General features: G+C 46.7%; 1 protein-coding gene across 1 annotated transcript; it reads left to right on the top strand.

The window, feature by feature from the left end:
- Positions 1 to 27,350: 27,350 nt before the first annotated feature.
- Positions 27,351 to 121,399, top strand: Myzap (myocardial zonula adherens protein). The gene is made up of 13 exons (XM_059268208.1): positions 27,351 to 27,488; positions 40,243 to 40,329; positions 57,234 to 57,389; positions 61,527 to 61,619; positions 62,681 to 62,794; positions 66,338 to 66,490; positions 69,597 to 69,722; positions 71,678 to 71,806; positions 74,810 to 74,889; positions 76,740 to 76,845; positions 98,658 to 98,741; positions 109,717 to 109,817; positions 120,524 to 121,399. Exons 1-13 carry the CDS (start codon positions 27,414 to 27,416, stop codon positions 120,618 to 120,620), a joined length of 1,401 nt encoding a protein of 466 aa, XP_059124191.1. The 5' UTR covers positions 27,351 to 27,413; the 3' UTR covers positions 120,621 to 121,399.
- The last annotated feature ends 18,323 nt before the right edge of the window (positions 121,400 to 139,722 follow it).

Raw genomic sequence — 139,722 nt, 5'->3', positions numbered from 1 at the left:
GCTCTGCACATGCATGGTGCACATACATACATGCAGGCAAAACACCCTTATACATTTAAAAAAAAAACAAACCACCTAATTCTTTAAAAAAAAAAAAAGAGTGAGCTGGGCAGTGGTGGCACATGTCTTCAATCCCAGCATTTGGGAGGCAGAAGGCAGGCAGATCTCTGAGTTCGAGGCCAGCCTGATCTACAGAGTGAGTTCTGGGACAGCCAGGGCTACACAGAGAAAACTTGTTTTGAAAACAACCAAAAAAAAACCAAAAAACGAAAACAAAAAAACCCAAAACACCACACCCTATAAAAACAAAAACAAAAGACAAAGCAAGAAAAGCAAAGCCAATTTGAAGTCAGCTGGTGACATACTCCTGTAATCTGAGCATCTGGGAGGTAGAGGCAGGAGGATCAGGTGTTTAAGGTCATTTTGGGTACATAGCGAGTTCCAGGCCAGCCTGACCTACATGAGACCCTCACCATCACCAGCAACAAGAAGATATTAAGAGGATTTTCACAAGATAAGAGAAAAAGTGTGGGTCCTGGGACTGGGAACCCTCTGGGTGAACCCTCCCGCTGGAGCCTCTCAGGAAGCTTATTAGCTGTCCTATCAGCCATGGGACCGCTCACCAAGAGGACTGTAACTAGGCCTCGGGACTCATGCACCAGGGAGGTGGCCCCGAAGAAAAGGGCTGCTCACAAGGTTTTTGTTGTTGTTTTTTCCAGTGACTGTAGCACCAGCAACACAAACGGGACCCCTCTAAGAGGGGTGAGGCTCGCAGAGGCCCACGCCTGCAGAGGCCCAAGTCCCCGTATGTGAAGCCAAGCCATTGGGTGAACTGGCCTTTCCACTTACCTTCTCCTCCCCATCTTTTGACAGCGGTCTTCTGCTTCTCTCTGGGAGCTCCGGACCTCTTACTCACCCTCTGCCATGTACCGTCTGACTTAGCTTACCAGGACCCAAAGCAGCTCGGAGAGGAGAGGAAGTCAGGGCAGGAACTCAAACAGGGCAGGAACCAGGAGGTAGGAGCTGATGCAGAGGCCGTGAAGGAATGCTTTCTCCTCATAGCTTGCTCGGCCTGCTTTCTTGTAGAACCCAGAACCACCTGCCCACGGGTGGGCCCTCCCCCCATTAATCACTAATTAAGAAAATGCCCTACAGGCTTGCCTACAGCCCGATCTTATGGAGACAATTTTTCAATTAAGGTTTTCTCCTCTCAGATGACTCTGGTTTGTGTCAAGTCGACGTGAAACCAGCCAGCACACAGTCTCTCACGTTGTTTCAAGTTCCTCTCCTGCCCCAACTCTTAAATGAGACCCGAGGTATCTCTACCCCAACATCCACAATGGGTTGAGGCCATAGAGACCCTAGCCAGGAAATGCAAGGAGGGTGGAGATTAATGAGGTGGAGTTGGGGAAATTACTGTACAGTGTTGGCCTCATCTTCCTGAGGTGACCACAGGTTTGGACCAAAGCCTTGTAGTCTGTGGGAGACAGAATCCATAACCATTAAGGATCAGTGGCAGCTGTGGCACTCAAGTTTTCTGCAGGCTGCAGGGTTCCCCGTGGGCTCTTTAAGAACTTAGCGATGGAGGTGGAAGGCTTTTCCAGGTTACCTGTAGAGTGCTGGTGTAACACATACAGTAGCCAGCAGAGGGAGCTCATGGCTCCTTCTGGTGGAGCTAGAGCAGTTCCCGGGTGTTGTGAAAGCGGCCCCACCCATCAGAGGCAGAGTCCCAAGGAGGGTTGCAGACCACAGCGAAGTTTCTTTTGGCGGGGTCGCTTCACGCTCCTCTATTCGTTTCTGTTCTAATGATCCTGATTCCAGCGTTTGTCATGAGTCCCTGTTTCGACAAAGTTTCTTGAAAGAGAATTTGCTGCGTACTTGCCTTGCGCCAGCCAATGCTGAAAAGAGGAGGGCTCGGATCTTAGGCTCTGAAGGGTTGGAATTTAAGAGCAGGCAAAGGGGCTTGCTGACAAGCCGTATGACTCGAGTTCAATCCCCAGGACCCACAGAGTGGAAGGAGAGAACTCATTTCCACAAGTGGTCCTCTGACCTCTTATATAATTCTCATTACATAAGAATTAAGCTTTGAAGCATGGAAAAATGAGCTGTGAGGTTCAAAGCAGGAATGGCCATTGTCTGCTAGGGCAATCAGAGGCTGCTTCCCAGAGGACACCGTGTCTGAGAAGGCCTGAAAAGAGGTGAGGGCTTGGAGCTTTTTATTTGGAAATAATCATCTTCCCAATGAGTGCATCTTTAGAAAAAGTGAACACAGGGATGTTCAAGGACCCCAAGCATTTCGTGTTGCATTAGAACCCAGGATAGATAAAGAATGATTGAAGATAGTTAGAAAGCAGATTTCAAACCATGCCCTGTGTGTGTATGTGTGTGGGCAGACATGCATCCCTGCGGAGGACATAGGTACACATATGTGCTGCAGTGCTGAGCTTTTTATGTCTGCTCTGGGGATCAGAACTCAGGTCTGGATGCTTCCCCCCAAAGGACTCATGGTCAGAGCCATCTCCCCAGCCCCCGCTGCCATAATTTTTTTAGAAGCTTAAATACCATTCCCAGGTTTTGTCTTCCCTGAAAAGGATGTGAATACTTTTACACAACTGGAGAGCTTTGTTTCTTTTTATATTCTTAATTTTTAAAAATCACACTTATGTATTGCATATGTGAGGATGCATGTGCTGGAGTTCTTATGTGGATGGAGGTCAGAGGACCACTCGTGGAAATGAGTTCTCTCCTTCCACTCTGTGGATCCTGGGGATTGAACTCAGGTCATAAGGCTTGTCAGCAAGCCCCTTTGCCTGCTCCTAAAACTTGAATGTGCGCTGGGCCGAGGTGGCACACACCTTTAATCCCAGCACTCAAGAGGCAGAGCCAGGCTGATCTCTGTGAGTTTGAGGCTAGCCTGGGCTACAGAGTAAGTTCCAGGATAGGTGCAAAGCTATACAGAGAAACCATGTCTTGAAAAAACAAAAAACAAAAACTTGAAATGTGCATCAGAATAACCCTGAGGACTAAAGACAGTCTACTGGTCCCATGGATGACTACTAAGAGCCCCTGGATTGAATTTCCCATCTGGCCTTCATCAATATAGCCACTGGGTGGCAGCAGAGAGCACAGCATGGGGTGGACGACAGAGAATAAGGCTGTTTTCTACTTTAGGTCTTGCATCTCAATCAAGACCAATCGACCACAACATCAGGCTTCCCAGAATCCAAAGGGCAGTGTGGACAGAAGCTCTTGGTGGTTTTCTCTGGATATCTTCACTCTCACTCCCAATCCAAACACCCTCTACCAGTCCCCCAAACTTTCCTCAAGCTCCTCCTACAGGAAGAGGGCAGATCTGACCACTTTCAAGGCCATGTAAGATAAGACTTCTGTCTGAGAAGGGTCAGGGCTGTAAAGCTGGCAGGGAACTATACAACTGACAGATTGATTAGGACAAATTTGGAAGCGATGGGCAAGCTTTCCTAGCAACAATCAGGAAGCTGAATCGGGGTGAATCATCCATGTAGGAAGCAGCTCGGGACAGGTGGGAACAGCCCAGACCTACTTCCTTAAGGAAAGGGAATTGACACACACTTGGGGTCTGGGATTTAGCTGGTTTGGAAGGCGGCGGCGGCAGTCTCGGATTGGGGGAGGGACTGGTTAGTTGGTTAAGTGCTGACAGCTATTTCATACTAACATAATTTGCTACTGGATATTTTGGGATTAAAAAAAAGTCTTATGTGGGCAATGGGGTGGGGGTTCAAAACCCGGAGTACTGATGCAGTGAGGGGAGTTAGGGATTGGAAAGGGAACCATGGGGTCCCAAAGGGGACAGGCTAGTCTGGGGTCATGAGGACTTCCTTGGGGGGCGGGGGAACCATGTCTCAGCAGAGACCAGCTCTCACAAAGTCACAGGACTACAGTTAGCCAGGTGTCTGGTGGGCAGAGCCACAGCCCATGCTTCTCTAGGCCAGTCCTCTCCCGTCAGCTCCCCGGGTTAATCTGCTTCCTTGGGCCGGGTTGACTTGTGGTTTCACCCGGAGCTCCCTTTGAAAAGTTCCCAGTATATTCTGACCTGCACAGGCTATTACATGTGACTGCATCCCGCCTCCTGGGTGGGTGGCATTGATCAAGGCTTCTCCCTCCCTCATGGAGGCTCTTTATTGAAAAGTCTTCTATGAGCTGGAGGAGGTGGCACAGGCCTACAACCTTAGTACTCAGAAGGCTGAGGCAGATGTTTATGAGTTCAAGGCCAGCCTGGGCTATGTAATAAGAGCTTGTCTCAAAAGGGAGGAGATGGGAGGAAGAAAGAGGGAAGAAAGAAGGGGAGAAGCAGAGAAGAGGAGGAGTCAAGGAAAGGAGGAGGGGGAGCAGGAGAGGAGAGAGGGGGAGGAAAGAGAAGGGAGAAAGAGGGAGAACTTTTAAAAACACCTTTTAGATTTGTTTTATGTTAGTGTTTTACCTGCATATGTTTATGTGCATCATGTGTGTGCAATACCAGCAAAGGCCAGAAGAGGGCTTGAATCCCTGGAACTGGAATTACTAAAGATTGTGAGCTGCCATGTGGATGCTGGGAACTGAATCCCAGATCCTCTGCAAGAGCAACAAATGCTCTTAACCACTGAGCCAACTTTGATTCTTTTTAATTAATTCATGAGATGATTATTTGTGGAGCTGGAGAGTGAAGGTAGGTCTGGTGTTAATTGAGTGCTCCACTACTGAGGTGTATCCTCCTCTCTTTATTTTTATAATTTTAAATTTTGAGACAAGTCTTGGTAACTTGCCTGGTTTAGGCTTCAACTTGCTACATAGCCAGGCAGTCCTCAAACTTGTGACCCTCCTGTCTCAGGCTTTTAACTAGATGGAATTATAGGCATGTGCTACTACACTGGCCCACTTACTTAAATTTAACACCTAGAATTGCATAGTTGGTATTTGAACTTAATTCTGGTCTGAAGTCAAACCTTTCTTTTATCTAAATTTTTGCCTCTTAAGTAAATATTCAATAGTTGTTGATTTAGTTTTAGGAAGAATAGTTGGTTAGTGCACTATAAGGATGCAATGGACTGGGTAGTAATTAGAACACAGTGTGCCTCGATGTTTATTTCCCTTAGACCTGGATTAACTAACAGTCTATAAACACCATGAGTGTCTGACTCTAGATATAATTTCCCAGAGTTCAGAGCCACAAGAAACATTTGTTTGGCCTTAGACTCATTTTTCTAAGTCTCCACATGGGTTGGTTTTAATTCCTGAACACCCTTGTCCCCTTAAGGATGCTTCTGTGCATAGGCAGAGGGACTTGAATCTCTGATTCCCCTGAGGAGTTTGAGAGCAGGATGCTGGGCTGCTCGGGTTCTGAGATAATTCATCTTCACCATCAACTGTGTTTTCTAGCCACCATGGACACATACCTCTGTGCATGTCTGTGAAAACGTTCCCAGGTAGGATTGATTGAGTTGAAAGACACATCTTGAAGGTAGGAGACACCATTCTCTGGGTGCAGAACCATACTGAACAAAAAAGAGACAGAGCTGGGCACCAGCATTTATCTTTCTACCTCATGACACTGGACACATGTGACTAGCCACCTCAGACTCCTGACACCACAATGAGCTGTACCCCCTCAAACTGTGAGCCAAAGCAAACCCTATCTTCCTTGAGTAGCTGATGTAAGGTAATTTTCAGCAACAGTAAAAAAGCAACTCACACAAGCCCTCTTGACTTTCTCCTCAAAAGATGCCATTCCTGCCCTTCCCTGGCAGCATCGTGCTAAGGCTCTGCTGCTGGTGGGCTGCCCTTGGGGAGGTCATGTCTGGCCTAGAGTTTAATTTGACTGTATGTCATGTTTCTTGTTAGTTTTAATGGTGTGTGTGTGTGTGTGTGTGTGTGTGTGTGTGTGTGTGTGTGTGTGTTTATACACTCACCTGAGGTGCAGGTCCCTAGGGAGGCCAGAAGATGGTGTCAGATCCCTTGGAGCTGGTGTTACAAATGGCTGGGAGCTTCTATGTGGGTGCTGGAAATGGAACTCAAGTAGTTATTGATCCTAACTCATGAGTCATCTCTTCAGCAGAAACTACATATTATCCTTTGCCCTTAATGTCTGGCACAAGGATCCTCCCCCACTTCCTTCTTTCTTCCCCCTTTCTTCTTCCCTCCTGCCCTGCTATATAGGTGTAGGTTGGAGTCTGGAGGGCACTTACTGAGAGTCCCAGGTTCTCGTGTCCTGGGAATGAAGGATTGGATAGGGACACATGCAATAGAATTAGAGACAGCTTATTAAGAAAGAGTACGTTCCAGAGCATGGAGATGGGCAGAGATCTGGGAAAGGTTAGATGCAACAATGGCAGTCAGCTAGGAGAAGAGAGAACGGTATGGGTCACTAACATAGCACCTGCCTCCTCTGCATTTGGAGATCCATGCATGCTCTGTCCCCTACAGGTAACCCTGATGGGGAGGGGTCTCCAGCCTTCCCACCAACTTACCTGCTTTTATAAGATGCCCTTTCCCTACGCCCCATTCTCCCGACACACCTCCTCCCTTTAGGGACCAAGCATTCAGCTCTTACTTTCTAGGCACAGGGAGAGAAGTGGATGAGAAGAAATCGGGGAAGAGAAATGACAGGGAACACGGTCTCTGCCACCAAGAGGCTGGCTGTCAAGCAAGGAAGCCAGGTGTCACCTTCCCCATGACACCAACAGAGAGAAGCAAGAACTGAACAGCTACACATAAGCCTGGCAAATTGGTGTGAGATGGACAGAAAGGAACCACGTAGTGCCACCTGGGCATTGGGGGAAATTTGATAGGCATCTTGGAGCTTCCAGCAAGAGAAACAGGCCTCTGGATATGAGATGGACAGGACATAGGGTCACAGGGGCCACCAGTCCTCTCTGCCAGTACAGAGGGCACAGGAGGACCCCAAAACCCAGTGCTGTCCATGGACTGCCCAGAGCATGTGACTGCATCTACCCTTGTCCCTTGTCCCTAGACCATTCGTCTTAAAATGCGGATGGGCCATTGGGACAAATTAGTGGCATGGCCATCTAGAAGCAGTCACAGAGATAAGGCCCAGGAAGGTGGCCCAGGCCTCAAGGTGAGGTGGGGCTGTCAGGCTCAGTTGCTGCAAACATCTGGAAAACACATAGGTTGCTGTGAGTGACGAGGGGAGCTTGCTCTGCAGTTTGAAGAGTGTCTTACAGAGCCCGAGGGCAGAGGACTTGAACACGAGACTGGGGCGCTGTAGGGAGCTTGCTCCGGGAGGCCTTTCTTTCAAGGCTTCTGTTTCTCCTCCTGTTAGCCTGGTTCTAAATCCCAGTCAGCATGCTACAGAATATAGCCCCTGAGCTGGCACTTGAATAGAGGCACTTGGTAAAGACAAGGCAGGGGATAAGAGAAAGGTCAAGGGAAGGTCTCCATAGTCAGGAACTCATCTAACTGAATGGAGTTTAGGTTCTTGAGACCCTGTAGACTCTGTAGGGTCCAGTCCCAGTCAGCTGTGCCCTGGATAGGTCACTGGGCTGGGAAACCTTTTAAGGGTTTCTTCCAAGTGAAATCATTGACTTGGGTTGAAACAAAACAAGGTCTGTACTAGAGCAGAACCATCACTGCCCTGGAGTCTGGAGAAGGTCCCAAGCCCTCCACTGAAGATCCTCCTTTGACTAGCTGTGTAGCCATTGGTCAACATGGCTCTTGAGCACCTGGGGGAGAACTAGTCAAAACAGACGGTGGGCACACAAGTCCAAAGTGGACCTCCAAAAACCCAGTCTCATTACTACTGCAACATTAACTGTGACATGACTATTAATGATGAAATTGTACTATTTGGATGTATGGATTACATAAAATATACCAGTATGATTAATTTTGCTTGTTTTTTTTTCCTTCCAAAATGGGTTAAAGGGGCTTTTGGGGGAATGGCTCAGTGGTAGAGGGCACACTTAGCATCTATAAGGCCTTGGGTTCGATCCCTAGCACCTGACTGGAGAGATGGCTCAGTGGTTAAGAAAGCATACTGCTCTTGTAGAGTTGAGTTGAGTTCCCAGCATCCATGTTGAGCAGCTCAAAACTACAGCTCCAGAGGGGTCACCTGCACTCACATGCCCATACCCCTCCACATACACAAATAATTAAAAATAAAATTGTATTAAATGTTTAGTTACTGCATGTCTATGTGTGTTTGCCTGAGTATATGTATAGGCATGTGCACTGTGTGCATGTAGGAGCCGTGGAGATGAGAACAGGTGTTGGATTTCCTGGAACAGGCACTGTAGAATGTTGTCTACATGTAGCCTCCATGTGGTTGCTAATGTCTGAACCCAGGTCCTCTGCCAGAATAGTAAGTGCTCTTAACCACTAAACCATCTCTCCAGGCCCCCCCCCCAATAATAAATCTTAAAATTAAATTAAATGTGTTGTTGCTGTTTAAGACAGGATCTCTCTATGTAGTCCTGGAACTCAGTCTATAGACCAGGCTGGCCTGAACGCAGAAATTCACCTGCCTCTGCCTCCCAAGTGCGGGGGTTAAAGGCATGTGCCACCACTGCCTGGTTCAATCTCTCTCTGTCTCTCTCTGTCTCTCTCTCTCTGTCTGTCTGTCTGTCTGTCTCTAAAATGTGGCTAAAAGGGGAGTGGACAGACCTCAGTGATGGAGCACTTGCCTAGCCTCAATAGATTAAAAGAAAAGGAGAAAAAGTGGCCATTAGAAAAATTAAAAACAAACTGGTTCGTATTATACTCTTATTGTGACCAGCAGCATAGGCTCTACACCTGATGGATTGTCTTTATTGAAAAGAACAAAACCCCGGGGAGAGCAGTGTGTGTGCGTGCGTGTGTGTGTGTGTGTGTGTGTGTGTGTATGTGTATGTGTGTGTGCATGTGTGCGTATGTGTGTATATGTGTGTGCATGTGTGTATATGTGTGTATGTGTGTATATGTGTGTGTATGTATGTGTGTATTGTGTGTATGTGTGTGCGTGTATATGTGTGTGTGTGTGAGTGTATGTGTATGTGTGTGTGCATGTGTGTGTGCATGTGTATGTATGTGTGTGTGTATGTGTATTTGTGTGTGTGTATGTGTGTGTATGTGTATGTATGTGTGCATGTGTGTGTATGTGTGTGCGTATGTGTATGTATGTGCGTGTGTATGTGTGCATGCGTGTGCATGCGTGTGTATGTGTGTGTGTGTGTGTGTGTGTGTGTGTGTGTGTGTGTATGCAATCTCAGTGCTGTTCCTCTTCTGTTATCACTGTCTTGTCCTCCAGCGCCCAAGTGCTGGCCTCAGCCACGGCTGCTTGTGCTCTGCACTGCTTCCTATCATGCCACCCCTGACCACAAAAGACAGAATGAGGGTAGTGACTCCTGGCACAGCACCCAGGCAGTCCTCTGGCCTGGAGATGTGCTCACAGGGACCTGCAGACACTCTATTACTCTAAAAATCTCACGGGAAGCGACCACACGGCTCCCAGAGGGAGCTGCCTTGGTTGGTGAGGTTGCGGTTTCTTGGCTTAGGGCTCACAGCACTCCAGCCAGGGAGGCTGGTGCTCCACTCCCCAGAGGCTCTGATTGCCTGTTGTAAATCTCCTTGATTAGTGGAAATGTTGAAAATAGGTTAATTACTGTTTAACACGAAACTGTATATTAAACACTATTCTTAGTGTTGCTGAGAGGCACTATCCATAATAGAAAGTTTGGAAACCACTGACACAAACTAATTTGTTCCTTGGGAGCCTGCTTCTTGCCACGTGTGGCTGGTAGGTGGCAGGAGTCCCCCAGAGACGTGTGTTTGGCATGCTCATCTCTCTGAAATCATAGGATTTCAAGCCATGGGATATGTCCACACTCCACCGCCCAGGATGATATGCAACCTGCCCTGGCTGTCTGAAGCCCACAGGCAACAGCCATGCTCTTTCTGCAGCCTCGTTTCCTCCACACCTTGGAATGCACCAGGCTGTAAATGAGCCAAGCTGTGAGTGAGCCTATCTCCAAAAGCCTTGAGTCATAACCACAGAGTCCTCCATCCATGTGCGCTTCTGCATGCCATCGCCACACTCACAGAACCAGTTCCCCCTCGCTGAGACCCACAGCAGCTAGGACTCCTCCCAAGGCCCTAACAACTCATGACCTCCCCCGGCACCTGTCTCCAGTCCTGCCCCTCAGGGGAGGCAGCATGGATCACCTCAGCACGGTTAATTAAGGGTGTGCTCAGCAGCCTGGCTTACGTCCCTACTCTGTCCTTATTGGCTGTCAGACCACGGGCTAATTATGTAATCTTTCTAGAATTCAGTTTTCCCACCTGTAAATTGAAGTTTACGAGAGCACCGCCTTCACTGGGAGGATGCAGCACAATGTATGTATTGTTTTATGTTAATATGCACATAAACATATCTAGCACATAATGAGATAGTATGGGAAACTTCCTATAGGGGATGCCTTGAGCAACTTAGCTACTGCCATTTATTGTAGGTTCTTTCCCTTTCTTCTACCTTCTTGCCTTGGCTTTTGGGGTGCTCAGAAGACATCAGTCAGATTGATTGCCTGAGTTGTAGGCCACATTTCACTAATTTATTAGCTGATGGACATCTGGATGGGGAAATGAGGGAGCGCATGCATGTGGAGGCCAGAGGCCAGCCTTGGCTGTCCTTTCTCAGGTGAGTTGGGGGGGGGGGGTGCATGGGGCCAGGTCTCTCACTGGTCTGGTCCTCACCAAGTAGGCTAGGCGGACGGGTCAGGGAACCCTGGAGACTTGCTTGTCTCAACCTCCTCAGGGCCAGGATTGTAAACACACACCATAATGCCTGGCCTTTTCCCATGGGCTCTGGGGATTGAACTCAGGTCCTCACGCCTGCAAAGGAAGCACATTTATGGGCCGAGGTATCTGCTCTGCCCTATCTTTATTTTTTAATTATTATGAATAATGTTGTGAGCATTGGTGGGTGGAGTTTGAGTGGACCTATGCTTTTATTTCTCTTGTATGTATACTTGGCAGCGATACGCTGGACCAGAGCTCTGTCTAAATTTAACTGCCTGAGGAACTAATACTCCCTAAAGCGGCAGCTCCGCTTTGTACTCCACTCCTTGCTGGCAGCGTAGGAGAGTGCAGGTTTTTCCTTATCTGATCGTATATGTGAATCTGTATCTTGCTGTGGCTTGAATTTGCACAACCTCAAAGGCTAAGGATGTTGTCAATCACTTCTCCATCATCTGCTTACTTTTTGCTTGGATTCCCATGTGGCTTTTCCAAACTTTTTCTAGACTTCAAAAGGTCCCCGTTCTTCCCACTCTCTTATCTCTGCTATTCAGAAACATCTTCATGCATTTAGTCATGAAGAATAACTTGTTGAACTTTTTTTTCAGGTAGTCTATGCGTTCGTCAGAAGCAGAGAACTGATCAAGAAAAGCCAGATGCTTTGCCTTCAACCTTTATTTGTGAAACAGTCTAGAGGAGCTATCCATTGTCTGGTCTTGTAGAACCATTCTCCTTAAAAGGCATCGGAAACTTCCCAGGGTCTTCAGGATAAAACTGAATGGTTAAATCCAGGGCAACTGTTAACACCATGTGTCTGTAAACTGAAGTTTACGAGAGCACCGCCTTCACTGGGAGGATGCAGCACAATGTCTTAGGCTAGCTCCACCCTTGCCCCTACTACAACGTGAGGTCTCCAAATCAGTAACCCTTTCTTTTGGGCAGCCCCATCTCTCTTCCCTACTACCCTCTCATGCTGTCCAAGGCATTTCCTTGCATTTCCTACAGCCCTAGAACAACAATTGGCCCGTTAAAAGTCACAATAATAGGATGTACGCTGAGTTAGTTAGGTGAGAAGATGGTTAGCGAAACGCAAGAATGCAAGGCTACTTCGTTCTACGAAGTCATGTAACTTAGGTCAGCTGGTCAAAGTGAGGCTCTCTTCTGAGGCCCATTTCAAACAGTCCAATCACCACAGTATCCTGAGCCAGCTGAGATGAGCTTTGAGCTTAGTCAAGTACTCAAAACAAATGCTACTAGCCTTTTAAGTTTTAACTCCTGGCACATTTGCATCTGTTTGAATCCTTTGGGTTTTAAGCAAAATAGCCTAACGCAAAATCCACTGTCTGAATATGGACTCTGTGACTCAGAGTCCTGTTAGGGAGGCTGAAACTGCAAGAACAGCGGGAGTGGAAGAACCCTGCGGTCTGACACACCCTCCCTTTCCACCCCTGACACAGATGCAGACGGGACAAAGGTCCCTCTCTAGCCAGGACAGGAAAGCATTGCTGAGGGAGGGGATGGAGGCAACCGGAAGTGGGCTTGCAGTGGGGTATCCGGCCTGGCCCAGCCTGTGGGAGACAGGATGCAAGAGAGCCGGGATCCACAGTTCCCAGCTAATACAGACTGTTTCCTATTTTCTGTACCATGTGTGGTGGCCCATATGATGAGCCAGCGATAAATACATTGTCCTGAAATCTAACCGAGAGGGAGGAAACGCCTGGTATTTATGATATGCCCTTCTGCTTATCCATGGAGAATGTTGTCAGGGGAGATAAAGACAGCGAAGACCGTGTGCGCAGAGATACTTGTAACAAGACACTGAGTTACAGAGGGCAGATTGAAGTGCCGAGCCGCTCCGAAATAGGATGCAGGCTCCGAGTCAGGGCTCAAGCTCCATCTTGGGTCTTGCCCTCAAGTTTCCTCCCTCCCATTTCAGGCCCCTCCTAGCTGCAGGTCACAGGACCACAGCCACAGCTTTCCGGCCTCACTTAGCTGCAACCCCCCCCCCCCCCCCCCGGTCACTTCTAAGGGACACGGTTTCCCCAGGATGCCGGCTCAGGGGTCCATTGCTCCTTCCTCTGGCTCTCTCTCCCTACATTCTCTCTGGTTACTGAATAATCAGATCTTTGTCGATGGTGGTTGAGTAAAGGGCACAGGAAACAGCCTCTCACCTTACCCAGTACCGACTGGGTGTCTTTTGGCCACTGCTTATTCTACCTTAATAACCCTAAAAGGATCCCAGCACTCGGGAGGCAGAGGCAGGTGGATCTCTGTGAGTTTGAGGCCAGCCTGGGCTACAGAGTTAGTTCCAGGAAAGGCTCCAAAGCTACACACAGAGAAACTGTGTCTCAAAAAAAAAAACCAAACAAACAAAAACAAACAAAATCCTAAAAGGCAATAATGACCATCTCCTGTCTTACAGATTGAGAAACTAAGGCGCAAGGAAGAAAAGTGATTGATTACTCTTATAACGAGAAGCCACAGTATTTGAACTCATAGTCTGATGCAGGGACCTCTTATTTAGCACACTGTGTTTATTTCTTGTTATTTGTGTGGTGTAACCGAAGCATGAGGTGTTCCTGTCCTAAAGGAGATATACAAACAAAAACAATGGCATGCGGGGAGGTGCACTTTGGCAGCAGTGATGGGAGAGGAGAGGCCCTTCAGCCCAGACCGTCACAGTCATGGAGGAGGAGCATGTGTGAGGACTCCGCTGCAGATGCCACAGAGCACTGCCTATATCCCCTTCCCTCTTAGCCACAAGGAGTGGTGGATGTCAGCGGCTCACAGGAATTGCCCTGGACTGGAGGGGACTGCCTCACCCCATGTAAGGTCCTTTCCTCAGGGCAATCTTGAATTCAGGAACTTGTCACCAAGGAGGTACAGAAGCTCAGCTCTTTGTAAGGGCCATCTGGATGGAGCTCCTTATCAGGATGGCCGAGGCACTCTGGCAGCTAGCTCCTCCTCCTGTGCCTGGGTGACCTCTGTCTTCAGGACTCCCTGTGGCTGGACTCAGCCACCTGTCAGCTTGCAGCTGTTTAATCTCAGGCTCCCCATTTCGGCTTGATGGACTAAGCTGTCACGGGATGTTGCTCCCTTGCCAGCTCCCTCCCATTTTCAGCTGGACTCCATCTTCTCTAAACCCAGGCAGCTGAGGTATATTGTATGGTGGTTCCCACCCCCCTGAGAGGCACTGATCCATCCCAAATCTCCCCCCAGTGGACCTCAGTGCCTATTGCCCGGGTTATCTTCCTGCTCTCTCAGTTGCATGGGGGAGCTGAGCAGTCACGGAGAGAGAGCCTGGTGACATGACCCCAGCTGAATGGGTGCTGATACGACCAGGCACCTGTGTTTATTGTTTTAGCAACAGCACACAGCCATCCCTCCCACCCCTGCCCCAAGGTTGCAGATAAGCAGGGCTTGTGGGATTGACACCCATGACTGATGACTGAGTCTCAGGACCACACAGATGTCTGCACTGATGTGGGATTAGTCCCTGACATCAAAGGAGTATACTCACAGTGAAGAGAGAGGTGGAGGTATGAGGGAGAATAGGTGCGTGAGCGTGTTAGGACAGATAATCCCAGCACTGGTGGGGTGGCTTTTTCTGGTTTTCTCTATCCCTTCTCTTTTTCCAGGCCTTTCTGTTCCTGTACTGCAGGGCCTTTCATAGAGTTATAATTCAACTGTTCTTCTTTTTGAAGACAGGGTCTCACTCTGTGGCCCTCCTGGCCTAGAACTCATTGTGAAGACTAGGCTGGCCTTGAACTCCGAGGACTGCTGCATCCACCTCGGCCTCTGGGATTATTACCACATCTAGCTTTCCTTTCGTTTTATAAAGTCCTAAAGCAGGCAACATTTGTCTGTGAAGAGGAAGGGATGAGGAGGCCTGCTGCAGAATGTGGGAGGCTGAATAGCCAGGTTGGAGGGAGAGAAGGGGCGGAGGTAGACTTCTTCCAAGTCAGCCCGTACCAGTGCTGCCCAGAGCAGTCAGCATCTTGAAGGACTGAGTTGGGTATGCTTGTAGCCCCGGGAATATGACGAAAGACAATCCACTTACTCAGGAATGACTTCTGGGTGTGATTCTGTACCAGGTATTATTGAGGGCTCCACTTCCTCTGACAGGGTCTTTCTAAGATGTTGGCCAAATATGTAAGACTTGGGCCTCCATCAGAAGACCTGGAAAGCCGTTGTAGAGTTAAGCAGAGTAGTGTAGGTAAAAAGAGTTTCTGAGACCTGGGCTGTGAGCACACCATTGCTAGGCAAGGGCAGAAGTGACCTTTCAAGATCCTGCTTGGAGGATCAAGAGGAGAGGTGATGGTAGCTTAACCTGGTGATGAAAAGCGCTTAGATTCTAGGCGCATACTGAAGGCAGAGGAAGACATCAAATGTTGGGTCTGAGACAGAGTGGAGGGAGCAGGAATGACCTCTGGGATCACGGTTGGTCCCAGAGAACAGGAGTCCTTGTCAGTCAAGCTGGGAAGGCTTTAGCAACCACAGTATTTTTGAGAGGATCAAGCTTAAAAATAAAATAAAATAAAATCAAAACAGAGCCCCCAACATTCAGGTTAGCACACCCACCAGCCCATACGGCGTTGTGTGGGTAGAAATGGCGTCCCTTCCTCTGGGGGGCACGGCCTCACATTAGGGTACAGCACGTCAGGGTGTATTCCTGTGCCAGCTCACAGCTCCTGTGCTGTGACCAGCCCTCACGACACACACAGAGGCTCTACCAGAAGTGACAACTGGCAGCTCAGGAAGCCCTGCAGGTAGAAGAGGGACCTGCCTGGCGGGTATTTGAGGCAGAGGAAATCGAACTTAGAGGAAATGTCTGTTCATACGCCATGCTCTGTAGTGAATTTGATACCTCCTTACAGCTTTCATAGAAGCCTGCCTATGTATGTTCTTAAAGCATTAAAATGTAAGAAAATAGCACTAAGGAATATTGTTGGTCTTCTTAGCATAGAAAAATGAATGCCTCTTTGTTTTGAAGTTATTTGGTTCTCTTCTCAGAGACTGAGAGCAGATAAATTCTGCACCGAGAACTCTTTGCTACAGTAAACTGGACAGGAAAAGTAAGTGTCTATAATCTTCCCCGAGTGCTGTCCGTTGACACTGCCATGGAACACTCAATATTTTTGCTTCAGAAAAGTCACTCCAAATCTAAAGAGGCATTCTGTTCTCCTTCACACTCAGGGTCACCCACGAGATGAGCTGGCTATCATAGTTTCCTCGAAAGGACTTCCCAGTGGCCAAGGGCTGTGGCACAGTCTGCTCATGGAGCTCAGATTTGATGGTATCATCCCAGCTGCATGCACATCAGCCCAGGAGGGACGGCTGTCATTTCACAGGGGAGAAGATTAAGACTCAGAGAGTGGTGGTGACTTGATCCAGACTCCAGTTAATGAGTGGTGGCGGAGAGGAGAAACCGGCCCCAGCCAAGCATGGTCGTACACACACCTGTAATCCCAACACTTGGCAGGGAGAGGTAGGAGGACCAGCAATTCAGAGCCAGCCTCGGCTGTGTAAGACCCTGTCCCCCAAACAAAGCGAACAACCAAACAAAAAACAACCAAAACCGTGATGAGTTTGGTTCAAGTGTAACCTTCCTGTTTGATGGCGCGCTGGGGCTAGGGAGACGCTCAGTCAGCGAAGTGCTTCCTGCAGAAGCAGACCAGCCAGAACTCATGTGAAAAATTACAACCAGCAAACAGGTGTGGTGCCACGCACACGTGATCCCAGTGTTGGGAAGGCCTCTGAGGCAGGAGCCCTGGCCAGCCAGGCCAGTTGAATTGGTGAATTTCAGGTTCAGTGAGAGAGAGACCTTGTCTCGAACAACAAGGTGGAAAATGACCTAAGGTTGATCACTGGCCTCAACACGTGTGCACAAATGTACACACACCTCCCTCCCCATGGTGAATAAAGGAGTCATCAGGGGCCAGGCACATGGCTCAGCTGCTGAAGGCACTTGGCCATCAAGACTGATGATCTGAGTTTGATCATTGGGCCCCACATGGAGGAAGGAGAAAACTGAATGGTTGTCCTCTCATCTGCACACTGAATAAAGGTTAAAAAAAGAAAAAAAGAAACCCAGATGAATAAATAGATAAATAAGCTTACGTTGCTCTGACCTGAGACCCAGAGTCCCACAGCTTTGGGATGATGGGTGTCTAGAATTTGAAAGGGGTGACCGACTGGATCTGCTCTCAGTCTAGACCCTGGCCATACTCTACAAACGGTGGATAATGCCCAAGAAAAAAATGCAGGGAGATTTTTGGGCGTCGATTTCTGTATGCTGACACACCGAGCTGGGATGTCTGTAGGTCAAGGTACAGAAATGTTCTATGAGCAAGACTTCACGTGGCTTCTGGCAGTGGGCTTGGGGACAACTGGTAAAGCCCCAGTCCCATCCTGGACCTCCACCCAAGCTAATCATGCCGCCCACCCCCACCTTCCCAGCCTCTTTCCTCTTCTCTGCTTGACTGTGGAGGGCGTTTAGCTTTCTTTCTTCTCCAGACAAAATCGCCAGTTCCTTCACTCACTTGTCCCAACACTGTCATGTGGCCCGTGTTCTTCTGAAATCACCTTGAGGTTCCCTGTACCTTTGAACCACAGTATCCCAACCTGAAGGCCGGGTTCCAGGCATGGCTGGGCCAGCACCACACATAGGGGACTCTTGTTTTTCCAGTTTATCAGGTTTTCTGGACCACAAAGGGATGGACTTCTCTGAAACTATGGGGCAAACTGAGCTTCATGATACCTTTGCTTGTCTGGCTTTGTTTTGAGACAAACTCTACCTTGCTGTACAGTAGATGACCCTAAACCCCTGATCCACCTGCCTCCATCTCCCAAGTGCTGAGATTACAGGTGTGTGCCATCATGCCGGACCTCACAGGTGTCTTAGCCCACAATGCTGGGCAGCTGGCTTTCTTAGGTCCCACCTTATTGTTGTTGACTGAGGACTCAAGCTTAGGACCACAGATTTCACATCATCGGATTCTGTACCTTGCTGTATGCAGCCTCTTAACTTTTCAATGTTGCTTCTTCTGGATTAAATGTTCTCTCCCCCGACTCTTTCCAGCTATCCACCAGGTTTATAGACAGAGCTAATGGAGACACAGAGGGCACGATCCCACTCAAATCTCATCATTCCTTTTTAACTGGTTCTGGGGGTTTCTTTCCCAGCTTCTGTGTTCTTTGATGGTAACTCTCTGCACTTGTGACCTTCAGAGGCTTTTCCTGTGAATTCATGCATCTCCCCCATATTCTCCCCATCTCTAGGAGTCCAAGTCATTGGTAGACTAGTATGGGAAGACCCAGTATCGAGGAAGGACTAGCTCTGAGGTGCCATTTACTCCAGAGCTAGCCATGGTGTCAGGCTAAATCGAGAGTGTCACCCAAGACTGCACTTGCTTCTCCCCCATCCTCCCCTCCCCTCCTGCATCTTCTTCTCCCCTCCTCCATCCTCTCCTCCCCTCCTCCCCTCCTTCATCCTCCACTCCCCTCCTTCATCCTTCACTCCCCTCCTCCATCCTCCCATCTCCATCCTCCCCTCCCCTCCCCCATCCTCCCCTCCCCTCCCCCATCCTCCACTCCTCTCCTTGGTACTCCTGGCCACAGCTTCTTAATTAGCACTTGTGTTGGAAGAAGCAGGCCTGAGATCATGGCTGCAGCACACACAGACACAGCAGATGCTCTTCATGAAAGTATTTGCAGAAACACTAAAATGAGAAAAAAATAAGAATTACTGGGCTGGGGAGATGACTCAGTCTATAAAGTTTATGGCATAGCCAGGAAAGTCCTAGGTCAATGCCCCAGAACCTACATACAAAAGCCTGGAGCAGTGGTGCATGACTGTAATTCCAGTGTGGTGGAGGTGGAGACAGGAGGATCTCTGGAATGGTCAGCTCAGCCAAACCAGCAAGCTCCAGGTTCACAGGAAAAACCCTGTTTCAAAAGCAAGGTGGAGAGCGGCTGTGGAAGAAGACACTTGCCTCTTCATAGGTTAGCCATTTCAGTTTGGGTATAGGTTGAATTACATGACTCACCTTTTAATCCATCCAGATAGGACCAGTCACCAGCTGAGCAGCTTTCAAGGCAAATCTCCCCCATAGCTTACGGACACATGTGGGCTTTTGTGCCACGCGGTTCAGTGAAGCCCTGATCCCGGCATTTCTCACCTGTCTGCCTCCTGCTTCTGTTGTTATTATCTGTGACGCTGCCTGGGTGGAGCCTGTCTCCTCCTGCAGACAGTCTCCAGGCTGCCTTTCTGAAACAGACAGGAGCGGTCTACCTCTTCATTCAAAGGGTTTCTACTACAACCCCAGAGCAGGAGCTACTGAAAAAGGTCCGATTGACCCCCTTCTTCTCAAATCTGAGGTTTTCTTTGTTATTTTATTGAGACAGGGTCTCATGTAGCTCAGGTTGACTTCTAACTCAGTTTGTAGTGGAGGATGGCCTTGAACTACTGATGCTCCTGCCTCTACCTTCCAAGTGTTGAGATTACAGGTGTGTGTCACAGCCCCTGGCTTTTTCGGTGCTGGGGACCAAATCTAAAGTGCTAGACAAGCACTTCCTTTATCACCTGAGCTCCACCCCCAGCCCTCATTTATTTCATTCCAACTGGCTTCTGTCCCCCATGGTGTATAGAAGTAACGATTACTATTCACTAGGGTGGTCTCCAATTCACAAAATCCCAACTTTTGGCTGCTAAACTCTGTGAACGTTCTGAGTTTTGACTGCTGCTGGCCTCCCAGTTCAAAGCTTCTTTGCATCATTTCATTATGCTCCCTGCAGCCTCTGCATCATTCACTCTGCTCCCTGCAGCCTCTGCACCATTCACTCTGCTCCCTGCAGCCCCTGCACCATTCACTCTGCTCCCTACAGCCCCTGCACCATTCACGCTTCTACAGCAGTCTTTGCATCATTCACTCTGCTCCCTGCAGCCCCTGCATCATTCACTCTGCTCCCTGCAGCCCCTGCATCATTTCACTCTGCTCCCTGCAGCCCCTGCATCATTCACTCTGCTCCCTGCAGCCTCTGTATCATTCACTCTGCTCCCTGCAGCCCCTGCACCATTCACTCTGCTCCCTGCAGCCCCTGCACCATTCACTCTGCTCCCTGCAGCCCCTGCACCATTCGTTCTGCTCCCTGCAGCCTCTGCATCATTTCACTATGCTCCCTGCAGCCCCTGCACCATCCACTCTGCTCCCTGCAGCCTCTGCATCAATCACCATGCTCCCTGCAGCCCCTGCATCATTTCACTCTGCTACAGCAGTCTCTGCTTCCACCCATCAGCATCTTTATTGCTAACATCTTTCTCAATACGAATGCAACCCTATCACTGCCCTGCTCAGAAGTTCAAGACTCCCTCTCTTGAGACAAATGTCAACCGGATCTGGGGACATTTATATTCTAATTCCTCTCTGGACAGTTCCTCTGTCCCAAAGTTACAGTTAAATTGACTACCACATGCCACGTCCATGCACAGTCTCAGGGACTTGACCTGAGTAGGAGCAATAAGGGAAGGAAGAGATGACAGACAGAAGGACACAGAAAGCCAGGATTGGATGACGTGGGCTCTCTGTTGGAGAAACCACAGTACCCTGGAAAGGCCCCACATTGATTAGATCGAGTTGAAGAGAGAGGCAGGGTTATTGCACACAGATAAACAAGGAGGCAGAGTATATGGTGTACAGCTAGATCAAAAAGCCAGGTTGAGCTAATCTTGGTAGAAATGGGCTCTGTGGGGGAGCCGTCTTCAGCATGTCAATATCCAGGAAGGAGAAAGCTATCATTTTCTGCACCCACTGTTAACACTCACAGTGTCCCCTGAGGAAGCCCTCCCTTGCCATTCTTCCAAGTCTGAGGCTCTGGGGTCCTTGACATGGTTGTGCTTATGTTAAAAACACACATTCAGGCCGGGTGGTGGTGATGCACACCTTTAATCCCAGCACTCGGGAGGCAGAGGCAGGCAGATCTTTATGAGTTTGAGGCCAGCCTGGTCTACAGAGCGAGATGCAAGGAAAAGGCACAAAGCTACACAGAGAAACCCTGTCTCGAAAACCAAAAAACAAAACAAAACAAAACAAAAAAACATTCACTCAGGACTTTACTCTCTTGGGCTTTCTCTGTTCCCCAGAACCACTCACCTCCCAGCCCCCACTCACCCTGCCTCTGCCCCTCTCCTCTGAAGCTCTTGCTTCTGTTCTTCATTCTTCAGGGCCAGCTCATGGGCCACCTCCCAGGGCATCTTTCCCCTACTTCTATGGACCTAAGCATGCCTCAAATTTGGCCTCTATCCCGGAGCAGAAGGCAAGTTGCCAACATCACAGAGTCTGGAGTCATCTAGCCTCAGGTTGAAGCTTGATTCTACCTCTTCCTAGTATTGGTATCATGGGCAAGTCACCCCACCTACCTGTCACTCCATTTCTTCATCTGCAGAAAAGGGACAGAAGAGCACCTTCCTTATTGTTATATGTTCAAAAGTTTCCAAGGCATCGACACATTCTCTCCATGTGAGTCCTAGCCATCATTTACTTCCTAAGTGTTCTCACCCCAATTTTGTAATGAAATCCTAGAAAGCGGGGGCTGCTCTTCCTGTGTCCATATCCCCAGGGTGTAGCAAATACTATTTGATCAGTGACTTTTCTCATTCCTGTGACTGAAGCAACTTACTGGAGAAGGAACTTATTTTGGTTCATGGTTTCTGGGGATTTCTGTCCATCAAGGCACAGAAACATGGTGTCAGGAGCGGCTTAGTCTATGTTGGGAGGAACATGTGGCAGAGCAGCTGTTCACATCTTGGCCAAACAGGAAGTAAAAGAATGGGACCAGAAGTCTGCTCAGGCTAGAATGCTCAAAGGCCTGCCTGTAGTGACTCACTTCCTCCAGTCAGACCCCACTTCCTAAAGGTTCCACAGTTTCATAAAAACAAAGCCACTGCCTCAGGACCAAGATGCAGACATTTCAGCCTGTGGGGAACATTGCTCACTCAAACCCAAGCAGTACAGATGAGCTTGATGAACGTGCCATTTGTTTACTGGGCTAGGTGTGAGGCCACAGAATTGCCTCAGTGAGTTTCTTTCCCCTAGAGTGGGTCAGCAGCAGGTTCAGCCCATGTCTAGACAGGCTTATAAATGCTGAGGATCTGAGGGAGCCAGTTGTTTGGGGATTGGGTTCCTCTCAGTCTGCCTTCCTTATCACTGGGCCTTGCTCCCTGCCTCTCAGAGGCCTGTCAATATGGCTGTTACTTATTCTACTTATGCAAAGGAGCTCTGTAATTCAACACTCTTGCCCAGGGCTGGAAATGTGTCCTTTCCCATTGTGAACATTTGGTCTCTGTGGCATTCAGAAGAGGTGAATGTGCCAGGACTCTGGGATGTGGTCACAGCCCAATAAAAGGAAGAAAGGGATTCCTCAGGGACTGGAAAGTGAAGAGGGCACAAATACCAGAAGGCCTGGCATGCCCTGGACTCACCTATTTCGTGCTTGGTGTCTGGTGAGTGATTCAACTCCTGGTCATTTCTTCCCAGAAATAAAAACAATCTTTTCTTCTTAGGACTTCACTAGAGAAATGGATCCCACCCTAAGGCCCTCAGCTAAGGCTTCATCAGGAAGCAGCAAAGACAATTGAGGAAGCAGAGGCCTGGAGGATTTGAGAGAAGGAGGTTCAATTAAGAAACGGATTCCAAGAAGAGGAAAGCCATTTGTAAAGGCATCTAGAATTTTCTGCACACCTGTGCTTCAGCAGAGGTGGTTAGGACAGGACTTAGGCATGTATAGCTGGCTATTGTCATGGATGGAAAACAGTGGCAGCTAAGACGGTGTTGTCAGAACTCCTGGTCCCTCCAGCACAGATGATGGCATCCACCCACCACTGATGTGTAGGGAAGGCCTAGGGAGGCCCCAGCATGTTGGAAGATTGCTTGATGGCCTTCTGCACCAGAGTTCTGTCCCTTTTGTCCTGTTTCTTACTAGCTCTTCTGCAGATCTTAGAGTTCTCAGCCTTTGGTTCCTCTTTTCATTTTAAAAGATTCGTTTTATTTTTAAGTGTGTGTGTGTGTGTGTGTGTGTGTGTGTGTGTGTGTGTATGACAGTAGGTACCTGTGGAGTCCAGAATAGGGCATCAGATCCCCTGGAGCTGGAGTTGCAAGGGTTGTGTGTGGGAGACTGTGGGAGTCCAGCTCTGACCTGCTCCCACCTTTCAAAGGGTTCTTGGGTAGAGGAGAAAGGAATAAGGAAATATTAGAAAGATAGACCTAGATGTTGAAGAGAAAGACAGAGACATAGGACAGCTTCGGGAGGGCCCTGGGTCAATATCCAGCTGCCCTAGGCAGTTATTCAAAAGGCTTTTTATACAAATGCCAAGGGGTAGGGCAAAAGACCTCCCCCTTGCAAGATCAAAGCACACTGTACTGCCAAGTGTAGACCCTTCCAAACACCTGGTAACCACACCTGTGGTCAAATCATCCCATTATGCATCCCTGCTGGGTAAAGCAAGCCCAGATTCTGTGACCCTGAGTAAGTTCTAACTAGGAAGCCTCTGTGGATGTCCACACTTGTGAGCTATCCTACTTGGGTGCTCAGACCTAAACCTGCATCCTCTGCAAGAGCAGCATGCGCTCTTAACTGTTGAGCTGTCTCCCTAGCCCCAGTTCCTCATGTGAAAGGAGTCAGTCTTATTGGTACGTCTTCTTCCAGAACTATTTACAGAAACCTGGCGTTGTTTTTATCTTTCCCCTCCACCCTGTACCCACCCTTCTGTTGACTCCCAAGTCCTACTCACCTCCCCGCTTCCTCCTTACTCTTTCCCACTTTCTGGGGACTCGCCCATCTCCTTGCTCCCATAATTCCTGTGGTCTCATCTTTCTCGTGTTGGTCAGCCTGCACCTGCCTGATTACCACCCACACCACTTTATGATGTTGGCAATCGCCCTGACAGAGACAGTCCTGGGACTTTAGCTACCTTATAATGACAAATTGCTGGGAGACCCTGGGCCACCTTTTAAGTTGGGCTGGCAAGGATCTTACTTGTTTGGATTGATCTTGAATAAATTGCAATGTTGTTCTGTGATGTTTTCACACCCATTGAAAATTACTGAGCACTTAGCACACCCCAGTGATGTATTTTGGCTGTGGGGCAGGGATGTGAACAGGATCTAGTTCTTAACCAGAGTCACAAGTTGGTGACCAGTTTGCTGCTTTGTTAATAACCAAACCATTATATTATGGTGAAAAAGACTTGGACGGATGACTTAGTTAGGGTTTCTGTCACTGTGATAAAATACCATAACCAAAAGCAGCTTGGGAATGAAATGGTTTGTTTAAGCTTACAACTTACAGTCAGTCCTTCATTGAGAGAAAGCAGATCTGGAACCTGGAGGCAGGAACTGAAGCATACACCATGGAAGAATGCTGCTTATAGGTTTGTTCCGTATGGCTTGCTCAGCCTGCTTTCTTTTTTTTTTTTTTTAAATGATTTATTTATTTATTATGTCTACAGTGTTCTGTCTGCACATATCCCTGCAAGCCAGAAGAGGGCACCAGATCTCATTACAGATGGTTGTGAGCCACCATGTGGTTGCTGGGAATTGAACTCAGGACCTTTGGAAGAACAAGCAGTGCTCTTAACCTCTGAGCCATCTCTCCAGCCCCCAAGCCTGCTTTCTTATACACCTGCCCAGGGGTGGCTCCACCCACAGTGAGCTCGGCCCTTCCATATCAAAATAACAAAATGCCCTACATACTTGCATGCAGGCCAATATGATGGAAGCATGTTCTCATTTGAGGTTCCTTCTTCTTCTTCTTCTTCTTCTTCTTCTTCTTCTTCTTCTTCTTCTTCTTCTTCTTCTTCTCCTCCTCCTCCTCCTCCTCCTCCTCCTCCTCCTCCTCCTCCTTCTTTTTGAGACAGGGTTTCTCTGTATAGCTTTGTGTGTGCCTTTCCTGGAACTCACTCTGTAGGCCAGGCTGGCCTCAAACTCACAGAGATCTGCCTCTCAAGTGCTGGGATTAAAGGCGTGCACCACCACTGCCCATCTGAGGTTCCTTCTTACCAGATAACTCTAGCTATGTCAAGTTGACAAAACAAAGAAACAAAAAAACAAACAAACAAACAAAAAAAACCCAACCTAACCAGCACAATGTACAAAATGGAGACATGCAAATTCCCTTTCTCTCCATGCTGAGCCTATTTTGGATGACCACTTGGGTGCTTGCCATGATATAAGTAAACATTACTGATGCCAGGTTGTTTTGACTGTGTCTGCAAAAACAGCCCATTTCCTATCTCCTTGGGGCAAACTAGCAAAATGGCATTAACCATTAGCTTCTTCCCACTGAGGTAACCATGCAGATTCAGACTAACTCCTAGGGGCTTTCAATAACTTCCTTTTAAAGATTTGTTTATTTACTTTTCTTTGTGAATGAATGTTTGTCTGTGCACCACGGTGCCCCTGGTGCCCCTGGAGGCCAAAAGAGGGTGTCAGATCGCCTGGAACTGGAGTGACAGACTATTGTGAGCCACCACGTGGGTGCTGGGAATCAAGTCCTGGTCCTCTGCAGGTACTCTTAACTGCTGAGCCGACTCTCCAGCCCCAACAACCACCCTTGGACCACTACTTATTGAAGGGTAGACTTACGAGTTCAGTCTTAGAAATGCCACTACTAGGAATGGAGGGCTGTGTGGAGGAGGATGGAAGGAAACCTCATGATTTGTGTTTTGAAAGAGGTAGGTACATGGGAGGCTGAAGGCAGGAGCGTAAGAAGCCATAGGTACAGCTATTGACCAGTTCACTCCTATGGCCTTAGTTTTCTCCTTCGCAAGACAAGGGTGTTAACAGGGTCCACCTGGTGGGGTTGAGGTGCGGTCCGAGGAGACAGTGAACCCTGTGCCCAGAGAGCACAGACACAGGCTGGAGGATGACTCAGCACCACAGAGCTTACTGCCCAGCAGAGGACAGAGCACCCCTGTTGGGTGGCTCACAACCCAGGTAACTTCAGCTTCAAGGGATCCGATGCCTCTGGCCTCTGAGGATACCTGCACTCACCTAGATAAACACACGATTAAAATTCAAAAGTAAATCTTAAAGAAAAGAACACACACACAGGGGGTGGTGAGGTTGGTAGAGAGCACCGGGAAGGGCTGGCATAGAATAGGTCCCGTGACTTTGGAAAGTCACTTTCATTCGGACTTACAGAAAACGTGGCTGTTGTTTCCTCGTCTATAAAGGAGCAGGTTTCACAGGATCGTGAGGAATTCTGGTCAGCAACATTCTTTGACCCTCTTCCCTGCTGGTGCTGTTCTGGGAGTGTGCAAGGACACGGACACACACACACACACACACACACAGAGAGAGAGAGAGAGAGAGAGAGAGAGAGAGAGAGAGAGAGAGAGAGAGAGTTAGGAGGCTGGTGAGGAGGCTGGACTTTGCCTGGGCTTTGAAAGGTGAATGGAGATACAGTGTCTTCCCTTTCCCAAAACCACTTTGGCCTGTTGATAAAAGTCAAAGCAGCCGGGTGGTGGTGGCACACGCCTTTAATCCCAGCACTCGGGAGGCAGAGGCAGGCAGATCTCTGTGAGTTCGAGGCCAGCCTGGTATATAGGGTGAGTTCTAGGAAAGGTGCAAAGCTACACAGAGAAACCCTGTCTCGAAAAACAAAACAACAACAAAAAAGTCAAAGCACGCACACCAGGTTCTTAATGACTAGGTCTCAGCTCTCTTTAGATCCTCTCCACTTTTAGCTCCTTGCACCCGGACAAGGTGCCTAAAAAAGGTGACAGGCCTGCCCTTACCTTGCTCTCATCTTGGCTAGGGGGCAGCAGAGTGCTCCACTAAGGCCCTAGGGGCTGACCAGAGTAGGTCACCTCTTAGCTTGGCCACCCAGCAGTCCGTGGGGTTTCTGCTGCCTTACTCAACCCTTGATGAGTCAATGTCCTCATCTGCAAAATGGGGTGCAGGATAATAATGACACCTACCCCAAAGCGTGGTCGTGGAGATTGGTTGACGTAATGGGTGCTCAGCCCTCCCAGGTGGACACACAGTAATCACTGAATGAATGTGATGGGCAGCCTGTGTCTGGCTTCCTCCGACTTGCATTTCTGGTCTTCAGTTTAGTCACTTCCTCTGGGAGCCTCCTCCTGGCTCCTGAGGACCTGAGGACGGTTGCACACTCCCAGCACACATACCTGTCTTCTACCATAGCAACGACAGCTGTCGCCTCTCAGGGTCCCCACTAGGGTGCAAATTCTGTGAAGACAGGGGTCGGTCATTTACTAGGAGGCACAAATAATAGGCACTCAGTAGTTACTGAATAAATGACACACAGCAAGGGTCCCAGTGGTCCTCCGGGTTTGGCAAAAAGCACTGGGGTCGTGAGGCCGAATGGACAGGCGTCAGAGAGCTGGACATACAGTGTGTGCAAGAAGACTGGACAGGGATTTTCGGAGAAATGACGCTCAACTTTGGGGAGAGAATGAAGCCTGACGGGTCTAGCCAGCACTCCTGGGCCCCGCCCCCTCCCAGGCTCCTCCCAGACCCCGCCCCCTGGGCTCCAGCCCTGCGGAAGCTACAACCTCAAGTGCCTGAGCCACCCCCGCGCAGGGCGCGCCCCGCACGCTTATCCTGCCCCGGAGCAGCGCAGGGACCCAGCCCTCGCTCCACAGCCGCTGCGAGATGCTGCGCTCCACGTCCACTGTCACCCTGCTCTCAGGTGGCAGCGCTAAGTCGCCTGGGACGCCCAGTAGGAGGGTGAGTAGCGAGCTGGAGAAGGAGCTGCCGGGGTCTCCTGCACACATCCCTGTCGACCCGTCTGTAGAGATGTGGTGGGGAGGATACTTAGGGGTCAGCTGCAGGCCGCCGACACCTCATCTTGCCTTAAGTTTCCCGGCCTGCCCCGAACTGCACAGAGACCCTCTCTCTGGACCACCCTGGTGCCTGGAAGAAGAGAGCTTAGGGGACTTTCTGCAATACCCAGAAGTTTCCTCTGCTTGTCTCCACTGTCAAGGCACGCTTAAGCGTGACGACACCAGTTAAAAAGGGGGAGGAAGAGGTTTCTGAGTGTCTCTACCCTGAGATGAACATATTAAAATGCCAGCTTTCCTCCATCTCTTGATTAGGAGCATGGTCTGTGTGCCATCCACCAGTGATAGAGTGCCTCTGGTTCAGAGCTTTGTCAAGGTGGCTGCCTGTTTGCTGACCACCCCTAGCTGTGCAGGACCCTAGTTTATGCAGGCAGGCACTTTCTTCTCTGTGGCACTGGGGCCAGTCCTAAAGCCCTGGGCATCATCTCCGGGGAGGTTTCCCTGTGGAAATCTGTTTAGCCACGGTCTCTGCCTCATCTGTTCTCACCTCAGATGCTTCGTGAAAGAATGGCCAGATTAGTCTGGTTCATGTGCCGTGCTGTGCCCCTTCTAAGATCGGGGCCTCAGAGAACACTGTTAGAGCTTGGCCTGTGGCTTTTTAGTTTTGGTGTCGTGATATCGAATACTCTCCTCTCCGCTAATCATGTTTCCCCAGGTTCATTCCAACAGGTTACGTCCAGACCCAAAGCCCCTTCTGTAGTCAGTTTGTAGGTCAGTTTGCTTGACTTGTGGACGAGCTTGTTGGTGGTCACCTTATACACGAAAGGCATGTGTTGCTTTTGGGTGTGGGCCAAGTGATGGTGTGTGTGTGTGTGTGTGTGTGTGTGTGTGTGTGTGTGTGTGTATGGTGGACACCAAAGGTTGACAGAACTCTGGTTGCTTGATCATTAACTTCATATAGTAAGTGTCACATTTGGCTAGTGGGTTTCCAAGCATAGTCCTACCCTTCTACAAAAAGGGTATTTGACTTTTTCCCATGGAAAGCTTTGTTAATTAGAACAAAATTTTGGTTGACAAAGAATGAAATCGTTGAAAAGACAGCCCTGAGCTGTGTCCAGCACCCCTCCCCCATAGGGAGATTCTGGCTGAGGTAGGTAGTGGGATCCTGTGGGTGAACACAGATGTGCTCAGTGCATTCAGTAGCATCTTTGAGGATTTTCCCCTTGAATGGTGCTTTGGTGTCTGGACACACTATTGGGTAAGACTCCATCAAAACTATGGGCTGAAGAGCTTATGCCTCTGACTGGAACATCCTATCACTTTTTGTGGACAGAATATTTCTAAAGGCTGCAGGTGCTCTGTGTGTGTGTGTGTGTGTGTGTGTGTGTGTGTGTGTGTGTGTATTGGCAGGGCCATGTGTTGGGAAGCTGTGGTGTGTTGATTGACTAACTGACTCATTATATATATTTATAGATCTATTTCTGTGTGTTACAGGGCTGGGCACTCAGCTCCACTCTGCTCCTTGAGGCAAACTTGTCACAAATGATATACAGTGATGACTTTTGTAGTGAGCAGAGTATTTCCAGGGTTCAGTGACGCTAAAAGGAAGGCTCTTCCTGAGGTGTGTGAGGCAGGCCTTTCCCTGCAGGTGAGCTGCTAGTTAGTCAGCCAGCAGAAACAGGAGTTTGGAGGCCAGTTGACATGACTGATTGGGAAAACAGAACTGTTGTTCCTCTCAATGGATGCTTGACCTAGACTCTATGACAATGTGTGTTGGACCTGCTTTGAAACAAAACACCTATTTAAAAAAAAAAAACTTACAGAAACACAAGAAAATCAAATTATACACTAAATAAGTAACCACGAGAAATGTTTCTGAAATTGAAAAGTTTTCAAGAAATCCTGTACCCTCTCATCTCTTCCCTGCTCTTGGACAAGAGGTACTCTCAAACCGGAATACTTTGTGGCGTGTTCAACCTGTCCCTCGTGGGCTGCCTGTGGCCACGGGTAGCTATGAATGTAGTTCAACACAGAGTCATGAATGTTCTTAAAACACCAGGAGATGCTATTGTTTGCTTTGTATCTCAGCTGCCTGGTTCTTGAGTGTGAACTTTGTAAAGGAGAACGCGGAGTCTCAAAGTCAAAAGGTCTGCTAGCTATTAAAATAGACCAGCTTTATCCACGGGGCTTATCAAGGTAGTGGGGAAAACCAGGCCGTGCTGTCGCAGACTTCCAGCCAACCAGAAGTGGTGGCAGCGGCGGCGGCGGGTGATGCTGTGCAGGAGTTGCCCCGAGTCAGGCTGTCCCAGGTCACCCTTTGTTCAGTGACTGCCACCTGCAAATGTACTTACTTCCCTCTTATCTGAAATCATCTCCAGGGGGAGGAGGGAGCCTGGTGTGTGTGGGGGTGATTTCTGTTAGCGAATAAACAAAACTTGGAGAGGCGTTCATACACACTAGCCAGTGGGAATAAAAAAAAAAAGAATCTGCCTTCAAACCAGTTGTGCACTAAAAATAGTTTTATCTATGGCAACGGTGGGAAGATAAAGTGTTCAGAGAGTAGGTGCAGCTAGAATGATGACCTTGGGGGGTGTGGGGGTGGGATTTCAGAAAATAGCTACATGAAGGACTGCATGATTTTGAAAGGAATTTTGTAATTGAAGGTTAGCCTCACAGCCTAGGCCTTTGAAATGAAGTCAGTTGTGTGGCCGGGTTGTGTGCCTGGAGTGGAAGGCACGCGCTGTCTCCTGCAGCCGGGTACTTGGAGCTCATCCGCTGGGCGGGAGCACAATGAGCTGTGAGGCCTGCCACAGGTCTCTCCCGCACTGTGTTCTGTTGAGAAAAGGAGACTTGGCTGCTTGTAGCTGGTACTGTGACCCCTTGGTGGAGTAAAAAAACCCAACTCAAACAAATCCAAACAAGGCCATGGGGTACGATTGTTTCCTAGCCAGCCCTTCCCTTGGCAAAGACCTTCTCTCTTAAAACCCAGCACAGGCCTGCCCATCATCACTCCCCTGGCTGGCGCTGTGCTCACCAGTCTCATTCCTGCCTTGTTGGTTCAAAAATAAGGAATTCCCCTCGACTGGCATGTGAAAGGGGCTGGCAGGTGTTCCCCCAGCCTCCTCTCTTTAATGGAGGAAATAGTCAGTATAGCTCTTGTATCCTGTGCCCCATGGAATCCAAGGAGGGTGTGCACATAACTCTACCATCCTGTGGGATCTGAGGAAGGGACATGGGATTTTGGGGGAATTCAGCCCCTGATGGAAGGAAGCTGATTGCAGTATCCACTTGTGGCAGGGATAAGGGGGGATTTTCATTGCATTCAGAAATCTGCCTGGCTCCTGGATCCCACTGCTTGGGATCCTCCTGAGCCAATTCCTGACAGGCCAGGCTGTAGAGTCTTAGACCTGTGGCATCACCAAGACTTAAACCAAAGACCTCTGCCATAACACCTGACAGAGGCTCAGAAAAACACCAACTCCCACTGCTTTCTTTTGTTTTTCTATCTTGCTTTGTTTCATGTAGGGTGGCCCAGACTGGGGGCTCTGAAGGACACTTGGTTTATGGAGAGTTCCACGTTTATTCTGTAATATATGGGAAGAAGGTCTAGCCTTGTTCCTGGGCTGCTGTAGAGGCCTACATGTGGTCCCTGTTGATGTTTTCCTGTGCTGTGCATCCACATCCCGGCAGGGAACCTGGAGCTTTGTGTCCCCACCAAGCTTCTTGGTGGCTGGCACACCCTTCCAAGTCAGTGAGCCTCGGGTGCCTGATGGAGTTCAAGAGCTGACTTGATAGGGTTGAACCTGAGGTTTAACCTGAAGCCCTCAGCCGTTACCTGCTTTAGGGTTTAAAACGGCCCCAGTACTTTTCCAGCGTGTAGGAGAATAATGCAGTGGTGTTTGCCTCTTTCCTCCGACGAGCCGTGTCTCCTAAATGTCAATCATATGGCTGACTCATAGCCATTCTTTATGGAAGCGAATGATCTTTTCTAACATGCAAAATCCAGCCACCTGGTTCTTCTGCATCAGGAGCCTCTGCAAGGCCAAACTCCTAGTGTGACGTCCAGGCCCCTGAGCTGACTCTGGTCTTCCTTGTCCTTTATACTCTCCCCAGGTACTCAAGCTGCCACCTACCATTCCAGAGCTTCCAATGCTGTTTTTCTCTCTTCGCTTCATGCTTCTCCCCTAGGGAGAATCCGAGTCTCCCTGAACCCTCATTCCTTCAGCCTGTGCAGCCCACGGTTGTGTGGAGCTGAGTGACCACTTGCGAAGCTCTAGAGAAGCCCTGTGTTAATATAGTGCTCCCCACACAAACACAGGTCCTGAGTTCAAGCCCCAGAACCCTTGTAAATAAAATGAAATAAAATAAAAAGCCAGGCATGGTGGCTGTGTGGGCTCATCATCTCAGCAGTGGGGAGGCCGACACAAGCAGATCCCTGGGGATTGCCGGCCTACTTGATGAGTTCCAGGCTACTGAGAGACGTGTTTCAGTAGAAACCAAGGTGGGTATAATGACAGCCAGGGTCCCGAAGAAACCACACTTGACACACATTGGGGAAAGGAGAACTTAGGAAGCGAAGTCCTGGCATCCAGCCAGCCGAATGCTTCCGTCCTACCTGGGAAGGAAGCAAGTGAGGAGTGGATAGAAATACTGACCTAGGTGAGAAGTTAGATAGTCTGGCAAGATCTCCAAGTACCCTCCTTGCCTCTTCCTCTGCCACAGTTGGGATTTCACTTATTGGGTTAATTCGGTGACTCTCAACCTTGGTTCTACGTAGAGTCATTAGGCGGCTTCAAACACTTACGTCTGGGTCCCCCTGAAAGCCAAGTCAGGCTTTGAACTGTAAAGAGCACAGGCTGAAAGGACAAGCCCCAGCGTTGACTGGGGAGCAGCTCCTGTGATTGTGAGTACAGCTGAGAATAAGATTGTTTCTTAAGTATTGCTTCCCCTTCCAGAATTCTTGGAAAGGCAGATATTCTGGGGCAGCCAGTAAGATCCCTTGGGCCTTGTGGATGGCCATCAGGGTAGGACCAAGGGGTCAAAACACTGCTAGAGGTACTGGAATTTTTGTGTGCATTTGTGGGCTTATGCTTTCTTCTCAGATCTTAGCACTTAGGACACATTCTGTGGCTAGTGCAGAAGTGATCCAGAGGGAGTTGAGAGAGCAAGTGCAGCTGCCTGCCTGCCTCTTGGTGACTTTTGGGTGGCAGCAGGCCTGACATGGGAAAGGGCCCTTTCTCATGGTGAGAGGGGAGGCTGGATGCTACTCCTTGGGCAGGTCTGGCTTGCTCTGTTTTGTATGTCTGTGAGCTATAAGAGTGGATTTCACTGTGGCCTACAAAGTCTGAATGGTTCTTATCTAGCCCTTTATATAGAAAGTTGACCCCACCTTGTTTTGATAATGAAGCTACAAGTTCAGGGTCACAGCAGACCTTATCTAGATGGTGCGTGTTCCGTTCCCACATAGCCTGGCATGCAGGTTCCAGAGGTTGGATACTTGTGTTGAGCAGGGAGTGGAGGTCGGTCCTCTAGCCACACCCACAAAGGAATGGACCAGACCTGAGGGAAACATAAATGCATTTGGTTCATTTCCTTACTGAAATCTGATTTGCAGACTCATTAGCAAATTCTTATCACCTCCCTGGGTGATCTTCTCCCCTTGAGATAGGACCCCTGTGCCTCTGTGAGCCCCAGTATCAGAAGCTAAGAGCAAAAAGGTGGGTGAAACCCCAGTGTGTCTCTAGATGAGAACCTCTACCTCCACAAAAGGGGTCACCCAGGGCCCCAGAGGATGCCCTGAGCTCCCCAGGTACCCTGAGCTACAAACAAAGACTGGATTGTACCTTTTTTTGGAAGGAGACCTGAATGCTAGCTGCTCCTCTCTGCCTTCCCTCTCAGGAGGATGGCTCTGAAGACTGGGAGAGTCTCTAGGGAGTTTCAGGTGTGGCCTCCCTTGTCTCGGTTCACCCCTCAAACTATCCAACCAAACCACTCTGATACCCTGCTAAGCCCTGGAAAGGCTCTAAAAGCCATTCTGGTAAAACACTTGCCTGATCTCAACCTGTGTCTTTCCTTCCATTTATTCTGCAGTACTGGGAGACACTTCATTATTCAGTTGAATTGTTGAAATGAACTCATATGTCAATGTGAGTCTCTTTGCTCTATTCAAGTTCATCTCACCTGCTAACCAAATAGCTCAGGTTAACTTGTCACTGTCTGGACATGCCAACATTGAGCAGTGCCTGGGCTGGGAGATGTCTGTTGTTTGGTGATGATAGATTTCCCAGACCTCACTGACCTGAAAAATCCTCTCTGTCCTTCTATACCCAGTTCATGTGGCATTTCTAGGTGCCACCTTTCCCATAAAGTCCCACTTACAGCTAAGATTAAGGTTCTTCTTTATTTATCCCTAGAATAAGAACACTTCCAGAATTCTAACATGTGCCAGAGACTGCTCAACACTCTTACCATGTGTCAGCTAATTTAACCTTCACCCTTGACAGAGAATGCTGTGTGCTTAGCTTTATTTTATGAGTGAGGTAACTGGAGCTCTGAGGATGAAGCTACTTTCTAAAAGTTTCTTAGCTAGTGTCAAAACCAGTATTATAACCCAAGAAATGTAGATTCCCATGCTTTAACTACCCTGCATCTCACTACCATGCATTGGCTATGCTAATGGGAATATTAATAGCTTACAAGCTCCTGGGGGTAGGTACAGCAGCGTCTTTGACATCATGGTCCCTTTCAAGCCCTTAAAAAGTTGTTTACAAGTCATGGGAGCTCAGTGAATGGAGCATGCTGTGTGCAGCTCCCGACTTTGATCCGCTGCATTAGGACGTTGCTTCCAGGGGTGGGTGGAGAGACAGCAATGGTGTGTATAAACTGTAGTTTTCCACAGTGTTCAGAACTCAAGGGCAGAGCCAGCTGCTGAGGAAACCCTGAGTATCAATTGTCCTAACTACCTCTTGAGCACTGTTGAGCCTGGGAAAGTCCTGGGAGTTGTAAGAGTTTCAGGAAGCCATAGTGATTAGCATCATAAAATGCTGAGATAAGCCACATGGGTTGATGTTCCTCAGGGGAGATTCCCCACAGGGAAGATGGGTAGAGGGAGGTGGACTGTGCCCAGTCTCTCTAGTGGGCAGGGGTCAGGGGTCAGGTTCCTTATCAGAGCTTTTATCAGGAGTTCAGAATACCTCCTAGGTCTCTAGCATATTTCATTTGCTGCCCCTGAAGCTATCCAGTTTAGGAAGAATTAGCACCCCCTCCATATATATTCTCTTTTAATTTGTATCATTGTTATTACTATAATTGTGTGTGTGTGTGTGTGTGTGTGTGTGTGTGTGTGATGTGCACTCTTGTACATAAATGAGGAGGTCAGAAGAGAGTGCACATCTGGTGTCCTCTGTAACCCTCCACCTATTCCTTTGAGGCAGAATCTCTCCCCAAACCTGGGGCTCATACTTTTTCAGATATGCTGCAAGCAATCCTCCTGTCTCCATCCCCCCCAGAATGGGATTACTAGTGTGGATGGGATGCTTAGCTTGTTACATGGCCGCTCGGAGCTGAACTTTTGTCTTCATGATTGGGAAAAAAATGTTCTTAATCATTGGACCACCACTCCAGCCCCCGTTATTATTTTAGTTTAAAAACTACTTGAAACCGTTGCAAGCAACACAGAACCCATCCCCCTTGGGGTGGGAGGAGATGAGCAGCATTAACAGTTGTGGTTCCTTAAGGGTGTATTACCCACCTTTGAATCTACATTCATTGTAAGGGTGTATTTAAAAGCAAAAATGGGATTAGTCTTAACATTTTGTTCTGCAACTTCCTTTTTTCACTGAGATCATCTGTCTGTTCGGGAGCTGTGTGATCCTGCTCTAAGCTGGGGTTAAGTTGCTTATGCCCTGTTGACAGTGGGTCATGAGTGGGTCAGCATCTCTTAAGAGTCTCTGCGGTCTTTAATGTTCCCATCAAGCCTCTGTTGATGGGAGCAATGTTTCAGATAGGACCTGAGGGTGTAGCCCAGGCACCTGCTGCAACTGCCTAAGCGCTTTGAAGCCAAATCTTTTATCTTGCAGCCTCAGTTCATTTTTTACGTATTGTGTTTACGGTTGGCTTTGTGTACTTCAGGGTGAGCATGGCTCACAGCCCAGTCTGAAGGACACGGTGTAGCTGCCCACTGTGGAAAGTGTGTGGAGGAATGTCAGAGTTCTAGGAGGGCCAGCGGACTGCGGGTACAGCAGTGGTGAAGGCCCATCTCACTTTTGGAAGAATGAATGCGTAAGGTCTTTTTCCTGAAAAGTATGGCCATTAGGGAATGCCCCTCTAGGACCTATCAGCCCGTGAAAAGACATTGTTTACCATCTCATGTCCCCAATCCCATTGCTCAAATAGTTTCCATGGAAACGAGGGTCAGGAAGCCCAGCGGACCTGTTTTGTTTTGGAGCGTGTAGGTTGAGGGCACAGTGATAGTATCTAGATAATAATAAAAATACTTTAACAGGGCCGGGGAGGTGACTCAGCCAGTACAGCCCTTGCTGAGCAAGTGTGAGGACCTGAGTCTGAATCCTTAGAACCCACTTAAAAATTGTAACCTCAGCACTCCTACACAGAGATGGGAGGTGGAGGCAGGAGAATCCCTGGAAGCTCACGGGCCTGCTAGTCTAGTATGTGCAGCAGTAAACAGCCGGATGCTCTGCCTCAAACATGGCAGCAAGGGCTGACACCGAGGCTGTTCTCTGACAGCCTCATGCTGGGGCATGTGTGTGACCACACTTTTAAACACACATGTGTGTGTATATGTGGATACACACACACACACAATCTTATTATTTATAGAAATATGCCTTCCATTTAATTTCATCTTATTCTTGAAATTCAGAGAACAGATTTCCCATAGCCGCTTAGCTAGTGGATGTTGGAGCATGTGTGCATGTATACATTTGTGCATGTGTGTGCATAGACATGTGCGTGCATCCTCATGTGTGTATGGGATGTGGCGCAATGGACACATACCTCCTTTCTTCTGCCAACAGATATGCCCTGGGTCAGATGCAGCCTGACAGAAATGACCGCTGGGCATCACAGATTTGCATGGTCTGCCTGGTGTGGCTTACACTTTAATGTTTGTGAATGCCATTCTGGTCTTAGCCAGGTGGAGTGGCCTGCAGGCAGAAGGCTGTTTTTCTCCACAGGCAACGCCCAGTTTTCCATTGGTGCTGTTGCCCATCTGGAAAGAGCTACCCGGTAGAATGGCTTGCTCTCCTCTTGGCCAACATTTCTGGCTGTGAGCATTGAAAGCTGGTTGTAAAGTTGGCCGGGACAAAGATAGCCCTGGGTGTCAGGCCAGCTCCATCCTGAGGTCACTGGGAGATGAAGCTTTCACAGAAGAAAGTAAGGATGGAAAGGTACCTTGAAACCTTATCATATGTTTTATGTGAGAAGATAGTAGTAAACAAAACCCAGGGCTTTGTGCATGCTAGGCAATGACTTTCTGGTTTTGTTTTTTTATGACAGAGGTGTAATCCTGGCTGGCCTGCAATTTGCTATGTAGACCAGGCTGGTCTTGAACTCACAAATATCCCCCTGTCGCTACCCTCTGGGTGCTGGGATTGAAGGCACATGCCACCATGCCCAGTCTTGCAGTTTTTTGAGACAGGGGCTCACAAAGTTGTTCCAGCTGGCTTTGAACTCATTTTGTCTCTGAGCAATCCTTCAGCTCACTGTACGCTTGCCTCTACCTCCCAGGTAGCTGAGGTTGTGGACCAGCACTGCCAGACCTGAATTAGATGAGCGTTTTAATGGTTCTGAGGTGTTCTCCTTGTACCTCTGTCTCTGAAATTCCCACTTTTATAAGTTTACCAATAATGTTGGATAAGGATTACCCCTGTGATCTCATTTTTACTTGATTGACTCTGTAAAGACACTGTGTAGCTCAGTTGACAGAGCTTGCCTATAGCACACACAAGGTTCCATTCCCAGCACATAAACCAGGCCTGGTGGTGCATGCCCCATAAGACCTGCACTTGGTAGGTGGAGGTAGGAAGATCTGAAAGTTCAAGGTTATCCTTAGCTACATAGCAAGTTCCAGACTAATCTAGGATACATGAGACCCTGTCTCAGACAAAACAAAGCAAAATACCCTATCCCAGTGGTTCTCAACTTGTGGTTAATGACCCTTCTGGCAAACCTCTATCTTCAAAAATATTTACATGAGATTCATAACAGCAGCCTAATTACAGTTAGGAAGTAGTAATGAAAGTAATTTTGCATGAGGAACTGTATCAGAGGGTCACAGCATTAGGAAGGCTGAGGACCACTGCTGTATACTTTCATAAGGCCATATTCTGAGGTACTGTGGGTTAGGACATACATTGAATTATGATGGGGCACAACTTCATGTACAGCAGGGGAGGAGCAGTCCTCCCATGAGTCAGGCCCATATGGTGTTTCAGGGGTGTGGTGGCAGAGAATGTGAAGGCGAAGATCACAGGCTCTGCAGACTGACCAGGCTCACATCTTAGCTCTGCTGTGTCCTGGTGTGGGAGCTCCACACCCCCTTACTGGAGACGACTTCCTAACCACTCAGTAGGCCTGGTAAGAGGACCTTTTCCGCAGGATTATGTTCGGTATTAAGTGACGTTAGGGTCACTTAGCTGGTACCCGGCACCCAGCAAGTCCTGTGAGTGTGTAGCTTCTGATGTCACGGCCTTGTCACTGGTTCACTGGTCTATTTTTAGTTCCAGGGGTCAGGAAAATGACTGCTCAGGATCCCTGGCCGTCACCAGACTCTTGGCAAATCACACAAGCTGTAGCTCTCCTCAGTGGCTGCTTTAATGCTTCTTTTGTGTTTAATTTGAAGAGGAATAGTATAATTTAGACTTTCTCTCGCATTGGCTTGGCTTGACTCTGTAGTACTGAGCTTGAACCCAGAGCCTCCTGTGTGTTATACCAGAGTTCTACCATGGAGCCATTCCCCCAGGGCTGGCCTCTTGAAAACCACTTAGGAACCTTTATTCATATATGTATGTATGTGTGTGTGTGTATATATATGTGTGTATATATGTATAGATTATATTTTGTTTGTTTTTGAGGCATGAACTGACTATGCAGCTCCCGCTGTCCTGGAACTCACTCTGTAGCCCAGGCTGGTCTCGAACTCACAGAGATCCACCTGCCTCTGCCTCTCAAGTGCTGGGATTAAAGGTGTGCGCCACCACTGGCCTTTATTACAGTATTTCAGTGAACTTTATTGACAGCCTTTATAAGCTGACAGGAGTGCCTCAGAGATCAGTGACAGGTGCTCACGGTGCAGCTGATGAAATGTCAGATGTTGTCACCTTAGCAATTATGCTCTGGGTCCCTGGCCTTTTCTGTTAAATCTCTTTGAACTTTTAGCAGCCATGAGCAGCTTTGCCTTTTTTTCTTCTTCTTCTTTCAGTTCTAAAATACTTAAACCATTGCATTTGTCGCTGTAACTGTTTTGATGTGTGCAGGTTGATGGCTTTGAGTGCATTTACAGTACTGTGACCCCACCACCGCTGTCAGTTCCCCCATCTTCTCCAACTGAAGTTCCATACCCAGGAGATGCTAACTCCCCATTCTCTGTCTCCTCGGCTCCTGGCAGCACCTTCCACTCCCTGTCTGGATGAGCGTGACTCGTCTAGGTACACTCTATAGAAGGTTGCTTTGCTCTTGTGTGCTTGGCTTATTTCAGGTAGTGTGTCTCACGGTTCATCCATGTTGCACCACAGCAGAACTCCCTTCCTTTTTAAAGCCGAGTAGTAGCCTATGGTGTGTGTCTCTTTGGCTCCTCCATCTGACAGTGGACACTGAAGTCACTTCTACCTACTGTGAATAATCAATATGAATGTGAGTAAAGAAGCTTTCTGGAGGTTGTGATTGGGCCGGTGAGATGGCTCGGCAGGTGGAGGCACTTGGCCGTGCAAGCCTGACCTGAGTGTGATCTCCAGGACCCACATAAAGGTGAACGGAGAGCGCTGATTCCACAAAGTTGGCCTTTGCCCTGCCGCCTGCATGCACACCCATGCACACCCATGCACACCCGTGCACACACAACTTATAAAATAAAAACCTTGTGGTTAACATTTCCATGTCTGTTGTAGAAAAGTTAAACGCATAGGCTAGAAAAACAGAAAATAATCTCCTACCCCATCACCGGCAATCTTAGACTTTAGACAAGAAGTAACTGCACTGTGTAATTTGAAGTCTATCTCTCTAGTGGAATTTTGGCCTTTGTCTGTGAAATGGGATCATTTTAGGCATATTGTTATGAAACCCGAGCCATTTAAAAATGTTTGAAATTAGCTGGGCGGTGGTGGCTCATGCCTTTAATCCCAGCATTTGGGAGGCAGAGGCAGGTGGAGCTCTGTGAGTTGGAGGCCAGCCTGGTCTACAGAGTGAGTCCTAGGACAGGCTCTAAAGCTACACAGAGACACCCTGTCTCCAAAAAAAAAAAAAAGTTTGAAATCTCTGCAGGTATTTAATAGCTCCTTGTTTGAGCAGCAGGCTGCTGGTGGATGCTGTTGGTGGGCACCTGTGCCAGGCCATGCTGGTCTCACTCTCAGCCTCCTTCCGGTGCCATCAGTATGGTGTGGGTGAGCCCATTGCCGTGGAATAGTCAGAGAGAAGGCCCAGGGTCCTTGATCTATCCTGATTGGACTGTCCTCCACTTCTTTTAGGCAAATGTCTGCAGACTACGGCTGACCGTCCCTCCCGAGAGTCCAGCGCCCCAGCAAACAGAAAAGAAGATTGAGAGGAAAGACCAGGTGAGAGCCTTCTCGGAGGGCCCGTGGCTGCTCTTCTATGTTAAACGTGTTCCCCATCCCTCACCAAGGCTGTTCTCCAACTTATGCATTGATCACTGCTGAAGAAAAGGCCCCCAGCCTTCCACAGGGCTCTCCCAGCTGCCTCTGCAGCCTTGGGCCCAGCCCTTGTTTCCCGGGGGAACACTGTGGCTCTGTGTAGCCTCGCAGCTGTGGGGACACTGGACTTAGTGACAGGTGCTGTGGCAGGGAAGTTCCTGGAATGGCCCCTGCGGTGGAGTCAAAGGGCCTTTTGTGAGTTGCTGGGACTGGAGCGACAGGTTGTATGTAGGCCTGGCTCTAGCTAACAGGAAGAGGCCAGTGGGTAGCTGAGCATGCTCTTGGCTGGACACAAGAGGAAATTTGTGAACTTTTCTGTGTCATTTCTGAAGTGAGTGCTGGCACCACACAGATGACCGTGTGCTTCCCTTTGCGTTAGAGGGGCTTGCAGCTTTTCAGGTGGGACAGGTATATAAAGAAACCGTGGTGATGCCATGTCCCATGTGTTCCTATCTGGGAACATAGAGATGGCACTAAGTGACTCCGGCAGGGGCTGGCAGAGGTGCAGGCTTAACAAATAAATGGGAGGGCCTGCTTACGTCTCCACCTGTGTTCCAGGTGACGCCATTTCTCATTCCTAAGCCATGACTGGCACGTGGTAAATTCCATCCACTAGGACTCGAGTGGTGAACATAGCTGTAAACAAGGCAATGGCTGTCACTCACGGAGCTCATATCCTCGTGGGCTGAGAATGAAAGCAAACAAAATAATGATGTGCTTTCTAGAGAGACAGCGTAAGAGAAAGGGATAGGCAGCCCAGACACTGGGCAGTCCTTCTTATGGCGGGTATTTTATATGAACATAAAATGAAATAACAGGTTATAAACTTCATAGGCAGAATCATGAGATCGTGACTTCTTGAAATGCAGGCTTCACTTTTGAGTTAACCAGTAATGCAAGGAACCATAAACAAGGAAGCTTCCTGTAGACGGGTAAGAGGCTGATAGTGTCCCAGAGTTTATTGTGTGTATGTCTCTCCTGTCCTGTGGCACTCTTCTCCCAACTTTGTGTGTACGTGTATGTGTGTTCATGTATGTCTACATGTGCCTGTGGTGGCCAGAGACCGACATTGGGTGCCTTCCTCACTTGCTTTCCACCTTATTTCTTCTCTCTCTCTCTCTCAAAATTTTCAAATTTTATTTTACGTGTATGGGTGTTTTGTCTGCATGTATGTGTGGGCAACACATGCATGCCTGATGCCCTCAGAAGTCAGAAGAGGATGTTGGATCCCTTGGAACTGAAGTTATGGATGGTTGGGAGCTACCGTGTGGGTGTTGGGAACTGCATCCGGGTCCTCTGCAAGAACAAGAAGTAGTCTTACACCACTGAGTCATTTCTCTAGCCTACTTTTTCCTTTTTCAGACAGGGTCTCTCTCTGTAGTCCTGGCTGACCTGGAACTCCTGTAGAACAGCCTGCCCTCAAACTCGTAGAGATCTGCCTGCCTCTGGCTCCTGAGTATTGGGGTTACAGGCGTGCATTACTGTGCCTGGCCTCATTTCTTGACATGGGGTCTCCCTCTGAACCCAAAGCTTACCGGTTTGCCGTGGAGCTCCAGGGATTTGCCTCTGCCCACCCACTCGCCCCTGCTTTGTTTTGTAATGTGGGTGCTGACCCGAATGGAGGTCCCCATGGTTGCACGGCGAGCCCTTTGCCAGTGGAGCCATCGTCCCAGCTCCCTCTTCTTCACTAGTTACCGGTGACGGTGACGGTGACGAGCGAGGCAAATGACACATGACGGGCGGAGGAAGGAGGGAGGAAGGCAGGTGGAGTTATGGCCAGGGAGCCATGAGAGATGTAAACTCTGACCTGCTGGAGGAGAGGAAGGTGTCTCACCCACAGCAGCGGGAGGCGGGGAGGACAGGGTCGACCTGGAAATTCAGGCAGCACCGGTGAGGTCCTAGCCAAGGCCCATCTAGGGGATGGTTTTATTTTGTTTTTTTAAATAAAGAGTTATTTTTATTTTATGTGTATGTGTGTTTTGCCTGTATAAATGTCTGTAGACCACATGCATTTAGTGTCTAGGGAAGCCAGAAGAGGGCATCAGATCCCTGGAACTGGAGTTACAGATGGTTGTGAGCTGCCACGTGGGTGTTGGGAATCTAACCTGGTCATCTGGAAGAGCAGAAGTTGCTCTTAACCACTCAGCTATCTCTCCATTCCTGACATCTCTTTCTGGTTAAATTGGACATAGCTTACACACCAAAAAGATTAAGATCAGTACAAGTTAAATAGCCCCATTTTTTTTCCTGTTTTTTTTTTTTTTTTTTTTTTTTTGAGACAGGGTTTCTCTGTGTAACAGCTCTGACTGTCCTGGAACTTACTATGTAGACCAGGCTGGCTTCAAACTCACAGAGATCTGCCTGCCTCTGTCTCTTGAGTGTTTGGATTAAAGGTGTGTGCCAGCTAAATAGCCCCACTCTTATGAGCCTCATAATGAGTTGGATTTTGGAATATTTTGGATTTTGGATTTTGGTGGATAGATGTGCCTGACTGGTATAGTCTGTACAAAAATCCCCAACCAAGTATAAACGACTCCAACATCTGAAGCTCTGGTCCTAAGCATTTTGAGATACAGGACACTCAACCTACAATGGATTATGATATATTGAATAATAATAAAAATCTACAACACTAGTGATATCTGGGAGGCATAGAGGGAAGAGGAAGGACAGCTTGCTATAGAACACTAACTAGTCTAGACAGTCTGCTTTGGAATTTCCAGACAGGCTCGTCAATGGTTAAGAAACTAGTTAGTTAAACATTGTCCCTGAGTACGGATATTCATATGGTCTTAAAGTATAGCCTGTAAAGGAACCGTCAACCTTAGAGTAAAATTTCATCCCGGTGACCCAACCCAGCATTACCAGCAGATGACAACCCTCTGTTAGGGGACTTCCAAAGTGATGTGATTAAGAAGTACACACAGGACCTGGGTAATCTTCAAGCTGAATTGTATAACTGAATTAATGATAAGGGAACAGAAAGGTCCAAAATGCAGGACATTCTACAGAACGGTTGGCCTGAATTCCTCACCACGAATTTGATGGTCTTAAAAACAGGGTTAACTTCTGTTGTTGGTAAGTTAAACAAGAAACTAAATGTGAAATGTTAGGAACGGACTTGGTTAGATCTTGGGCCAAAAACATTGTAGCAGACATGTTGATATACTCATTAAATTTGGACTCTGAGCCCTGTATTAGCTTTTGGATGGATTTCATTTTTATGCATGTGAAATGTGATTGAAGAGTTCTTTCCGCTTCCCCATAGCTATGAACATTCAGCAGAGGAAATGCTTGGTAGTGTATTCATTATGTTCCTTTCATTACTGTGGCAAACTGGGATAAAAACAACTTGAGGAAGGAAGCATTTACTTCGGGCTAATGGTTTAAGGGTACAGCCCATCAAGGTGCAGAAGCCGTGGTGGCAGGGGCCCGAGGCATCTGGGCCCAGTGCATCTGCCGTCAGGAGGCAGAGAGAGAGGAAACAGTGCTCAGCTTGCCTTCTCCCTTTTAATTTACCCCATGGGACAGTGCCATGCACAGTCAGGAGGGGAATTCCTACCTCAGTTTACCCAATCTAGAAACTCCCTCACAGATGTACCTAGTACTTGATGTCCTAGGTGATTCTAAACCCTGTCAGGTTCACAGTTGGTGTTAGCCATCACAGTGCTAAAGCTCGTTAACAAGGAGAATGGGGCAGCGAGGCCCTTATGATTACCAGGATTGAGTGGGGTCCTCTTGTTGGGGGGCATCCCCTTCCCCCCTTTTTGTCCTCACTCTCTCTGTCCCCTTTAGAGCCGATGGCATCTGGGAAAGGTTGAGGAGGAAGTCCAGTCTAGAGTAGGTGATGGGACCAGGGCCGTGGTGGCTGTGTCCATGTGCATGGTAAAGTGATAGGGAACAAGATGTTTCTGTGAGCTGCAGTAGAAGGTGCCTGGAGCAGTTGTCCTCATAGAAGAACCCACATTCCTGAGGAAAGAGTCTGAGTGCTTAGCTGTGGAGTTCAAGTTGTGTGCCCGCCCATCTTTTGTCTTGAAGAGTACATTCCAAATTAGTTAAGGCAGTGACTTTTTGTTTTCTTTTCTTTTACTATAACTAAACATCAGGCATTACTTCTATTTATAGAGAGAAAAAGTGTCAAAAGTTAAAATGAAAATTACAAATAGCTTTATGCAAATTGCTGAAGACATTGACAGGGTCATTTTTATCCGAGATCATGTGCATATTGCTCTAACTTGCACTAGAAGTCAAAGGAATATTTTTATGACAGATACTCATGCAGTGGGAAACCATCTATTTGGGGAGAGAAAGTCCATGACAGAATACATCCATTCTGTACTTCACCATGATAATTCCAACTCCATCGTGATTACAATTAGATGAAAATGACATTTATACTCAGAACAGTCAGCAGAAAGCTCTCTTTTACAAGAGGCATGTGGGGGTAGGGAGTGGAGGGGGTTGGTGAGATGCCTCAGCTGGAAGAGACATCTACCACGAAGCCTGACAACCAGAGTTTGATCCCTAGGACATACATGATAGAAAGAGATCTGATTCCCCCAAGTTGTCCTTTTTCTTCCACATGTACAGCATGGAATGTACACCCCACACACACATATACAATAAATAAATAAAATTTTAAAAATTAAAAAAAAAAGAAAAATGACAAGAAGAAGCCAGATCCTGCACCATTGAGAAACCACAAAATAGCCCCAGACTTTAAGAGGAAGGGCCCTTGCCGGAAGATTTTATCAATAAAGGTGGAAGACATAGACAGGAATGATCCTACTTCCGAATTAAGTCACATAAAAATGATATAAGTTGTTGGGCTAGGAAAGAGCATATCACTCCTTCAATGGTGTAATTTCCAACTGCCTTAGTCATCAGAATAACATAAGTCTAGTCCCCAAACTAAGTTCTGTCATCCACCCTGAGTCTCAGTATAGGCTTTTGGATTTATTTGCCTTTTTTTCTGGGAGATACTTCCTCAAATTCCCCACAGCCCAGTGGCTACTCTTCTGTGACATCATTGAAAAGGTTAGAAGAGTCCCGGCCTTCAGAGATCCTACTGTTAGGAGCAATTCCTGGCTCACTTGACAAATGGGACATACAGGAGAAAGTTAAGAAGAAATGGTTTAAAAACCTCAACGCTAACCTTTCCGAGAATATCATTTCTGACCTTCTTAATGTCTTCTTCAGATCAACACACACACACACACACACACACACTCACTCACTCACTCTGAACCTCCCTATATTTATAGCGAAGCAGGACCTGTCCTTACACCCTCAAATACCCCACTGCAGGTGCTTAGGAACAGCCAGGCTCCGAGGAGTTCAGAGCTCGGGAGTCATGCACCTTAATGCCTCTGGCACTGGGGCACCAGGTGTGAGCTCAGAAGTGTCCACCTGTAACAGTCTGGTGACTCACTGCAGGAGAACTGGGGTAGAGGGGAGGGTGAGGCTGGCTGTTTCCTCAGGACTGAAGCTCTTGGGTGGTGGCAACACTCAGATGTCCTAGTGATCACTGGGGAGACAGTGACGTTGATACCGTGTCCTGGCTGGATTCCTGGGCTTGACTCACTGGGAGCAGGGTTCACATACCAACCAAGGGTTCCCTGGAGGAGCCACTTCTTCTGATGTGGTTGCAATGTGTCTGCCCCTCCCTGAGAGCCGCAAAATTGCAAGGTACCCAACATTCTTCATGATCTTCCCAGGCTAAATGACTTTGGTTCCTTTGAAGGGCAATCTATGGTTTCCTAAGCCAGGGATTGAGGCTGAATAGGAAATGGAAGTCTGAAGATGTCAAGTGGCCTGACTGACTTCTAATGAAGTGAAACTTCCCAGAGGATTTTCAGGGTGTTAGAGCTGCAGCTGGCTGAGGGCAGCCAGGCCTTAGTCACTGACATTGTCATAGCAGATACCTCCAGTGGACATCTGGCTATGCATAGACCTACTGCCTGCTGTCTGTTCTTCTGTCTGTTCTCTGTTCATCGCAGAGAGGAATTCCTCACAGCTCAGAAGTATTGAAGAGGTCACATTTTGTCCCGTTGCACAGAGATGTGTTGGGAGAATGCTCAAGGCAAGGTCAACAGTCAGCACTTTTCCTGGAGTCGTGGCATCGTGGGATGTATTGTGGAGGTGTCCTAACTCTAAAGCAGATGCTCGCCTGCCTGCTAGTCTTTCTCTTGAGAGTTTTTTTTTTGTTTGTTTTGCTTTGTTTTGTTTTGTTTTGTTTTGTTTTGTTTTGTTTTGTTTTTCTGTCTGAGACTATGTCCTGCTGGCCACCAGTTCTGGAAAACACACGCTAGTTTCTTTTGTCAGCAGGCATGGTGATGTCCAGCTGTGAAGAGCAGAGGAGCTAAGCAGGGCTGGGGAGATGGCTCGGTTTGTAAAGCTCTTGCATCACATGCATGAGGACCTGAGCTTAAAGCTTAACACTCAATTAAAAGTGCTGTGCATGGCGACGTGCACTTGTCATCACAGCACAAGGGAGACAGAGACAGGTGGGTCCCTGGAGCTTGCTGGCCAGCCAGTCTAGCCTAATTGGTGAGCCCCAGGTCAATGAGAAAACTTCTCAAAGGAAGTAGACAACGTTCTTGAGGGTGACACATGAGGCCATTCCCTGGCTTCTGCACACATATGCATGTGTCCCCCACCCCATATATGCACATGAACATTTAAAAAAATTAAACTAGCATGGGAAAGGTTCCCACCATCATGTCCGGCCTATAAGGTGGAGTGACTAAATACCACCTTTACCTTTTGAGGTCAAACCCAATGGCCTCGGCATCTCTCCCTCTAGCTGTCTGCAGCCATTCCCACCCACGAAGCACTGTCTTGTCTCTCTTTTTCCTCTTGGGCTATTACTTCTGCATCCTTGCTGATGTCATTCCACTCTCCTCCTTAAATCGGAGCATCACTCTATCATCACCTGGTCCGCATTCCCCTCTTCGAAGACCTGCTGACCCCACCTTTCCTCCCTACAAAGATTGACCTGCCCCTACCTCCCCTCTCTGCAAAGACCCAACCCTAGAGAACTCCCCCTTACCTGGCTTGGAGATGGCCTCACCGGTGAGCTGTGCTTCCTACATCCTATCCTGATGAAGGCTGTGCTGACTTGTGATTCTTTTTCTACCCACCAGAACAATGATAGTTTATTGGTGTGCACTACTACTATTTCCATATTTTAAAAAGTTTTAGGGCAGTATTTGGAACTTTGAATGGGACATGGGCACACACATTTAGAAGACAGTCTGGCTGTGGCCTCCTGCACCTGACAGTCCCCTGCCCTGATCCCTGGTGAGAATTGATTGGGGTTCCTTTCTGAGGCTCATTCACCGAGTGTATTTCCCCCAGAGCCAGTCTGGCTCATGCGCTTCCAGGAAACCTGGTAGAGTCAGTCTTAGGCATGGATCTGGGGATATTACAGGGAGTAGACATTGATAGGATGGTTAGTGGAGGAGGGGAGGAGATGGGGGACGTCCCTGTCCTTCCCTGGGATCTAATTATCCCTACCTTAAGCAAATTCCCTTTGTCCCTCTTCCTTCATTTCCTCCAGAGCAGAGTCCCTTCTCTTTCAGACTCTCAGATCAGTTTTTCTAGAACCTTCTTCCTCAAATAGCTAACGAAGATATTCAGTCCCAGCCTTACTGTAAATAGTAAATGATCCAGGGCTGGAGAGATGGCTCAGTGGTTAAGAGCACAAACTTTTCTTGCAGAGGATTCTAGTTCATTTCCCAACACCCAAGACAGACAGCTTACAACTGCCTCTAATTCCAGCCCAGGGGTGTCCAACACCTCTGGCCTTCCTTGCACATTCATGTCCATACCTACACACAGACATGTGCCTAATTAAAAATAATAAAACATTCTAAAAAGAGTGAAAGAGTTAATGTAGTGTCCTCCTCAGCCTCTGGCCTGTGAGGTAGACTAGAGAGGCCTGGCATGGCCTATGAGGATAGGGAGTGGAAGATGGTAATTCTGTCTCTCCTGAGCCCATGTGTTGGGGTTGTGATTCTGCTCCTCCACAGCAGCATCACTGGTTGGGCCCTGCCAGCTAGCTCTCATGGGCTCCACTCACCTAAACCCAGCCCAATAATAACCCCTCCTCATCTCTCATGTACCTGCATATATTCCTTCCTTAGACCCCTGCTAAGGTCCTCTCTCATGTTTCAGTGTCTTCTCAACTGTCTCCATTTACCCAGACATCCTGTCTCTCCAGGCTCAACAAATGGCTTGCTTTTCCATTGAGACCCTCCCTGTCTGTACTTTGCATCCATGATCACCTCTCCTTCAAGCTCCAGGTTCCAGACTGCCCTTATTGCTTTACCTGTAGCATTCTCAGCAAAGAAATGCCCATAGGAATGGACACAATTTCTGTGAACATGTGGATGTGAAAATCACACTGAGTTAGCACAGAAACACACAGAGCACAAAGGCATTGGCTCTTCTGTCTTTCTAGAGCCTTGCTCTCAGCACACAGTAGGTGTTCAGTGACTGTGATGATCAGTTTCATGTTAGTTTCAGAAGTTGCCATAACGCTGTAGCCTGCACGAGCTGAACAATAATTTTACTGTTGCATAGTTCTGAGGACTAGAAGCCTGGGATGGAGACAGGGCCACATTCCCCGGAGGCACCGAGGCAGAATCCTTCTTTAACTCATCAAGAGTCTGGTGGCTCTTGTTGGTCCTTGTCTTGTGGCTGTATAATTGCAGTCTCCATAGTGTGTGCATGTTTGTCCAAATTCCCCCCTTTTTGTAAGGACGCTGGTGGTCGTGGAGTAGAGCCCACTCTCAACAACCCTATTTTAAGGTGATCCTAAGTAAGGTCGAATTTTAAGTGACTAGCAGTTCAGACTCCAGCATACTTTTTATCGGAGAGTGACACAATTCGGCCCCTAGCAAGTTCTTTAAATTGTTTGAGCAACTCAGATGAATTAGCTCTTTGTTTTCTTTTTACTTTTTGTTTGTTTGCTTGTCTCTTGTAGCTGAGGCTGGCCTTGAACTCCTGATCTTCTTGCCTCTGCCTCCCAGGGACTGGGATTACAGGTGTGTGCCACTGCCCCTGGCTTCTTATTTATATATTAAACATAATAATGTGGAAGAAGGAATGATGATTTCTTATCATCACAGATTTCATGTAGAAGAATTGGTAAATGTGGAATGTGAAATGTAAAGATGGTTAAACTTTAGGAATAAAACTGATAGTAGATCATTTTGAAATTAGATACTGTCATCTGACATTTTCAAAGAACTCTGTAACTCTCTGAAGGTCTGTATCCATATTCTTGCCCAAATTTGTATGTTCTGTAATCTTGTGAGTATACACATGCACACATACACACACACACACACACACACACACACACACACATACACACACACGGAGAGAAAAAGAGAGGGAAAGAAAGAAGAGGGGGGAGCGAAGGAGAGAGAGAGAGAGAGAGAGAGAGAGAGAGAGAGAGAGAGAGAGAGAGAGAGAGAGAGACTCGGTGATAGATGCGTCCCTTTGAACCAGAATGTGACTGCATAGTCTTGGATCTGGTTGGAGCTGGTTCTGTAGTCTTCATCATGAGTGAAATCTTCATTATGTGCATATTAATAGACTAACTAGAAGAGATGCTACCATCAGAAGCTATTAACACAATAGGAAGGACATTATGTGTCCTTCAGTGACCTTTGATTACTCTTTAATTTGAGAAGCTAAGTGAGGGAGATTGGCTGTGTGCATGCGTATGGGTGCAGAGTCCAGGATTCCTGGAGCCAGTAGTGTGTCAGAGGAGGAAACCCCCACCGGCAGGTTTTATAGCCCCTTTCCTTTAAAAGCGTAGCTGAACAACCTGCTGGTTCTTGTCCTTGCAGAGCCTGTTTATACAACATCCTGCTGTTGCCGGGTGAGCCGGTGTGCTGCCATGATTCATGGCTGCAGCCGGGGCTGGGCTGCCACTGTGACAGTGTGCAGGAGCTGTCTCTGCCTCTCAATGAAGAGGCCTGAGGTTCTGATCCTGGGACCTTCATCAGCCTCGGCAATGCTCCTGTCTCAAGCTCTCCCAAGGCGATCCAGGTTCCTCTTCTAGAACACAAGAGGGTTCGCCCCTCTCCAACATTTCTTCAGCTGCGGAACTCTGTATTAACACTGTTACATTCATACAAAACAATGTCAGAGCGGTGTCTCAAAGGAGGTGAACAATATTCCTGAGGTTGACACCTGAGGTCCATCCCTGGCCTCTACATGTGTACCTACATGCTCATCTACCAACACATGAACACACATATGTACACACATGCAATCCTCCCCATGTTTATTGACTGTCTAGTTATGCTGGGGATTGAGAATAATAGATACACTCCCTGCCTTAGTGGGGGTTGCTGTGTTGGCAGATCACATATTTAAGAGGTGAGAAACCCTAGGCCCTCATCACTAGCCTCACCAATCCAATGGCCAGTGAATCCCTTGGAGCATCTTACAGAGTTTTAGGCTGGGTTACTTTCTGTGGCTTCTCATCCTTTTCCGGTCCAGGGAAAACAGCTGTAGCTAGAGCCTGAGGTAAATTCTGAGCTGTGAGTGCTCATGGGAAATCACTGATCGCAGCCTCTCTGTGTGTGTTACCGTGTGTACCTGCTCTTCCTCCTGCTCATTTTATGTGGGGTTTATGGAATGCCAATTTTGTGAGCTGTCTCTGCTCCCTTCTGTGGTAGGAACTTTCTTTTCATCTCGACACGTTCAGGGCTTTAGTTTTCAAGGAGCTTTGCCTGGCATTGTTTAAGCCCCAACGTATTCATAATAGGTCTGACATACACATATTATTTTTTAAAAGATTTGATTTATTATTTTTAAGGGGTGTGTGTGTGTGTGTGTGTGTGTGTGTGTGTGTGTATGTGTGTGTTCATGTGGATGTAGGTGCTCTTGGGATCAGAAGAGGGCATCAAATTCCCTACAGCTGGAGTTACAGGAGGTTGTGAACTTCCCAACATGGATAGGTACTGGTAACCAGAGTCCTCTGAAAGAGTAGTACTCTTAACCACTGAGCCATCTCTCCAGCCTCAAACATATTTTAGATACGTTTTTGTTTTCTACATCTATTTTACTCTCTCTCTCTCTCTCTCTCTCTCTCTCTCTCTCTCTCTCTCTCTCTCTGTGTGTGTGTGTGTGTGTGTGTATGTGTGATGACACATGAAGAGGTCAGAGGACAAGTTGCAGGAGCCAATTATTTCCTTCTGCTGTGTGGATTCCCTGGACAGAACTTGGGGTTTCCGGTTAGGTAGCATGCACCTTCCCCAGCCAAGCTGTCTTGCCGGCCTCCATATATAATTTAAAACCTGGTTTTTAAAAGATACAAAGCTGCATTCTAGAGCTTTGCAAAAGCTCTTTTAACTGTGGAGAATTTGAAACTTAAACCAAAGGGAACTGAAATGTTGAATAAGCTACTTACTAGCCTTTGACTCGGCCTCAGCAGCCCTCCTCCCGTGGCCAGTCCTGCCTCGTCTACATCCTGTCCACTTCCTTCACCTGCATAAATAAATAAATACGCCATAAATATTTCAGTATGCTTCTCTCAAAGGTAAACACCGTGTTTTAGTATTACCACAGTAATGTTCATCATGCCTAAAAGGGATCTTTTAAGAGAAAAGAAATGAACTTTAAACATTCGCAAACATACTATGTTGTTCTGTGTCCTCTAGCACTTGACCTCCAGCATGCTGGTACTTTCAAAACATGATGTCTTGGGACTTCTCAGGGTTTCATGTTGTGGCCGAGGCTCTGGGCTGCTTTGTGTCCCTTGCTGTAAGAGGGACAGCTGGACTGTATTTGCATGTTTGAGGCGATTTCCCCAGAGCTTCTTCTGGCTTCTAAAGCTCCTGTTCATTCAGTAAATATTTGCTGAGAGTCCCAGTGTGTCCATCACTGCTGGCTGTGGCAGTTAGAGTGGGAAAGAAGACAGATGAGGCCTAGATGTCTTGGGACTGGTGGCTGCCAAGGGAGCGGGCCTCTGGTCCTGAGGACACCCATAGTCACAGGCATGGCTGTGGTCATGGGGAGAATGGGCATGAGGAGCCTAACTTCTGAAGGGTTAAAGAAGTCACTCTTGAGGAAGAGACATCTCAGCTTAGCAGTGTGGCAGAGGGAAGAGGAGTTGGTAGAAGAATGAGGCGGGGGAGGGGGGCATCATGGTGGCTGGAGGTGAGGTGGGGAGCCCTATCTCTGGCCGCCTTCTTCCAAACAGTTCTGGCACTTGAGGGCTGGGCTCCCTGCCCCTATAAACTCTGGGATGCCACATAGCCATGCGAGGTCCAATTCCCCGCTGATTCTTCCCTGGCTGGAGGCAGTGTGGGTGGAGGAACTCACATTTGGAAAGACAGAGACAGGAACCTGAGTGCTCACCCCAGATGAACCAGTAATGTTTACACAGTAGGGTTGTGAGGACTAATAAAAATCATTGTGCAGCGAACGTCTTCCTTCTCTTTCACGGCTTGTGCCCCTTCCCTGCCTGGTCCGGCCCCTTCCCTAAGGAGCACCATGCCGCCCGCTAGCCCTGCTTCTCAGCAGAGCCCTGTGACCAGGCCCTTTTCTGGAGGTCTTTATTTAGATGCCATTTTAATAAGTTTTAGTTTCCTTTTTGAAAGTCGAAATAAAGGGGGCCTGGGGAGATGGCTTAATGGTTAAGAACATTTTCTGCTCTTGCCTGAGTTCAGTTCCCAGCATCCATATTGGGTGGTTCACAACTTGCCTGCCATTCTAACTCCAGGAGAACTGACACCCTCTTTTAGGTTCTGTGGACACCCGTGCTCACATGGACATGTACCCCTACACAGATACACACATATACAGATAACTAAAAAGTAGTCTTGAAAACTAATACTTTGCCGGGCGGTGGTGGCGCACGCCTTTAATCCCAGCACTCGGGAGGCAGAGCCAGGCGGATCTCTGTGAGTTCGAGGCCAGCCTGGGCTACCAAGTGAGTTCCAGGACAGGCGCAAAGCTACACAGAGAAACCCTGTCTCGAAAAACAGAAAAAAAAAAATAAAATAAAATAAAAAAAATAAAAAAATAAAAAAAGAAAACTAATACTTTATTAACTTGTTTGAGAATTTCATACAATGTATTTGTATCGTATTCATCCCTCCCCCACCTCCTCCCTTGCCCACCCCCACTTCACCGCCTACCCAACTTCATGGCCTCCTTTATTAAAGACAACAACCCAGGCCAGTTTGTGCTGTCCAAATATTCTTGGGTGTGGGACTGTCCTCTGGAGCGGGGTCCACCTCCCAGGGGTCACACCCTTAAAGAAAACAGACTCTCAGTGGTTGTTAGCAAATGCCAATAGCTCCTAGGGGTGGGACTTTGTGTCCACCCCCAAAATAAATCCTTTTTAAAAAGTTTACATAACAATGATTCAGCAACAACAGCAGGCCATTGCACAAAAGGACACAGGGAAAGATGGCCTCCTGTTCCCACGGAGGAGATAGTCACCAAAGGTTTGGATCCGATCTTTTTAGAAATTTTCTTTCTTTTCCTTTTTTTTGTTTTTTGTGGGTTTTTTTGTTTTGTTTTGTTTTTTTTGTTTTGTTTTGTTTTTTTGAGACAGGGTTTCTCTGTGTAGCCCTGGCTGTCCTAGAACTCACTCTGTAGACCAGGCTGGCCTGGAACTCACAGAGATTCACCTGCCTCTGCCTGCTGAGTGCTGGGATTAAAGGTGTGAGCCACCACCACCCAGCATAGAAAATTTCCACACACATTCTTAAAATAAAAGCAGGAATGTAAGAACGATTCTTTTGCACTTGGTGTGTTTTAGGTATCTTCCAATGCACATGCATCCTTTTCTCTGTTGAGACAGAGGCTCACTCTGTAGCCCAAACAGGCCTGAACTCACTATGCCACCCCAATTCATCTCAAACTCAGGGCAGTCTCCCTGCCTCAGACTGCTCAGTGCTGGGATTGTTCGCATCTCCCAGGTGGTGGCATCCTCTGGGTCTGGCCACCAGTCACCTGGGCACCCTGCTGTGTTCTGTGTCTCCTCAGAGACCTGTGTTGTCCACAGCCAGTTTTTCAGGAACTGGGTGGGGCCCAGGGCCGGAAGAACAGCTTCTGTTTCCTGGTCTGTGGGGAGTTTCATGGGAGCTTTTCCTTTTCCTAATTACCAGTCAAGCAAATTGGGGGTATCTGAACACCAGTGTGTCCCTCCAGCATTGGGAGATCTGAACGCCAGTGTGTCCCTCCAGCATTGGGAGATCTGAATACCATTGTGTCCCTCCACCATTGGGGAGATCTGAATACCAGTGTGTCCCTCCACCATTGGGGAGATCTGAACACCAGTGTGTCCTTCCAGCATTGGGAGATCTGAACACCAGTGTGTCCCTCCAGCATTGGGGAGATCTGAACACCAGTGTGTCCCTCCAGCATTGGGAGATCTGAACACCAGTGTGTTCCTCCAGCATTGGGGAGATCTGAACACCAGTGTGTCCCTCCACCATTGGGAGATCTGAACACCAGTGTGTCCCTCCACCACGAACCACTTAGCAGCCCAGTCATTGAAACTGACAAACAGATTTCAAGGGTAGCAGCAGCACCCATGGGATCCGGGTGCCTGGGGCCCATATTCAAGCTGTTACCAGAAGCCAAGCACAAGTGTCCCAGATCCTCCCATCTCACCTCTTCCCAACTTTGTACAGAATAGTAAAAAGCATTGGGTGTGTTCCCTCCCTTCTTTAAAAGTCCTTGTGGTAAAAGTACTCACAAATAATGCAGGGAACGAAGAAAAATAAGTAAGTGAATAAAAAAGAAAGCTGCCCTTTTGTTCTCCAGCATCTCTAATGTGTTTCACTGTTCCCTCCTCAGAAGTGCTTAGCAGTTTGTCATGAATCTTTCTGGGTTTTATTTTTTTTGACTTTACAAACTTTGAATGTTTTTGGTCGTCTTTATTTTGTGACAGTAAATAATTTAAAACGCAAATTACAGTTTTGCATTTTAAACAATTTTCTGGGAAAAGTCTACAAAAAGGTAATTGAAAAAGTTGGTATAGAGTCCAGTGTGGTGGAGCACGCCTTTAGTCCCAGCACTTGGGAAGCAGAAGCAGGTGGATCTCTGTGAGTTCAGCCTGGTCTGCAGAGTAAGTTCCAGGACAGCCAAGACTATGGAGTAAGACCCTGTCAGAAACAAGAAAGAAAGAAAGAAAAGTCGGCGATGGAGGGGACTTGCCTGTACAGTTCTGTGGTGTAGACTAAATACTGGGTCAACTCCAGGGAGAGCTGTGAGGAAGCCACTTATCTGTGAAGTCTCAGCCTGGGTCTCTGTCTCTCTCTCTCTCTCTCTCTCTCTCTCTCTCTCTCTCTCTCTCTCTCTTTCTCTCTCAAGTTACTTCTTTTTTTTTTTTTTCGAGACAGGGTTTCTCTGTGTAGCTTTGCGCCTTTCCTGGAACTCCCTTGGTAGCCCAGGCTGGCCTCGAACTCACAGAGATCCGCCTGGCTCTGCCTCCCGAGTGCTGGGATTAAAGGCGTGCGCCACCACTGCCCGCCTTCAAGTTACTTCTTTAAAAAATATTGTTACTTTTTTTTTATTCTTTGAGTCCCTCTACCTCTGTGTGTGTTTGTGCGTGTGTGTGTGTGTGTGTGTGTGCGCGCGCGCGCGCGCCCACGGCTAGTGATCCACAGTGCCCACGTGGAGGTCAGAAAAACAACTTGTAGGAGTTAGTTCTCAGCTTTCACCATGTAGATCCGGAGGATCAAACTCAGGTCATTGAGCTTGGTGGCAAGGACTTCTACTGGTTGCACCATTTCATCAGCCCTTGTCCCTTTTCTCTGTCTCTGTCTCTCTCCCTCATTTTTCTTTCTTTGTCTTTGTCCCTTCATGTTTGAGGAGGTCCCTACTCCATCTCCCCACATCTAACAAACCCTCAGCATGAGGAACATCCGTGCCTAAGACCAGACAGGATTAAATGTGAATGTGCGGTCACACGCAAGCCATTTAGCCCCTTTGAACTCCAGTGCCCTCAGCTATGAAGCAGAAGGAAAAGGCTGTGTTGGTGACTGGTTGTGAACATTAAACATTGGAAGGAATTTTCTTGGTGGTCAAAAAACACTTTTTTTTTTTTTTTAACCTTTTCCTGCTTCCTGAAGCCTTCATCCTACAAAGCTATGTGAGATTTGGACATGGTCCTTTTGGATTGCAGCTTACTGATGATTCAAGCTTTAAGTGCTGGATTAAAGACCAGCTAAGCAGAGTGAGAGATTCTTCAGGGCTAGAGTCACACCACCTCTGCTTGGCTTTCCAGAAGTATTTCATAAATGGACACAACAGGTTGTGTGCCAACCCCACCTCTTTCCCTCAGAGCTTGGCTGCAGGGTCAGCCCTGCCCTCATAGGACAGTCTCGCTCCCCGATGACAGTCAACCTCAACTTCCCACATTTTAGGCCATGTGGTTGGTGAGGGAGTTAAAGTCATCAGAGGAACTGGTATAAGGCAGAAAACAGTGTCACCTCAGTGCAAGGTTTTCATGACATAACTCCTCTGGCATCTTTGTGAGGATTAGAAATGGATGTCCCCTTGGGAACAAAGAGGTATGCAGGTTCTTACCAACGAGGATGGTGGACCAGGACTTGATAGAAGTGAGCAATTGATGCTTTCTCCAGGATGCAGGCAGCCCCAGCCCGTGCCAGGTAGTCAGCAGATGCCAAGCTGGCATTCTGCCCCCTTACTTCTGCTGTCCAGGCACCCAGGGCTGGTTACAGTCTGCGTAAACATACACGGGTGTCCATTATCGCTGTGTTTGTGAGACTTATATTCTTTTTCTAACTTCCTGCCTTTCCTAGCCTCCAGAACTAAGCAATGGAGAGTCCACCAGGAAGCTTCCTCAGGGTGTTGTCTATGGTGTGGTGCGAAGATCCGATCCCAACCAGCAGAAGGAAATGGTTGTGTATGGCTGGTCCACCAATCAGCTGAAAGAAGAGATGAACTACATCAAAGACGTGAGCTACTCGGGGATATTTTGTGTTTCTGTCCTTTGAAGCAGATAGGAGGGTGGCGTCGGAAGCGTGGATGGGAATGTTAAGTAGGCATTTTGAAAGTCTTGTTTGGGAGGGAAATGTTCCTCCGTTTCTTTGTGATGATGCTAAAGGCATAAGTATAATTCTTCAACAAGCTTCTCTTGGGTGGCTGTTCCTTACAGGCAGAGGGGTCATGAGACCCAGGGCCCCTGCTGGGTGTGGCATGGAGGCTCTTGGGTGGTTTTGCATTAAGATACCAGACACATATAATGTATGTGTTTGGGCAACTGTATAAATGTGGGTGTTACTGGCTACTCATAAGAGAACCGCCAACTCAGAAAGAAGTGTGTCTTCCCTGGAGATGAGTCTGGAGGTGGGGGTGTGGGGGTTCTGGGCAGGGTACAACTGGGCTCTGGGTCTGGTTTTCTATATCTCTGGACTTTTTCTTTCTTCAGTGTGAAGATTGGGTCTCTTCTGTACACATGACAGTGTTTGGAGGTAGAAAATAGGACACTCACTTCTGGAAAGTTTTTGAAGTTGCCCTGCCCCCATTAGGCTGCCCCTTCCAAGGCATCTTGGCCAGGGATGGTCACATAGCCCATCCCATACCAATCACTGACAGGGAACGTAGGCAGACCTGGCAGGTTCACAGGTTCACACCAATGATTTGGGTTGAGATGAATGTTGACAAGTCAGCTACAATAGACGAGGTACAGTCTCCGTGAATCAATGCAATTTCTTTGTATTTAATGTATCGCCTTGTATCCTTTAAGTTGAGAAAGTCTGGGAGAAGTATATGAAGAAGAAAACAATTGGCCATCATCTACCATTCAACCTGTTTTGTGGTTAACCTTGTGGGTCATTTTCTTCAAATACTTTGATGGCTGTCTGTCAGTTTCTTTTTGTGCTACCCAGTGTCCCTTCCATCCACATGAGTCTGATTGATGCTGCTAAGCTCAAACCAGACTAGTTAGATGAGAGAAGAAATGAACTGCTCTGATGCCCATGGGCTCCAAACACGTCCCCACAGCTCAGTGCTGGAGGAGGCAAAGGTCCGCCTTGGGCTGGAGAAGTCCCCCAGGCCTGGGAGCTCATTGCTTCTGCTTCCATATCAGACCCAGGTTCCTCTTAGTGTGGCCTTTTGTCCTCTCCAGGGCTCAGTTTACTCATCTACAGGTGGGCTCTCATTCCTGAGGTCCAAACCTCCAGCTTTGTGAGCCTCATTTGATTTGGGACAGATGATGTGCAAAGCCATGTTGTCTAAGTTGCTGTCTGAGTTTGTTTGTTTTTTTAAAAATAACAAATCCATGGGCTGGGAGATGGTGCAGTCCATAAAGTGCCTACTGCACAAGCCTGGGGACCTGAGAGTTCAGATCCCCAGTACCCATGTAAAAAATGTGTGGTTGCCGGCATCTGTAACTCCAGCACTGGTGGGGTAGACACAGGATGATCCCTGTAGCTCCCTGGCCAGACACTGTAGCTGAATAGATGAGCTCCAAGTTCAGTGAGAGACCCTACTTCAAAAAATAAGGTGGAAAGTGTAGCTGAAGTTTTCTCTGGTCCTGCCCAGCCCCATGGACCCTGCAGCTGCATATAAAATAATCACTCAGAAGCTTATATTAATTAAAACTGCTTGCCATTAGCTCAGGCTTACTACTGACTAGCTCTTACACTTAAACTCAGCCCATTTCTGTTGATCTATATGTCACCACATTTTTCGTGGCTTTACCTGTGTGCCATTACATGCTGCTCCCTGGACGGCGGGCTGCTGTCTCCTGACTCAGCCTTCTTGTTCCCAGAATTCTCCTTGTCTGTTTACCCCACCTATACTTCCTGCCTGGCTACTGGCCAATCAGCTTTTAATTTATCAACCAATCAGAGCAACACATTCACAGCATAAAGAACATCCCACAGCAGAAGAGTGATCAAGGAAGATACCTAATGTTAACTTCTGGCCTCCAGACATGTGCACACATATGTATACACACCCATATATATACATATACCACACACATACTCACATGTGAATGTGCACATGAACACACACACACACACACACACACACACACACAGTGTATTACAACCACTAGTCGGTTATCTGACCTCTCAAAGATAGTTTTTTAATCATGCAGAATGTTGGATCCCAGATATGTGTATGTATACACACAATTGATTTTTTTAATGTTCATTGGTGTTTTGCCTGCATTTATGTCTATGTGAAAGTGTCAGAAGTCCTGGAACTGGTGTTACAGACAAATGTGAGCTGCCATGTGGGTGCTGGGAATTGAACCTGGGGCCTCTGGAAGAGCAGTCAGTGCTCTTAACTGCTGAGCCATCTCTCCAGCACCCCAGATTGTTTTTTAACAATGCAGACTTTCTCAAGGAACTATTTAGACCTTCTTCATTTATATGCTCTGTACAGCTTGGGATTGCTTTAGAGGTAAGCCTTCTAAGTAGAGCTGAGACTCCTAAGTTTCCCAAGACAAATACAGCAGGTCCAGGCTAATCCTTGCTATAAATGACATGTGCTGAAATCACAGAACTGGTTCTGACCCAAAATTCCCACCCTCTACCGTGATCTGCAATCCAAAGTTAATTTCTTGGTCCCACCTTCAATGGCTGGCTTTAGATCCATGCCGGCCTTCACATTCCTCAGTGTGTTTATGAGTTTGTTGCCCTTGCTCCCTGATGGGAGACGCCCTGGCCTTATTGGCCTCCTACACCCTTCAGTGAGAGCAACACCCAGCTCAAGATTCACCTCTGGTGACAGCACAGGAGCCAGCTGGGGTGATAAAGAGTTTTTTGCCACTAGAATGAAGGCTCATGCTCTGAGCCTCTTCTTCCCAGTGGTCAATGGCAAGAAAGTAGGCTATTAGAACTCATCGGGGGAGGCACTGAGGACCCAATTTTGATTCTCAGCACTCACCCATGTCAGGCAGCTCACAAGCGTCTGTAACTCCACTTCTAAGAGAGATACACCTTCTTCTGGCTTCTCCTGACACACGCACACACACACACACACACACACACACACACACACACACACTTAAAAAATGAAATAAATTTTAAAAACAAAAACAAAAAAACCCTCATCTGGGGTATACTTGAGGTCTGGACTTCTCTCTTCTAACTCCCTACCAATATCCATTCTAAAACAAAACGTACCTCACTGTTAGAGTTCTTGCCTAGCATGCGTGAGGCCCTGAGTTCAAATCCCTAGTACAAGAAAGAGAAAACAAACCCTCCAAAGCACAACAAGGAGTTTCTTCTGCAAACAGACCCTCAGTATCAAGTCTTCATCCAGCACTGCTCCTAAACATTTGCATTTAAACCAAACTGCTTCCCTTCAGCCCTTTGTAAGCTCGACAGCCTGGAGTTTGCCTGGAGGAAGCTGCCTCCAGACTTCTCCATCAGTTGGGGGACTCCGGAGAAGTTTACCAAACATCTAAGGACACCAGAAGATGGGGAAACAGGGTTGTGTATCAGCTTCCCACTTAACGCCCCAGTCCAGACTTGCACAGTGTTTGCTTGAGTGAGGAGCTGGGGACCACTTTCCTCTTTGTTACACCCAGTGTGCATTCTGTTGGTAATTACTGAGAAACTGACATCTGAATTTATGGCCCCTTCAGGCCTCACATTTTTCCACCTTGCATTCTAGACATTTAATTGCTTTTTGGCATTTGGAGCAGAGAGAGAGAGAGAGAAAATTAGAGGTTGCTGCCTGCTTTGGAGTGTTTTTAGCCTCATAACCATGTGTTTACAGTTGACTAGTTAAAAACTTCCTGCTTGTAAAAACATGTGATTGGAAGGGGGAAAATGTTCAAATGGTGTTTGATGGTGATGGTGAGTTTTAACAAAACGGTTGTGCTTCCGTTTGTTGCTTAGGTAACTTAACGTTTACTAATCCTTATCCTCATTGACAATACACATCGTTTGGATCATTTCCATTGTTTCTAACTAGATGTTAAAAGTGATCTTGTCACTTAATTTGCTACATGTCTTATTCTTAAGTTTTTGGGGTTTTTTTGTGTGTGGATCTTTCTCTTATTAATAAAGTTTCCAGTGTCTTCCATGAAACTATTGTCACTTGATGTCTAACTAGCGTTCTTGTGGCTGCAGGTGAGGGCCACTTTGGAAAAGGTGAGGAAGCGGATGTATGGAGACTATGATGAGATGAGGCAGAAGATTCGCCAGCTCACCCAGGACCTGTCGGTAAGTCCACCTGTCCGTAAGTCCATGCCTTGGCACTGTGGCCGTGAGAAGATGGCAGGGCTTGGGACTTGTGCTTAGTGGCCTGGAGATGTTTAAAAAGCTCAGGCTTCTTATGAACGGAGTCAGACTTCAAATGGACTGACAGGACATTTTCTTGAGTCATAGATTGAACTTTATTATTCAAAGGAGAATGTCTAATAATCTCCCTTAGAGTTGCATTACAAGGGCAGTACATACTCTTAACTGCTGGGAGATGGCTCAGCCATCTAGCCCCTACCCAGATTGGTTCTAGTTAATGACCTACTTTACAAAAAGAAATATTTTGCTGTTTTGAAAGATGAAGTCTTGTGTAGTCCAGGGTGGCCTCAGCTTTGCATGAACTCCTCATTGTTTACACTTATGCAGCAAAGGGATTACAGGTGTGCACTGGTTTACAGGGTGATGAGGATCAAACCCCAGGCCTTGTGCAGTCTACCAACTTGGGATTACCAAGCCACAGTCTCAGTCCTCAAATTCCATTTGTAAGAATTTATTCTACAGCTGGGCAGTGGCGGTGCATGCCTTTAATCCCAGCACTGGGGAGGCAGAGGTAGGCGGATCTCTGTGAGTTCAAGGTCAGCCTGGTTTACAGAGCAAGTTCCAGGACAGGCTCCAAAGCTACACAGAAAAACCCTGTCTCAAAAAGAAGAAGAAGAAGAAGAAGAAGAAGAAGAAGAAGAAGAAGAAGAAGAAGAAGAAGAAGAAAAGAACTTATTCTACAGATAAGCTCCCCCACATGCAAAATGACATGTGGATGAACTAATTTTTTTAGCATCATTTGTAATAGTAAAAAAAAAAAAAAAAAAAAAAAAAGGAATTTGCAATCCACACCAAGAATAAGAACGTGTGTTCTCTCTTTCCTGGCCAGCTAAACTAGTTCTCTGGCCCCAGATGTTGGTTTGTGATCTATAGTTTTACTGTAAATATTACTGAAGTAGATGTGGCTACTCTCAGAAAATCTCCCCCTCCCTGGAGTCTGTGGGGTGTGCGTTGGTCTCGAGTGACTGTCTTCCTCTCTGCAGGTTTCCCATGCTCAGCAGGACTACCTAGACAGTCACATCCAAGCACAGTCGTCAGCCCTGGATAGCTTCAACGCCATGAACTCAGCATTGGCAGCGGACTCTGTCGGCCTGCAGGTACCCCTCTGCTTCCCCTTAGCCGGGAATCTTCTCTCCATAGGGCAGTGAGCTTAAACAGGAGTGGAGCCTCTCTGCAGAAAAGTCACAGAATGTCCTGTGGTCAGTCATGGTCCTTTAAGCACAGGCACGGTAGATGGTAAATGCAGTTACTGGAAGGTGGGGAGGAAGTCGGAGGAAATGCTTCCAGTAGAAATGTGAGCCTCTGTCGGGTTCCCGTGTCAAGGAGGGGTTTGAGGCTCAACTCTGGGATGGCCTTGTCTCTTGCTCTCCTAAGTGGTCCTCTGCGTTTACACAGCACATCAACTACCTTCTCCTCATAGCTCTGGTGCGTCTGGTCCCACTTGGTTACAGAAAAGACATGTTTATCCTAAGACAACATGCAGCCTCTCATGGGAAGCAGCTCTCACAGGAGACACTTTTTCTTGATTTAGGAACGATTTTACATCGTAAAGAACCATGTGTGTTCCAGTGAATGAAGACATTCTTAATAGATAGACATTCTTAATTAAGACCTACCAGAGATGGGCTCTGAGCTAACCATTGAAGGGTTTTCACTCTTTCCTCTTCCAACCAAGAGTTCCTGCCTAGCATGCAGGATTGCCTTGCCTAGCGAGTTCATTTGAAGATGTTCAGAGCAAGCCCTTGGTCTTACTTTCCAAATATACAATCATTTCTGTCATCCTCCGAGTTTATTTGGCTTATCTTTTTATGCCTCTTAAATGTTCAACCTACTCACTTCTAATCCTTTCTTGTCCTGTGTAAATAGTTTTGTGGATAAGCAAGCAGGCCATCATACTGGGCTCCTCCATTTCCCATAGAATTTAGTATTTGCCAGCCATAGTTGATGGAGCCCCAGAGGCAACAAAGGTCGGCCAGCTTCCAGCAGTGGGTGGGGTGGGGCTGTGTTTGGGTTTGTCTGGGATGCCCATTTCTGGTTGGGCTGCAGTCCCATGCTTTTCCTGGCTCCCTTTTGTGTATGCCAGCTTCCCCCTGGCCTCAGGCCAAGCCTCTGGTTTATCCAGGAGCCCTTTGTTCCCTCTTCCTATCTTGAAGGGAGATTGCCAAGGCCCTTTTTCCTTCCCTCTTGGAAACCATTTCACTCCCGAGCCTACCAGAGAGGGCTTTGCCCCACCTGAGTTTAGACCTGCTCATATCTGCACTATGGCTCTGTTTTTTTCTCCCCAGAAGAACAATATATTTTTAGGCAAATTCTTCTCAGGTGCTTTTTGGTTGACAATCTAGGCATTTACCTCATAGGTCACTTATTAGAACAGGGTAATCCCTAACCCAAGGGCCCCTAGTCTCAATCCTGGGTTGCCAACAGAGCCATGCAACTAGAAGATTACACCATCGGTCATGTCTGAAGGTCATTGGCTTCTTACTTGTGCAAGATTCCAGCCTCTTCCACTTGTCCTTTCTACTCACGTTTGTCACTACTGACAGAGACCAAACTCTTGACTTCATTTTGTAGAAAGGCAGAGCTGGACAAACTGTGGAGTTGGTCTCCAAATCCTGACTTCTGTGGATAAACTGAGGTCAGCAGAGATCAATGACATTAAGTATCTAGCTAGTGGCAGAGACAGGATTAGATAAATCTGATCTTCTGGTCAAGGCTAAGTGTTTCTGCATCCATTTTTTTCCCCAGAAGGGCTTGGACATTAGGCTAGATGTCTTCTGCAGCTCCTGGAATCTTCCCATGGCATCAGTGTTTCCTTTGGTAACTTTTTACCTCCACTGACAGTTTTTAAAGTGATTCAAATGAGCTTAGGTATATTGTCCAATGAGGAGGGGTGAGGAATCTTCAGAGACCAGTCATCCATCAGAGGACAGAGGAGATAGACATGCCATCTTGTAGTCCATCTGTCCTGCCAGCCAGCCCTCAAATAACCACACAGAGACTTATTATTAATTATAAATGATTGGCCAATAGCTTAGGCTTTTTTCTAACTAGCTCTTACAACTTATTTCTTATCTACACTCTACCACCTGGCATGTTTTTTTGTTGTTGTTGTTTTGTTTTTTGTTTTTAATCACAGCATGTTCATCTCCTAGGCATCTCCTCTGTGTCTGGCTAATGACTCTCCTCCTCCTTCTTCCTTGAGCCACCCCCATCACAAGTCCAACCTAACCTCTACCTACCTAGCTATTGGCCAGTCAGCTCTTTTATTAAACCAATCAAAAGGCGCCTTGGCAAAGATACATCTTCACAGTGTACAAAAAGATTATTCCATCACACCATCTGGCACCAGGTTCTGAGTGTTGCAATCTGAAGTTGCAGATAATGCCCACACCCCAGTGTCCAGTGGTGGAGATTCTGGGGATTATGGAAATCATTTCTCTCTAATTAAATAGAAATAGAAGCAACAAACAGCAGCATTATTAATCTAATTAGTTCTGCCCACCTGAGTGTCCTGGAGCAGCTGACAGTCAACAGCAATTTTTTCTCCTGAGACATGGTCTCATGTAGCTCAGGCTGGCTTTAAACTCACTGTGTAGCCCAGGATGACCTTGAATTTGACCTTCCTGACTCTACTTGTTAAGTGTTATGATTACAGGCCTGAGCCACCATGTGTCATGTATGCAGTGCTGGAGTGGAACTCTGGACAGTGTGCATGCTAGGTTTCCTCGTTTGTTTTGTATTGCTGTGATAAAACATCTTGACCAAAAGCAACCTGGGGAGGAAAGGGTTCATTCGGCTTACACTTCTACATCACAGTCCATCTTCGAAAGAGGTCAGGGCAGGAACTTAAGCAAGGCAGGGACTTGGAATCAAGAGCTGATGCAGAGACCATGGAGGAGTGCTGTTTACTGCCTCACTCAGCCTGCTTCTTTATATAACTCAGAACCACCTGCCCAAGGGCAGCATGGCCCACACTGAGCTGTGCATCCTTACATCTGCTATCAATCAAGAAAAATTCACCAGTTTTGCCCCCAGGCCAGTGTGATGGGGGCATTTTCTCAATTGAGATGCCCCTTTCCTAGATGCCCCTGGCTTGTGTCAAGCTGACTAAGCAGCAGCACACTAACCAAGCCCTCTACCATCTGAACCACACTGCCAGCCCCCTTAACAGGCTCTCCACACTTGTCAGGCAAGGCTGTTCACTTCATCTCTAGTCTGTAACATGCTTGTTTTTTATTTCATTGTGGAAATATGGAAAAGACAAGGAAACAACAAAATAGAAATAAATCTCAATTCTCTCATGGGGTGAAAGGGGTTTGGATGTATGAATGGGATTGGCCTGTATTTACTGCTTTACACCTGCTCCACCCCCACCTTGTGGAATGATAGCATTATGAGCATTTTCCTTGAAAAAAGATTCCATTTAATCTATCTTCCCATCCTAAGCAGTGGCAAGTCTAACAGTCTCCAGCTGTTGGGGATTGTAGGGAAGGCTGTGGTCCACTAGACCACAGTGGGACAGGCCTCAGCTGCTGTGGGAATCCCTGGTCCCCGCCTGGGAGCCGCTACAGCAGAATGGGGTGACACTGCTGTGTGTTCTCACACCCCTAGATCTGGGTTTTTCATTTTCACCCAAATAGAAAACCCTTGTGGATGTGACTTTGGAAAATAGCACCATCAAGGATCAAATCAGACATTTGCAGCAGACCTATGAAGCATCCATGGACAAGCTTCGGGAGAAGCAGAGGCAGTTAGAGGCTGCTCAAATGGAGAACCAGCTGCTGAAAATGAAGGTAAGCAATCGGCCTGGTTCCCACTGACCCCCCCCCCCTCTCTAATTCTTCGTCTCCCTTCCCCATTCTCTTTCTCATCAGGCTTCCTTACCCACAGGCACTGTCTGGAGGTGCCAAGGAGGTGTCTGTGCCCAGTTCCCTGCCTAGAGTTGGGGTGCTGCACAAATACCCCTTGGGGGATGCCTTTCTTAGCCTGCAGTAGTTCCTCAAGGGCTTCATGAAGCCATCATGACAATTGTGGTTATGTTATTGGGAAGGCCAGTGGTATGCTTCCTGGGTCTAGAATATACTCATGAGCTTTGGGGGGCTCTTCTTTCACCATGTATATCCTCTTTGAAGTCCCAAGGACTGCCCCTGCCCTACACACACACACACACACACACACGCACACGCACACGCACACGCACACGCACACACACACGCACACGCACGCGCGTGCACACACACACACGCACACACCAAAGATCTGTCCCTCTTAGCCCCTGAATTGTGTATAGGCCTAAGATGAACTTTGAATACATTAGTGGGCCTTCCCAAAGTTTTCACTCAAGCCTGTGGGGGTTTTATTTTTAAAGTTGTTTTTTTTTTTTTTTTTTTTTTTTTTTTTTTTTTAGCTGAGGATCGAACCCAGGGCCTTGAGCTTGCTAGGCAAGCGCTCTACCACTGAGCAACCCCTTATTTTTAAATTTTTAAAGGTACCTATTACATAATAGCAAATACATTTTTATACATGTATGTGTGTATTTTGAGCATATCCACCCCCTCATTGGTCTCTCCTTCTGCTTTTATGTCTTTTTGTGTATGTGAGTGTTAAGTAGGCTTAGTTACAGGAGTGTGTGTGAGAGATTCTTCATGGGATTATAAGCAGTTTGCCAATGACTAACTACACCACTGAAAAAACATCTCTCTCTCCCAGCCGCTATCAACTGCCTACAGATGCTCAAGAGAGGGCGTGGCCTCATGAACCCCTCCTCCAAGACTGTGGTTTTCAAGTTGTGTACTATGCAGCTTTAAGATGTTCTGCGGATCCTGTATAACTGATGGCCTAATCCAGAGTATGCTAGTGAAAAGTGGAGCTGCTAATAATTCAGTCAGGAAAGCCGGCTGGCAGTGTGGCCTTCCCTGTGTCTGCTGGGCTGCACTGCAAACTCTGTTGTTCCCCTCTGGGCTCCTGCTATTACAGCCACCTGGGGCCAGGCTTAGGCAGAATACCTCAGCCCTTCTTTACTTTCCCTTCAAATAAGCCAACTCTTTCTGTTTTTACTATTTTAAATTATGTGTATATGTGTATGTATCTCAGTGTGGGTTTGTGCACCTGAGTGCAGTGCCCATAGAGGCCAGAAGAGGGCATTAGATCCCTCACAGCTGGAGTTACAGGTGATTGTGAGCCACCTGATGTGGGAACTGGGAAGTGCTCTTAATTGCTGAGCCATCTCTTCAGCCCTAGGTGGGTTTTTCTTTCTTTCTTTCTTTCTTTCTTTCTTTCTTTCTTTCTTTCTTTCTTTCTTTCTTTCTTTCTTTCTTTCTCTCTCTTTCTTCCTTCCTTCCTTCCTTCCTTTTCTTTCTTTCTTTCTTTCTTTCTTTCTTTCTTTCTTTCTTTCTTTCTTTCTTTCTACAATTTTATACATTCTTTTTCTCACTAGGAGTTATATTGAGCACCAACTCTTTGGGTCTGTCCTGTGTGTTCCTGTTTGCTCTGGGGTGGTATGTCACTAGGCATGGCAAGGTAGTCTGACAGTCCAGATCTCTTGTGTCCAGCCTACAGTGACCTGTTTTAGAGACCCAGGCCGAGTTTGATCCTGACCACTTCCTTTTGTTTTATCCTTCAAATTAAAAATGAAAGGAGTTCCAGGGACTCACGATGGCACACATGACTGGAATGCAGTGTGAATGACCTCAGGCATAGCTCTTTCCCATGGCTCCTGTGCAGTAGACATGGAGTGTGGGGTGGACCCATGTTCTAAGCTAATGATAAGTTTTGCTTGTGAATTTCCATCCCGTGACTTCTCAGTACTGACACTTCCCCAGAGATGAACGTTCAAGGGTATCAAAAGGGACTTGTCACATCTTTGGAGTAAACACTATGCCACTTATTAAGGCCAAAGGGCACCTCCCTTCCCCCCCCGAGGTGAGGTGCTCACATGCTCGGGCATCTTAGACAAGCAGAAGCCTGATAGGGCAAGGCACACCTGCAGCAGTGTTGGGTCAGTGGTATGAGGTTCTTACTGAAGGCCAGAAAGGAGACATCATGCCTGGAGCCCCTCCCCACCCACCCCAGCTCCAAAGACTCTCTCAAGCTGCACCTGCTCTGGCTGGCCACTAAAGGCTCCCAGCCCAGGGGCCCCACTAGGCCGAGATGCTTCCAAAGACAACAGTTTGGAAAGCATGCAGTGTGGGAAAGATGAGTGCAGATTTCTCATTTGTGCTTAATGAGACCTGACTTAGAGATGCGCTTGGTCAGTGCAATGAATGGGATTGATTAGACAAGCTAACTTTAAAATAATCTGTGCACACATGTGCATATAGGTGCATGTGTGTGGATGCACATGTGTATATGTATGGGTGTAGCTCAGAGGTCAACTTCAAGTGTAGTTGCTCAGGAGCTGTCCATCTTATCTTTTCAAGACACAGTCTCTCACTGGGACCTGGGGCTTGCTGTTTATAGCTGGCTGGTCAGTGAGCCCCAGGGATCGTCCACCTGTCCACCTGTCCACCTGTCCACCTGTCTGTCTGCTCAGTGTTGGGAGTTACAAGTGTGAGCCACCATACCTGGCTGTTTCATCCCCCCCTCCCCCCTCCCTCCCCCTCTCTCTTTTTCTGGCATGGGTTCTGGAAAAACTTTACCAACTGAGCCCATCTCCGCAGCCCCAAGAAGTGACCTTCTGAAAGATTCGCTCCCTGGAACACCTTGTCCCAAACATCCTAAATCACTTAGTGTACGGTGCCATCTTTCACTGGTGTGTGCCCTGCTCTGCCTCTCTCCCTGCCCTCCTGCTTGCTGCTGCTGTCTACCAGAGACCCCTGGGAGTCACGCTCTGATCTCTGCGTGTAGACGCGCTAGAGAGGCAAGGTACAGGCTGCAGTTCTGCAACAAGACTCATTGCAGGTGGAGTCGTCTCAGGAAGCCAATGCCGAGGTGATGCGGGAGATGACGAGGAAGCTGTACAGCCAGTATGAGGAGAAGCTGCAGGAGGCACAGCGCAAGCACAGTGTGGAGAAGGAGGCGCTCCTGGTGCGTGTGTGCTGCTCAAAACAGAAGGCGTGGCATGTGGCCGGCAGGTTTAACAGGAAGGTTTTGTCCTTGAAGAGAGTCATGAGGTTGGGTGTGAAGAGGAATCAGGGGATTCATTCATTCATCCACTATCTATTTCTTATGTGCACTGTGTGTACAGGTGTCCCTACTCATGGGTGCACTTGTAGAGGCGAGAGATTGATTCTGGTAGTGTGCCTCTGCCATTCAACATCCTCTTTATTGTTTATTTATTTTGAAACAGAGTTTTCACTGAGCTTGAAGCTTACCATTTAGTCTAGGCCGCTGGCCAGCGATTTTTCAGAATACCCACCCGCTGTGGCCCTGTGTTAGCCTCCACGGTGCTGGGGTCACAGGCATGCACTGTCATGCCCAGCTTTTACTTGTAGGCTGGGAATCTGAACTCAGGTCCTCTTGCTTGCATAGCCAGCTCTTCACCCACTGAACCACCTCCCTGGCCCAGGGAATTTATTTGATTGTTCATTCGCTCCCATTTTCCCTCCTTCTGGAGTAAGCCACTGTCTCTGTCTCCAAATACACGTTTCTCCAGCTAATAGGGCCATTCGCCCACATCTGAGTGGATCCTGGGTTGGTCTGTTTGCTCTATAACCTCCCACGTCCCCGTCCTGGATTATACAGTTGCCCCCCCACCCCACCCCCCACCCCTGTCTTGGAGTCTCCACCCTCTCCATCCTGAGGTCTGCTATTCACACAAGGGGAAGTGACTTGTGTCCTCAGAGAGTCATTCCTCCCCTCCTCCTGGCTGTGGGATTGGACTGTGCCTCTGACTAGAGGTGGCCTCACATCTTGGCCTCTCTAGGAGGGCCCACATTCTTTGAAGGAGTCCCTCTGCGTCTGTGTCCTTGGAGGTTTAATCAGTGCCCCAGATGTTTGGGTTTTTCCGGAAGAGTAAATGGCTGTGTTGCATTGTGGGAGGAAGACCTGGGAGTTCCTCATTCCGCTTCAGTTGTATGTTGGTCCACACAGTGACACTCGGAACATTTATGTAATGTTATTTAAGCCTTCACAGGCTATTGTAGCTAGAGTTTTCCTGCCTGGCCCACGGTCAGGGCAAATCTCTCTCACCTGCCAGTTCCACAGCCACTCAGACCCAACCAAGTAAACACAGAGACTTATATTGGTTACAAACTGTATGGCCGTGGCAGGCTTCTTGCTAACTGTTCTTACAGCTTAAATTAATCCATTTCCATTAACCTTGCCACATGGCTCGTGGCTTACTGGCATCTTAACAAGCTGTTTGTCATCATGGCGGCTGGCAGTGTCTCTGCCTCAGCCTTCCATTTCCCAGCTTTATTCTCCTCCTTGTCCCGCCTATATTTCCTGCCTAGCCACTGGCCAATCAGTGATTTATTTATTGACCAATCAGCAACACACTTGACATACAGACCATCCCGCAGCAGGCTATTTTTGTTTTGTTTCTTTTTTTGCACCTTTGGAACATAAACTTTCAGGAGAGAGTTACTGGGCCCATTGAAAAGCCCACGAGGGGCCAGTGTGAGTACTCAGCAGGTAAAGACGCTGCTCAGCAGGTAAAGATGCTTACCGCCAAGGTGATCAGCTGAGCTCCATCCGAAGCCCATACGGTGGAAGGAGAGAACAGACATTTGATGGCTATCCTCTCTCACCTCCACACTTCTGACCTCCACACATGTTCCCTGGCTCCCACATCTGCCACCCACAAAATAAAATAAATATAAAATCTTAAATAAAGTTAAAGAAGAATAGCTACATGACGTGCTTAGTTCGGAGGTGAAACCAGACTCATGACAGTTGCGTTCACTCCGTGTGAGAAACATGGGCCCCAGGGTCATGCCTTCACAGGGAGATCAGGACCCGGTAAGGCACTGTCTGGTCTGGACTTAGGTGAGTCACCTGGGTATCCAGGCCTTGCTGAGGAGAGTGTGTGCCTATTGCAGGAAGAAACCAATAGCTTTCTGAAAGCGATCGAAGAGGCCAATAAAAAGATGGAGGCAGCTGAGCTCAGCCTGGAGGAGAAAGACCAGAGGATTGGAGAGCTGGACAGGTTGATTGAGCGAATGGAGAAGGTAACAGATGCAGCCTGGGCATGCTGCCCCCCTGCCCAGTCCCTCTTGGCCTGCTGCCCCCCTGCCCAGTCCCTCTGGGCCTGCTGCCCCCCTGCTCAGTCCCCCTGGGCCTGCTGCCCCTGCCCAGTCCCTCTGGGCCTGCTGCCCCTGCCCAGTCCCTCTGGGCCTGCTGCCCCCCTGCTCAGTCCCCCTGGGCCTGCTGCCCCCTGCCCAGTCCCCCTGGGCCTGCTGCCCCCCTACCCAGTCCCCCTGGCCCCACAGTTCCTTTGAAAACCTGCCCAAAGCGTCAGAAGCCTCAGGACTGACTCCAGTCAGTCCCCCAGTTTTCAGGGCAGCACGTCCTGTAAAACACAGCAGGGCGTTGAACCAAATTCCTGTCTTCCTCTCTGGTGACTGTTTCTATGGTTGTTTGTTCCTGTAGTGTTGGCAATCGAACCCATGGCCTCGTGCGTGTTAGGCAAACCCCAGCCCAGCCCATCAAAATTATTTTGATACATTTAAAAAAAAAAGTCACCTGTAAAGTTGTTTCTGCAGACGAATATTGCAACAGCTAGCTTTGTGGGCTCTCTAGATATGCTCTTTAACCAGGTTTAACCTGGTGAGGCCATGTATGTGGAGGCTCCCTCAGCACCCCGCCCCTCTTGTTTCTGGGGCATGTGTCTGGGGCAGGTTGACTTTTCCATGAGGCGCCTGGGGCCTGAATGGGATGGGGAGGAGGCAACCTCAGCTGTGTGTGGTCAACAGGCTGCCCGTGGGGGGAGGGGAAGGCTTACAGAGCTGACAAGCCAGTCTTGGGCAGGGGTGCACAGTGAGGCAGGAAGTGGAAAAGACAGGACGGAAGGAGAGGAAGAGAAAGCGTGGTGACGTGGAGCAGCTGACAGCTGACTTCTGGGTAGACTCCTGGAGTGGAAGGGCCAAAGCTGGGTCTGGTTTCTGGAAGACAGCTTTCTGGTTACGCCGAAGCTGCCCACAGCACCGACCCACCACGGGCATGATGTAATTAGCGCCAAGTGCCAGACCCTGCAAGCTGGAAACCCCAGCCTAATGGGGGAGCAAGGGCCCGTCTAGGCTTCAGATAGATCTGAGGATGGGCCTCTAACCTCTCCCGACTGGCCTGCCACACAGGCCTTCCCTCCTCGGACAGGGATGGTCACGGGCTCCTTTCCCATGTATGTCTGTGTCCCCACCCCCACCCCGAACACAGAGTCTCATCATTTAGGTTTGGAGTCTATATAACTTGTACCAGTGTTTTGGGTGGAATTGCTGAGAGCAGATGTGAGGCAGAGCCCTTCACAGAGGAGCTCTCAAAGCAAAATCCACCCCTCCCCCAGCCAGCAGGGCTCCGCAAATGTGTTTTAAGGGATTTTGCTATATTAATATCTATAATGTATGTCTACTACACACTCCAGTGATGACAGCCACTGTGCCATTATGAACATTTTCCTACTTTTTAAGAAGCAATTGTAAAAATTCTTACTGTTTGGGGCAAACTTAAATTAAATTTACACATGTATGTTTATGGATTCAGCAAAGCGCATGAAGCATGTAGTTTATAGCACCTATGTTTCTTATTGCTACTGAAATAAATTGCCAAAGAGTCAGTTTCTGTTCTGGAGGTGAGAAGTCCCAGAATGAAGAGGTTGGCAGGAGTTTAGAGCTTCTAAAAGAAAGTCTATTTCCTTGCCTTTTCTAACTCTGGGCACTACCTGTACTACTTGCCTTATGGCCCATATGCTGGTATCAGAGTCAGCCATGTGATATCTCCCTAGTAACTCCCCGATTTTTAACTCTATTGCCTCCTCTAGTTCGAGCTCAACTCTACCCATGAGTGTAGATGAAATTCTAAATGGTCTTATTAAATAAGAAACAGAGCCAAAATAAGAGTTAAAAGCCCAGAGGTCAGAGCAGTAGCTAAGAGCTAAGACCACCTTATCTTACCACTGGCTGCCGTCCTTTCCCTGAGAGAGAGACCTTCTTCCTGTGTCCTGTCTTTTTATTGCCTTTCTGTTCTGCCTTCTCATTGGTTCTAAAACCAACCACATGACTTCCTTGTCACTGCCTGTCTATACAGACCTCCAGGTCTCTATGGTTGGTACTGGGATTAAAGGAGTGTGTCACCATGCTGACTGTATCCTTGAACACACAGAGACTTTGCCTGCCATGTGATCGGATTAAGGGCATGAGCTACCACTACTAGACTTCTGCTTAATGGCTTGCTCTTAGCTCTGATCCCCAGGCAACTTTATTAACATACAAATAAAATCACATTTCAGCACAAATAAAATATCACGTACATGAGACTCTCCACATCATTAACCATGCTTGCAAAGTTCCCTTTTCTGTGTGAGTTGATGTGTTTATAAGGGACTAACCCTGAACTTCTTTGTGTGTGTGTGTAGAACAATTGTTCTGGCCATAATGGCTATAATGTATGTTTTATAAGTAACTACCCCTGTGTAAACATGATGTGGTTGGTCCATAGGACATTGCCAGAATTTCAGAGCCTCTTTGCTGGATGATTTTGAAAACTATCAGGAATTTTTCAATGATTTATGATATTGATTATCATTAGTTAGAAATATAAATTTTCAAGCTGGGCAGTGGTGGCATACACCTTTAATCCCAGCACTCAGGAGGCAGAGGCAGGTGGATCTCTGAGTTTGAGGCGAGCCTGGACTACAGAGTGAGTTCCAGGACAGCCAGAGTTACTCAGAAAGACCCTATCTCAAAAAAAAAAAAAAAAAAAAAGAAACAAAGAAAGAAAGAAATATAAAATTTTATAAGACATGTGATCCTGGGCTGGTGCTCATGTGATTTGATTAGAGTGTGTTGTCTAATCCATAGTTTGTCTATGCACTGGGCCCCTTTGGGTTTTGAGCTCTGGGCTAGTAGATGTGTGAAACCCAGGGAATGATGTGCAGACTTGGACACCAGAGCGGGGTGTATCTGGTGTTCATCTTCTGTCTGGCTCCATCCGGCTCCATTTTATCATGTCTGTTTTAGGAACGGCATCAACTCCAGCTCCAGCTCCTGGAACATGAAACAGAAATGTCGGGGGAGATTGCGGATTCTGACAAGGACAGGTGAGGCGAGCTGGCCTTGGACTGGGAGCAACTCAGAGGTGGACACACGGTGTGTGTGTGTGTGTGTGTGTGTGTGTGTGTGTGTGTGTGTGTTCATGCACACAGTCCAGAGGACAATGACTGGTATCCTACTCATCACTTTCTACCTTATTCCCTTGATCTAGGGTCTCTCAATGAACCTGGAGCTAGGCTAGAAGCCAGCAAGCCCTGGTCACCCTCTGTCCCCCTTCCTACAGCACCCTACCCCACAGCTATGCTCAACTTTTTGCGTGGGTATTGGGGATTTGAACTCAGGTCTTCATGCTTGCCCAATAAGTCCTCCTCCCCACTGAGCCCCATCTCCCCAGCCCCATGTGCCCTGTTTTGGCTAGCTCATTTGACTCTTGTGTTTTCATTCATGTGGTCCTCCCCGGTACCGACCTATATAGTCACTGTGACATTGGCTGAGAGCACCCAGTGTGGCTCCAGTTCCTTCAGGAGCTTACAGTCACATCTCACTGCCCTAGGCTCGCTGTTAGTTCAGCGGGACACATGAGATGGCCACAAACACAGACGTCCAGTCTGGGTGTGCTCATGACCCTGAGCGCCACAGGACGCACCTTGTTAATGAGATAACTCATCAGCTGTGACTGATACTGTTTGTCCTGGAAATTAATTTTAAAGTGTTGCTTGTTTCCAAGCCTTACATTGCCCTTTGGCCATGAACTTGTAAAACCCTGGATGGAAAATACGGGAGTCATTCATGGCCTTTTCTAGAAATCAAAAGGCAGAGAGGAAGGAAGGAAAGAAAGGCTGGGCAACTTACCTGACCCCCGAGGCTCTTTGCCTAACTGTGGGATGGAAACTCTTTTTCTAAGTGAGGAATGTTGATCAGATGCCTATCCCTTTGGTTCCCACTGTGAGGGAACTTCGACATAGTACATGCTGGGGGAAAAAAAAATCCCCAATTAAAAAAAAATATTATGTTTATTTATTTATTGTGCAGGTATGTATATGTTTTACAAATGTTCCATGGCATGAGTGTGGAGGTCAGAAGATAATTCTTGGGAATGAATTTGTTCCTTTCATTATATGGGTCATGTGGGGAATCAAACTCGGATCACTAGGCTTAGCGGCAAGCACCTTTAGCTGCTGAGCCGACTCACTCGCCCTTCTCCTGTAACTTGAGCGTTTCCAGAGTTGTAGGGGTCCTTACTAGTTTCTGCTTTGGTGCTAAAGAGGGACCTGGTGTTGCTGGGAAATGGGACAGAGACACTGAACACTTCTTCCCGTGTTCTGCTCTCACGATGCACAGAACACACTCGTCTACCAGCTCCTTTTGGTTGGTTTGAGCACAGCAAAGATAGAATAATGTCTCTAATAAAAGCCCAGAGACGTTCTGTGGTGCGGGGCAGGGTGCAGCGGAGGGCTTTCCACGTGTGCCTCGGTTGTTCAGTAAGTGATGGCCACAGCAGAGCTGGCTGCAGGCTTCCCTGGACTCCACCCCTGATTGTATGGGCTTCACTGGGTTCTTAGACTCCCCTTCTCCGTCCCCTAATTAAGATCACTGACTGTGTGTCCCAGTCTGTATTAACCCCAAGCAGAAATCCTCTCACACCTATCAGTGGAGAAAAAACTCGTTCTGCCCCAGGAGGTACAGACATGTCATTATACAGAGGAGGGGACCTGAAGGACATCTGTGCACTTTCTGGGGTGATGTTGATTCTGGGTTGATCCCTGGAGTCCATGGAGAGGAGGGTGTGGCTTGAGTTCCGAGTTTTGGTTCTTCAGTGCTTCTACAACGCTGTGTCTTTCCCTGCTGCCCTGGCTGTTCCGAGTCAGGGCCCAGAGCTCTTTCTCTTCTTCCTTAGGTACCAGCAGCTGGAGGAGGCATCCGCCAGCCTCCGGGAGCGGATCCGACACCTGGACGACATGGTGCATTGCCAGCAGAAGAAAGTCAAGCAGATGGTTGAGGAGGTAAGCTCTCCCAGAAGCCTGGGACCCGGGGCAGCTTCCCGACTTTGCCCGGGCCACTGTGGTCACAGCCCAGAGGGACAGCTCCCCTTGTGTGCTGTGTGGACCAATGATTGTTCCCTTCAAAGGAGGGTTTTCTCTGGACCAAAGTATTGGCCGAGTGCAGTTCACAGTGCATACACTCTCCAAGGACAGTGGCACCACATGTGAGTCCTGTAGTTTAGGGGACAAAGGGTGACAGAAGGGGACCTCAGCTCAGGTTTCCGTGTGCCTCCCGAACCCACCCTCATCTCCCGCACCAGCTGCTGCGCCCTTTCTTGGCTCCTGGGTGTCCTCTCTCCTGCCTCTGTCCTTCCTTCCCCATGATGCTCTGCTTCCTGTGGCCCCTCTCCTTCCTCTCTCTTGTTTCTCCTCCATCTTCTCTCTCTTCTGCATCCTTCCTCTCCTGTGTGATACGAAAAGTTACATACTTAATCTGCTGGGGATTTATTTATCATTCTGTTTTTTTCTAAGCGAGAAGAAAAGCAGGTAGGTTGAACATTTAGTTCTCTAAGAAGAAAAAGAAATGATTTTGACTTAGCTTATTATGGTCTGTCCTCCCTTTCCTGTGATACTCAGTAGAAGAAAAATCCATTTGTGGTTAAAGCTGGTCACATACCATTGTAGATGTTTCTTACTTAATTTGAAAAATTGATAGGATAGAAAAATAACAGTAACTGTTATAAGAATATGTAAGTAAGGGTTCTAAGAATATCTAGGGTCTAATTCTTTAGCTTGAAGAATAAAGTCAAATGAATTAAAAGTTTGGTTGGCAGAAAAAAACAGGAAAAACTATTTTACTTACAATAATCACTACTTTAAAATGTGTCCATTTTATGTATGCCTGTGCATGTGTGTGCTCATGTGCATGCATGTTCCGTGTGTGTGCATGTGTGTGGAGACCAGGAGACAGCCTTGCTGTCTTGCCTCAGGTACCATTTACCTTATTTCTGGAGACAGGGTCTCTCACTGGCCTGAAGCTTGCCATTCTGGCTGGCTGGTAAGCCCCAGGCATACTCATGTTTCCACTTCTCTGGGGCTGGGATTACAAGTGTGTACCACCACACCTAACCTGTACCACCACACCTAGTCTGTACCACCACACCTAGCCTGTACTACAACACCTAACCTGTACTACAACACCTAGCCTGTACCACCACACCTAGCCTGTACCACCATACCCAGCCTTTTCCATAGGTTCTGGGATCGAATTCTGATCCTCGTACTTGCAAGAAAAGCACGTTACCAACTGAAGCTCTTCCCAACTCTATGACTATTTTTTAATGAATCATTAATATTTGAACTGTAGCTACTTTCAATAAATTACATACATAACAGATAAAATTAAAAGCGTATCTACTTTAGCAGTCTAGGAAATGCGGGTATTCCTGTGGTGGGGTAATACGGTCAGGGGATTATGAGGGTGGGAGGAACACTTCGTTTTATTAGGTCTAGAATAAACTTTCACAGTAGACAAAATCTTGTCTCCGCACGAGAAGTCAGGCACACCATGTCGAGTCTTGTATGGCTCTCACACCAGTGTCCAGGGAGTGGGGTAGCAGAAGCTGGGGAGGAGCCGGGCTGCATCTTCCCTGACTCATGCACTCATGTGGGAGCACCATCAGCCACAGTGATGGGCAGAAGTGTGTTTGCAAGGGAAGGCGTCTGTCGTCTCGAGAGACCTTGGCTGTCAGAGCATACTTCTCCACTCTGACTTCCCCACATTTAAAGTGGGAGGCCAAAAAAAAAAAAAAAAAAAAAAATGACTTGGGTCGGGCAGTGGTGGCACACGCCTTTAATCCCAGCACTCGGGAGGCAGAGCCAGGCGGATCTTTGTGAGTTCAAGGCCAGCCTGGTCTACAGAGCGAGATCCAGGAAAAGGCACAAAGCTACACAGAGAAACCCTGTCTCAAAAAAAAAAAAAAAATCAAAAAAAAAAATAAATAAATAAAGTGGGAGGAAGAAGTGATGTCTTAATTAATGGGATCCTAATTGGGGCTACCATTTCCCTGTCCTCACAGCAGGGGTATGAACCGCTCATGTCTAGTACTAGAGAGGCTCTGAGTAACCTCGGATTGACTGGCTTTTGAGTCATTTAAATCCTTGTCTATAAGGCGTTGTGACTGACACCAAAGTCAGAGCTGTTTTTTTTAAGTACTTTTAGATAACTTCAGAACTCTGTGTTTTTTATCATATTTCCAGAGTATATTCTTAATTAAAGGTAATGAAGGAACACACACACACACACACACACACACACACACACACACACGTTTAGTTCTCAGTATCTGAGGCATTTCGTTCTAGAGCCTTCTAAGGACCCCAACATTTTTGTATGCTCAAGTCTCATATATAAAATGGCCCTGTATATGTATACTACAGTTGTAATCCTCCTGCGTATTTTTAAAAAAGATTGACTTGTATTGTGCTCGTGTGTGTGTGTGTGTGTGTGTGTGTGTGTGTGTGTGCTGTATGAGGTCACTGCTTGTTTCATCCAGCGGAGGGCGTCAGATCCCCTGGGGCTGGAGTGGTTGTGAGCAGCAGCAAGTGCTCTTAAGTACTAAACCACCTCTCCAGTCTCCCTTCTGTGTATCTTAAATCATTCTAGATTTATACTTACAATACTGAATATAGTGTAAATTGTTGTTTTTCTGTCTTGTTTAGAGGATCATGATGGGGAGAAAAATCTGTACATGCTCTGCACAGACGTAATTTTTATTTTCTCCAATATTTTTAATCTGAAGGTGGTTGAATCCAAGGTGTGGATCTCATGGATTCAGAGGGCTGAGCCGGCATGTGTGGGGTGTGTGTTTAAACAGGGAAGCATGCAAAGACTGAGAGCCGGGCCTCTTATTTCACATTTCCCACACAAGCTTCTTGAATTGAGTGTGGAAGATTGGTCAGTGGAGAGAAACGGCCCGCACCTTCAGGACAGCGTGGCGAGGGGCGCTACTGCCACCTACCGGCTGCCTGGGTTTTAACAGCGAAAGGAGATTTTTATTTTTAAAAGTCTGTATTCTGAATTTAAGATCTTTAAATCAGGAAGTAAAAATATTCAAGTTTGTCCAGCACACTGTGGTTACACCTACAGAAAAATAGTAGTTTAAAAAAAATCTTAATTATTGTGGGCACTTAGGTTGTTTAAAGTTAGAAACGTGGAAGAGTGACGTGGACAAGTGAGTGTGTTCAGAGGAGCCACCAGGCTGGAAAGGAGACAGGAGTGTGTGTGTGTGGGGGCGCGATCGGAGGGACTGAGGAAGACATGCTGAGTCGGGGTGCTGACTGGGGTCTTAGAAAGGGGTTTGTGGCAGAGGGGTGTGTTATTTTGGTGCAAGTCCAGGCCAGAACCACTGGGTGGCGCTCTCAATGAGGAAAGTAGTGAGTCTCATTCAGAATACAGACAGCTTTTCTGATACCGGCTGCTCTGAGTAAATAGTCCCAGATCACAGGTGCATCCCTTACGAAGGGAGAGGGCGAGCCTGGAGCTTGCTGGTCTTGCTCCTGGATCCCATGTGATCGGATAGTTGGTGGAAATCTGCTGAGTTTGGCAATGTTCTTTATTTTATTATTTCTTGTGTGTGTGTGTGTGTGTGTGTGTGTACGTTCTGTGTCTGTTACTGTGATCTCAGCTTTGTCGTTATATAAAGAGAGTCCACACAAAAACATAGCTCTCACCTCAAAGGGAGTAAGAGATAGTTTATTCTGGAGCCAGATATGAATGACTGTACCTGGACACATGCATTCAGGGTACCCCGATTCCCATGTTCTAATGTCTTTGTAGTCACACCACAAAAGGAAGTCATAAATCAAGGCACTTTCCAAATCCATTGTTAGGAGCTTTGGGCAGGCAGGGGACTCTCTGCTCCGGGTCTCAGGTGCTGTCTGATGACACCCTTAGCTGTGGGGTTGTTGAAAGCTAATGGTCTGTTAAGTTAATATAGCTCAGAAGGTTTCACCTGGTAGTCACGAGGGTATTAGGTCAGACACAGCTGGGCAATTAATAGTAGCCTAAGATAATTTGGCTCTGGACCTGCAACATTCCTACTCTCCACCATCAGCAGGTTCCCACCAGTCTTCCAGCCTTGCAGAGTCATTTAACATAGGTGTGGCTTTTTATGAGAACTTCGGTTCACTGTAACAAAATCAACAAAGTCACAACGCCATCACCCCAGGTCACTTGGGCCTCATTTTGAAAACTACATACTGAATTAGTCACCGTGGAATGCTGAATTCCCACTTTAGTGGAGAAGTGTATTTTTATCTGTCAACACCTGGTACCCGGAGGGAGAGGCACATTGGAGCTAGGGGCAGCCAGTAGGTGCAGTCACTGCCAGGGATGTTTTCCTTCTTTCCCTTGAAGTCCAAAAGCTTGTCTCTGTCACTGCTTCACCTTCCCCAAGGCTGGGACTCCTCAGGGATGTCTCCGGCCATTTTTTGGTCCTATTTTGGCGATAACAGCTTTGAAGGAAGTGTCAGTGTGAGTTTATTGATCAGCTCCAAACATCCAGCTGTCGCTGCCGAGTCTCTTAAAAACCTTTTGTGTTCAGCGACATGTTTTCCCTACCTCAGTGGAATATCTTTTTGTTTGTTTGTTTTGCTTTTGTTTTTCTGAGACAGGGTTTCTCTGTTTTAACAGTCCTGGCTGTCCTGGAACTGACTAGGTAGACCAGGCTGGCCTCGAACTTGAGATCCGCCTGGCTCTGCCTCCCGAGTGCTGGGATTAAAGGTGCATGCACCACCACCCCCCGACACGAATATCACTTTGAAGAGCGGTGGTCAAAATAAAAGTGATTGTCCCAGCTTCTGCTGTCTTTGGGTTTCCACTGTTAGGGGGTGGTAAGGTCATGTGCCATGCAGTAAGGCCAATCGTGTGCTCCTTAACTGTTTTCCACGTTAGCTAGTAAGCATGTCCTCATTTTATTGCTCACTCTCTTTTTATGATGACGTTCTTTTGGTCTGCGTGTATGTGTATGCTTGCATGTGTACGGGCACATATGTGCATGTGGATTCCAGAGGTTGTCAGGTGTCTTTCTGGATCACTCTCCACTGTATTTACAGAGGCAGGGTCTGCCACTGAGCCTGGAGCTCGCTGATACAGCTAAGCTAGTCTAGCCAGCCAGCTTGCTCCAGGGAGCCCCTGTGTTCACTTCCCAGCCATTAGGATTACAGGCAGCCACCACACCCACCTTACTTTTTATGGGGAGGCTGGGGATCAGAACTCAGGTCCTCACGCTTTTACAGCAAGTGCTTTATCCACCGAGCCGTCTCTCTATCCCCCAACAGAGCTGTTTGGTCAAAGTGAGAAGATAATCATGTTCCCTTTTCTGTTTCTCCACCTGGCTGAGTACTAGGATCACCTGGGGGTGGGGGTGGGGGCTTAGAAAACCTCCAAAGCTGGCAGATGCTGGTGGGAGCAGGTTGGGTATTGGGGTCGTGTGTGTGTGTGTGTGTGTGTGTGTGTGTGTGTGTGTGTGTGTGTGTGTGTGTCTAGCACACAGCAGACTGGTTTTCCTTGTAGAGTTTCATATTGTCAGACTGTCTGGCCAGCCTACTTTAGAAGCTCCTGTACCCAAGGTGGAAAGCTGGCTGTGACCCCAGAGAAGGGTACTGTCATAGAAGAAAAGTCTGGGCAACAGCAACCAGGGACAAGAGCAGGGACTTTAAGAAGTGGGCCATCTCTTCCTGCTAGCCCTGGGTCCTGGGTCCTGGGTCCTGGAAGAGTTCTGTGGCAACAGGATAATGTGCAACAGTGGCTGTTGGCATCCACAGTGTAGGAATGCCCCATGGGTGCCCAGAATCTATCCAGGTTCACAGGTGTGTCCAACATGTTGACGTTGAGCACAGCATTGTCACCTACAAAGTACATGTTCAAGAACGGGGTAGGGGGAAGAAAGAAAGAAAAATCTCATCCTGTATTAAGTAAATTTGCTGTTTTGTGTTGCGCTACATTCATAGCTGTTGCCCATGCTTATGAGGCCTGTGGGTTGTGGGTGGACCTGCCTGGAAGGCTTCGCCAGTGGAGGATGAAGTCAGTTGTTGAACAGAAAATAGAGAATGTGTGTACTCATGGCTCGCCGTGTGTGTGTGTGTGTGTGTGTGTGTGTGTGTGTGTGTGTGTGTGTGTGTATGTGTGAACTTTCCCTGTCTGTCTGTAGTCATGGACTTGTCCCGCATTGGTTTAAAGGGTCACTTTCTGCCTTGGACTTCAGCCCTTCAGTGAACAGCCAAACACAGTGACTTTGTTAGCAGGGCCTCCCTTCCACACAAAAGCCAAAGCAGGACTTGTTTTCAGTTCCCATGAAATGGCGTTGGAAGTCCCATCTCATCACCTCAGACATTTGGCAGAGTGACGGGGCCATGACCTTGAGGAGGCAGGTCCCCTCAGCGGAGCAGCTAGAGAGTGACTTTTCGGAGACTGAAGCGTTGAGTTCCTGGCTCTTAGGTCAGTTGGCAGAGCAGTTTCCCTTCTGTCCATAGAAGGCTCTGGACTGTCCCCTGCAGGCCCCGAGGCCACACACACCTCCTGCAGTCCGAGATCTTTGTGGACATATGTGAGATACCCATAAACCAGAAGATAGCCATAAACTTGAACTTTAGAATCAAGCAGATCTGTGTGGACCAGCTGTGGGACTTTGAAAATTTATTCATTTCCCTTTCTGTAAAATAGAATTAACAAGAATGTCTGCCTGAGAAGGTTTTGTAGGCTCAAATTCAATTTATATATATATATATATATATATATATATATATATATATATATATATATATATATATATATAGAGAGAGAGAGAGAGAGAGAGATCACTTATTCATTGGAAGGACATGGAAAATATCTAATGAATACTAGCAACTACTAATATTACTGCTCTCAGTAAATGGTTTCTTGTGATGCAGACCCACAGTGGAGGAAAGTGGTCAAAGTATCTGGTGTATGACTTCCCCTGTACTCGGGGCTGGCCCTCTTCTCTGTGGGAGTCTTGGGAACCAACCTGGATCTTTGGGCATGCCTCTCTTCTTCTCTGTGCTGTGTGCCACTCTCTAACTTAGCCATCAAACTGCTTTTTGATATTTTTTTGGGGGGGGGGGTTTAGGGTCTCATGTTGTCCTGGCTAGCCTCGAACTCACTATGTAGCCAAGGATGACTTTAACCTTGGATCCTCCTGCCTTCAACTTCCAAGTTCTGGGATTACATGTGTGTGTCACTATGCCCCGTTTATGTAGTGCTGGAGATTGGACCCAGGGTCCCTTGCATGCTAGGCAAGCACTCTGCCAACTGAACTATATCCCTTAGCAGGTTCTTGAGTAGAACAGTTAAATTGTCTCTGTCTCAAAGATCTTCATTTCAAAACTGTCGTGTGATGCGCAAACAAAAGGTGCTTTGGGGAAATGCCCTGTGTCCCCGTTCTTCCCATAGCTGGTAATTAGGTCCACGGGGGGTCAGGGAAGGAGCCATGACCCTGAACCTTCGACCCTAACCCACTCCATTGAACTGTCCCCAGATCATGTCGCACGAGCTCTTCTCCACATTTAGTCTCCGACTTTTTGGAAGATGATAAGATGCTAGCCTGCTCTGGGTAGACGCAGAGGTGGACACGTCTTACTGGGCGTGATTAGAAGAAGGCTTGTTCACTCTGCGGGGAAGAGGTGGTGTTTATCTGTGCTGAGCCCTGGAGCAAGCAGGAAAGATATGCTATTCAAAGGAAACCTTGACCCTGTGGGGCCCTCAGGTCTGAAAACACTCTCAGACAGTAGCCTCGACACATACAACCTCAAACTACAGATCAAAGAGACCTCAGAGATCCACGGGATACTTTTTTTTAGAAACTTGGGTTCCTAGACATCAAAGCAAGAACTGCACTGAAAAGGACTATTAAAAATAACTCAGAAAGTGCCAGGTGGAACAGCCACAGAAGATGCCCACTAAGGAAGGGAAGAGAGGAGAAGCGTGCCAGCGCTGTGGGAAGGAGGCGCGCCTCACCGGATCACACTCCTGTAACTGCACGTTCAGCCAAATGTCCTGGCGGCTTGGTTATATTTGTATATGGTGGCCCTCATATTTGGAGGTGGCCCTCTGGTGTCCTTCCTGAATTACTGTCTACAGTCATTGTCAGTGAATGTCTCTCTCTTCTTCTTTAAGGAAAGTTCAGTTTGCTTCTAGCCTTCTAGGCATCTTGCCTGAATAGACATGGTTCAGCCAACTTCAGGAAAAGCGGGAATATGCCCAATGAGAAGAGAAATATGCCTAGCCTAAGTGAGATGAGTGAAGCATGCTTTGTGTTGTTATTTCATCAAAACATAGCAAGGGTTTCTGGGAGCCAGCAGGTGGTATGGCGGCAGTTTTAGTTAAGGGTGGCGTTAGCCTGCATAAGCCGGTAGACTGTGGTGGTGGAGTGAGCATCGCTCTGACCTTGGCATGTCTACCAGTTTGTTAGAGGAAAGTGTGTTGCGGGGCATGCTGTCTTGTCGGAGTTTGCCCTTGTTCGTTCACATTGGTGGTCTGGTTGACCCCAGCTTAGGCTGGCGTGGAAGGGAAGGAAACAGACAAGACAAGTAATTCCACACTTCAAAAGAGCTCTTGGTGACGTGAGCCTGGGTGTGGGGTCCCGTTTGAAGCTGGACCCCGCGTACTCTGTAGGGGTTTGTGGAAAGCTGGAGTCAGAGTCAAGAGCTGCTCACCCTCTCATGACCATAGGTAGTCACTTACCTGCCCTATTCCTAAGACTCAGTCTCCGTCTGGCATTTCTTCTGGAACAAGTCATGACCCAGTTTCAGGAAGCGAAATCACAGAACCTAAGGGAGTGGCCTTGGACCTGAGAGAAGGTGTATCCTGGGTGAATCTCTCTTCCTGTGTGGTGTGGTATGCTTTTGTCTGTCTGAAGTTTCTCCTCTCTTGGGCTATCGTCAATCCCCTGAAGCCTTGTTCTGTGGAGCAGATGGTGAGGGGCCCAGAGTGTGAACCACTCTCCTCCTGTGTCCCCAATGCCGCTCCCGCCTCCTGTCCTGGCCCTGGTCGTAGGCTAACTGGTGAGCTTCTTAGATCTGGGCCCTTTGCTTCAGCTTACAATCCTGTGTCTTAGTTCTGTCTTCCTCTCTGGATGGACATGGTGTCAGCACGACTTAAATTGCTTCCAAACCTGACTTACGTTCAAATCCTTAATCACCTGATATCCCCCGGCTCTTATTTGGACTCTTTGCCTGGACTCCTAAGGCTATATCTTGTCTCCTGGCCACTCTCCATCCCACCCAAAGGAGGTGCTGGTCAACTTGAGGCAGGATTTATTTATAGCCAGTGAAAATGTTATCGTTTCAAATTCTAGTGGTTAAACATAGTGTATGTAGTCACTTCTTTATTTTAGTTAAAATCTTTTTTTTTTTTTTTTTTTTTTTTGGTTTTTCGAGACAGTGTTTCTCTGTGTAGCTTTGAGCCTTTCTTGGAACTCACTTGGTAGCCCAGGCTGGCTTCGAACTCACAGAGATCCGCCTGGCTCTGCCTCCCGAGTGCTGGGATTATAGGCGTGCGCCACCACCACCCGGCTTTAGTTAAAAATCTTAAAACTTTGTCCATGAAGTTTTTAGAGGTATCACAAGGAACACAGCTGGGTCAACCTTTCTTCCCTATGTATTCTAGAAAAAAAGGATCATAAGAGCATAGGCAGGTCATAGTGCATTTAGTGCATAATCTTTGTCAGCCTGGTGAACACTCACTGTGGATTGGGAGGCAATATGGCACCCTCAGCTGGCTGGCCACACTTCTCCTTTGTGAACTAATGCTCATGTCCTTCACTGAGTTTTTAAATCGATTCCTTTATGTTCCCTCCTGATAATTTGTATGAACTCTTTGTGTTGCTGGCATGGATCATTTATTGAAAAATACTTGTGATGTTCTCATCTGCCAGTCAGTGGTATTTGTTTGTGGCATCTCTTATACAAATACTGAGTTTTTCTGGGGTTATAGTTATCATTGTTTCCACTGTGCTGTATGTCTTGTTTGTCATTTTCTGTAATGGTATTAAAGTTTTGTTCGTCATCTTTATCTTTTGTTGACCCCCACATGTCTGTCCCCGCCCCCTTCTTTCTCTGGTGTTGTCTACAGCTCTTCCACTGGACTCGGTGTGTTTTGCCCTCACTTCTCTGTTGTGCTGCTGGTTTGGTTGTCTCTCTCCCCCTCATAGAATGGAAGCTCTGTGAGGGCAGGGACTTTGGCCTGTTTCATTCATGACTGTATTACTAATACCTAGAATGGTCACTGGTATCCAGTAGGTGCTCAATAAATATTATTTTTGGACAAATAAAGATTAAGCCATCTGGATTTGTGTATGTGTGTGTCTGGTGTGGCCAGGACTCACTCTGTCTCTTTCTGGCTTATGAGAAGCTTGTTTTTCAACATCATTGTCCACTGAGGTTTTTTTTTTTTTTTTTCTTGTCACCTTTGGTAAGCTGGGGTTCTTCCCCGCTGTGCTGTTATCTTTGAATATTCTTGTCCTGCCCCTCTGCCAGAGTCTTTATAGAAGCCCAGTCTTTAGACGTAGGAGTTGGGTGTGTGGGGGGGGGGGAGCAGACAGGTCCAACCTACCGATAAGTCTGCAGAGATCGTAAGCAAGCATGTAAGAAGTACCCCCTGTAAAGCAGGTGTGAACATGGACATGAGCTCCTGCTCTCAAGGGACTGTCTGAATGACCTTTAAACTTATCAGAGGGTGAGCAGAGTGTGCTAAGTGACATACCCGGTTCTAAGCCATGGTCCTTTGAAAGGGTCCTTTCAAAATATCCCTAAAGTTTAGGTGTTGTGAATATGATATTTTGAAAGGACCATTTCTGGGAACACAGAAACTGGACAGCTTATCCTATACTCTGAGGAAATGAAATCTGGCTTTGCCCCTGCCTCTGTTTCTGACTGGGCTTTGTATTCACAAATTCACAAATTCCTTATCCTTTCCAAGATTCTGATTCCTTTTCAGTAAAATGAGACCAGTCACGGCAGTACCTGTCCCAGAGGTGGTGGCACAGACTGACTGATAACATGCATGCCAAGTGCTTTTATGACCACAGTGCCTCCAAGTGTGAAGTAATCCTCCTGTGGGTGGACAGTCTGCAGGGAGGAGGCAGTATCTGATAGCATCTTGCAGGATGGGTTGGGTTTTTCTAGGCAGGGATTGACAGGGTAGAAGAGGTCATGCCAGATAAGATGTAGAGTAAATAAAACAAAAAATATGAAGGCCGGAAAGTATGGGGTGAGTCCAGGCGTGGGTCTTGTTTGACTGCATTAGACGAGGGAGTGGTAATTGAAGAGGCAGGAAAATGTGGGTTGAGACCCATTGTGGTGGGTGGTGGGCACCGAGCCGAGAACAAGGTTGTTACCACTTGAGATTGCTCAGTGGCTCCTCCTGCTTGGTTTTGCCTGACCCTCAGAGTGGTGTCTCGGATGCCGGGCTAATAGCAGGGATGAAGGAAGAAAGAGGGCTGGGAGGAGAGCTTGGCTGGTGTGGGCAGGGTTCATATTCACAACACCTGCATTTTAGGGGTATTTTGAAAGGACCATTTTTAGCGTCAGTTTTGTGCCAGCTGTGGAGAGATGGGCGTTGTCTTGCTCTGAGTCAGCCTTCTTCCCAGATATTCCCATCAGCATCTGGGGCTGTTCCTCTGAAATTGCATCCATCCAGGAAAGCTCAGGGACAGACAAGCAAGTTGTTGCTTTCTTTCTTCATCCCACTTGCCTCCTCTTGGGTGGGTGGCGGTTTAAAGAATGGGGCCTTTCTGGGTCTGGTGGTGGCACATACTGTGGCCTGTAATTCCAGAACTTGGTAGAGGGAGGCAGGAGCATTTGAAGTTCAAGGTCATCCTCAGCTGGCCTGGGCTAATGAGACCCTGTCTCAGAAAATAAAATGGGCGGGGACTAGACTGGGGAGATGGCTCAGTTGGCAGAGTGCTTGCCATGAAAGAATGAGGGCCCAAGTTCAGATCCCCAGCGCCAGGCAGACATAGGAAGAAGGTCCCTTGAACTTGCTGGCCGGCCAGTCTAGCTTAGTTGATGAGATCCAGGTTCAGTGAGGAAGACATCTGTCATCAACCTCTGCATGCACACATATGTGTGCATGTGCACAGACACATACATATAACATGTACACACACACACACACACACACACACGTACATACGTATGTACGTACGCACACATGCACTGGGCAGCCCCAAGAAGTCCTTTGTAAGGGCAAATCCCACAATACCGTTTTTTTCCCAGCCCACCCTTTTCCCCAGGCCGCTGCCACAATGCTAAGGTATGGTCCTCAGGAGGATGGTAGCAGAAGAATCCCTCAACAGCAGGATGTGGATAAAAAGAGCCCGAGTCTCAGCATTAAAGAGGCTGCGGCTGAGATCTCAGCTCTTTCCAGCATCTTGCACCTTGGATCCTTGCTGGGGGTGATAACCTCTTAGGGTTGTTTGTGAGCATCACGAACTAAGCCATCCAAGGCCTATACCCAGTACATCTTCCTTTCTTTCCAGTGGATGCATTGGCATTGGGAAGCCAATGTATTCCTTCTTCCCTGACATCTAAGTCATTCTGGGGTACCCAGGAGGATCTGCATGCTATTCTACTCTGAGAAGTTGAATTCTCATCAATCTAAGGTAGAAATCAAACCAAATAAGATTATCTTAGCTCAGAAGCCCATTTCAACTGATCCTTTTGACTAGCATAGTTCTATTGTTATATATTACTTCAAACTTAATAGAAAAAATTGATTAAAATATGCACCCTGTTCGTATCCAGCCTGGCTGAATGCCACAAGACACATTAATTGAAAGTGGATTTCCACTACCTACTCCAGCTCCATGAAGATGAAAAATGTGCCCATCTCCTCTGGGTTCCCATTGATTTTTCATTTTCTCCACTCACAGCTTCATTTAGCAATTTTCAGTTTCATTTGGTTGGGGCCTTGATTCATCCCCTCCCATGAGGTAATGCACCCTCCTCTTCATCCTTGTGAAGCCATTTTTCCAGGCTGTGTTAGTGCAGGACACCATCCGATCTTGTCAAATTGCTCCATGCCCAATGACATTGAAAAGGAAGCTAAGCTTTGTTATTTTCACTTTTACATTTTTATGATGGCCTTTCCTTTATCAAGGACAATGGAGTTTAAATTTATAACTCAAAAGGGTAGAGATGTAGCTTAGTGGCAGAATGACTTGGTACTCAAGGGCCTGGGTTTGATCCTTAGCATTGCAAGTAAACCAAGCCAAACCAAACTTGAAAACACCACACAACTTCAAAACTAGAGTCTACCCTTTGGAAGAAGGGTGTAAAATGCTGCTTATGTTCATGTTTTCGTGGCATGGTATAGGGGATCAAAAATGACCCCTGCTTTGCTGAGAGTATAGGAATGACTCTGACAGATCACGGAGCAAGAGATCGGGTTGAGAACAGGGAACGCGCTCTTAAGGACAAGAGGAAGCAGAAGCAAGAGGTGGAAGTTTGAATGAACTCTAGAAGGTTCTTCCTGTCCTGTTCCATCCCTGTTCTGTAAGAGCCCTGACTCAATGGCTCCCTAGTGGTTTTGAAAACAGTGTTGGTATGGGGGGGGGGGGAAAATAACTGGAGAGATGGCTCAGTGAAGAACACTTGCTGCTCTTGCATAGACTCAGGGTTCGGTTCCCAGTGCTTACAACAGCCTACAACTCCAGTTCCAAGGGATCCTATACCCTCTTCTGGGCTCAAAGGGTAACCATGTGCATGTGGTGTACATAAAACTCCTGCAGGCACATACACATAAAAAATAAATACATTCTGAAAACAGTATTGAGGATCTGAGCTAATTCCTTGTGGAAATTTTAAGTTTTCAAATACTGTGACAACAGATATTTCCCATGAGAAGGCTGTAGGGACTCATAATAAGGTTTCATGTTTCTTTATTTTGACCTAAAATTCAATTTCTCAGTATTCAGAAACATTCCGGAATAGCATTTACACATCTTTGACAAATATTTCAAGGAGAGAGTGCACAAAGTTTGAAGCAGATAGCCGTGGTGGTGGTGGTGGTGGTGTGTGTGTGGGGGGGGGGGGGGCGGGTCCTCAGGGAGGAAGCAGTGTGTTGGTGATGACAGGTGTGGCTTCTTCCTTAACGTTAATACTCTCTCAGCCCTTCGATCCTGATCTTGAATACGTGTGCCTGTGGGCCTTGTGGCTATTCTTACAATGAAAACAAACACATAATAAAGCAGATTTGAAAGGAAATAGACATGTCACACATTTAGCCTAGCTTCTTCCTATGATAAGAGCTTAAAGAGTTGAATCAATGTGACTATTGGTATTTTTTGTTGTTTTGTCTGGTTTTCTGAGAAAGCAGCCATTCATGAGTACCACGTAGAACTGTTTCAGTCCATTCATGAATCAGGCAGCACCATGCACAAGTGTTTCAGTGTTTCAGGACTTCACAAGGGGCACAAAGGAGAAACTTTCACAGGGTGTCGTCTGAAGCAAGACAAGGCAGATATGGAGGGCTGGGGATGTAGTTTGGGCCCTAGACTGTCTGCCTAGTGTACATGAAGGCCTGGGTTTAATCCCCAGAATAAACCAGGCATGGTGGTACACTCTGTAAGTGGAGGCAGGGGTCAAGTTCAAGGTCATTCTCAGTTACTTGAGAGGTGAAGGCCGGCCTGGGATCCATGAGACCTTGAACTAAATTTAAAAATAAAGTGTGTGTGTGTGTGTGTGTGTGTGTGTGTGTGTGTGTGTGTGTGTGGTTACACTAGAAAGTGCCTAGTTAGAAGTTAGTCGGCAGTTTCTGATCTCTGAAGGCCCTAGATAGAGGTTCATTGGTGGATTCTGGTCCAGTACTTGCTCTGATTGGTGCTCCTCATTATAGGCTAGCTTTTGGCTTCTGATTAAATCTGAGTTTCATTTTCTTAAGGCAGTTGTTGACCAGTAACTCCCCAAGAGGTTCTATTTGCTTGGGTCAGAACCCCAGGCATTGATTCCTAATTATTTCAACACTTTCTGGGTTTGCAGCCTCTCATCATAATATTTTCACCCAAACCTAACTGTCCTTCTCCATCATAGCTGGGTTGTCTTTGTCTCGGTGTAAGACTTCTAGTTGTGACCAGGGTGTTTCTTTGTTTATAATGGGACCTTACACTGTAGCCTAGGCTGGTCTGGAATTCACTCTGTGGCCTCTGCTGACCTGGAATATGTGACAGTTTCCCTGCTTTGCCCTACTGAGTGCTGGAATTACAAATGTGAGCCCCTGTACTTACCCTTGACTCTGGGTGTTGGTTGAGGTAGACTCATGTAGTTCAGAATGGCCTCAGATGTACTGTGTAGCTGACCTTGACCTTGAACTGCTAGTCAGTGCCTGAGTATAGAGATTACAGGTGTGCACCACCACCCAGTTTTATGAAGTGCTGGTGATCGAACCCAGGGCTTCATGCATGATAGGAAAACACTCTACCAAGTAAGCCACATCCCCAGCCCCTGACCACCAGTTGGGTTTGGTGGTGTTGTTTTGTAGAGGGTGGTTTGAGACAGGGTTTCTCTGTGTAGCCTTGGCTGTCCTGGAACTCACTCTGTAGACCAGGCTGGCTTTGAACTCACAGAGATCCGCCTGCCTCTGCCTCCCAAGTGCTGGGATTAAAGGTGTGTGCTACCACTGCCCGGCTTGACCAGCAGTTTTTGACATGACTGTCAGTACAGATTCCAGGAGGGAGGAAAGCTGACTGGACACACGGCTCAGGGATGTGTCATCTAGCTGGGAGGAATCTTGCATGCACTCTGCTTCATGTACTTCCTCTTTTATGAGGCATTTTCCACATATATTATCATTTCCCAGCTGGGATAAGAAAATACCTAAAGAATATTTTTCTTAACAACCTGTGCCAATCATGTCTAATATCAGATGCTAATTTGTGGCTGTATTTCACTCATTTCTCCTCACAGTTCCCCAGTTCCATATTGAGTTATGTTTCCTGAGCCTTGCACAGCTGGGTGTTGGTCACATAAGCCCAGCTATAGGGGGCGTCGTTTTCCATCTTCTAACATAAAATGGCCTGTCACACGTTATTGTTAGAGAGAAAAGCACAGGAATTTGCAAGTCTCACAGGTTTGGGCTGCATAGAACCTGTCCTAATCTATGTATAGGGGGTGCGGTGGGTTATGTGCATGTTGTACGTGTGTGTGCGCGCACGCGCGCGCGTTTGTGTGTGTGTGTGTGTTATATGGGTGCATATCCCTGTGTGCATGCTTGTGGAGGCTGGAGTACCACCTCTAGTATCAGCCTTATTCCTCAAGAGCCATCCACTTTCATTTATTTATTTGTTTGCTTATTTCTTTATTTACTGAGACAGGGTCTCTCACTAGCCTCGAGCTTGTGGATTAGGCTGGGTTTACTGGTCACTAAACCCCCGGAATCTGCTAGTTCTTGCCTCCCAGCACAGGGCCCACCACCATGCCTGACTTTTTAAATGCATGCTCTGAGGATCCACCTCAGCCTTGTAACCACTTGACTGACTGAGCCAACATAGTATGTCAGCTACATAGTCTCCTCAACCCTGTTCCTAAATTTTTGTATGATTTCTTCTTGGTCTGGTTGGTGACTCTTTTTGAGACAAATTGAGAGGAATCCTTTCACTACAATAATGGTTCCAAAGCATCTCATAAAACAAAACAAATCCCAACTAGTTGCTAGCCCACTGCCTCCCTAGGCAAGGTCAGTGTGTGGCCATGCTTAAGGATAACTGCTTAGCTCACACTGCAGATCCAAGTGTCTCAACTGTTGCTACAGAGGAGAAAAGCAACGATCAGTTATAACAAGCTACAACTGCTATTTCCCTTCTCTTTAAAAAAATTAACTTAAAATTTATGTATATGTGTGCCTGTATGTGCACCACTGTGTGCAGTACCCACAGAGGCCAGAAGAGGGCATCAGATCCCCTGGAGCTGGAATTCCAGGGAGTTGTGAGCCACCCAGTGTGGGTGCTGGAAACTGAATCCTGGTCCTCTGCTAGAGCAGTAAGTGCTCTTAACCAAAGGGTCATCTCTCCACCCTTTTCCTTCCATTTTAAACACCAAATCAGCCTGATGGCTTAGACAGTTGGCATCTTTAAAGATCTCGTTAGCATAGGTCATCTGTTCATTGTGGTACAGAGCCATGCTGATGGAGACAGGAGTTAGAAAGTATCATTTTAACCTCAGTTTAAAGATGCCAGGTAAGATTATAGGCAGGGGGCCTAGAACTGGACCTCAGTGTGACATTTAAATTCAGCTAGTGTAACAAGATTAGGTCTCGTAGAAGTCACCTCTGAAAGTCTGGAAAGTGAGTGCTCTGATTTCCCGCTTCTTAGCATCCTGACTTGAGCCTAGTATTCTGGATCATTGACCACCACCTGGTGACAGCCAGACCTAAATGCGGATTTTCTGAAGACTAATTGAACTTCCTGAGGGTCACGTTACAAATTGAAATACCTCAAGAAGTCACAGAAGGCCTGGGTAGAAGAGCAAGCCTGTGATCTCAGCACTCTGGGGTGGGGTAGAAGGATCAGGAAGAGTTCAAGGTCTTCGGCAACAGAGTGAGTTCCTAGTCAGCCTTGGCTATGTGAGCCCCTGTTTCAAAAAATTAATAGTGATGGAAAAGAGGGGCTGAGGTGTAGCTCATTTGGAAGAATGCTTACCCAGCATACAAATAGCCCTGGGTTTGATCCCCAGCACTGTTTAAACCTGGTGTGACTGCAGATGAGGAATGTTCATTTAACAGCGTCACCATCGCGTCAGGAACATTGGCTAAAATCCCTGAATCCTCCCCACCCACCATCCCTTCCTCCTCCTCCCAACCAAATGCCTCCTCAGAGTGACATCATCCTTTCCCTCCTTTCTCAGAAAAGGCTCCCAGAACATTCTCTGACATGCCTCCTGATGCCTTTGCTGTGGATTGATTTGTAGCCATTGCTTGGTATCTGTGAGCATCTGGTTCTAGAATCCTCCACGGAGACCAAAAAATACCTGAGAATTTCGAGGTCTTTCAGGAAATTGTGCAGTATTCGGGCAGAGTCTGCATACATCTCTTTCCTTAAGCATCTCTAGATTACTTATAATAATAATAAGATATAATAAATATAAATATATAAATAATAAAATAGCAACACTATGTATATAGTTTTTATACTATATTATATAAGGAATATTAGTAAGAGAACAATCTGTACACATTAAACACAGACACCTAAAAACTATTTCTGGCCTATAGTTTGAATCTGAGAATGCGGAACCCACAGATATGGAAAACCAATGTCATTTCAAAACCGGAATCTAAGGGTGGTGGTCAGCAGGATGGCTTTTGTCTGCTCATGAGATTCTCATGTCCCAAGGTCCTGCTGCTCTCTGTGGCCTGGTTTTAGTGTTCAAAGAAAACCACATCTCTTGTTTCCTTGACTCCCAAGCCATTCAAGAGTCCTTCAGAAGCAGAAGGCTAGGGTGTTTGAAATCACTGTTGATGTTATTTGATAGAATTTCATTCCTTACCATTTTAAGCCCTACAATGAATTTCAGGTCTCATTTTGGCTGCCACCTAAAGATTTAAGTCATTTTAGGACTGGGGACCTAGCTCAGTGGTAGAGTGCTTACGTAGCATGTACAGGGCCCTGGGTTCAATACCCAGTACCACCAAAAGGGAAAAACAAAACAAAAGACAACCAAAAGTTAATTTTAAAATTCTTAAGGACTGGGGAGATGACCCAGTTGGTAACGCGCTTGCCCTGAAAACATGAGGGCATGACTTTGAATTCCTACCACCCACAAAAAAGCTGGTCATGGTGGGCTGTGCCTGTAGTTCCAGTGATGATGAAATGGGGCTAAGACAGGAAGGCTCAGTGAGCTCCTAGTCAGTGAGAGATCATGTCTCAAAACAGGGTGGAAAGTAACAGGAAGATACCCAGTGTCAGCCTCCGGCCTCCACATACATATGCAAACACACGTACATACATGTGTGTGCAAACATGTAAATTTGTATATCAACACACAAAATCTCTGTACTGCAGGAAGGAAAGGCAAAAGAGCATTATGGGGGTGATTTTTGTAAGCCATTCCTATACAAAATGGAGAAAGTGACACAATTTTTTTTTCCTTTGGGCCCACAATCCTACACCAACATCAGAACTATTTCTCTTCCCTAATCCCCTCAATGGCTTTTATTTCCACTTGGGTACACTTTGGTGTTTCTGTCCCTCGAGGCTTTTTATAAACACTTTGCCACTTCGCAATGTGTTTGTTTCAAGTGTTTGTGTGATACACTCCATCATGCTGGTATCTTGTAATTTATGGCCGGTTCCTTTAGTGCGAGGCATTAAGGTTATTTCCATTTTCTCTCTATTATAAATAATGGAGGCAAGAACATCTTTCTCCATGCAGCTTTTTTCCTGTGTTTGAGTTATATCCTTAGGACAAATTCCCAGGAGGGGGATTAGTAGGTCAAAGGGTCTGAGCAGCTTTATGGCTCTTAATATTTATTGCTAAATTGCCTGAAGGGTCAGTCTAATTTACAGTACCACCTGCAACATATGAGTGTCCGCCCCTTCCAGACTTGCCAACGTTGGCCTCTTCAGGCACTACTTTGGGGCAGATTTCAGAGGTATTAAGGTAACTTGTGACTCTCTTTAATTTCTTTAGTTATGAAAAACCTTAAGTATGTTTATCTGGTTCTATTTTATATGGCTAGCTTTTCTTTCCATGGGGTGATAGATCTTGATATCACATGAAATTTAAAATATCTTATAATAAAAATGTCAAATGCAGGCCGGGGATATAGGTCAGCTGACAGAATGATCACCTGGTATGCAGGAGGTCCTGGGTTTGATCCCCAGCACGGCATAAAACTAAGTGTGATGGTGCAGCCTGTAATCCTAGCAGGAGGGTCAAGTGTTTGAGGTTATAAGCTACACAGAGAGTCTGAGGCCAGCCTGGCTTAGAGACTCAAAATGAATAAGTGCCCAGTTCTCCCAGCACAAAGAGGATATCGGTGAAGCCCACTAGGCTCATTCCAGGCTAAACAGATGATCCATGTAGCCACAGTGGTTTTCTTTACTCCTCTTTTCTCCATCTCTATGTTCCATGTTGAAGCAAATCCTAGCTCATGTTCGTAAGTTTCCTGCACAGTGCACAGTGCCTGTCTGAAACATGCACTTGTTCTGAGGATACTCATGATGCTGTCACCACGCCTGACAAGATGACACAGTTCCTTAGTGTCAGTTGGTACCAGGGTGCAACACGATTCTCGAGAGCATCTCTTCCTTGCTGTTCTGTTCCAGCCACCACACATATTCTTCATTTCTAAAGTTGGGGCTGGAGAGATGGCTCAGCAGTTAGGAGCACTGGCTTTTCTTGCTGAGGACCCAGGTTGGATTCTCAGCATCCACGTGGCAGTTCACCTTTTGTAACTCCAGTCCCAGAGGATCCGACACCCTCTTCTGACTTCTTGGAGAGTCCATAAGTGGTGCACACATACATACATTTCAGGCAAAACACCCACACAACATAAAATTAATTTAAAAAGTTTCTCATGTCAGTGTGTAAAAGATCCTTATTTTTGAAGGTTGCTTAGACCTTCACTGGCAGGGTATAGTGTAGGTTGTTCAACCAACCACTTATTTTGTGTTTTCTAAAACCCAAAATCACATGTCCAAGTTATTTCTAATTTGTCCAATGTGTCTTTGGGATATATGCCTAGAGATAGTATTTCTGGATCAAACGATCATCTCACATATGCTTTTCCAGGTGCCACTCAGTTCCCTTGCATGGGAGTTCTATCACTTTGCACTGAGGACTTTTTATAAATGGATATCCAAATGCCCAAATACATGAACGAGCTTGTTGGAAAGGTAGCATACCATTGATGGAGTCTGCATACTGATCTCACTTTTGTTCAAGACATGACCTAGCACAAAGTACCCTGGTTCTTGCCTTTGGAGATCCTCTGCTCTGTCCCAGGAAACAAGATGCCTGAGTGAAAAGCCAAGAGGAGTCCAGGGTGTGTTACATGATGTTATAGGTTTAACAAATATTACAGAAGTGACAGTGAAGCCCAGGTCTGTTCCTGCCTACTGAGTCCTTAGCCCTCTGAATTCCATGAATAATTTTAGTGATCCTTACCCCTAAACAAACTTTGGACACCTGGTTGGTCAGATACAAATGTATTAGAAGGAGTAACCAAATGTTTGAAATGCAGATGCTGTATCAGTCCAAGCTAGATAATTAATCACCTCTGTTGACTTGTTTGTGTCTGTCCTGAAGCAGACTTCCTGAACTGTAAGCGGATGTAATCCAAACAGTACAGTCGGTGTGGAGAGGTTGGCTAAACAATCCTAATGGGACATCCCTGGGTCTCAGAAGTTGTCAGAGATTCTCAGGTCAGCTGTGATCCAGGAAACAGGGAATCCAGATGGAAGGGCTGGGATGTAGCTCAGTGGGCAGAATGCTTACCTGACATGCACAAAGCCCCAAGTTCAATCCCCAGCACCCCATAAAACAGATCTGGTGGTACACACCTGAAATCCCAGCTCCCAGGATGTGGAGGCAGGAAGATCAGAGGTTCAAGGTCACGTCCAGCTATATAGCAACTGGAGACAAGCCTGAGATACATGAGACCCACCTTGTCTCAAAAAGAAAAAAAAAAGAATTAAATCGAAATGCAATCTGCACACAGGTTCTATGTAAACAAGCAGAAGTATTTCTGCCCACCGATTACCTTGCAGGCGTACAGTTCTGCATTTTCATCTGACAATTTTCCCCTTGTCTCTTTCCAGATTGAATCATTAAAGAAAAAAGTGCAGCAGAAGCAGCTCCTAATATTGCAGCTTTTAGAAAAAATCTCTTTCCTGGAAGGAGAGGTAAGAGGCTGCGGCCCTTTCAGGTCGGTGTCTTCCCTGCCATTAAATTTTATGTTGCTGATCCTGCTGTGGACACTTAATTAAAAATATGGCTATTTCCTGGCCTGGTAAGATTGATTGAAGGTTAACTGCCAGCTCTGCAAAGGAGCCCTGACAGCTCTTTTTTCTCTACCCTCTCCCTCTCCACGCTCCAGCCTGCTACTCGAGGCTGTGCTTGCAAATAGCGTGTCTGCTTCAAGAATTCCCCCAGCAACTGATACACCGTCAGTACTCACAGGCTCCCACGAGTGTGGAGGGCTTTATAATTTGTGAATGATCTGCACATACATCCCTCACATGTGATTTCCTTGGCAGCTTTTAAAATGTGGAGAGAAGGATTGTGATTTCTGTGTGAAATGGAAAAAGAGGCAGAAAAGGTTGGTGACCTCACTGAGGCTCACCCAGCCTAGGAAAGCACAGATCCCTGGTGGGAGAACAGACTCCCAATCCAACACTTGGCCTGTTACTTCGATAAGCATGTTTTAGAGGTGACTTAGTTTCGCCTGCAACTCAGAGTTGTTTCATAGTCCTGCCTCTGGCCTTTTGAAAGGCATTTGGGGGATTTTGTGGCAGTTCCAGGGAACGAAATTACGAGTTGGAAGACTCTTAGGAGGCTGGGTATTAATAGAAGAGCTGAAATCCATTTTCCCTGTAGGCTCTTTATTAAGAACTTGGCATTGAGCCTTTGTCTTCTCCGGCTCCACAAAGAGCTGGTTTGCCAAGCACCTGCCCTTGTCACTGTCCCTCTCTGTGGCCCTTCCCCCATGAGACAGCCCAGGACACAACAGTGAAGCCAGAAGAGAAGTACGATGGCATTTGTTGAGTGCCTAGTGCGTGCTGGGCATTGCTGGTTCTTTCTATATGGTCTGTATAACGTAGGCACAAAGAGTGGAGCCAGGTCTACCCTGGTGGAGCACATGACTGCTTATTGACCGAGTGATCAGGAAGGTCTCTTATCTCTACAAAGGAATCATAACTATACCTGTGCGGGACAGTGTGGGACAGTCCCAGGAGAGCACATAGGAAATGCCTGGCTGGGGCTGGAAAGATGGATCAGCCGTTAAAGGCCAGGCTCACAACCAAAACTATAAGGAGTGAGCACTCTGTTCTTAGATTATTGAAAGGGCTGCCCTCTGAAGAAATGATATATCCCCTGTTTTAAAGATAAGAGGCTGAATTTCAAGAAAATCATTTCCTGTCCACACTTACAGTAGAGACTCTGAGTCTGAGTCTACAGTCTACCTCCCTGCTCCATGCTTACAGGCATGGCGAGCCAGGTCATCATTTACTTTGATGGAGGGACTGCCCACAGCTGCCGTAACCAGGAGCCTCCATGGCCACTAGGGACCTGGTATCAGATTCAAGACCTGTAAGTCTCAGTGTCTTAAAGATGAGTAAATGGATATTTTTCTGTTCCCACTCATGTCTTCTCCTCCTTGGTCACTGGGCCCAGCACCAGCTTTTTTTTTGTTTTGTTTTTTTGAAGACAGTATCTCAAGTAGCCCAGGCTGGCCCCAAACCGTGTATGTAGTCAAGGATGACCTTGACCACTTGCTTTTCTGTCTCCGCCTTCTAATTACAGGATTACAGGTCTGGGCTGCCTCCCCTGGTTTCTGAAATTGCAGCCCTGTGTGTATTGGTTGTGGAGATGCAGATGCATAGCTTCCTAGTGACAGCTGAGAGTCCCCAGGAGAGGTCTATGTACCTAGAGAGAAGGAGTTTGCAGAAGACAGGGAAGAGATGCTGCCAAAGACAAGAGCCCCCCCCCCCAGTGGGTCCCCCACCTTGCTTCTGTCTGTGGCACTCCCAAGCTCTCCAGTAGACCACTAGGTGTCCAGGGGAGTGTTGTGCACAGTGAGGGGCTTGCAAATGCATGCTTTGGTGAATGCTCGGATGATTCAGCTCAGCTCTGCTGAGATGTGGCTATGAGGTCATGTTGTGTAGATGTAACCAACCGTCTTATTAAATAAGAAACACAGAGCCGATTCAGAGAAGAAAGCCAAGAGGTCAGAACTAAGAGCCTTACCCTTCCTGCTTCAGCCAGGAGAGCTCTCTTGGAAGGGGCCTACTTCCTGTGTGTTTATCTTTATAAAGACTTTCGGTTCTGCCTTCTCATTGGTTGTAAACCCAAACACATGACTGCCTCGTCACTGCCTGTCTGTAGAGACTTCCAGGTCTTCTATGGTTGGGATTGGGATTAAAGGCGTGTGTCTCCAATACTGGCTGTATCCCTGAACACACAGAGATCTACCTAGCTCTATCTACCAAGTGCTGGGATTAAAGGCGTGTGCCACCACCGCCACACTCTTGCTATGGCTCTAATAGCTCTGACCCCCGGGCAACTTTATTTATTAACATACAATTAAAATCACATTTCAGTACAAATAAAATACCACCATAATGTTGGGAGGTGATTCCAGGAGTCCCCAGTGTAGAATGGGGAGATGAGGCTGGGAAAGGAAGCTGACCTCTGTGGGCAGCCGAGGCTCATGACACTCCGGGGCTCTGGGATATGGATTGGAGCTAGCTTGAGTTATCTCCAGCAGACTGAGCATTCCCTAACCCCACCAAGACAGTGGCTTGGGTCTGCTCCTGGGGGTCTGGCCATTTGGCCACCTAGGCAGAATCACTTTGCCTGTGGCGCTCACAGGAAACCCCAGGTAAAGACTGAGGAGGTGATGTGTGTGAGGAGGCCCTGGGCATTAGAGGGTGCCGGAGGGCCCTACAGTGTCAACTATGCCCTGTCTCAGAACAGGACTGGGAATCTAGTCTTCCCTAAGCATTTAAACACTGATTATAAAGCTCATTAACCTTCCTTAAATTATTTAAATCCAGAGCAAATATGGCCAGTTGCTCTTGACCATTTTCCACATCGACCTTAAACAGCAGACAAGATTACAAAATAAGTCACATGAAAAAAATTCAATGCAGTTAGACTTAAGTATTCTAAAATATTAAATATCACAAATTTAACTCATTGTGTTATTAATTTTTTTAACCTTCCTAAGGCTACTGTTTCGTTTATTTCAGTATTGTGTGTGTATGTGTGTGTAGGCTAGAGGACAACAACCTTGGATGTTATTCCTGGGGAGGACTACCTGTCTGTTTTGAGACAGGATTCCCCATTGGCATGGAATGTAGCAAGTAAGTTAGGCTGGCTGGCCAGTGAGCCCCAGGGATCCTCATGTCTCGAGCTCTCCAGAGTTGGGATGACAGGTACATCCCATGATGCCCAGCTTTTTACATATGTATCCTTGCTGGCTATGTGTGAGTACTGACACCGATGAGCACCCCTCTTTCCAGCTGTGTGACTATGTGTGACTATGATTCTGAGCTGTCCTTCTGTGGGCTGTGGTATCCTGGGCAAGCTGATTCTCACTTCGCTTTATTATTACCAGCACAGAGGTGTTACAGACAGGCATATAATTAATACATAATAAACTATGTTGTTTTAGAAAAGCTCCTAGGTCAAGAATATCAATTACATTTCTTACACATCTTATAATCATCTTACTTATATTATATCATCTTTTATAAAATTATCTTGGCTGCTGATATAAAGACATCTAATAGTACTCCTTATATATTGTATATTAACTTTGCCTTTGAATGCTATGATGGACAAAAGGCGTTTCTCAGACTCAGCTTGCTGCCGGATCATAACAATTTTTTACCCTCTGCTTTTAAGCAGTTTGCTATTGCTATAAGAATAGGTAGGTAAATGGCTGAAGAGCCTTGGTTCTTACACACATCTTTGCTTAGCCCTGTATCGTCCTTAGGTCTGTGGGGAGTGCATAGTGATAAGTCAAAGCTGACTCACGAGAGTTAATTGTATGCACCCGGATACCTTTTACTTCTTCACTCCGTGGTATCATATAGGACTCAGGCAGGTTCAGGACTCGGGCAGGTTCAACCTGCTGCTGCACGTAGCTGAGGATAGCTGTGAATGATCATACGTGTCCTTACAGTGTTCTGAGGAGAAAGCTCACTTGGGAAAGTGAGGACCTGGTTCAGTCTCCAGAACCCATGTAATAGGCAGGGGGTGGTGACACGCTCCAAGACAGGTGATTCCTAGGGCTTTCTGTCCAGCCAGCCTACGTTACTTAGTGAGCTCCAGGCCCATGAGAGACTGTACCTAAAAAAACAAAAACAAAAACAAAAACAAAAACAAAAAAAAAACAAGGTTGATAGTGGCTGGGGATGAGAGGTGACGTTGAACTCTCACCTCTGCATGTACACACATGCACTGTACATACATAAACACACACAAAAGTGAGATCTATTTTGTTGTTATTTTTGTCACTCAATGGCATAGTTCTCACATGTAAACTTTGCCCATGACAGTGTTGGGCTGAAATCTTACAAAGTGCCTGTGTCTGATGGGAGACTAGATTCTGACCCACGTTTTATCATTATCTGTGTGTGAGCACGAGCAGGTTGTTCCACTCACCGCTTAGGCTCAGTGACGCCGTCTTTAAAAGAGGCAAGAGGAGGGAGAGAGGGCTCATGTCACCCCTGAGATTGCTTTTATTTGGAATGTTTGAAAGCTTGCTGCTCCCCCCACCCCCTGCAAACCACATCAAGACATTAGACAGCACTCAGGGGAACACTGGGCGCCTGATCCTGGGCTCATGGGGGGTCTGGAATCTTCTTTCCTTTTCAAATAGAGAATATCAACTACTCCTTGGTTCTATCATTCACTCTCAATGGTTGTTTAAAGTTATTAGGTTTTACATGCACACACACACACACCTCAAAAATACACCCCAGATTCTCAAAAGCTCCTTTTTGCCTGGCTTTCTTCCATTCTTTTTTTTTTCCTCCTGAAAATATTTTTGTTTACTTATCTTCTGGAGAAGGGTTATTCCATTCCCTTTTTCTGACATTTTAAAGCATGCTCTGGGGCTGGAGAGATGACTCAGTGGTTCAGAGAACTTGCTGCTCTTGCAGAGGACTGGAGTTCAGTTCCCAGCACCCACATCAGATGTCTTACGGCTACCAGTAACTCCAGCTCCAGAGGATCTGATGCCCTCTTCTGGCCTCCATGAGCACCCACATGAACATGTGTCTGTATACATGTAGACATAGACAATGCTCATAAATAAAAATTTAGAATTTTTAAATGTTCTGAGTCAGCAAGAATGCCCAATGGGTAAAAGTGCGTCTCTAGGACCCATATTGTAGAAGGAAAGAACAGATCCTGTGGGTTGTCCTCTGACATCCACAGGTGCGAATTCACACACACACACACACACACACACACACACACACACACTCACACACACTCACACAAAAATGTAATAAAACACTTTTTGAAATATTCTCAAAATAATGGGACTGTGGTGGTTAAGAGCAGCAGCTGCTCTTGCAGAAGACACAGGTTCAATTCCCTGAACCTACATGGTGGCTACAACGGTCTGTAACTCCAATTCCAGGGCATTCAGCACCCTCTTCTGTCCTCCTTGGGCACCAGGCACACACTCCGTGAATACACAGACATGCAGGTGGACACTCATACATATAAAACAAAAGAGAATAAATCTTAAAAAGAATGTCCTAAAGTAAAATTAGAGGCCTGGTCTTCAGTGAGAGGCTAAGCCTTCTGGACTGGATTCTGTTTTACTTTGCTGAAAATCTTGAACTTACAGTGACATTGAAGAGTCACAGGAAATGAATCCAAAGTCCGGCTTGTGTCCTTCCTATCCTTAACATACACAGTGCAGGGCACATGCCTCTCTGTGTGTCTGGGGAACACTGCTAAGACTCTCATTAAGTTTCCTGGGGAGCACTGTGGCAGCAGCACCTGGAGCATGGCTCCCCACATGGATTTTATTGGACATGTTCTTGTCTAGGTATCTCAGTCAACTCCTGGCCACTGGCTTCCCTGGGCCTGAGGGGAGCTGGGAGAGGAGATGACTGCCCCGTGTGTGTGTGTGTGTGTGTGTGTGTGTGTGTGTGTGTGTGTGTGTGTTTGTGTGTGTGTGTGTGTGTGTGAATTTCCCCCATATACCTAGAGGGACCATGGCAGGTCCTTTCTTCCTGGAAGGTATGTAAACCTCCCTGTCATACAGTGGTACTCACTACACGTCCAAACACAAGGTGGTGGTGTTTGAAAGCGGGAAAGCCGGCACATCGCCCCGCAGCCCCAGAAGCTTCTGCAGAGTTCAGTCATTTCACTGGCTCTCACTTCTTTTTATTATTCTTTCCAGCTTAGCACCAGCGATGCTATAATCAGGTATACAATTCATACCCAAGTAGCTACACAGCCTCATAAATGCTTCCTAGTTTAAAAATCAACAAAATGTTAGCGTATCTTACAGATACCCTACTTCTCTATTATAAGATGGTTTTGGACTGTTTCCTACTCTTTTCTCTTTGAGGCAGGGTCTCATGTAGCCCAGGATGGCTACATATTCATGTAGCCGAGGGTGGTCTTGAACTCCTGATGCCCTGTCTCTGCCACCAGTGTGCTGGGATTAGAAGTTTGTTCTGTCTTACTGGGTTTTAATTTGGCCGCCTTTGTTTCTCTCAATGATGTCTCTTCTGTGGTTCCAGCAGCTCCGTTAGGCCTTTAACAACTGCAGCACGGTTCCATGAGGCTCCGCTAATTGTTCTGTCTTTAACTCTGTGTGTGTGTGTGTGTGTGTGTGTGTGTGTGTGTGTGTGTGTGTGTGTGCATGCATGCATGTGTGTGCTTTGTGAGTGCATGCATTCGTGTGTGTGTGTGTGTGTGTGTGTGTGTGTGTGTGTGTGCATACATGCATGTGAAGGCCAGATGCCTGCATTGGATGTTTTCCTCCTCCACCTCCCTTTTTTTATTTTTTAAGACAGGGATTTTCGCTGGGCAGTGGTGGCGCACGCCTTTAATCCCAGCACTCGGGAGGCAGAGGCCGGCCGATCTCTGTGAGTTCGAGGCCAGCCTGGGCTACCAAGTGAGTTCCAGGAAAGGCGCAAAGCTACACAGAGAAACCCTGTCTCGAAAAACAAACAAACAAACAAAAAAAAAAAAAAAAAGGGGATTTTCAGTGATCCTGGCTCTCACTGATTTGGCGATACCATCTGGCTAGTGAGCCCTGAATCTGCTTCCTAGCACTGGCCTTTTTTATGTGAGTTCTGGGACCAAACTCTGGTTTTTTTTTACAAGGCAGACGCTTCACCCACCGAGTCATCTCCCCAGCCCTAACTTCTTTTAATTGGATGATTTCTATTAATGCACCTTTAGATGTGCTGGTTCTTCCCTTCACCGCCTCCCTGCTCTCCCTAAGTCCACATAACAGAAAATAACAACAGTCACAACAACAATAACAATAATTTTAAGTGTTGTACTTCTCTATTCTAAAATTCCCAGTTGAATCTTGCATGGCTCTTTTTTAAATTTTTTCTTTACTAGTTCATTACTGTGAGCATGTTTTCCGTTATCTCTTGGTCATAGTTACAGTGGGTACATTCCCATCCTTACCTGCAAAGTCCAGTATCTGAGTCCTGTCAAGACTGTTGTCTGTCCATCCCTGTTCCCCCAAGAACAGGTCACATCTTCCTGTCTTTTCATAGGCTGTGTGACTTTCGATTCTAAACCATCCAGTGTGAACCCTTTAATGTGGAGAATTTAGATCAGTGGTTCTCAACCTTCCTAGTGCATAGCTGTAATTTTGCTACTGTTGTGAATTGTAATATAAATACCTATGTTTTCCAATGGTCTTAGACAACCCCTGTGAAAGGGTTGTTCTGCCCCACGGGGCTGCAACCCACAGGTTGAGAACCACTGCTTTAGAGTCTGTTTCGTGGTTCTAAAGAGCAGTGAGGATTTTTCCCTTAAAAGCAAATGAATTTGTTTAGATCCCGCTGTTTCCTGCTGTGTCTGTAATGCATGATGGCTCAGTTCATTTCTTTACCACTCAGATTCAGACTTCTTTTAGTTCACTGTAGCATGCATCTTAAAGGTACTTATTAATAAAATCAAACCTGAGTCCAGTTATTGGGGTGAATGCTGGAAGATCAGAGAAGCAGAACAAGCCACAGCTTCCTCACCTCACCAGTTCCTCAGCTGATCCTGTTTCCTCAGACTGGAAGCCTCTGAGTCCTTATCCAAATGAATCTCAGCTGAACTTCTCGAAAGCCTGAATGCTTAACCAGCCTAGTTTCTGGTTTTCACGCCTTTTATACCTTTCTGCTTTCTGCCCTCACTTCCTGGGATTAAAGGCGTGTGTCACCATGCCTGGCTGTTTCCAATGTGGCCTTGAACTCACAGAGATCCAGAGGGATCTCTGCCTCTGGAATGCTAGGATTAAAGGCGTGAGTGCCGCCATTTTCTGGCCTCTGTATCTAGTGGCTGTTCTGTTCTCTGACCCCAGATAAGTTTATTAGGGTGCACAATATTTTGGGGAACACAATACCACCACAGTTCACCCTTCATGAGCATGGTTCAAAGGTCTGCTGGAGACCTCTACTGAGTGCAGAACACAATTTGGGGTTTCCTCCTGCTCTGATTCTCCTCTGCCCACTTGTTTCATTGTCTTTGGTGGTTCAAGGCTCCCTTTCTTGGCCAGAAGAGGGCGTCAGATATCCTGGAGCTGAAACTACAGGTGGCTGTGAGCCGCCCAGCGTGGGTGCACATCGTCTTTGCTTCCCCAGCTCTGTCTGTGACGCCCCCCCCCCCCCCGTTCTAACATAGCCCCTCCGGGCTCACGCTAATACTTTGTCATATTTTTGTAATGTTTTTTTTTTTTTTTTTTTTTTTTTTTTTTTTTGGTTTTTCGAGACAGGGTTTCTCTGTGTAGCTTTGCGCCTTTCCTGGGACTCACTCTGTAGCCCAGGCTGGCCTCGAACTCACAGAGATCAGCTTGGCTCTGCCTCCTGAGTGCTGAGATTAAAGGCGCGTGCCACCACCGCCCGGCATATTTTTGTAATGTTATCACACCGTTCTGTTCTGCTCAGTTGTCTGTACCCCAGCAAGACCAAGCTCCACCGGACGGATGCACCTTGTACTGTGTTTCCTTAGCTCTTCCCTGCCTTCCCTTACACTGTCTGATGCACAGAAGACACACATTATTTTCTTTTACTGATTTTATCCAATTTTCATGAGTATTAATTTTTAATTTCTGTACCACCGAGGGTATTTGACATTATACTCAGAATCCCTGTGAAATTAAACAGAACATTTGGACTCACTTATTCACTCTTCCCTGCATACCAGTCCAGGAAAATGTGCTAACTCCATCTCTTCTGCCCCCTGTTGGTATAGCCTCACTCTGGCATTCCACGAAGCCTTCGGGATTAAAGTCTTTACATTGGAGAGGAACAGGCCATGGGGGCTGCAGTTGCCAGCAAGAAAGACCTCTTTGGCTTTTCTCTTTCCTTATAAATAGCAGGAGAATGTGCCCTGCCCCCAGGAAGCCAGCACCTGTCTCCCATTCTACAGATTGGGTGACAGAGTGGAACCTATTCTGTCACAGCTCATTAGTTGCTGGGGCATCGTGAGCACACTCTCTTTCTTTATACCATGTCCATGTATCCGAACCCCATGCAGAACAAGGCTTATACAACAGCTCCTTGGCGTTGCTCATTCTGAGGGGAGCTACTGAGTGGCAGCCCACATCACTTCAGACTGAAGTCGGCTTCTGAGTCCTTGGGACTTTTTTCTAACCTCCCCTTAAAAAAAAAAAAGTTTATTTATTTTTATGTGTATGAGTGATTGGTACATTTATTCAGTAAATTTTATCTTGTATGTGTTACATATCAAGTTTAAAGACTCCAGCCAAGAAAATAGATAGGGCCTTTATGATTTTAAAATTGAGTCTGTCATTACCAAAGGAAAAAAAAGGTTAAAAAAAAAACTTGTTAAACATCAATTAAGGAATTGGAGAGCTGGCTCCGCAGTTAAGGACACTTGCTACTCTTGCAGGGGACTCAGATTCGGTTCCTAGCACCTGTGTCAGACAGTTCACAACTGCCTGGAACTTCAGCTCCAGGGGATCTGACACCCCTTGGAGGCCAGAAGAGGGTGCTGGGTCCCCTGGATCTGGAGTGAAGCTGAGCCAGCCCCATCCTCACCTTTCGTACCCCCTTGCCCTTCATTTTCCCCATGGGGCACATTTCCAATCCCTGGGCATCTAATCATAAGCTTATGCAGTGTTTGGCTCCAGCTTAAAAAAAAAAGAAAAAGCCATGAAAAGTATACAGAATGCTAATTTTAATCCCAAGGAGCTCATTCTAGTTTATATGTTTGAGATTCTGAATTTTTCCACACCTATGAAATACTAATTATCCAGTTATAGAGGCTTTTCCCACTAAATTAAATTAATAGACTTACTCATTTTACAGCTTAGTAAGGGAGTGTTAAAAAGTTGAGTTGCACTGTATTTATAATGCCAAAAATGCGATAAATATCTAACTGCTCATTGTACGAGACTAGTTAAGTAAATACTGTACATCCATACAATGGGATACTGTGATTCAGTTGACGGAGTTTGTTGACTTAGAAAGAAAGCTAGTAAATTTGGGGAGATATCTACAACACATTGATGTGTGTGTATGCGCGTGTGTGCCTGCGTGTACGTGCACGTGTGTGTATCTTCACAAACATGCAATAGAGTTTATGTGGAGGTCAGAAGACAGCTTGTAGGAGTCAGCTCTCTTCTACCGTGCAGGTCCTGGGGTTCGAACCCCGGTCACCGGCCTTGGCGGCCATCCCCTTTACCCAGTGAGTCACTGCACCGTCCTGACAACAGATGTGCTGATTGAACAACAGCGAGGTGATGCAGCGATGGACCAGCGTGTGTTATTTTCATTCATGCACAACTGGATGTGCATGTGTGCACACACACGGAGAGCTCTGCATAATGGAATCCGTGTAGTTCTGCAGCACCAGTTCTGAAAGGCACGTGGATGTCAGTGCTGCAGGCTCGATGTACTAAGACTGCCTTCCTCTCGTTTCTAGAACAATGAACTACAAAGCAGGTTGGACTACTTGACAGAAACCCAGCCCAAGACTGAAGTGGAGACCAGAGAAATTGGAGTGAGCTGCGACCTTCTACCCAGGTAGTTGGGGATTTCCTGTTTTTTTTTTTTTTTTTGTTTGTTTGTTTGTTTGTTTGTTTTTTCTGACAAAAATCCTTCTCGACTTACGAAGACGATTGTCCTGGGCTGTGATGAACAGCATCGAATTCTTCCTCTGGAAAGTACAGCTCTGGAGCTAAGTGTGACTTTTGAGAAGGCAGAGGGACTGTGTGGGGTGGAGGAGACAGGAAGGAGAGACTGAGGAAGCTATGACTCTCAGCTACTGCATGCCTTTGCTCACTCTCTCATTCATTCATTCATTCATTCATTCAGCAAACTGTAGCAGGCAGATAGGTTGCAGAGAGAAATGAGATTGGCCCCTGCCCTGGAGTAGTGTATGGAGGTAGGGACAGGATATAGGAAGACATTAATTACCATGTTCGAGGGGTGTGCTGGCTACCTTCAGAGGGAGTGTCCAAATGGGGAACAAAATTCATCCATCCTTTAGTACCATAGCTGATCTATTCAGACGTCTGGTTTGAATCTGGTTCATCATAATGATCTTAGACTGTGTGCTGGCTAGTTTTACTTCAGTTTGACACAATCTAGAGTCATCTGAGAGGAGGGAGCCTCAGTTGAGAAAATGCCTCCAGATGATATGGCCTAGGCAAGCCTGTAAGTCATTTTCTTAATTAGTGATTGATGGGGGAAGGCCCAGCCCATTGTGGGTGGGGCCACCTCTGGGCTGGTGGCCCTGGGTTCTATAAGAAAGCAGGCTGAGCAAGCCAGTAAGCAGCACTCCTCTGTGGCCTCTGCACCAGCTCCTGCCTCCATGTTCTGCCCTGTTTGAGTTCCTGTCCTGACTTCTTTTAATGATGAACAGTGATGTGGAAGCATAAGCCAAATAAACCCTTTCCTCCCCAAGTGGCTTTGGTCAATGTGTTTCACCACAGCAATGATAACACTAAGACAGACTATACTCTACCTTTGACCATCCGGCTTTGTTACTAGGCTAGAGGGCTGACCTGTTTCTTGTTAAGCTGCTCCCCACAGCAAGGTCTGTGTCCTGCTGAGTCACAGTTGAGCCTGTGATTTAGTGTCCTGCCTCTGACTGACACAAATTTGCCTTAGCTGGATGCTCAATTGTGCTCAGCCAGGAGGATGTGACTGTGTGTATAACATGGTTATTAATGCCCTGTGGCTTGTGATGTAGGTCATCAAAGTCGTGAAGTGGCAAGTCCTGGTATCATGAGAGCAAGAAAGGACTTGTGTATAGGCAGGTGCTATGCTGTGCTGTGCTGTGCTAGAAAAGAGTGATCCAGAAAATATGTCAGATCCTGGGACCTTTGATAGTAACATCTGGTGGGAAAGAGTGACCAGCCCATTGCCCATCTGGGATGTGGAATGCCCAGGTCTGGTCCTGTTGACCACCTGTAGCCTGGCATCTAGGAGTTCTTTCTTTGCTGAGGCCTTGGCCTCCGAGTCTGTAATGTCAGTGAGTGACTTTACCAACTCTCCAGCATCACTACTGTGGTACAGCAAGACCTCATTTCCCTACTTTTAAATCTGTGACTGATGGGTTCTTGTTGGTTAAATCCAGCCATTTGCCATTGTCGAAGAACTTACTAGCAGGCACTGTTGAACTTTCTTTGCCAATTTCCTGATTTCCAGGTAAACGAGGCAGTTTTCCATTCTAACATAATTAACAGAGAAAGCTTTTTTAAAAAAAGATAAGAGTACATAAAGTAGACCCGGCATCTCATCAACATATGACACAATTTACTCGATGAAAATATAACCAAAAGAATGAATGATTGTGTTTGGGGACCCTTTTTGAAATATGAGTAATTTGGCCATTTCCCTCTTTCTCAGGCTTTTCAGAGACCAAGTGTCTCAGATCATTCTAGTTCCCCACATCATAAATCTTGTTTGGCCAAGACGGGCACAAAACCATGTCTGAAACCAATAAATTGTTTGTTTTCTGATTCCCACATTTTGGCTTAAAACAAGCTTTTCAATTTGTACACCCAAGGATGGCCGGAGGCAAACTTTTATGGCTGCGTTATGAAACCACAAAACAGTTTTCATAATGGAAGTGCTGACAGACCCTTAACTTATGGCCACAGCGAACCTGGAAGGCATGTCAGAATCGAAAGGCAGCTTTTCCATAAATGTAACATTTGGGTTTCCCTCAGGATCCATTGCTGAGGTTTAACTGCTTAGGTCAGTCAGCAGAGGAAATGAAAACTGCATAAACCACATTTCCGAAAGGGCAGAATAATATTTCACCCGCTTCCTCTCAAATATTTACGAAGTGCCTACTATGTGGAAAGCACCCCCAGGTCATGGAGGTGAGGAGACGGGAGCTTCTGAGCTATCCCGAGGCAGGTTTCCCACTTGGCTTCTTAGAAAGGCTTTGCCCTGTTGCTGGGGCTTCTGAGGAGACCTTGCGGTGGTGGGGGAGGAGGATTGTTGAGGTGCCAGCTAGGGAACACCTTCCCTCTCCACAGTCTTCTCAGCACCCACTGACCCAACCCAGCACTTAGTTCTGAATGTTGGGTTCTAAGTAAGACTGTCTTAAATAGAGGTCTGTGGGCGAAGACAGAGCAGAACCCCACAGTCTAGATGAATCCTACATTTCAAAGGAAACACATCGGAAGTCCAGAGAAAAAAAGCAACTCACCGGAAGCCGTACAGCCAGGAAGACCAGGCTTCTGGGGCTGGGTGTAGCCACTTATAACCGGAAATGACTCATGAGGGTTTCTGGGCTGGTGAGATGGCTCACTGGGTAAAGGTGCTTGCCACCAAACCAAAGGACCTGAGTTTGACCCCTGAGACCCACGTGGTGGAAGGAGCCTCTGACCTCTGACCCCGTGGCACCTCCATGCCCATACACTTGTAGACACACACAGAGAAGGAAAGGGAAGAAAGTAGAAGGTTGCTAACCATGCTACGTGTGTTCTGACAAAAGTCCTTTTCTTACTTGTACTTCAAACTTACGTCTAAAAAGTAAAATGTTCTGGGACATTTTCCAGAATTTTTCTATACTTCAAATTTTTACTCATTTATATATTGATTTATTCGAGACAGGTGATGATGTAGCCCATGCTGGTCTAGCGCTCACTATGTAGCTGAGGAAGACCTTCAAATCCTCATCCTCCTGTCTCTACCTCCCAAGGGCGGGACTGCGGTTGTGTGCCACCACACCTGGCTCAGAGTGTTTTTTTACCCAGCCTCTTTGTCTTAGTTAGAGCTTCTATTGCTCTGAAGAGACAGCATGACCACAGGCACCGTTATAAAGGAAAACATTTAATGGGGTGGCCTACAGTTCAGAGGTTAAGTCCATTATCATCATGGCGGGACACGGCAGCGTGGAAGCAGACACGGTGCTGGAGAAGGAGCTGAGAGTGCTACATCTTTGATGGGCAGGCAACAGGAAGTGAACTGAGACACTGGGCGTATCTGGAACATAGGAGACCTCAAAGCCCACCTCCACAGTGACACACTTCTTCCAACAAGGCCACACCCATTCCAATAAAGCTCCTAATATTGACACTCTCTATGAGCTTATGGGGGCCAGTGACATTCAAACCTCCACAATTTATTTTTTTATGAGAAATAGTGAATTTAGCATTACACAGAAGTGTTTTATACACTCTCCCGCCACACAGAGCTCAGCAGTGTAGCCGGGTTGAACAGTTAGGGCACCTGGCTGCCCTGCCCTGCCCTGCCCTGCCAGCCGCTAGCCGACCTCAGCCTTGGGCAGGTTGCTGAATCTTTCTGAAACTTGGACATATTTATCCTCAAAATGGAAAAGAGGATGATAGTTTTGAATTTCAGTGTGTTGCTGTGAGGATTAGGTGAAAATATGTATAAAGCAGGTAGCTTAATTTAAAAAAAAAAAAAAAGCCGGGAAGGGGCTGGAGAGATGGCTTAGCAGTTAGGAACACTTACTGCTCTTGCAGAGGACTGGAGTTTGGTTCCTCACACCCATATTGGGTGATTCATAACCACATCTAACTCCGGCAACAAGGGCTCCAGCACCCTCATCTGGCCTCTGCAAGTACTGTACCCATGTGTACAAATAGACACAGACACAGACACAGACACACACACACACAGACACACACACACACACACACACACACACACACACACACACACAAATAATGGTTTAAATAGCCAAACTTCTGATTTTTTAGATGTAAAACATCGTGTCCTGTATAAATGAATTTGGTTTTGCTAAGGCGATTTTGTTAACTTAATTTTACAGGTAGTTATCATTGGTTGGTAGCCTAGTCAAGAATACAGTGCTTCGCCAGGCGGTGGTGGCGCACGCCTTTAATCCCAGCACTCGGGAGGCAGAGCCAGGCGGATCTCTGTGAGTTCGAGGCCAGCCTGGTCTCCAAAGTGAGTTCCAGGAAAGGCTCAAAGCTACACAGAGAAACCCTGTCTCGAAAAACCAAAAAAAAAAAAAAAAAAAAGAATACAGTGCTTCAGTGTGCATGGGACCCCTCGGTTAAACCCTCCGTGACTTCAGATCCCCCAGACGTTGTTTCAAAGAGTGAAGGAGTGATAAGAGCTATGTGAGCTGAGACACAAGACTGATCCTTGTGTGTTCCAGGCACTGTAGGTGCTCCCTGTGGGGAGCGGGAGTCCTCCAGCTCACCGGCTCACTCTCTTCTCACACCTGCAGGTGTCAGGTGCTTGCCGCTGTTCCTAGAGGATAACTCACAACTAGGACTCTTGTGGAACTGTGTCATGCTGAAAAACAAGATTGCAGCGACCCCTTCTTTAGTCATAATGGCACTAACCCCCTCTTCTAGAGCACCCCTTCCCACCGCCCTCTTTCCTGCCGGCATTGTGAATGCCTATGAATAGGGATCCAGTGTTCCTCCAGGGTATTAGTCACCTGATTGCTACTGTAGTAAAATACCTGAGGCAAATTAGAAAGAGAAATGTGTATTTTGTTGACTCAGTTTACTCCAAAATCTTCTGGTGAGGGCACTGCAAGGTGGAGCAAAAATTGTTTACACTGTGATCCAGGAAACAAATAAAATAACCGAGACTTAGGGTCCCACAACCCTCTTGAAGGATAACACCTCCCCACATTACCAGAGACCTTCCTCTGAGGCCACACCATCTACGGGTTCTACCACCTTCTAGCGGTGCCCCAGTAGGGCCTGAGCTTTTGATTCCTGGACCTCTTTGGAAAGCAAGCATTCAGATGGTAGAATCTGGTATTTAGTTGATGCGCGATAAACATTTTTGGGGTGAATCAGCAAGGTCTACACAAGTGGGGATTTAGGCAGCTGACGGGTGTTGTGATGTGGTTTGTTCACTTTGTAGAGGGCTTAGAAAAGGCACTGGCTGCTGCTCTACTGCTCAAATTTGCCGTCAAGCATGCGAGCAGAAGGTTTTGTTCCTTTTCCTAGTCCCGGTCTCCCTGAGACATGCTCAGAGCGGAGCCGTGGAATAGGTATTCAATCCATCCTTGTGCAGTACCATCTTCCTAGAGCCTTCGACAGCTCCAGATTTTGTTTGAACAGCTTCAACGTTGTTCCTAGGTAGAACAATGCTTGCCTCTTACTCTTACAGGATGTTCCTTCCCTAGCTCTCTCTCTACCCTCCTGGCCTGTCCTCCATCTTCTTTCATGGTGCACGTGCCTCACTCTCCTTAGAGTAGCCTGTGATTCCGTCTTGGTTTCTGCAAAGTCATTTCTGCAAAGACGGCCCCAGTCCATAGTGTTGCCTCCCCTCCCTGTGGCTGAGCCTTTCTTGACCACAAGCCCCCATTCCTTACAGTCTCTGACCTCTGGAGTCCTCCAGCCGCAGTCTGTTCGGTCCTCCACAGACCATTTCCAGGCTGAGTGTGTCAGCCTTTTCTCTAACGACAGTTCTTAGAAGTGCCTAAGGTGCCTGCTTGTGTGTTAGACCTGGATCTGTGTCTCGGATCTGCCGCTTGCCTTTTGTGTGGCTTTGAGAAAATTCTGAATTCTTCGAGTGTCTGTTTCCTCACCTTGAAAAGGAAAATTTGACTGGGAAGACTGAGGCAGGAGGGCTGTAGGTCTTGTTCAAGGCAAAAACAAATTAAAGAAAGGAAAAGGGAGATTTGGTGGCCGATCCTGTTTTGAGAATTTTCTCTGCTGGGGGTGGGGTACTAGGTTACATCTAACCTCCCTTGTCGTAAGATCCCAATGCCAATCCAAAGTTCTGTTCCACCAAAGTTTCCCCTGGGGAACCAGTGAGTTTATTGGGCTTACTTCCAGAGATGGGGGAGGGGTTACTGATAGGAGCATGGGTGACCCCAAGCAGCAATACTACAAAGTCATCACCCAGCATGTGTATTGGCTTCCCCCTAGCCACGTAGATGGAGTCACCTTCTCCTAGTTCTTCCAAGCCTGTATAGTCCAGCCCCACCCCAAGACCCTGAGGACACTGTCCATTAGGGAGAAGTTGAATACAGCTGGTTAGGAAAAATGATTGGATACTCGAAGGGCCTGTGATCCTCCTGCCACCCCCCCCCCCCACCTCCTGTAAGGAAGGCCAATAGTCATCCAGCCCAGTTGTGATAATCATGTGCCAACTCATGAAGATGGCGGCTGCTAGGCTGAGAAAATATTCCTGTACAGCACCCTGAAAGCTTGCTTCCAAGTGGACAGCTAACAAATGCAGGGCACCCAGCCCAAGCACTTGCAGGTTCATAATCTGTGGATATTTCTACCATTTTCCCGTGATCTACAGTAGAGCCATAGCTTAGCAGTGATGGCTTTGCTGGTGGGCTTGCTCGATTACCTTTATTATCATTTCCCTTCCTGAGGTCCTCAGAAATTCCCTTCCTCCCTCTCTCCAGCTTACCTGACGGCCATCTTCTTCCTGTCTCTAGTTTCCTGTCCTGCTGCTTCTCCTCCAGCTCCTCTTTGGGTTGCGTTCATTTCTAGTGAGCAAGGATCTATCTCATCATGGAATGAAAACATGAGGAGGGACTCACTGTGAGTTCAAGAGTTTTTGCTTTCTAAGAATCCGTTCTGTTTGAAAAGGATGATACATATTGGTTAGTCATTGAGAATTATTTAAGGTCAGCTGGCCTCTGAGTACAGAGAAAAATAAAAAGGAGCAGTGAGACTTTTTTTTTCTTCTGCTCCTTAATAAATTGAAACGTGGTAGACTCAGTTGTGTTTTTTAATTAGATTTACTTTTAATTTTTTAGATGTATTTATTTTATTTTATGTGTATGACTGTTTTGCCTGCATGTATGTGTACCACATGCATACTTGATACACGTGGAGGCCAGAAGAGGGCATCAGATCCCCTGGAACTGGAGTTACTAGTTGTAAGTCAACGTGTAGGTGCTGGGAACTGAGCCTGGGCCTTCTGCGAGAGCAGCCAGTGCTCTTAACTGCTGAGCCATCTCTCTAACCACCTCTTAGTAGGTGCAGTTTGGTGGCAGCTACTCCCCATGGCCATTAGTGCCCTTCACATAGTAAGTGCTTTCAAGGCTTGTGTTTTCACATTTCTGTTGTGGAGATCAAAATAGAAAGTAGCTCTTTGCCAAAGCTTTATCTTTTGGCTCTGCTAGTGCTTCCTGCCTCCAGGGAAACTATTCCTCTGTGGATTCATAAAAGGTTAGCAGGATCCCAACTGTGTTCCAGAAAACAAGCAAATTTCAGTTCTGTGATTAAAGTGACTTACGCTCTTGAAGTCCTATTGTTTCCTAGTGATCAGCTTAATAAAATGCCCCCACCCTTTACATTTTTGAAAGGTTGGGATATGAGTGCCTGTTTTTGAAACGCAGAATGTTCACCTTTATAAATATTTCTGCGTTTTATGAGCTTTTAGGATATTGTCACAGGAGACCATTTGTGTTGCATGGAATTTTCATAGGAGCTGGCACACGAGGCCATCTGGTTTCTGCCCCTGCTATTCATCTAATCTGCCTAGTGAGGTCACCTGGGAATTCTTGAGGTGCCACACCCCAGAGATTCCTGTCTCTGTGACTGCCCCCTCCTCAAACTCACTCTGGCTTCCATCCCCATGTCTGTGTGGACTGAAAGCTCCAGGCTCGGCCTACTGAGGTCACAGAGATGAATGAGACATGGTTTTCACTCTCAGAGAAATCAGACCTAGCCATGGGCACAGATGCAAATTAGTGTGATAGGAGACCCTGCCGCTGTGTGTCAGAGCCTGGGCAAAAGTCATTTTTAGTGTGCCCCAGGGAATGGAATTCATGGAAAGGACACACTGGATCTCTGTTGTGCGACACTGTATCTGGGGAGATGTGAACGAATGTCTGCTTACCCAGATAGGGAGCCCACGACACACCAGAGTGAGGGTACCATCAAAGTCCAACTCACTGAACCCACGAGTTTTATTGGGGTTTGTTACGGAAGCAGAAATGGTTTGAGGACAGCTCTATCACCCAAAGCCCACCCCAGCGTGGGTGACAGCCCCTGAAAGCTGGGAACCTGGGGCACACTGCACAGCCTGCAGGTAGCTCAACAGGTTGGAGAGTGTCCTTTCCAGGCAGCTCAGTTGGTCAGAGCCTTTTTCAGGTCCCTCCTCCTCCTCCTCCCCCTCCTCCTCCTCCCCCTCCTCCTCCTCCTCCTCCACCTCCACCTCCTCCTCCTCCCCCTCCTCCTCCTCCTCCTCCACCTCCACCTCCTCCTCCTCCCCCTCCTCCACCTCCTCCTCCTCCTCCACCTCCTCCTCCTCCCCCTCCTCCTCCTCCTCCTCCTCCTCCTCCTCCTCCTCCTCTTTTTTGTTTTTGTTTTATTTATTTATTGAATTTTATTTTTGAAACAGAATCTCTTTGTATAGCTCTGGCTGACCCAGAACTTGCTATGTAGACTAGGCTGGCTTTGAACTCGCAGAGATTTGCTGAGATTAAAGGCAGGTACCACTTACCACTCCTGGCTTTGGTCTCTAGTTCTCACAGGAGGCTCAACTGATCTGCAAGTGTCTCTCAGCAGTCTTTGCTCTTTGCTTATATATGCTAGGGGAAGGATTGGATCTGGTCAGTTTCAGGGACTTCCTGAAGCCTTGGAGTTGTTTGCTTCCTGAGATTAAGGAGCTACCCTGCAGGATGGAATGTTTCACCTCTCCTTAGAATGTCCTGTTGTTTCATCTCTTTCTCACATCTTATGTCTTAATAAGATTCCCTCCAAGATGGAAGGTTTTCATTTTGAAGTAAATTTCTGCACAGCTGCCTCCCAGGGGAGACATGCAATGTGTAAGATCTGACACCCCTGCCCCTCACACTTCTGGATACAGCCCATACCACTTTGTGAGTAACTGGACATGGGAAGTTAGAGGTGAGGAAGTTAACTGTCATGCTTCCTGTGTGTTTGGTCATGGTGCTAGTGGGGTAAAGAATGTAACTGTGGCGTTACCTTCAAGCCTCAGTGGCTCACCTCCGTATCTCCATATCACAGTTCAAGGCAGGGTGAAATGAGCCTCACTCTACACAGTCATTCAGGGTTCTAGGATTCTTCCACCAGTGACATCCTTGGACCCACCCTCCCTGAAGGGGACTCCTGAACAGTGGGGGCTCCCTCCCAGGCCCTGGATTAGGCACAAACCACACCCAAACACCTGTTTTTTAAGTGGGAAAGAAAGGGGCTGCTTTCTGACTCAGGCAGAAAACAGCAGCAAATGACCTTGCAGGTGTAGTTTTTAAGAGGAGGAAAAGGGGAGGTCTGTGTTAGAATGGGCTAGAATGCTGGGGTAAAGGAGATGGGCAACGAGGGAGAAGGGGAAGGGGACAGGGAAAGTAGGGAAGAGGTATTTGTCCTTGAGGGACAAAGGACTGCCTCTGGATAGAGAGGAGATAGATGTGGCACATAGGAAAAACATCGGTTTATAAAGGTAAAATGAGAAACTCCGTGTTAGGATGTGTTTAATTTTAATTGGATGTGTTAATTAGGTGAACCAAAGTGGGCTTTTGATTGCTGGACTTTGGTGTCAGCCTCAGGAGGAGGAGGAGGAGGAGGAGGAGGAGGAGGAGGAGGAGGAGGAGGAGGAGGAGGAAGTGGCCAAATAAGGGAATAGACCTTGGTGGCTAGCCTTAGGAATGTAATCTAAGGGTTTTTAGCAAGGCGGAGGGGGTGGAGGAGAAGGGCAAGGCCTGCCAGAGCCACATGCTTGAGTGGGCCAGTGTCCCTTCACTCCCCACCCACACCTCTACATAAAAGAGAAGAGAAGGTGAATATGAAAGGTAATGCATGTGGATGTATCATTCAAACCTCATTTCTGCCCTTCCAGTAACATGGTCTACCTAGTTGCAAAGGAGGCTGGGAAATGTAGTTACATATTTGGTCACAATGAACTAGAAGCTAAAGGGCAGCAAATTTTCTCCTCATGCTGGAGGCCAAGAAGTGCAAGACCAATGCCCCAACAGATTCAGGGTCTGGTCAGACTGCGCTTTCTGGTGCACAGACAATGCCTTTCCTGGGTCCTCCCTTGAAGCTCTCAGAGACCTTTGATAAGGGCACTAATCCTACGCCTGAGGGCTCCACCCTCATGGCCTTTCCACCTGTTGACGCCATCCTTTTGAGGGTTAGGATTTCAGCTCTGAATTTGAAGGGATACAATATTCAGTCCATGGCAAATCCATTTTATAGCGTTTCTGTGAAATACTCAACTGCATTATTAATCACCGCATTTTTATTTTTCAGTGCCGAGTTCTTACTACCTGAAGCCTGTAGAGAGTTTTATCTCATTTTCCTCTCCTTCCTTTTTTCATTTCTCAGCCCCATAGGCAGGACCCGTGAAATCACGCTGCCTTCCAGGAGTTACACCCCGTACACCAGAGTCCTGGAGTTAACCTCAAAGAAAACGCTGACCTAGGCACTCAGACACGTGCTTCTTGCAAATGCTGGAAGGCTCTGGAACTCCGTGACTTAAAAGTCTGGAGAGCGTGAGGATTGCTCACAGTGTAAGCCAGAATGGGAATCTCAGGCAAGTGGAGGCAGAAAGAACAAGCAAGGTCATGGACATGAGGTCGTCTTTCAGACACACGCCGAACCCTGCTATACAGAATCATCGTTTGTTTTCCGTGTGAATGCTGAAGACCAGGTTTCACAGTCTGTTTTGTTTTACTCGATTTTGGTTTGGAAGGAAAGGGGCATTAATTAGAAACTTCATGTTTGTTACAGCATAAAGGTTTTGTTTACCCATAAAGTATTAGCAGCAGTATTCCTCCCATGGAGAAGCCTATGCACACGTAGCATGGGCACCTGGAAAAACTTGAACCTGGAGGGAAGGAGTCCCAGCATGCACTGCTCTCTCCTCCAGTTGGGAGGATGTGTGCCTGGTTGGGGGAGCCGCGTGTAAAGACTTGTGTGTGCCAGAGTAGCTGCATTCTGATTCACTGATTCCTTGTTTTAACATGTGCCTTATGCCTTGATTGGACCACCTGAGCTCACTGTATTTATTCAAGCTGTGATTCTTGTCTTTCTCACTTTAACTTAAAAAGACTTTTGTATGTTGTGGCATTTAGTCATTTCATGTTTAAGGAACAATTGATATTTTTGTTAAATGGATGAGGAGTCTATTCACGCACGATTTCTTTGATATTAAAGCCCACATCACATATATTTAATAAATGCCTTCTATTTTGTTCTAATGTTGCCTCTGTTCTATTTCATCCATGACTTATGTAGAAGGGATGGACACTCAGCAGACCAGGCTCTGGAATGGTGTCCAGGTCAGACACTAAAGGTCTTTCATCAGTTGATCCACAGGAGATGGTGAGGTATAAGATTTATCTCGTCCCAAATCCCGAAATACATTTTGTTAGTACCCCTTCTGGAAAATATTCATGATCACAAAAAAAAATTAGATCCTCCTTTTAAAAATAACCCTCCAGGCCTGGAGAGATGGCTCAGCTGTTAAGAGCAACTGCTGTTCTTGCAGAGGACCTGGGTTCTGTTTCTAGCATCCAATCCCCTGAAACTGGAGTTGCACGCAGTTGTGCACACACATATACATATAAAAATAGAAAATAAAGAAATAAAAATTTGAAATCCCCCTCCCTTCACAGCCTTCTGTCATCCAGTTTGGAAAAAGCAAATGAACAAAGTAGTTCCATTGAATAAATCACCCTAGGTCAGGATAAAGTGAAAAGGATAGTGTGTGTGTGTGTGTGTGTGTGTGTGTGTGTGTGTCTGTATGCGTGTATGTGCATGTGCATGTTTATATATTTGCATGTGTGTGCGTGCCACATATGTGTATGTACACACATATTCATGTGTGTCTCTGGCTGTGTACTCATATATGCATGTGTGTGCATGCATGTGTATGTATGTAAACATATGTGCATATGTGTGTGCATGTTACACACACATACAAACCAGAGAACAATGTCAAATATCCTTTTTTGGGTACCATCTGCCTTATTGTCTCACAGACAGAATCTCTCATTGGCCTGGACCATGCCTAGTAGGCCAGACTTGCTCCCAGAGAGCCTCAGGTGGAATTGCAGGTGCACACCACTGTGCCTAGTTGTTTTGTTTGTTTGTTTTTACATGGATTCCAGGAGGTCAACCTCAGATCCTCATGGTTGCACAGAAAATACTTTTTACCACCCAAGATACTACCCAAAATGTGCATTTTTATATTCAATTTTGTGTTTAATTCTGGCTAAAGGACCTTAGGTGAGTCATAAAAGCTCTGTAAAGGACATCTCTACTGTTGGACAGTCTCTGTAAAGGACATCTCTACAGTTGAACAGTCTCTGTAAAGGGCATCTCTAATGTTGGACAGTCTCTGTAAAGGACATCTCTACCATTGGACAGCCTCTGTAAAGGACATCTCTAATGTTGGACAGTCTCTGTAAAGGACATCTCTACCATTGGACAGTCTCTGTAAAGGACATCTCTAATGTTGGACAGTCTCTGTAAAGGACATCTCTACCATTGGACAGTCTCTGTAAAGGACATCTCTACCATTGGACAGCCTCTGTAAAGGATATCTCTAATGTTGGACAGTCTCTGTAAAGGACATCTCTAATGTTGGACAGTCTCTTTAAAGAATATCTCTAATGTTGGACAGTCTCTGTAAAGGACATCTCTAATGTTGGATTGGACAGTCTCTGTAAAGGACATCTCTAATGTTGGACAGTCTCTTTAAAGAATATCTCTAATGTTGGACAGTTTCTGTAAAGGACATCTCTAATGTTGGACAGTTTCTGTAAAGGACATCTCTAATGTTGGACAGTCTCTGTAAAGGACATCTCTACCATTGGACAGTCTCTGTAAAGGACATCTCCTCCTCTACCATTGAACAGTCTCTGTAAAGGACATCTCCTCCTCTACCATTGGACAGTCTCTGTAAAGGACATCTCTACCTTTGGACAGTCTCCGTAAAGGACATCTCCTCCTCTACCGTTGGACAGTCTCTGTAAAGGACATCTCTAATGTTGGACAGTCTCTGTAAAGGACATCTCTACTGTTGGACAGTCTCTGTAAAGGACATCTCCTCCTCTACCGTTGGACAGTCTCTGTAAAGGACATCTCTAATGTTGGACAGTCTCTGTAAAGGACATCTCCTCCTCTACCGTTGGACAGTCACAGCAACTCACTGGGCTGACGTAAGAGGAAATGAAGTTCACAGCTGCTGTCGCCCTAGGTTGTTTCAAGCGTTGTTGGCTCCTGTGTGGCCCTGGAGGGTAGCAGGGAACCCTGCCTTCTGGAAATCAAGGAGTGTCTCCAGCAGAGGCCATCAGGAGAGCAGATGGGGACGCTGGACCCACAGGGAGGAGCAGGTCATCCTCAGAAGTCAGTGTCCCTGGAGAAACTAGTCTGGAAGAGGTTTCAAAGTGAAAGGAGTGATTCAAAGAAAGCCGCTTTTAATGCGACCAAAGGCAGCGATGAAAACCATCTGCAAACGGCTCCGTAGTTCCTTGTCTTTTTAAAACAAGCATGAAAAAGGAAGCTAGGTAGGCAGGCCGACAGATATGTTTAAGGGATCATTCTGCTGCCAGGGCCTTTGTGTTTTTCATATAACATGTAGTGAATTCTAAATACTGAACTATCCAGGAAGATGTTACAGAAAGCTGCTACATTGTGCAGACTGAACAACTGAGAAAAGCCGTTAGAGCCTTGGTTGATACCACATCTAGCCAGGCCCAGTGACATGGCTCAACCCGTAAAGGCACTTTCGGTGTGAGTGAGCCTGACAACCTGAGTCTGATCCCCGGTGGCTTGCATCTGTATTCCAGCACTTGTATGGAGAGAAGAGAGGCAGAGAGATGGGAGAATCATCTGGAAGCTTTCAGGCCAGACAGTCTGGAGTATACAGCAAGCAGAAAGAGAAAGACACCCTGCCTCAAAACCAAGGTGGAAGGAGAGAACCAACCTCAGAAATTTGTCTCTGACCTCTACATACACCATGGCAGGCATATTCCTATATTCCCACCAGGAGCCTGAGTATTGTGTAGAACGGGGATGCAGGATTCTAATGGTAACACAGTAAATTTACCTTTCCAGAATAAAGAACCACAATATTAATGAATGAATTTTATTATGGTGCTTCTTGTTAATATTTTCATTTCAGTCCTCCTTAGCTTTCTCAAAAACACACAGCCAGCATATATAACATTTATTTGTTTCATTGTCAAAAATAAATATGACCTTTCATAGAGAAGTATAATCACATGTTTTTTTAAGAATACAGGCTCTGAGGTCCAACTGCTTGAGTGTAGTCTCTTGTGTGTGCCTTTGCAAGTCATGTGACCCGCCAGAGCCCCCGTGAAGAGGAACAGAGGCAGTTTCTTCCTGGTGGGTTTGATGTGAGGAATGACTGAGCTAGTCCTTGGACAGGTCGTAGAATAGTAGTTGGTGCACAGTGAGCACTTACTAGATGCCACCCAGTATCCTTATGTCTTTCATAAGCAGTTTGACTTAATACACTTAAAGGTTATGTGTACATATCATACAGAATCTGCACCTTTCTCTCTCTCTCTTTCTTTCTTTCTCTCTTTCTTTCTTTCTTTCTTTCTTTCTTTCTTTCTTTCTTTCTTTCTTTCTTTCTTTTTGAGACAAAATCCCATGTATCCTAAAGTGGCCTTAAACTCTTGTGCAGCTACAGATGACCTTGAACTTCTGATCCTCCTGCCTCAGCCTCTCAGTGCTGGGATTACAGGTGTTCACGTCCGTGCCCAGTTATGCAGTGCTGGGGATGGAGCTGGGCTTTGTGCCTGCTAGGCAATTGTCTATCAGCTGAGGTACATCCCTAACCTTTGTATCATTGTATCTTTGTAAAAAGATTGTGTGTGTGTGTGTGTGTGTGTGTGTGTGTGTGTTAGTTTCTGCACATATGTGAGTGCAGATGCCTGCATTGGCCAGAAGAGGGCGTCAGGTGTTTTTTTAGATGGAATTGGCTGTGAGTTGCCTGATGTGGGTGCTGAACTCAGCTCCTCATGAGTGGGCAGCAAGTGTTCTTAACTGCTGAGCCATCTCTCCAGCTCTACCATTTTTTAATATAATTAATTGGATTCTATTTCATTCAAGCACCATGATTCAATTAACCTATCCTGTCACACTGGAATTTCAAAGGTTGTCTTTACTCTTTCTTAAGCAATCCATCTTCTGCACACGTCCTTGGACATTCTCCTAATTGTTTTCTCAGGTTAAATTCCTTGATGAAGAATTGCCAGTCCCAACAGTATGCGAGCCTTAAATCTTTCAGTGCACAAGGCCTAATTTGTTCTGTGGAAATTTGTGTGCACTGAAACTCACCAATACTGTAAGGATGTGACTTCCTGACCCCTCTGCCAACATTAGCAATGAGAAATGGAGTATATGGAGAATTTCTTGCCTTTGCAGACCTGTCCTGCTAAAAAAACAGTAAGAAGATTTCCTGCAGGATAGTGCCCTTGGGTAGCTAAGCTCAAGAGCTTACACTTGTGAGTTGGGTTCTCTCAGGGCCCCGAGAGGGTCTCAGCAGCTGAAGGGACCCAAGAAGGGACTCAGAAGGTGCCAGTATCCCCTGGGATCCAGAACCTGCTCCTCAGTGAGGACTCTGTCATGGCTGTATGCTAACACAGTAGAGGCATATGGGAGAGGAAAATACCACAAAATGCAACAGGCAGTTGGGGAGATTCTGAGGCCAGCCTCACTCTTCATAGCAGTCAGCTCTCCTAGCAACTAAAGGGTCTTACGAGAATATGTCCATCACTTCTACAGATGGTATCCTCAATGATGTAACCACCTTCCATCAGGCTCCCCTCCCCCAACTATCCCAGTGTTCTCCACATCGCCACACCAAGATTCTAGCAAAGGAACTTTCAGGGAACAAGCCACATCCAACCCCTAGTGAGAGGAGACTTGATCAGGTAAGCAGGCCGGTAGAAAACATGCCTTCTTTTCCTCAGACCTAAAGATGGGAATCCCAAAGAGTGGATTCTGTTAGAGAAGAAACGAGACTGATGTGTTTCCAGGAGGAGAGGTCAGACACGACGGGATCAGAAAGAGACGTCTGCTGAAGCCTTGGGATAATTCATGGGGGAAAATTAGCTCAAACCTGGTGTAAAGTATATGTTAGAGCACTCAAAGCAGGGCCTGTTTTTCTCTTTTCTTTCCTTCCTGCAGCTTCTTTCTCCCCCTTCTCCCCTCCTATCCTTCCCTCCCTCTTCTTTTGCACGTAGGTACCTGACTGTCTCGCACAGTTGTTGAGGACACAACTCATCTACCATTGCCCTTCCCTTGCGTAATTCTTGAACCTCAACTGCCTGCAGAGGCCTGAGTTGATTTCTGTGCTCTTGGTCCTCTTGTTGTGACCCAGTTGCCTGGATTGGCACCTGATGATGGTAGCTTTGTCATAGGCCATGAGATCAGGTGGCATCTACTCTCCAGTCCTTTCCACAACGGTTCCTATTCTAGGTCCTTTGCATGTTCACACCGATTACCCAGCCTGTGCATTCTTGCAAGGGGGCTGCTAGGCTGGTGACAGGGCTCACAGTGGACGGATGGACCACCACGAGCACCTAGCCCTGGGCTTGTCAGTCCAGCTAGGGCCCACTCAGCCATCTGGCAAAAGCTCAGGGCAGCTCCAGGCTCTCAAGGCTGCTGCTTCCTCACTTGGGAAGGTAATGGGAATACAACTTCCAGTGGGTATTTTGATAACTATATAGTATAATCTTTGTGGAATTCTGAATAAAATATTATATAAAAACCCCATCATTTGTGCCCAAGGGCCATAAAACTGATGTAATTTGAATGCAATAAATATCAGCAAGCAGCAAACAGTTCTTGTGGGCTTTCTCTTCATTTTTCAACACATACTTCAGAGTTTTAAGATACAGCGTTTACAGCATTCACCTTCCTGAATTAGGGGTGGGGGATGCTGAGAAATAATTAGTAGGCAATTTTTTGGCCCTGGGGCTTTTCTTGTAAATGTTTTTGTTGGCAGGCACACTCTTGAGAACAGGAAGTCAGTCTCTTGTTACAGATTTAAGACTTTTCAGAGCCAAATAACAGAAAACTGGGTTAGTTCTGAAATGAGAGCTGGGATGGGGGCGGGGTGGTCTGTCCTGGGCTCTTTCTGGAGATTAATGACATCTTGCAAATATTAATTCTCTCTTTTCCTCTTAACTTGCCACCTCCTAAACAAAACATACTCAGACTGAAAACAACTTAGCTGATCATTTTGTAGCCCTACCCTAAAATAAAAGATCTTTATGGTACCCACAGATTTATTTTAAAACTTTTGGAGAGCTGGGGAAAAGAAAGTTAGGATTGTCTGAAGTTGACCATGTGTTGTTGTTTTTTGTTTGTTTGTCTTTTTACAAAATCTTCAATATGAAATTTAAAGTATTAGTCCTGCTATTAAAGATGCTCTTTTTACAGTAATCATAAAGATTTCTACTTTTCTTTGAAGTTTTATTTATTTTTTTATGTGAGAGTGCTCTGTTCTGCATGTACACTTACACACCAGAAGAAGGCATCAGATCCTATTATTGACCCACCATGTGGTTACTGGGAATTGAACTCAGGACCTCTTGAAGTACAGCCAGTGCTTTTAACTGCTGAGCCATCTCACCAGCCCCCTTCTTTGAAGTTTTAAAAACAGTTTTTCTTACTAAGTAGAGTGTTGAAGCAAGTCTTGTAAATGGTATCGATATGTCGTTGAACTGGTTGCAAATACAGTGATTGTTTGAAGAGGTGAGACGGGACAGTTGACCAGGGCATTCAGTTGTTGGATTAGAAAATAAGGAAACTGGTGCTGCCCTCCAAATTTACAAACGAGCTTGGTAAGGTAGAAAAGGAATTAAATTCAGTTTCTACAAATGATACTAAAAAGTTGTAATCTTGACAAAGTTTATAATCTGGAGGAGGGACCAGGTGGTGGTGGCACACGCCTTTAATTCCAGCACTTGGGAGACAAAGGCAGGCAGATCTCTGTGAGTTTGAGGCCAGCCTGGTCTATAGAGAGTTCCAGGACAGCCAGGGCTACACAGAAAACCCTGTCTGGAAAAAAACAAAACAAAAGAAAAGTCAAGCAAACAAACAAAAAAATGAGAGAAAGAGAGAGAGAGAGAGAGAGAGAGAGAGAGAACACATGTGCCATGGTATGAGTGTGGATGACAAAGGGTAGCTTTGGGTTTTCACTGTCCACATTGTTGAAGGAGGGTCTCTCCCCTGTCTCTCTCTAAGTGACCCTGGGCTAGCTGGCCTCCAAGCTTCAGGTAACTTTCATCCTTGCCTTCCAGCTCACTGTAGGAGCACTGGGATTGCATTGTTTTATGTATACCACAGAGCTGGGCATTTGCAATGATTCTTTTAAAAATTAAATGATTTATTATTATTATTATTGAGGGATATACATGCCACGGTATGTGTGTGGAGGTCAGAAGACAACTTTGTGGAGTAAGTTCTCTCCTTCAACCTTTGCACAGTTCTAGGGTTGAATTCAGGTTGTTAGGTTTGTGTGGCTAGCACCTTTACCTGCTGAGTTCTTACTGGCCCTGGGATAGTTCTTTATTTTTTATTTTTTGGTTTTTTTGAGACAGTGTTTCTCTGTGTAGCTTTGAGCCTTTCCTGGAACTCACTTGGTAGTCCAGGCTTGCCTCGAACTCACAGAGATCTGCCTGGCTCTGCCTCCCGAGTGCTGGGATTAAAGGTGTGTGCCACCACCGCCTGGCTCTGGGATAGTTCTTAAAACACAAAAGCTTTACAAAACTTTGAGATTTTTGAGGAAAAGATCATTTTCCTGTAACAAGTATAGATATTGTACTGATAATCTAGAAGTTTCCATGATATTACAGTCTCTCAGAAAAGAAAACAGTTTACACATGTCCCAAAATAGATGCTCATGTGATTCACATGTCCCAGTATAGAGGCTCTGCATTCAGGGACCCCCATACAAGGAAGGAAAGGGCAGGACAATGGAGTGAGTGGCTGGTGGAGTTTGGAAGGATGTGTTTCCAGACTGTAAGGACATGTTCACCCTAAGTCCAACTTTTTCTTTCTTAAGATTTATTTTATTTGTATGTCTTGTGTGCATATCTGTGTGTAGGCATGTGCACATGAATTCAGGTACCTATGTAGGTCAGATGAGGGCATCAGATCCCCTGGATCTATAATACAGGCAATTGTAAAATGCCTGATATGGGTGCTAGGAATAGAACTCAAGTGCTTTGGAAGAGCTGTACACATTCAATAACCACTGAGCAATTTCTCCAACTCTTTAGCTTGTATACAACACTGTTTGTCCAGCTGGAGATTGAAGGAGTTCAGAAAACCACAATTTGCAACCCTTGGCTCACATTAACTGTTTCCTTTCTTATATTATCAAGAAACTGTTGCTTTCTGGACCTGGCCAAGCAGGAGGTGCCATCATGGGTGTTGACATTTGCCATAAGAACGATGGAAAGGTTCAGGACAAGGAACCCAAGAGCCAGGACATCTACCTGCGGCTGCTAGTCAAGCTATACAGGTTTCTGGCCAGAGGAACCAACTCCACCTTTAATCAGGTTGTGCTGAAAGGTTGTTTATGAGTTGCACTAACTGGCCACCTCCGTTCCTGTCCAGGATGATCTGAAAGATGAAGCTTCCTGGCTGAGAAAACAAAGCAACGGTGGTTGTGGGGACAGTCACAAATGATGTGAGGATTCTAGAAGTGCCCAAGCTGAAGGTGTGTGCACTGACGGTAAGCAGCTGGGCTGGAAGTCGCATCCTCAAGGCAGGGGTGGTGGTGGGGTGGTGGGGTGGTAGTGGTGGTGGTGGTAAGAACTTCACCTTTGACCAGCTGGCGCTGGAGTCTCCCAAGGGCCATGGCACTGCGCTCCTGTCTGGTTCTCGAAGGGGCTGAGAGATGTACTGACATTTTGGCAAGGCCCCAAGAACTCCACACAGCCGCACTAAATCCTGTGTTCACTTCAAGGTCCAAAAGGTTGAATGTTCCAGAGGTAGAAGTGGCAGCCACAGCTACAAAATCTAACCCTGGATCTTACCGTTATTAAAAAACAACAACAACAACAACAAAAACAACAACAGAAAAAAAACTTGGGATGTTGAAAAAGAAAAAGAGAGAGAGAAACTATTTATTCCTTCAAAAACGACCTCTCTCTTCAGCCCATTCCAAGTGGCATCCCTCCCACAGCATTTGTTATAATTTGCTTGTCTTCTGCTATTTTGACAAATTTTGAATTTTTAACCCTATAAATAATCTTAAACTACTCAAAGCTGTCATCCCCTAGATATGAAAATCAAATTACGCTCAAGAATTCTGGGTGATGGAAAACATTATCCAGTCCCATAAGATATGGAGGGCTATGGGAGTGTGGCAAAGCTGATAAACCTGGACCGTCATCAGCACTGGAGGAGTGTTTATTTAAAGGGGATACCTGCTTCCTGGTTTTACAGCATACCAAGTATTTCTTCTCAACATTTATGAGCTTAAATAGATGCAGATGTTGCCAAAGAATGTGTTGTGAGACCAGCCATCTTAGAATTGTGCAGTTTGAGCATTGAGAGGCCTGTGGGAGGATAGCTCCACACCCTCCTTCTAAGTGGGAGGAAACTGAGGCTCAGAGACTTTCATGGAACACAAAGGTAGTGATATGCAGACACTTTCCCCTGAAGTCCTGGTTGTAGATTGTGTTTGTCCTAGTTCTCTCTCTCTCTCTCTCTCTCTCTCTCTCTCTCTCTCTCTCTCTCTCTCTCTCTCTCTGGTTTCTGTCTGTCTGTCTGTCAGAGAATAGGTGTCAGAGGACCACTGTGGAATTGGTTCCCTCATCCCACTTCTATGTGGGTCCCAGGGATTGAACTCAGATCACTAGGCTTGTACCCAAGTGCCTTTACCCACTGAGCCATCTTGCTGGCCTGAGATTGACTAATTTTCTTCAGACTGTATTCAGTCTCCTATCTGGATTACCTTGTGCCATGTCTCTCCTATTTGGGGGATTTTCTGTTTTTTCCTGAGCAATTCTCCTGTCCATTTCGTAGGCATCCCATACTCCTCCTCTTTTTCAGCTCTTGGTTGGCATGGTCCAGAGCTTTTTTCTTTCATGTAAAGGTGACCAGGATTCTGGCCAGGGATGATGAGAGACTGGGTAGTCAGTTTTTCCCTGCTCTGGGCTGTGGAGCACCAGCTTCTTTAGCTCCCTGGCCTCTGATCTCCATCCAAAGAGTAGCAGATGTGGGCCAGAACAATGGCTTCCCACTTAGGAATGTGTGTTGCTTTGGCAGAGGACTCAAGATTGGGTCCTGGCATCCATGTCAGGGGCTTACAAAAACCTGTAACTCTGGCTCCAGGGGATCCAATACCCTCTTCTGGATTCCTCAGCCACATTATATTTATTTATTTTTTCAAGATGAGGTTTCTCTGTGTAACAGCTCTGGCTGTTCTGGAACTCACTTTGTAGACCAGGCTTGCTTCAAACTCACAGAGATCCATTTGCCTCTGCCTACCTAGTGCTGAGTTTAAAGGCGTGTGCCACCACTGCCCAGCAAAATAAATATTTTTTAAAAGAACAATAGATGTGACCATAATGAAGAGCCACTTATTTCTAGTCACTACAGGGACTACATTCAGCCCATGAGCCTAGGAGGAAGGTTGAAACTTTTGCCATAGAGACTTTGCTAACTACTACCCTTACCCCTTTTCTGTGTGTGTAAACTGTCTTTCCTGCAGCAGGAAAGAACTACCAGTATAGTTCATTTGATCCTATTTTACTCCTTGAGTAAACTTTTTAGATTTATTTATTTTTATTTGATGTATATGAGTGTTTTTCCTGCATGTATGTATGTATGTATGTATGTGCATGCTTGGTGCCCAAAAAGGCCAGAAGATGATGGCATTGGAGCCCCCGGAACTGGAGTTATAGATAGCTGCTGGTTGCCACATGGCATCAGAAAGCAAACTGGGTCCTCTGGAGGAACAGCCAGTGCTCTTAAGTACTGAGCCATCTCTCCATCCCTAAAATAATTTTTATAGCCAGACTTATGATACAAAATGTCCTAGATATTTTATGACAAAACAAAGCAACAACACTTGGTGAGGCCCTTTACACAGACAGGCTCTGCTCTCCAGCACCAGCTTGAAGGACTTCTAAGCAAGGCTTGGTCTTAACTCTCCTTATCCTTCCCTTTGCCTGCCTGCTTCCCAGTTCTCAGGGTAAGAACCCCCAGGGTCCTCCTGCTACTCCAAACTCTGCCCTCTGACGCTCTCTGGTTTGTCCTCGGTGTGCTCCATGTCCTGTCCTCTGTCTCCTCTCCCATTACATTCCACTCTTTTACTGTAGGCCGTTACCTCAGCAGTGCTTTTATGAGCAGGATCATTCGGAACTAATACATGTTCCTGTGCGGATGACTGACAGCCCATAGCCTTTCCAGAAGGCTCTAAGGCCTCAAACGAAGATCTTTGTTAACCAAATTGTCTTTTTATTGGTAAAATTTCAGCCTATGTGTCAAAGGGAAGTAAAATACCATGAAGGAAGGAAAAGGCATTTGAAATCTTCCTTAAGACTTTCTGACCTGAAGTGGAAGCAGGGGACAGAGCTAAAGTGCTTATATGGTTTGTACTAAAGATAAGGGCATGGACGTGTTCAAGGACATTTTCATTTCTGGTTTATGAGCTTATTCATAGAAAAAATATTACCAATGTTTAGTATCCATAAATGGCCATGTTATTTAACTAAGAATCATCCTTAAACGTTCTCATTAAAAAAATTAAATTAAATGAAAATTCAGAGAACCATACATTTGGCAATCCCTCCTCACCCCAGACTATCTCTTCCCCCCACTGTCCAGCTCATAAAACACTGGTGGGCTGGAATGAGCTATCCCTCACTGAATAGCCCTCAACCATGCAAAGGTCTGACGAGGAAAAAGAGTTCTTTCCTCTGACTTGAAACTTATTTAGTTGAGATTTTTCTCACCAGAGTCCTTGTATTTTTTTTTCCCCCATGGGCAACTGCCCCTTAATTAATCCCATTTCCCCCAGTTCTAGTTCGTCTGAGCAGCTGAGCAAACAAAGACGCAGGCAGCCATTTTAATGTGCTTCCTCTCCCAGACCCTCTGGGATGGGTGGGCTGTTCATCTTGTCCGTAAACTGGGGCCGAGATGGGCCTGGAGAAAGCAGCTAGGGACTTCTGTCAGGATTAATTTTAAGAGACTGCAGGCTGCTGCCCAGGAACCATAACCCAGCAAATGGCTCTAAATTAGTATTTGCTGATAAAAAGGGAGATAGGAGCTGAGCATTCAGCCCTGCATCTCCAACAGTTTGGATAACTAATGCAAGGGTATACTTTTCTCATGATCGCGTGCACTTTACAGCCCGAACCTGGGATGGCTGAGGAAAGCAGCTCCGTGTCCTTGATGGCAGGGAAATTAGCTGGGCAAATGGGACATTTCGTAGAAGTTTTGGATTTTAGAGCTGGACTGGAAATGACTCTACCCGAATCTATGGACCTAGGGTGCTCTGTGTTTCTGATCTCTTTAGTGTTCCTATCTGCTTTTCTGCGTCTCCCATTAGCTATGACCATGCCATTCTCTGAAGCTCTTCTATTTTGATTAAACAATAACAGTTCCCAAAACTAATTTGGCTCCTAGAATAAAAATAACTTGTTTCTCTAGATTCTTTTTATCCATCCTCATTAATAGCTGGGCATGACAGAGATTTTATCAATCACCTGACATTCTTCAATTCCTCTTGGTTCCCCAGTTATCCCTAGCAATGGCCACCAGGTCCCCCAAAAGTCCCCTCCCTTCTTTCTCCTTGTTAAGTCTCACCCCCAACCCTTCCTGCCATGGGCTGGTCGTCTACTTCCTTCCCCCAGTCTGATCTCTATAGAACTCAGCCATTTTGCCTACACTGCTCTCTTGGTATCTTGACCTCCCTGGATCGGTGGCTCCTCTCTTGCTCTCCCTCCCCGTCTCTCCTCTCATGTCTAATTTAGCCTGCCAGCCATGTTCAGCCTAGACAGTTCCCTCTGCCTGCTTTCTCCCTTACATCAACAATAAAAATCTCCATACGTTAGGAGTAGCCACGCCCTCCTCCTTTTATTTCACTTTTTCATTTATCTGGTGCTGAAACCATGGGAGAGGCATAAACGAGCTCCCTTCCAAAGGACAGGGCCTTTCTACACCACACTGCCAGATTTCACTCTAAGTATGTATAGCTCATTTGTTTCTGCTGGCTTCTGCCAGCCGCCCGCCATATTCAATTCCAAATTCTAGAGTTCACTTCTTCAGCGGCTTCTTGTCTCCACCAACTCTAACCACCTGTCTCTCTTCGCCTACTCTGTAAATGTCCTTTCTCTGCCTCCTAGAGCCCGCTACATCCTCTGGGATGCCCATCACCTGGGCATCTATCTCTCTGTCTCCCTGGCTCCTGGACCCTGCTATGCCCTCTGGGATGCCCATCACCTGAGCATCTCTCTTTCTCTCTCTGGCTTCTGGCCCCTGCTGTGCCCTCTGGGGTACCCATCACCTGGGCATCTCTCTGTCTCCCTGGCTCCTGGCCCCTGCTGTGCCCTCTGGGGTACCCATCACCTGGGCATCTCTCTGTCTCTTTCTAGCTCCTGGCCCCTGCTAGGCCCTCCAGGGCCTCATCACATGGGCATCTCTCTATTTACCAAGCCTACAACCTCTGCACACCCGTATGGCCTCTAAATACTGGATCCTTCCCTTGGGTGGAACTCTGCTCGTCCCCATTTATCTCTCATGTTTACACTGCTCACTGACTTCCAGCTCCTTCTTGGAGCTTGTTGGAACTCTAGGGTGGAGTCTGTTTCGTGACCCTTCTTCCTTTCTCCTGGGACTCAATTCCTTCTTCAGACTCAGAAATTTTATTAAGGCCTCACTGTCTTACGGCAAGTGGCTTGGCTGCAGTTCAGCTCAATGGCCAAGGACGGCACACTTGAGTTCCAAGTTCTTGCAGCCTGTAACAGCTGCTACTGCACAAGCAAGTGAACCTAAAATCTCTCATCTCTAAGGTTTTTCCACTTTCCACTCTTGAAATTTTTTTCATCTCTGATTTCTCTCTACTCTGCTCTCAAGAAATCTTTTAAGACTATTGTATAAGATTTGTAAGTTCATTGGATGTAGTTAAAGAATCTGTAAAGTCTGTAGTGAAAATTGGCTTAAAACTTACAACAGAAAGGATTATAGTTAAAACCCTATACAAAAGTAATTCTAATTTGCTACAACATACTATATATGTGATTCAACTTCTGTTTAGAATTATATATATATATATATAACCATATATATATATATATATATATATTTATTTACTTTGAGTAGACCTTGGTAACTTTAGGAATTTATAAACTTTGATTATATTTAATCATCCTAGTTCTAACTTGGATAGAAAAATAGATGTTTTTAAATAGCAGCCATGTGACTTGCCTCCATCTTGCCTGATGACCTCATCAGGATGAGAGAAACCATGTGACTGGCAGCTCTCTTTACTAAGGTTGAAGGGTACATGGCATGTGGCTTTATGACCATCTTGATTGAGATGACCACATGGCATAAAGTAACTAAAACTTCTTAGTCCCACTGAACTCTCTGCTTATCATTATATCTCCCTTTTAGACTAAGAAGACAACAGCAGGTCTCCAAAATATCTTGGATTAGGATGATTACATATAATCAAAGTTTATAAATTCCTAACGAGCAAGGCCTGGATGATTCCGATGGATTTTCTGAGCACCCTGAGCCCCTGCATCTTAGACAGCTCTAAAGCCACCTGTACTTCCCTAGCCCCAGGCAGCCCCACAGAACCCAGGCAAGAGGAAACAGGCTGCATTCCTCTCTCTTCCTGTCCTTTGACCATCATTCCAGCCTTCCTGGGCCCCAAAAATGACACCCCAATTTCAGCAGGAAGTAGTTTTAGAAGAGATTAATTTGTACCTTATCATCATAAAAGCCTGGAATGTTAGATCTTAAACCCTAAAAAAAAAATCCCACTCAGGCTTTCTCACCGCCCCCAACCCTCTCCCTCCCAGGGGCTGGGGCTTCCCTTTCCCCAGTCTGATCGCTATAGAACTCAGCCATTTTGTCTACAATGCTCTCTTGGTCTCTTGGCCTGGGCCGCCTGCCTTGGTCAGTGGCTCCTCTCTTGCTTTCCCTCCCCCTCTCTCCTCTCATAGTCTAATTTAGTCTGCTGACCATGTTCAGCCTGGACTCTTCCCTCTGCCTGCTTTCTCCCTTATATCAGCACTAAAAATCTTCTCCATACTTTAGGAGTAGCCACATCTTCTTCCTTTTATTTTATTTTATTTTTCATTCACTCCTTGTCCCTTATCTGTTTTCTCCTTCTCTGCCCTGTGACTAGCCAGCCTATAAGTAGACACTGAGCTCTCTGGACCTCTCACTAGAGATGACCCTGGGAAGTCTTTCTGAAATAAAGCATGTGCTTCTGTTCACTCCTTCCCTTGTCTTTCTTTCCATCCATCTTCCTCTTCCCTGTCTCTCTTTCCTTTTCTCACTGTTTTCCTCATACCTCAATTCTACTTCTCCCCCCTTACTCTCTCCTCCATATATTTGTGAGGCCGTGACAGGGAAGAGGGTAAGCATGGCCTGTAGACAGAGGAGTCAGGAAGGTCTTGGCTCCTCCTGATGTGGAGGGGGCACCTTGGGGGACTGACTGACAAAGGAGGTTTGGTTGAAGTAGTGCCTGGATAGCAGCCATTATTGTTCAAAAGTCACTGGGGTGACACTGTTGGTTCATTATTCATTAGGTATAGCTGCTATTTGGGTTTGTTTGACTCTTCAGTATGTTCTATTCCCTAGTAAAAACATTGGGGGAGGGAATCAAGTCAATCACCGAAGAAAAGTGAATTTGCTTCATGCTTGTTAATGACCTTTGGGAACTTTAGGTTCATCCTCTACCTCCACTATCCCCTCAGTCTTCATGGATTATGTCAATTGTTCCTGGAGAGAGAATTACACACACACACACACACACACACACACACACACACACACCCTTTTATTCGTTACTTGTCTGGTTGCTGTAACAAATACTCGACAACAGTAAATTCAAGGAAAGGTTTGCTTAGGCTCACACTTTGAAGATACAGCAGATCACGGTGGAGAAGTCATGGTAGCAGGAGTGTGAGGGGGTCACTCACACTGTATTGAAATCAAGAAGCAGAGAGAGAGAGAGATGACTGCTGGTCCTGAGCTCAATTTCTCTTTTTTATCCAGCCCTAAACCCCAGCCTACGCAATGGTGCTGCCCACAGTTAATATGGATCCTCCCACTTCATTTAACCCCATCAAAAAGCTCTCTCACATGCTCAGGAGTTTGTGACGAGCCTGTCCAGTTGACAATATTAACTAAAACAATACCATAAAAATGTTTAGTGCAAATTCTGTGCTATTTCTTAAGTGTATCCAAGCCAGGGCACTTGGGCAAAGGGCTAATGGCTAAAATTTTAAAAGCAAAATGAAACAAAAATCAATTGATGAGGAAGAGGAGGAACAACTGGGGTCATATACATTGCCTGTGGAGTGAAAAATGACAGGGACACTTTGTAAACAGTTTGGCAGCATCTTAGAAGTTAAACATTCACTTATGCCCTGGCTTCTTAAGAAGTTAAACATTCATTTACCCCATACTGATGCAGGCTAGAAAGATGGGAAAAATTATGAGGACACAGAAAGGGAAAGGACCCCCTCACCCTGGAGTCTGGTTGAAGTCTCTTGCCAGCTGAGAAGTAAGAACTCTCGCACATTGCTGCAAGGGCTGCTGGTAGAGATAATATTCCTTTCATATGGAGGGACTTTCTGTTAAAATAGCAACAAACCAGACTTAAGTCCTAAATGTGTTAGACTTGGAGCAGGTCCTTATTTCTTCCCTACACATTTTCTGGGAATCTCAAACAAGACTATTAACTCTGTTTACAGTGAAGGTGCCCTACCTTCCCGCATCCCTCTGGTCTACCTTATCAATTGTAATCCTGTTAGTACATGTGAGGGGGCACAATAAAGAAACTTTCAACATTACTGCTCCATTATTAGAGGCAGGGTTTTTATTGTGAATAAGAGAGAGAGAAAAACCATTTGGAAGAGTCCAGAACCAAGAGAAAAAGCAGACTGGACATGTCCAGGGGTAGGGATGGGGGGGCAGGGGAGAATAATGGACATAGCAAGAGACAGAGCATAGTGAAAGAGTGCTAGAGAACGTGGGGGGGGGCGTAAATCATGCAGATTATAAATAGGACAAGTAGCTGTGGGGAGTTACTCCTTCTGGGGATAGAAAACCCCACTCACAAGTTCTTGAAGAATTCTGGCTTTTATCTAACCACCAGAAATCCTTCTATAGTCCAGCTTGAGTTCATTTCTGGATATATGGACTTCCTGAGACATAACAACCAGGAACCATATCTGTGGTCTCTTTTAGATTTCTTAGCAATGTTACAAAGATAATAACTTCAAAATCCCTTAAGTATAAGTATTGTAAAAACAATGAATGACTACTCTCCCTTGAGAAGCCCATGTCCACATCTGGGTATGTCATACATTCCATCAGATAACCTCTCTTAACACTCCTAATTAAGCCTATGTTAAAATATTTTTTATTAGATTCCTACTCTGCTAGTCCTGAATATTTTCTGTATTAAAGCTACAAATCCTGGGATGGCCTGAAAGTCACTAAAAGATTAGGGGAACTTCTCAGGCTGTGGAAGGCAATGCAATGGAATGGAGCTGTTCTTCCTGTCCCCTTTGCTAATATGGCCTAATAAGGCTGCTCTTAAGAGAAATGAAAGTTTATGTTGACTTGAACACCTATACAAAGATGTTGATAGTAATTTATGATCATTAATAACTGAAAACAACTCAAATGTCCTTCAGCATAAACAGACTCACACAGTGCAATACTACTTAGCAATATAAAGAAAGATTGGCATAGAGGAACTTCAAGACCACTATACTAAACAGTAACAAAACCAGACTCGGAAATTATCAAACTATTTTCCAAAGAGATTGTACTATTTTGCAACCCCCTCCCCCATTAGCAGTCTATAAGAATCTCAGTTGCTCTTCATTTTTTCTAACAGTTGACATGGTCAGTCTTTCTAAATCCTGATATTCTGACTTGTCCAAATATTCAAATCTTGTTGTTTTGTTTGTTTTGAGACAGGGTCTCACTATGTATCCTTGGCTAGCCTCCAATTCACTATGTAAACCAGGCTGGTCTTGAACTTACAGAGATCAGCCTGCCTCTGCCTCTCAAGTGCTGGGACTAAAGGCGGACACCACACCTAGCTATATTGTCTTTATAATATGCATTTTATTATAGCTGGTTATATTGGTCATTCAGTATTTTTTAAAGATTTATTTTATTATGTTTACATTGTGTGTGCACATATGTGTATGTGTGCGCACACAAACCAGGTGCCTGCAGAAGCCAGAGAAGCTTCCAGAGATGCCCTGGAGGTGCAGTTAAAGGCAATTGTGAGCTAGCCAACAGGGGTGCTGGTACCCAAGTTC

Source organism: Peromyscus eremicus, chromosome 7 (genome assembly GCF_949786415.1).
Source record: "Peromyscus eremicus chromosome 7, PerEre_H2_v1, whole genome shotgun sequence".
NCBI lineage: Eukaryota > Metazoa > Chordata > Mammalia > Rodentia > Cricetidae > Peromyscus > Peromyscus eremicus.
The sequence above is the reverse complement of the archived record's forward strand: the minus strand, read 5'-3'. Positions and strand labels throughout refer to the sequence as shown.

Excerpts from the sequence above, each read along its gene's own strand:
- Myzap (XM_059268208.1), top strand. The coding sequence starts at position 27,414 with ATGCTGCGCTCCACGTCCACTGTCACCCTGCTCTCAGGTGGCAGCGCT. Across the intron at positions 74,890-76,739 it reads GCGGATTCTGACAAGGACAG|GTACCAGCAGCTGGAGGAGG; the intron begins GTGAGGCGAGCT and ends CTTCTTCCTTAG. Across the intron at positions 76,846-98,657 it reads TCAAGCAGATGGTTGAGGAG|ATTGAATCATTAAAGAAAAA; the intron begins GTAAGCTCTCCC and ends GTCTCTTTCCAG.